Source organism: Thermobia domestica, chromosome 4 (assembly GCF_964235325.1).
Source record: "Thermobia domestica chromosome 4, izTheDome1.hap1.1, whole genome shotgun sequence".
Taxonomy (NCBI): Eukaryota; Metazoa; Arthropoda; class Insecta; order Zygentoma; family Lepismatidae; genus Thermobia; species Thermobia domestica.
In genome coordinates, this window is record NC_137457.1 from 225,448,516 (window position 1) to 225,568,503 (window position 119,988).

Sequence of the window (119,988 nt, forward strand, 5' to 3'; positions counted from 1 at the left end):
AGCACTAACGATGCACTACCGAATGGCACTAGTTATTTTGTTAGTGCTCGAAGTGGGGGGCAGCGTGAACTTGGCCCCCCAAAGGTTTTTTGCTTGTAGCTCCTACACTAATTAAGCACTAACGTTAGGGGTTGGTGCACTAAGAAGCACTAACGATGCACTAACGATTGACACTAATTTTATCGTTAGTGCTCAAAGTGGGGGGCCAAGTTCACGGACGTCGATTCAACAATCGACGGTGCTGAGCCGTATTGCCTCAGTTTAGAAAGATAAGGAGGAGCAGATCAGTTTCTTTTTTGGTCGGTGATAGATTCATTAAAAAAGATTGCAATTGTTTACAACAATGTACCACATGTTTTATCTGTATATAGCATTAAACTGTAAAGAAATTTGTTTCAAAAGTCCCTCATTGTAGCCGTCCCGGCTACGATCGGCACCACTAACGTGGACTAAACAGAACAGGTTGTCTATTTTCACATAAGTCTGAGTCAGGGGCGGATTCAAAGGGAGGGGCGAACAGGGCAATTGCCCCCCCACAGAAGAGGAAACTTTCTTATTTTACAGGGTTTGTCCGGAAAGTAATAGGACTGAGTCGATTTAAAAAGAAAAGAATATTGAGCCAATCGTTACAATTCTTTAAAAACTTTCATAATAGGCTCCTTCTGCGTCGATGCAGCGCTGCCAGCGCGATTTCCAAGCATTGAAGGCGTCACGGAAGTCATTCTCCGGAATAGCCTTGAGAGCCGCGGTGCAAGCTGCTTGGATTCCCTCTGTCGTCTCAAAATGCTTGCCTTTCATCGGGCGTTTCAGGCGAGGAAACAAAAAGAAGTCCGGGGGGGCACATCTGGACTGTAGGGCGGCTGCGGAAGCGTTGGGATGCCGGCCTTGGTCAGGTAGCTGTTCACAAGAAAGGCGGTGTGAGCCGGGGCGTTGTCGTGGTGCAGCTTCCAGTCGGCTCCGATGTCTGGTCGGACCCGATTGACCCTTCGTTTGAGTCTCTTGAGCACTTCCACGTAAAACTTGGCGTTGACGGTTTGTCCAGGAGGAACATATTCATGGTGAACGATGCATTTGATGTCAAAAAAGATAATGAGCATCGTTTTCACTTTGGATTTGCTCATTCTTCCCTTTTTTGGGCGAGGTGACGCCGGCGTCTCCGGACGGAAGATTGCCTCTTTGTCTCGGGATCATACTCAAAGATCCATGATTCGTGACCTGTGATTACGTTATTCAAAAATTGGGCGTCACTTTCACACATGTTCAAATTTTCTTGGCACAATTCCACTCGCCGCAATTTCTGGTCGTCAGTGAGCACTTTTGGGACAATCTTCGCGCACACCTTGCGCATGTTCAAATGCTCCGTCACAATTTCATGAACCACACTTTTTGGTAAATTTAACATCTGGGCAATTAAACGAATACTTAGTCGACTCTCTGAGTTCAAAACTTCGCGCACACGAGTCACATTGTCGGTGTTTGTCGAAGTCGAAGGTCTTCCAGCACGGTCTTCATCGGCGACCTCTTCCCGACCCTCCGAAAAGGCCTTGTGCCGCCGAAACACACCACTTCTTGCTAAAGCATCATCTGGGTAAGCCTGCTTGATCATATCAAACGTCTCTGTCGCAGATTTACCGAGTTTAACACAGAATTTAATCGCGTACCTCTGCTCTAACGAACGCTGCATTTTCGGCTTGCACCACTCACAGAAACACGTCGCGCGAAAAAGCCTGTTCTGACTCTCCGTGTGCTCGGAGACAACTGACCAGCCGCTCGATCGTTAGCTAGGAACGCCCTCTACCGGATCCAGTCGGTGCGCGCACGCTTCGAAGTACAGTCATGGCGGAATAAAATCAGTCCTATTACTTCCCGGACAAACCCTGTATATATATATAAATAAAACCCATCCTAAAGTTTGGAGTCCTTAAAAGTAGCAGTATGACAATTAGGGATGGGCACGAGTCGAGTCAAAGGTAATTTTCTCGAGTCGAGTTCCGAGTCGAGTCACTGTTTTTGAGGTCGAGTTTCGAGTCGAGTCAAGTTTGATAAATGGATCGCTCGTTTTAACTCGTTTTGAAATCATGGTCTAATTAGACTGGAAAGCGAAAACCTTGAGAAATGTAAGCAGTAATGTGGAATATTTTTAGTGTTGCTCATGAGAGGGGACACTGCGACACAACAAACAGATTTTTATAATGGGACAACCTCAAATATCGTGAGCACAATGACAATACTGGGTGGTCCAAAAGTAGGTATACAGTCCAGTACTGATCGGCTCATGGCATTTTATGTCATTTTTTTATTTTCCACACTGGTATTAATTTAGTTTCTTCATTGTTTGTTCTTAATGTATTTTCACTTATACCTGAAGCTTTGAACAGACCGAAGTAAATAAATGCATTATCTTAATAAATTAAAATGTCATACTTGATCGTTGCTGGTCTGTATACCTACTTTTGGGCCACTCTGACTGTAATTCTTACCATCAAGGCTGAAACTTGCACGGTCGAAATTTTGAGCCCAAACAGAAGCCCAACCCGAGTAGTGATATCAACTGGCTCCAGTTCAACTGAGTGAACAGCTCGAGCCAGCTCGGTTGAATGAGCCATCGACTCGTGCCGGCTCAGTTTGGGTGAGCAACCAGCTCGGTTCGGTTCGGCTCGAGCTGGCTAGATTGGAATGAGCCATCGGATCGAGCCGACTCGCTTGAGGTGGAGCATCGGCTCGGTAGGCGTGACATGTGAGCGGTCATTCTGATCCCAGCTCTGTGGTGAACAAACCATTAACCGATCCATTTAAACTAATTGCGCCATTAGAGTCGGCACAGATCATACAACACGATCAAATGGATCGAATTTTGTTCGCTAGAAGTCAGATATCGGTTTTAGGAAATTACTGTATATCCGGCTCGGTAGGTTTCTTGTATCTGGATTCTCGTTTAAAGAAATCCTTGGTTTGACTGTAAAGAAGACTATTACAAATTAAGTTCTTCTACAGTCAGGTATAGATTTCCAACTCGATAAATTTCTTGTATAACTATCTTGAAAAATAAACGGATTGAACCAGTGTTTAGTAGTTTTCATTGGTTCAGATGGGTGGGGTGATGTGTCCCTTGCCCCTCCTTTGGGTATGATCCTGGTACCCTAAATCGTCTCCTTAACTTTAAAAGCTTTCTATACATACAGAAAATCGACTAAAAGAATAATAAATTTGGTCGTTAAAACTGAAGCAAGCAAATACGCCGAGAATAGACCCGGGACCGCACATATAGAAAGCAAGTATATTCGCCATTTGGCAGTGAAAAGGCAGCATTACTTGAGTGTGAATTATATTAGTAACAACTATCAACTTGTGTAATTTGCGTCATAAGGAAAAGTTCATGACAAACTAACGCGTTACATTTTAAAAGTAACTTAACCAACTGATTGAACTCTAGACAAGATATTTCATGTTTCTGTCAAATTATGTTTTGATATCAATGAAATGTTTTATCATTTTGTTTTTAATGTGCCCATCTTATTCAAAATTACACAATTACTAGTCAATTACATTTATGATTATTTATGAATGTTCACGCTTACGCTGTGAAGCCTAAGGAAACAGTATGTCGTTGTTTCCCAAATTGATACTGATTAAACGCTTTTACTGATAAATCCAACAGACCAGCAGAGTTCAATAAGAGTGAAGAAAATGTGGGTTAATTGTCATTGGTGTATATATTTTATCCAATAAAAATGTTAACAAATCAAGACATTATCTAAGGATTTAAAGACTAAAATCATAAAACAATTATTTTGCCTGTAGTGATGTGTACGCTAATATAAGAAAGAATATTAAAAGCATTTGAAAGCGAACTTTTGAGATCAGCTTCTGAGGGCTCGAGCTGACTCGGTTGGGTAAGCTGTCGGTTCGGCTCACTTCTCGGTCCGGCTAAATAGTGAGCCGAGCCGCTCGAGTCATTGACAACTCTAAACCCGGAACGATCAGTTTTGAACATGTTTGGCTGGCACCTTATATATTATAACAAGTTTTCTCGAGCCAAATAGTTGCTCCTCCGGAACTCAAACCCAGAACCTCGTGAACGATGTTCTTCCTTGCCTCCTAGACTTCTCGATGACCGAAACCGGCAGTTAACCAGTAAACAAATAATATATATATGTTTATAATGTTCTAATATTATTATTAGTATCATCGATAGTAATGACATTATGTAGACAAAAGCTTTAAAAAAAATCGTTTCATACCATATAGGTGAAAAAGAGAGAAACAAATATTCCCTTTCTTAACCAAGAGGACAAACGAGTGTTCACCTACAGAGTTGATATATCAAATTCATCTGGTCGCCTTTTCGACATGTTTATGACAAGTCAGGTAGCCACTTTTTTATTTTTCTTTCTCTTTGAATAGTCCGTATTGTGGGCATCTTCAATTGTACGAGTTCGTTTAGGAGCAGGTGGTGGACATGTGTAATAAACCAACATCGCCAAAGACCATTGACCTTGCCTTCGACTCGATCGTTCGAGAGAAAATTACCTTCCACCACTTCCGTAGAATGATTCAAACAGAAATATAAATAGATGACTGTATATGAGGTCAAGACAAACGAAAAAAGAAATATGTAGTATTCTGCTGTTTGGCGGGACAAGTGGCCTGAAAATTCCCCTCAGAACGATTAGTTTTCTTGTTATTCTTAAAAATATTTTCATTTGCTTGCATGCTTTATTATCAATAGCGTACCCACGATTAGTTTTGCGTAAGTGGTGTAAACACCTCTGTATTCATCATATTATATACATATCATATAATGAACTAATAATATAATATAGTATAGTATATAATATAGTATAGTATATAATATAGTATAATATAATATCATATAATGAACTATAATGAACTAATGAACTAAACTAATAAACAAATAATTAGTTTTGAACTTGGCACTGTACGTTTATTAGCTTGATATGAGGGAATATTTTGCTCATCTTTCCCCGAAAAATTAGTGTTCTTTCCTCGTACATATTTTAATGAGATATACATAGCCCACTTTTATATGGTGATAAACTGAAAGTGGGGACTCTGTAGATGAATATAAAATTATTATTTTATTAGTTTTGAACTTGGTGCTGAACGTTTTTTTTACCTTTTTATGGAAGCAATATTTTGCTGTTATTTTCTGAAAAATTAATCGTTTTTGGGCATATATATATATATATATATATATATATATATATATATATATATATAGTAGTAAGGGCGTGACCCTATCTAAATTTTGATTATCCAATTTGGGACCTCGTGGACCATAGTGAATGAATCAGGGATGCTTTGGCCCGGGATTGCGTCACTTATTGAAATTTTGCTTATGCTTATTCAGGGGCCATGCACGCTGGTGCGAATGAGTCAGAGGTACCTTGGCCCTGCTATGACGTCATTGAATTGGGAGTTTTGGATCAGATGTTATGATGATTCTTTTAAAATTACTAAAAATTTGGTCTTGATTCATTACGTTATGAAATAGTACAGGTTTACAAATGCTTTTTATTTTTCGTTCCCTTTTATGACAAAATTTGGAGATTGTTATCCCTTTGATGAGATGGACTAACACTGGTGCAAATGAAATGTTTAGTTTTACGTCCCACGGTTATGCCGTTTAGGCTAAAGAAGACGGTGACGATGAGAAATGAATGAAAGTGTGGGAGAAAATTGGAGTATCCCGAGCATACTGTTACCCACCACAAAACTACTTTCGCGGGGTTTGAACCAGGGACCACATACAGCAGAGGTGAACGCTCTACCACTGAGCCACCGCACCCCTACTGGTATGAATGAATTAGAGGTATTTGGTTTGAGCTAATATGTTCGTTTGACGTCACTGAACTGGGATTTTTAGCTTGGAGGTTATGATGGCTTTTTCGTTCCCTTTTATGGGTATAAAATTACTAAAACAAGGTTTGATCTCTTTCTTGATGATCTATTACATTATGAATTAGTAGACCCCAGTAATAGTATAAATTAGTATTAGTATTAATATGAAACTCGAAAACTTTGGAGTTCCTCCGTGGCTAACCAGTTAGCGTATACGCCTTTAACGTGAGAGACCAGGGTTCGATTCCCGGAAGGAGCTCATGCGGTTTGGATTTCACGTTAATTAGTAGGTTCTATCCTCGCTGCTGAACGGGACGTTAAACTCAAAATCAACTTAACTCGAAAACTTTGGGGGGAATACTTGATTTTGGTTAAGGTTTAGTTTCATTCATGGAACTTATGGGACTCGAACCACGATATTCAATTGTCAAAAAGTGTGTCCAGGAAAGTATACATTTATTTGAGACGCATAAAAGAGGGGGAGGGGCGATCCCGGACTTGGTTAACAATAATAATTTATATTGTATTCGTTTGTGGATTAAATAAAACTGTTGGAAAGATTTAAAAAGCTTCTTTGTGTATTGACTTATAATCATATGTTAAAAAAGAATCGTCAACTATATCGTGTTATATATGCTTACGTATTCGTTGTCACAGTATCGTAGGCATTGTTTGTTCGAACAAGTACGGTGTTTAATTGTCAACTAGTGTGTAATGGTTTGTTTACTTTGAAAAAATATATTCATTCTTTGAGAAGGTGAAAAGGGATGAGATGATGTTATTTTGGAACTAGTTAGTACCTCTCGTTTTCGTCTGTGACGTCACATTTACTTTCTGCTTCAAACTAATTAGTTCATTGTAATAACGATTAATCATACTTCTGTAACGAGATAACATTGAGGAGTTATTTCTTATGACAAACAAGAACATTTATGTGTAATGGTTTACTTTGAAAGAATACATTCATTCCTAGAGAAGGTAAAAGAGGGAAGTGATGAGCTGAACCTAGTTACAAACTTTCGTTTCCGTTCGTGGATAAATAATAATGACGTCATGAGTATAGGCTTTTATAGGGCATGGGTACATGAACGAACATAAAATTTCATGATTGGTGGATTAATTTGGCAGAACCAAAGTCATGGTCTCCAGAACTAATTTTAGTATTTGATCACCTAAAATTGCTAATGATATAATTTGGGAAGGTTTCTAACCTCATGTATTTTCTTTATTATGTTATAGACATTCATTGTCTAGATTTAGTTTCCGAAGGTCAAGAGTTTGATTCTCGATGAGAGCTTATATGACTTCGATATTAACTTAAATTCTTGTGCTGTTTAGGATTTATGCTCTACATAGACATTGTGTGAGCTCTTCAAAGTAGAGTTTACTGTCACTTTATTTACATATAATGAGGATATGCATACCTTAATGCACTCCTCTTAAGCTTTTTGATAAGAGAGAACCACGATACTTTAAGGTTACGTTCTTGGTCATGTTGTTAGTTCGTGTAATTTATATCTTAAATAACATTGACGGTTTAGTTAAAATCATCATCTCAAAATATTGTAGCCAAAAATTTTCTAACTATTCGATTAACAAATAAACGGTTTTTTAACTATTCGATTAACAAATAAACGGTTTTTAACTATTCGTGTGTTACATGTGCTTACGTATTTGTTTTCAGTATCATTGCCATTCTTTTGTTATTGCATATTAAACATATACAGTATTTAATTGTCAAATAGTGTGTAATGGTTTACTTTGAAAGGATATATTTATTCTTTGGGAAGGATAAAAGGGATGGGATGATGTGATTTTGGACCTAGCTAGTACCTCTAGTTTCCGTTCGTGGATTAAATAAAAATATGACTCTTTGCTTAAATCTGATTAGTTCATTCTTCGAGCGATTTTTTAAACGCTGCGCGTTTGTTGATCAGTAAGCGCTTCATTGATGGAAACAATGTTGCCAGATTTTGAAAATCTAAACTGCTCCGATTCTTTTTCGAAACGGTTCCGCTGAGTGCAAGAATTTTCAAAACTAAAAATTTTGAAAACTAAAAATTTTCAAAGTAAAAAAATTTAAACAAACTTTTCAAAACAAAAAATATTCGAACTGAAATTTTCAAATAAAAATTAAACAAAAATGTCAAACAAAAATTTCAAACTAAAAGATTTCAAATAAAATTTTGAAACAAATTTTGAAAATCTAAAACTTTTAAAACTAAAAACATTTTAAAAAACTTTTCTGAACTAAATTTTTTAAAGTTAAAATTTTCGAACTTAATATTTCAAACCAAATTTGAAAACTAAAAACTTTTCGAACCAAATTTTTAAACAAGTTTTTTTCGAACTCAGAAAGTTTCAAACTTAAAACTTGCAAATCAATATTTTAAACTAAAAATTTTCGATCTAAAATTTTGAACTAAAAAATTCGAACTCAAAGTTCAAACTAAAAATTTTCGAACTCAGAAAGTTTAAAATCAAAATTTGAAACTCAAGTTTCGAATTAAAAATATTTTCGAACTACAATTATCAAACTCAAACTTTTCGAAAATCTTAACAGAGATTGAAAGTGATCACCTAAACAGATTACATCGTAGATTGTGAATTGTTGCTAAAGTTGAAAGTGCAGTCAGTTTAACGACTTTTAGTTTACTGATTTGAATTTTAATTATCTTGGAGAAGTATTCAGAATCAAATTTGATATATGATGATGAACCGTTTGGCTAGTAATTGCTAGTCATTTATTTCGTAACGGAACATTGAGATGAAGTCTCAAGCTCATCTCATAAGACAAACTATCTAGTCAGCCCTAACTCACAAATCGTTTCGCTAGCCAAAGACCGTTGGTAAGCCGTAACTTTTAGTAATGTAACATAGTTTACGGTTTAAGATTTATATTGCCTTGAGAAGGATTGAGTTCGTTTATGTAATGAACCCGTTGGCCAGCCATAGCCTGATTTCACATCGTAGCTCACGAAAGCAATCTTGTTGTAGTTATTTAGCCGTGACCATTTTGTCTGGACATAGCCTGTACGATCACCAGGAATGAAATACTACTTAGTTTAGCGACCATTAAGACGTGATTTAATAAATATTAGCCTTTACATTAACATTTGAACTTGTATGAAACGGATAACAGCTTACTGGTCAAACACAGAACGAACAAAATGCTAAGATGGACAGAATTTCATTCATGTGACGTCAAGTACGGAAGTATTTCCTTACCTCTCACTCTTCTCACTTGAAGGACAAAGTGCTAATCATCATTTTTCAGGTTGAATGCATTACGGTAAAAAATCTTTCCTTAAGCCCATTTGAGATTCAAGTGGCTAAGTCCAGGTTCGATTTTCGGTGTTATTATTACGGACTTAAGTACACAATCGACAGAAGTACGTTCAAGTCTTATACAGCCTAAGGTCATAAACATTTTCAATTTTATACGTAAAATAGAAACAAATATTTGGTAAAGCTACATTTATGATGATTCGAATTTCACTTTGAACTGCAGGTCCACGTCTTATACAGCCTCGGTATTGTTGAGACAACATAAAACATTTATGGTGGTTCAGATTTTGTCGTTCACGTCTTATGCAGTCTAGGAACATAAGATTTACGTCCTCGGTACTGTTAAGAGAACAAAGAAACACTCGTGGTGGTTCAGGTTCTATCGTTCAAGTCTTACACAGCCTAGTGACACAAAACTTTAATTAATCAATTTTACACGTAAAGAGAAATTAAATTAAATTTTTGAATTTTACGTCTTACGGTTATGCCAACTAGGCTAAAGGAGACGAAAAAATTAAATCTTTGAGTTTTACGTCCCACGGTTATGCCGGTTAGGCTAAAGGAGACGGTGGTTATGAGTAATGAATGAAATGGTGGAATGAAGTGGGAGGAAACGGGTGAACCCCGAGAAAACCCACGCACATGGTGTTTGTCCACCACAAAGTTCACTTGGCTGGGGCTGAGATCGAACCCGAGACCCCCAGCACCAGAGGTGAACGCTCTACCACTGAGCCACCGAGGCCCAAAGGAGACGATAATGATGAGAAATAAATGTAATGATGGATTAAATATAGTGTGGAGAACCCTGAGAAAACCCACGCACACGGCGTTTTGTTCACCACTAAGCAACTTGGCGTTAGCTAAGATCGAACCAGGGACCTTACACACCTCTGTCATTGAGTCATCACGACGTAAAACAGAAACAAAATATTTGATGGAGATAATGATATACTTAACATGAAACAAGCAAGGTCACTGAGTTGAGGAAGATCATTTTGCAGGCCTCAGTTTTTCTCGGATAGCAGATACCACAACAATAATTTAAAAACCATTCATTAAAAAGACTGTTGTTTAGAGTAACATCACACACACACACACACACAAACACACACACACACACAATGTTGTTTATTACAGTACATACTGATTACATTTTTTGAATACAAATGTATTACTTGTATTGGTTTCAATGAAAATATAATGAAGTTTTAAGAGTAGGCACAGACTGTTCGTGCAGTACTTTTATCGTATAAAAATTTCACTTAAAATAGTGAGCGTCAGCAAGATCAAACTAGAATCATTTTCGCATTAGATGCACTTGTTCACTTTTATGAAATTGTTTTCCAGCCGGAATCGATCTTCTTATGAATGTTATTTAATACAAATCACTCGTATTACAGCACCATGGTACAAAACAATATCAGATCAAAACGATAAATCGTTCACTTCTTTTACACAAGGAAAGCCGAACCATGGCATCGTAACAGTTTTTTTCTTCATTTACAATCTTATGAGGGAAGCTCTTCCACCATAGTAAATTGAATTCAATGTAGCATCATTCACTACTGGCAAGATCTCTCATGAAATAAGTAACATGATTTCACTGATAATCCCATGAAAACGACGGGAAGCACTCTAAAGGAATCGAACTGAAAACCTCTTGCACCAGAAAAAATTGGATTCAATGCAACATTATAGCATCACTAGGTAACACGGTTCCGTAGGAAATCACTATTGCAGTAAATGACAAGTTCAATGTTACAAACACAGGACTGATATCTTAGAAACTAAGCACCAGTAACACAATTTAGAGAGAGAGAATGCAAATATGACAGAGCTGAATGATGTCATAAAGAAAAACTGCAAATTCTGCATTCTTCATCTATGACCAAAAAAAAACTATGATACTGAAGTAATGAAAATCTTTTCGTTACGAAACTTGTGCAAGAAGCCGCTCTTTCGTCATCTTCGCCTTCGCATGTGATTTTTTTAAAATGCAATTTCAATATCGCAGAAGCTGACTTAATATTTTAAAGGGTTTGGTAATGTAAATGGAAAATTGGTTCATTGCTTTTAACAACTAAGCAGACGTCGATTTTGAGGTCCGAGTTCCCAGCTCATAAGATATGAATTGCTGTGCTAAACGAAATATGTCCTTTTCTTAAAGTTATTCAAAAATCTACACCTTTGCGAAATCGATCCGGAGTTCGACTCCAGGTAAGGAAACACATTTTTCTTTATTCTAAAGCAGGGTGTCTTAACATTTAATGGTTCAGATTTCACCTTATTTCACGTCTTAATGGTCGCTAAACTAAGTAGTATTTCATTCCTGGTGATCGTACAGGCTATGTCCAGACAAAATGGTCACGGCTAAACAACTACAACAAGATTGCTTTCGTGAGCTACGATGTGAAATCAGGCTATGGCTGGCCAACGGGTTCGTAACATAAACGAACTCAATCCTTCTCAAGACAATATAAATCTTAAACCGTAAACTGTGTTACATTACTAAAAGATACAGCTTACCAACGGTTTTTGGCTAGCGAAACGATTTGTGAGTTAGGGCTGACTAGATAGTTTGTCTTATGAGATGAGCTTGAGACTTCATCTCAATGTTCCGTTACGAAATAAATGACTAGCAATTACTAGCCAAACGGTTCATCATCATATATCAAATTTGATTCTGAATACTTCTCCAAGATAATTAAAATTCAAATCAGTAAACTAAAAGTCGTTAAACTGACTGCACTTTCAACTTTAGCAACAATTCACAATCTACGATGTAATCTGTTTAGGTGATCACTTTCAATCTCTGTTAAGATTTTCGAAAAGTTTGAGTTTGATAATTGTAGTTCGAAAATATTTTTAATTCGAAACTTGAGTTTCAAATTTTGATTTTAAACTTTCTGAGTTCGAAAATTTTTAGTTTGAACTTTGACTTCCATTTTTTTAGTTCAAACTTTTAGATCGAAAACTTTGTTTGAAATTTTGATTTGCAAGTTTTAAGTTTGAAACTTTCTGAGTTCGAAAAACTTGTTTTAAAATTTGGTTCGAAAAGTTTTTAGTTTTCAAATTCGGTTGGAAATATTAAGTTCGAAAACTTTAACTTTAAAAAATTTCGTTCCAGAAAGTTTGGTTTTATTTTTTTGTTTTAAAAGTTTTAGATTTTCAAAATTTGTTTCAAAATTTTATTTGAGATCTTTTAGTTTGAAATTTTTGTTTGACATTTTTTGTTTAATTTTTTATTTGAAAAGTTTGGTTCGAAATTTTTTTTTGTTTTGAAAAGTTTGTTTAAATTTTTTTACTTTGAAAATTTTTAGTTTTCAAAATTTTTAGTTTTGAAAATTCTTGCACTCAGCGGAACCGTTTCGAAAAAGAATCGGAGCAGTTTAGATTTTCAAAATCTGGCAACATTGTTTCCATCAATGAAGCGCTTACTGATCAACAAACGCGCAGCGTTTAAAAAATCGCTCGAAGAATGAACTAATCAGATTTAAGCAAAGAGTCATCTTTTTATTTAATCCACGAACGGAAACTAGAGGTACAAGCTAGGTCCAAAATCACATCATCCCATCCCTTTTATCCTTCCCAAAGAATAAATATATCCTTTCAAAGTAAACCATTACACACTATTTGACAATTAAATACTGTATATGTTTAATATGCAATAACAAAAGAATGGCAATGATACTGAAAACAAATACGTAAGCACATGTAACACACGAATAGTTAAAAACCGTTTATTTGTTAATCGAATAATTAAAAAAACGTTTATTTGTTAATCGAATAGTTAAAAATCGGATAAGGTTTGACGGTTAACCGTGAAACAATTCCCTCTTTGCACTCACTGAAAATTTTTGGCTACAATATTTTGAGATGATGATTTTAACTAAACCGTCAATGTTATTTAAGATATAAATTACACGAACTAACAACATGACCAAGAACGTAACCTTAAAGTATCGTGGTTCTCTCTTATCAAAAAGCTTAAGAGGAGTGCATTAAGGTACGCATATCCTCATTATATGTAAATAAAGTGACAGTAAACTCTACTTTGAAGAGCTCACACAATGTCTATGTAGAGCATAAATCCTAAACAGCACAAGAATTTAAGTTAATATCGAAGTCATATAAGCTCTCATCGAGAATCAAACTCTTGACCTTCGGAAACTAAATCTAGACAATGAATGTCTATAACATAATAAAGAAAATACATGAGGTTAGAAACCTTCCCAAATTATATCATTAGCAATTTTAGGTGATCAAATACTAAAATTAGTTCTGGAGACCATGACTTTGGTTCTGCCAAATTAATCCACCAATCATGAAATTTTATGTTCGTTCATGTACCCATGCCCTATAAAAGCCTATACTCATGACGTCATTATTATTTATCCACGAACGGAAATGAAAGGTTGTAACTAGGTTCAGCTCATCACTTCCCTCTTTTACCTTCTCTAGGAATGAATGTATTCTTTCAAAGTAAACCATTACACATAAATGTTCTTGTTTGTCATAAGAAATAACTCCTCAATGTTATCTCGTTACAGAAGTATGATTAATCGTTATTACAATGAACCAATTAGTTTGAAGCAGAAAGTAAATGTGACGTCACAGACGAAAACGAGAGGTACTAACTAGTTCCAAAATAACATCATCTCATCCCTTTTCTCCTTCTCAAAGAATGAATATATTTTTTCAAAGTAAACAAACCATTACACACTAGTTGACAATTAAACACCGTACTTGTTCGAACAAACAATGCCTACGATACTGTGACAACGAATACGTAAGCATATATAACACGATATAGTTGACGATTCTTTTTTAACATATGATTATAAGTCAATACACAAAGAATCTTTCCAACAGTTTTATTTAAATCTTTTTAAATCTTTCCAACAGTTTTATTTAATCCACAAACGAATACAATATAAATTATTATTGTTAACCAAGTCCGGGATCGCCCCTCCCCTTCTTTTATGCGTCTCAAATAAATGTATACTTTCCTGGACACACTTTTTGACAATTGAATATCGTGGTTCGAGTCCCATAAGTTCCATGAATGAAACTAAACCTTAACCAAAATCAAGTATTCCTCCCAAAGTTTTCGAGTTAAGTTGATTTTGAGTTTAACGTCCCGTTCAGCAGCGAGGATAGAACCTACTAATTAACGTGAAATCCAAACCGCATGAGCTCCTTCCGGGAATCGAACCCTGGTCTCTCACGTTAAAGGCGTATACGCTAACTGGTTAGCCACGGAGGAACTCCAAAGTTTTCGAGTTTCATATTAATACTAATACTAATTTATACTATTACTGGGGTCTACTAATTCATAATGTAATAGATCATCAAGAAAGAGATCAAACCTTGTTTTAGTAATTTTATACCCATAAAAGGGAACGAAAAAGCCATCATAACCTCCAAGCTAAAAATCCCAGTTCAGTGACGTCAAACGAACATATTAGCTCAAACCAAATACCCCTAATTCATTTTATTTATTTATTTATTTAACGGCAGAGTTAAGGCTATGTTTGCCTTTTCTTACACTCAACCAACTCAAATGTATACAAGATATACATACTACAATTGATGTCAAATCCATAAAAAATACAATTACTACATTAATGCATATATACCTACACACACATATACTCCTACACACGAATGTGCTCCTTTACATACCCCCTCCCCCCATACCCTCATACTATTTATCATAAAAACAAGAAAACTATACACACAGCATACACAGAACGATATATGTATTCTTAAAAGTATACTACCTTACATTCCCCCCTCCCCCATACCTCCCCACTAACCTAGTATTATAGATACATACCTCAAGTTTCTGTTTACAATTGGTTGCTACTGCTCAGCTTTATGAAAAAAAAAAAAAAAAAAACATCATTCCAGAGATTGGTGTACATTGGCTAAGGCTATCAGATATTGCTTCAAATTTCTTTTGAATGTCGCAATTGAAGGTGAATTCCTTACATCTGGTGGAAGTCTGTTCCATTCTCTAATACCAGAGATTGTGAATGAATTAGCCATTTGATTCGTATTATGACGAGGTATCGACAGCAGTGTTGATCTGCTAGAGCGAGTATCACGATTGTGGCTATCTCTAACATGCTGTAGTTTATTGTGAAGATATATAGGCACACCAAATGTCAAAACTTTAAATAAAATTGTCATTGATTGACATATGTAGCGAGCTTGGATATCTAGCCAGCCCAATTCATTAAAAAATGGCGTCAAGTGATCTGAACGTTTAAGATTAAAAACATACCGAACGCATGCATTCTGAACCCTCTGTAACTTTCTTAGCGCTTCTTTATTTACGTTGCCATAAGCTCCAATGCAATAATCAACATGTGATAGTACAAGGCTTTGTACTATAGATGCCTTAATTGGATAAGGCAACGTATTTTTCAAACGGTATAGAGAGTGCAATGCACCAAACGTCTTTTTGCATACATGATTTATATGATCCGCCCATAGAAGATTCTGATCAAATATGAGGCCCCGATTTTTCACTTTTTCATCAAAAGCTATATGTGTGCCATTTAATGTAATTTTAGGAAGTGCGGTGCTCTGCAGTCTGGAGAGGATATTTCTCGAACCTATTATGATACATTTAGATTTATTGGGATTTAGATATAAATTATTAGATTGGGCCCAGGCACTTATGCGCTCAAGGTCTAAATTTATGAGTGAGATAGTGTCGTTTATGTCTCCAAGATCTGTCGAAGTATATACTTGAACATCATCTACATATAAGTGATATTTAAGGTGGCGAATTTGTTGAGACAAGTCATTTATGTACATAGAGAACAGAATCGGTGCTAAGACCGTTCCTTGACTAACTCCACAGTGCACAGTTGTCCATGAACTTTGATTGTCCAGAACAGAAACACGCTGATATCTATTCTGAATGTACGAACGAAACCATAACCGACGTATCTGTGAAATGAAAGAGTGACTTGTTTTGTTAGAAGAATTTCGTGATCGACCGACTGGAATGCTTTAGTGAAATCTAAAAGTAAAAGTATTGTGAGTTGTTTCTTATCTATGCTTTCTCTAATGTCATCTGTAATTTTTATAAGAGCCGTATGTGTGGAGTGTCCTTTTTTAAAGCCAGATTGATATGGACATAAGAGATAATGGGAAGTTATAAAATCAGACATTTGATTTAATACAATAAACTCCAAAACTTTCGAAATACACGGCGTCACGTTTATTGGTCTATAATCGTTCGCCGTTAGTGGTTGTGCTTTTTTCTTGAGGGGATGAATGAGAGAAAATTTCCACTGGCTAGGAAAACAACCCGAAAGTAGAGAGGAATTACATATGTCCATTAAAGGGAACAGAATATATCTCCTGATCTTCTTAAGGAATTGTAGTGGGATGTCATCCGCCCCTATTGAATTGGATGTAATTTTTTTCAGAGCTACCTCTATTTCTAGGACAGAAACTGTTCTAAATTTAAATTTTTCATGGATGCTTGGGTTTTCGCGTATGTTTTTCATAGTAGATTCTTTTGTAACATCGTCTATAGTAGGGACCTGAGCAAAGTGATCGTTTAGTTCGTTAAGCGGAATGTGTATAGATTGTACGTCAGTCTTACGGTTTCCTATACCGAACATGCGCAACTTATTCCAAAGATATTTGGGGTTATTACTTTGAGTGCATAGATCAGCCGCAAATTTAATTTTAGCAGTTCGAACTTTTTGTGTACATTTATTTCTGAGGATTCTATATTCTTCAAAAGTATTGGCAGAATCACTAGGATTAATTTTCCTGGACCATTTAAGTTTCTGATATGCCAAGTCCCGTTCTTTCATGAGCTGCAAAATGTCTGGTGTGATCCATGGGTTAGCAGGGTTTTTTTTAAATCTTTTGGTTTTTTTAGGTGCATGTTTATTGAGGAGAGTGTGAATAAAGCTATTGAATAATTCTAGCTTGCCTTCAGTGGAAGGTATAATTAGAATGTCATTCCAGGGTATTTGCGCTGCGTCCCTTTCTAATGCTTCATCATTTATGTGTTTTAAATTTCTAAAAGTGGAGATTTTAGGTCTATATTTAGGAACTTTTAGTGAATAGCTAGCGTACATTAAATCATGACGTGAAAAGCCGGGGGCAGGAAATTGCCCATGACTGACAATTCTAGAGGGGTCTGCAGTTATAATATGATCTAGGCGGCTTTCACTATACATTGTATGGTGCGTTGCCTTCAACGCACACAGTGAAAGGTTGAGTGAGAGAAGGGATTCTTTGTACTTTTTACACTCATCTTTCATCGAAAGTAAGTCATAATTCGTATCCCCAAAAACCATGATATGTTGGTATACAGGAATATATTTAGATATCTCGTTTAGAAAGTTGTCAAATTTTGCTTTAGGTGGTCTATACACCACTGCTAAAAGCACCTTCTGGTGGTTTAAATTCACTTCTAATATAAGGAATTCACTCTCGCATGTATAAATATTAGGCGATTGACTCACCACTTTCACTTTTAGGTCGTTTCGTAGATACGCACATACTCCTCCCGCCCCCTTCCCCGTGCGATCGACTCTCAAAAGTTGATAATTTGGGAATTCATTCATACCAGTAGGGGTGCGGTGGCTCAGTGGTAGAGCGTTCACTTCTGCTGTATGTGGTCCCTGGTTCAAACCCCGCGAAAGTAGTTTTGTGGTGGGTAACATTATGCTCAGGATACTCCAATTTTCTCCCACACTTTCATTCATTTCTCATCGTCACCGTCTCCTTTAGCCTAAACGGCATAACCGTGGGACGTAAAACTAAACATTTCATTTGCACCAGTGTTAGTCCATCTCATCAAAGGGATAACAATCTCCAAATTTTATGTCATAAAAGGGAACGAAAAATAAAAAGCATTTGTAAACCTGTACTATTTCATAACGTAATGAATCATCAAGACCAAATTTTTAGTAATTTTAAAAGAATCATCATAACATTTGATCCAAAACTCCCAATTCAATGACGTCATAGCAGGGCCAAGGTACCTCTGACTCATTCGCACTAGCGTGCATGGCCCCTGAATAAGCATAAGCAAAATTTCAATAAGTGACGCAATCCCGGGCCAAAGCATCCCTGATTCATTCACTGTGGTCCACGAGGCCCCAAATTGGATAATCAAAATTTAGATAGGGTTACGCCCTTACTACTTATATATACATAAAAATTAAATTAGATAGTACACATGTGTGCATATTAACTTAAAAACGCGAGGCGTCTTTGACTTTGCACTAGAAATAGCGTGATTGATTTTGATAGTATACATTTAAACCCTGGCAACCCCGTGAATTTTCGTTTTGTCTGCGGACAAATGTCTGCTAAAATCACCGCGGTGGCTTTATTATTATATTGTTACATTTTTTCTTATTGAGGAGAAGGTAGGTGAATGACCGCTCAAGACTGCCAATTTCAGTCATCTGCATCTGTCCATCAATGTCTTTTCTCAGAAACGATCGCGGAGCCCAGGAGGGTAGTTATGAGCAGGTCTGCTTTGTCAATTGTTTTGATCGAAACATCACCCGAAACAATGAGGTCATGTGGTACTCGAAGCTGTACATGCGAACGACGTCACTTCGTATTTTGAAATGAAATAAATAAATAAGAATATTGCCTTCTTTCGTAAAAGCTAAACCTTTTTTAACTTGATGTAATAAATAACCAATATGATACTGATTGATACAATTGGATTTTGGGGAGTATTCCTTTACCATCCAGGGGTGTGTGTAATGAAATTTGGAGAGGTGTTAGGAGGGTGTTGGGGGGGGTTGATTACTCCCTGTGTAGGTCCATCCCCGATAGTTTGAAGTGAGAGTCAGAGCTGGAATGATTGACGGTATTCATATATTATTTAAAATTAATGACGATTTTTTGAATGTTTCCAAGATAGTTGGCTGACAACTCAAAAATTGTAACAATAGAAATGAACATTTCTTTCAAAGTAATACAGCCTCTTGCCATTTACACTATCTCGACTTACAAAGAATTTCCTTCTTGTGCTCTCCGAATCTAATTTTAATTCTTTAATTTTTGCTCTAGAATGAAGGCAAATTTTTTAGAGGGAGGAGGAGGGAGTCAAAGTATTAAGTAATGACGTCGACCCCCTTCTGTTCAAAATACAAAACGCGCTTTGTTGTGTGTTATGGTATACTAAATTACTAACTATTCCCAAAATTTCAGATTTTTCTGTCCAGACCCATTGGAGATTTTGGACAGTGAAATATGCTAAATTGGCGTAATTCCCCACGTTTACGATTTTTTCCAGGCCTTTGGGAGCAGCTACAGGCCTGTACATTTTTGTGTATTGACTTATGACCCCGGACTACATGCACACACAAATTCAGATCTCTACGTACGTTGTCCTCTTCCCAAACATGTTTTCAATGTCCAAAAATGTTGCTACCGTAGGCCCTGATTTCACCCTCTTCAAATGGTTTTGGCAGGCAAAAATGTTAAGAGGTCAAAGTTTTAGCTCTGCACGAGTTGGAGACGTCCAGCAATTTTCAATTTTGTAGGACAAAGGAATGCTGAGATATTCAAAACAACATAAATGCCTAACATCGAAATAACGCAAAATGGCGCGGGCGCCTGTGTCGCCATGGGATGTTGTAAGAAATAATTAATTGTGGTTTTGAAGTACCCTTATATAGGTTAAGCATTCTTAGATTTTTTGGAGATGGTCGAGCGGCACATGCTTGATCACTTAGAATGGATTGACTCAGGAAAGTTCAAATATAAATGAAGTGTAAGCTTAACTACAAAATAAGATAATGTGCATAGCTGCTAATGCAAAAGTATGTAATAGCAAAAATAATATTTAGAATAGTACAATGAAGATGGGCACACAAAAAATGAATGAAAAGATCTGTGACAAAATGCAAATCAGCAGGATACCAGCACGAGAGCCTTTAAATCTGAACCTTTAATAGTAGCAATTGCAATGGCGAACAACAAATGAGCAATCTAGCATCACGGAAGCAGGATCTTGGGTACAATGGCAGCTTAAGTAACTATTCACTTGGTGTGTTGGATAGTTTTGCTTCCCTATTTAGCCCTGAGGCTAAATAAGACGTAGGTCTACAGTTTAAGATGAAATTCGAATCACCGTAATACCTTTAAATTTCAAAGCTCTCTCACCGGGAACCGAAACCTAGTGCGCCAAAGACGAGAATGCTGGCCACTGGATCAGCGGGGAAAGCACTTCGCACTTGGGTAAAATACCAGAATATTCTACTATAAAAATAAGTCCACTCCCTTCCTCCGCTCTACATTCAATATTAAAAACTACTAAAACCATCGGATAGATCGCACTGGAAAACAATTTGTAGGGTTTATGAAAGGAAAAGAGAAAGTGTTTGAAAACCAATGACGATCTGGCGAAAGCTCTGAGAGTATCGTCTTCGCAACTAATACAGCATAATACCATACATGTTAGAAAAGAAGTGGAGAGGTATTTAATTTGCAGAGACAACGCTGGAATTCACATAGACCCATTAAATCCCAAAATAATTACTACTATGGATAAAGTGAATTATATGCACCATGTTTTCAGCAGCTCTCTTGTTTTCTTATATTTTGAACTCAACCAATTACAGTAATGGCCTATGCTTGCACGTTTCCGAACAAACAAAACATCCGAAACCAGCACTGCATCAGAAGGTCCTTCTGTGTGTTTGGTTGACTGCCCGCGGCTCGTGAACTGCTACCAGCTGGTCAGAGCATCTATGCAACTCTGTACTGTCAGCAGTTGAGCCGTGTTCAAGAAAAACTCATAACTCTGGAGCAAGCACTTCTGAATCTCAAAGGGGTCCTCGTGTTACAGGACAAGGCTAGGCCTCACGTGGCTAGGATGACCGGGGACACCATTCTACACCTTGGATGGGAAACACTATTGCATCCGCCATACTCCCGGACATTGCACCGTCCGATTATCAGCTGCTCTATTCCTTGGACAATCACCTTAGAGGACGCCAGTTCAAATCCCTAGTAGAGGTGCAAAAAGCACTTGATACCTTCTTCGCTTCACGGCCCACCACGTTCTACCGCGATGTAATCCATGGCCGTCCAGAACGTTGGCAAAGGATCGTCGATGCTAATGGGGACTAGCTGGGAGGGTTACATAATTATTTTTTTCATACTAAGTTCTCGCACGTACTTATTGTGAAAGTGTCGGGAGAATGCGAAAAGTACTGTGGTGTTATACATAACAGGCTCCTCTTGAGAAACATTCACTCACGAAAACCACCAGGAGAAGGGCTGCAAGCAAAAGTGACACCCGTAGTGCTAAGAAGAATCCGTCGATTGGCATGACAAGAAAATCTCCGATGCAACGTAATATAGGCCACCTCGCACCGTCAACTATGAAAACAATTTGCAAGTGTCTCAGGTTGAAATGTGCGGAACGCCCGTGTACAACACCTGCTACCGCGTCACATTGCCGAACGTAAGACGAACTGCAGGAAATTGTATGAAAAGTACCTGGCGGGTTTCAAATGGAAGGAAGGTTGTCACAATGAATGCATCATATGTCCATCTCACTGTTGGTAGTCACATTCAGGCCATCACATAAAGTGATATTGACGGCAAAGGGTGTGGCAACTTTGTTCGTCAGTGCAGTGAGTGCAGCTCCTTGTGGCTTTAATGTTGTTACGGGAATCGGATATGAGGGTAAGTTGATAATACACAAGGTGTACAGAAACGTGAAGGTAAATGAAAGATATTTCCAAGAGCCCATTCTGACACTATCTATCGGAGAGAAATCCCACAATTATATGGAATGGGCGCCATAGGACAAGGCTTTGAGTCATACTGCCAGAACATCACTGTTTTTGTCAGGAAATGGCAGAGAAGTTAGGAATTCGTGTCATTCCGTTTGAAGACGTTCCTGTGAAAGCCCAGATGCCAGTCCAATGGATTTTTGAGCCTTTGGACTGCTGAAACGTCGTCTTCAACATCGCCGCCCGCGCATCCTGGGTGGTCTCTGAAAAACTTCCAGAGGAGTGAGACAGAATTCCCATGTCTATCCTGTGCTGGAGCTTGCTGCAATGGAAACTGCGATGCTTTGTGATAGTTCACAATGCTGGGGATCCAATATAACATGATCTGTGGTGACGGTGCAGTATCTCCTTAAGTGAATATCCTTCAAAAATGGTCAGATATGAAGCAAAAAATCTTCTGTAGTATTTGTGGCATTCTTAGCTATATAAATGTTAACATATTTGTAGGCAATAAGGGTAAAAGGTTTATGTCCCTAAACAAAAAAAGAATAAAACTAGCATATATTACCCGCTTCGCTGGTTTGAAATAAATAATTTAAATGCACATCTTTGTATATCATGTATTTTATTGCTATTTTTCTTACCTTTTTATATCTTATGATACGAACCATGTAACATGTAGATTGATAGCATGATTTTATGCTAAAGTATGATGTCCCCCATGCCCAAGTTTTATGTCTGAATTTGGATTTATGCTGTATCGTAAGTATCAATGTTCATCTTAGTGACCCCAAAAGTTATGGATTCAACACCGATATTGCTCATTTTCGATCATTTTAATGTGTCACCCCTCCTCATCCCCAAACTGTCGGGGCTGAATATGGATTTAAACAGCATCAGCAGTGTCACTGTTCAACTCGGCGACCGCAAGTCAACACTAACATCGGTCATTTTTGACCATTTATGTATATACATATTATATATATTTCCCCCTCCCCATGTTGCGGGCCATGGCGTCGGAAGTCTCACCGTTCACTCTCAGCGACCCTAAAAAATGTTGATTCAACACTAATATCGATCATTTTCGATGCGTTTTAAATCTCTCTTCCTCTCCAAGTTCCGGTTGTTTGAATTTGGATTTAAACGGGATCGAAAATATCACTGTTCACCTAAGGGACCCAGAAAACTATAAATTTGACACTGATATTGGCCATTTTCGATCATTTTTATCTCTCTTTCCCCCTCCCCCAGTTGGCGGGGCTAATTTTGGAAATGTCACTGTTCATCTGAATGATCCCGAAAACTATGGATTAGAAACTAATATTGGTCATTTTCGATCATTATTATATATAGCTCCTCTTCTCCCGTGCTGCGGCACACGGCATCAGAATTGTCACACTCAATCTCAGCTACTCCTAAAACTATGGTTTCGACTATTAGTCATTTTTAAATGTTTATCCCCCTCCCCTTCCCCAACTATCAGGGCTGAACCTGAATTGAAACAGCACAAGAAGTGTCGCTGTTTCTCTCATTGACCCCGAAAACTATTGATTCAACACTAATATCCGTCATTTTTAAATTTCTCTCCTCCTCCTCCACCCCTACGTTGCATCGTCAAAGTGAATAGCCTAAAGTAATCCCTGCTAGCCTAAAGTAATCCCTGCCCCTAAACTCATGTATATTGAAAGTATTATTGAGATCGGTCGGGTGGTTCAAGAGTGATGAAGTCACAAAGGGTCATTTTTTTTTATATATATATTTCCCCCTCCCCTAAACTGGCTCGTCAAAGTAAATGATAAAAAACACCTGAGGCCCGACTCTCATATATGTTGAAAATTTTATCGAGATTGGTTAGGTGGTTCAAAAGGTATTAGTTTTTATTTATACGTCCCCCTTCCCTCCCCGAGGATCTACCGTTAAAGTGAAATTACAAAAATGTTTTCAGATCCGAACCTCATGTATCTTGAAAATTTGATTCAGATCGGTCGGATAGTTCAAGAATTATTAAGTTAGAAAAATGGTCACTTTAAGTCTTATATAAACTGATTTTTATATATATTCCCTCCTTCTCCTCCCTTACGTTGCTGCGTCAAATTTAAATCATAAAAACGATCCCAGGCCTGAACCTCATCTATGTTGAAAATTGCTCAAGATCGGTCGAGTGGTTCAGGAGTTATTTAGTTTTATTTATTTTCTTATACCTCCTCCCCCTCCTCTCAGTTCTACCATCAAAGTGAATAGCCAAAAAAAACCAGCCTCGAACCTCATCCATGTGACAAATTTGATCGAGATCGGTCGGGCGGTTTAGGAGATTTAGAATCACAAACAGTGATTTTCAATTTTATATATATAGATTATGAGATTGAGATGGTACAATTCTTTCATCCTGACTATCTTCAAAGCATATACACTTTTATGTAACTAGAAAATGCAACAAAGCTGACTACTAAATAGATATAACACTCATTTATTCTTGCTATTTAGCCGTTTTCTTTTTCTCTGTAAGTACTTTCATTCCTGATCAATTTCATTTATCCAAAATGTTTTGGGTCACATACCTATTTTCCACCAGACACGCCAGTTTTCAAAACACATTCAAGGCATTTGCAGTTTAATTTGGCTCTGCACGAACCATAATAATATATGCAAGTCAGGATGAGGTAAAAACTCAACATTCAAAAAAGGTAATTCTTTAATAAAAGACCTTCAATACAGAAACTAGACCGTTCGTACAATATTTTAAAATACTACAGTCTCAATTGGCAGATTTTATTATGCTAACAAATAATGAAAAAACTAAAAAATACAAGTGACTGGAAGTTTCACAATTTGTTTTTTTCCACTCTTTTTACACAGAGTTGCAATGAGAGTTAAGTAATACATTATGACAAAACATAAAACAGTAATATAGATAACACTATTAAATAAACTGACGCGTTTAATTCACAAAATCAGTATTTACATTATTATGACGACGACGAAGACTCAGTTCGGTTTTATTGTTGTTCAATTTTAAAGAAAATATGAATACCCCAATGATCACTGGGAAAGGTTTGCGTGTTCGCCACTTTCTGGATCCCAATTAGACCAAAATGCTGTGGTATCACTGCTCTTGGACTTGAATTCCGTAAGTATGCTCTATCAAATCGCATCCTCGGTTTAAATCGTGCCGGATACTCAGCGTTAGTATTACGTAACGTATCCCACGTATACCTGCATTCCTTCCTTGAACCACATGTGATCCATAAGTCCTCCATGCCTGGCGGTATTCCTCCAATTAGTTCCAACTGAAAAAAGATCAAGAGAAAAATAAACTTTCATATTAACCTGAATCAAATTAAATCTTAAGTTAAAAATCTTGCGGTTATTTCCTTTAGGGTATATCAGATAACGAATAAAAAGTGGCACCACACAAGAGTATGCTTTGAGGTCGGGGTGGCTCAGTGGTCGAATGCTTACTTTTAGTGCGTGGGTTCTCCCGTTTCCTCCCGCTTTCTTCATTCCCTCACTGTTCATTATCATCATTACTGTCTTTGTTAACCTCAGAGCATAACCACGAGGCATTAAACTTAAAAGAAAGGTATTCTTTAAGAAATCTACACACGGTGTTTGTCCATTCCAAACAGTACTGCCATTAAGTTCGAATTAATGAACATACAGTATAAACAATAAATGTATTTCATGCCAAATGAGAATACACATGGATTGTTTGAGCTCCATACAGGGGTGTAGTCAGCAGGTTTGTGTAGGGGGGGCCCGTCGTTTATGAGGGGGGGGGCCAGCTACAATGTACAAAGCCAAAAAAAGTGTTGTTGCTAGTGTTTTTGAGGTCTGAAAGAAAGGAAAATTTTGGTTTTCTTGTGGAAAACTAAAAACACTATTTTAGCTTATTATTATTATTATTATTATTATTATTATTATTATTATTATTATTATCCATAAATTATATTCAAGATAGTTTTTATTATGCTTAATCAAGAACTACTGCCCGGGACCAAACGCTATACTTTTGTGCATAACTATAAAGGTAACCAAGAAAGTTCTGTCCGTTTTCGTGGAAGTCTGTGTACAATTGGACCTCACACCGTGAGTTGAATGCAAGTGGAGATAAGGCGAACGTCAATTGTTGGTGTGGGTATATCCAACATACTACCTGGTTGTGGCAATTCAGACACACCGTGAACTTGCGTAAAGACAGAGGGAACATGGGACATCCACAGAGCGTCATAAGAGCATGTATGCTGAACGAGTTCAAATGGAGGTCAAACGCCGCTGTAGCGGGACAGACGATATGCCAGGCCTTTGGTGAGGGTGTCGTGACGACGCGGACAGTGCAGCGATGGTTTAACAAGTTTAAGGACGATGACGAAACACCCGAAAACACCACGTGCCAGAAGACCAACACATGTACAAAGAGGAACTGGGACTACAATTCAGTGTGTGGAGAAACCATTCGGCAGCACATCCATCAACTTGTGAATCACTACAAGTTGGGTCAATGGGTCTCACATATTTTGACTCCGGGCCAGAAGGCAGCGCGGCAGTCGTCTGTGTTTATTTACTGTTTCGGAGCCATTTCTGGACAGGGCGTTGACATGTGATAAAAAGTGTGTCCTATATGAGATACTATATTATTTTTCGATCGGTATGGAAAAAAAAACAATATTTCTCCTTACTATTTTATCATAAATTATTAATTGTCAATAAACTTTATTACTTTTAAATGAATGAAGCAAGATAATTTTACTATGATGTTTTAAAGGCTGGTCATTTGGGGGGGCCAGGAAACCATTTGGGGGGGGCCGGCCCCGATGGGCCCCCCCTTGGCTACACCCCTGGCTCCATATTATAAATCCCTTAAGAAGAAAATAGAAAGTATCTAAAAAAAATTACTTCTTTATAAAATTAAGAATTTTCATATTGACATGTCATTTCTTACAAAAAATCGGACTCAATGCTATACCAGGCTAATTACGTAACCCACAGCTGTTGACTGTAGATATTCCCAAAACTGGAATGTATAAAGGCTTTCCATAATATAAAATATGCAGTAGGTTTAACAGCATATCAATATCAAAGATAGATCTGGATTTAGCATTACCTCTGTCGCTCTACACAAAGAAGTTAGAAAAATATATATTGCATTAAAATGTGAATACATGTGTTTCTATAGAAATGTGTAAAGCAATTATTTCACTTTTAATGGTTACTTTACTTGCAATACGGATACCATTTAATGCTTTTATACTTTTATGATAGTCATCATTTTCGTTGTCAGATATCTATATTGTCAATATTCTTATATTCACTATCATGTATAATAATATAAATATTATAATATATAAACTATTTATATATCTTCTGTAATTGGAGATTCTATTCTCCGTTGAAGAACAATAAATAAATAAATAAAATAAAAAGGTCCCACACTACATTCAAGACATAAAATCAAAAACATTTTAGACAATTACAAAGATTTCGTATCAAGACAGCAAAAGGAAATAGAGCAAATAAATACTTTGTTATACCTAGTTATATCATAAATACTGTCTGTAGTTTGAATGTGAATAACACAGAGAGTATTAACACCAAGGCAATTTATTTTGGTCATGTTTTACATTGTTATGTTGTACACCTGACGCACGAATCATTTTTCGAAATGTTCCCCCTTAGCCTTGATGCAGGCACGAAGTCTGTCCGGCCACTGGTCAATGGCATTACGCACCACGTCCATGGGAAAATTGTTCACTGCTCTGGTTAAGGATTGTTTCAGACTGTCGACCAATAGATGCCGTTTATGGCAGACCTTTGCCTGAAGACTGCCCAAAGTTTGTAATCCAACGTGTTAAGGTCCAGGCTGCTAGAAGGCCAATCAGCGGTAGAAATGAAGTCGGAGACGTTCCGTGCCAGCCACTCCTGGATTGTTTTCGCTTTGTGGCCTGGAGTGGTATCCTGCTGGAAGGTCCACCTTTCTCCAGAGAACATGGCAGCAGACAGTGGTTTCACTATAGGTGTTAGCACTGTGTGCTAGTACGCCTTGGCAGAAGTTTTAACACCTTTTTCGCAAAAATGCAGGTGGGTTGTGTCTGAGTAGCTCACTCCACACCAAACCATTACTGAGGCAGGACGATATGCCCTCTGAACCCTTGGAGCTGCCTCAGCAGCTGCAGTAGATGACGTGGCATACATACGGTCATTTTGGACGTGGTACGCCTGCTCAATTGTAAACACCTTTTTGTCAGTGAACAGAATCTTTCTATGCAGATTGTCTCTTTGATTTAAGGACCCTTTGCGACATTAATGTTTGGGTCAGAAAGTGACCAGTCCGCCTCTTATACGCCCGTAGATGTAGATCACTCTTGAGCACACGAAACATGGAATTTCTGCTGATGTTCATCTCAGCAGCCATCACACTACTTTGTGTTCAAACAGGATTTCTTCGAATTCTTGCTGCGACTGCTTTCTGGACCTGCGGGGTTCGTACCGCTTGTGGTCTGCCACTCCTTGCGCGGTCAGCTCCGTTCCAGTCTCGGTGTATCGCTGTATGGCGCAATACACGAATGTCTTGCTGATTTATAGGGGTTTCAGGAGGTTGAAAATCTCACCTGCTGTCTTCCCGACCTTGTTTAGTGCAATTACTGCTACACGATTTTCGTAATCGTCCCACTCCATCAGAACTTAGTACAATACAGGGTGGAAAAAAATCATGATTTTTTAAAAAAAATCATTTTTGTTGATTTTTTTGATTTAAATCGATTTTTTTGATTTAAATCAAATCTTTCTCCTCGTAAATTACAAGTCGCGAACTGAAGAAAAAGCATTAGGAATTAGTATTAAATGCTAATTATGCCATTTAAATGAAAGCATTAGGGTTGGATTTTGAATTAATCCTCAGTTGTTAACCTCTGTTAATCCCAAACAATGTTTCTTAACCCTTTTAAATTTTGGCTTTTTTTAAAAGGAAATTATGGACTTTCAGTCAAGCAGCTACATCATTATCCCTATTTATCCTAGGATCATGGTTCATACCTCATTCTCTTCAGAATAGAACAGCCTTTGAAACGGTATCATTCACATTTCCCTATCATGTCCCTGAAGCGGAAATTTTGAGAGAGAATTGGATTTTTATAATTTTTTTTTTCAAATTTTGATCCCCTCTGGACTTCCTTGTGTTAACGTACATATCTCAAAATCAACTGGGAAATACTAAGGGTTGTACTAAATGTGTGTATAAAATTTCAAGCTATCTTGAATACTGAGGGCGGGGAAAATATTTAGCAATGAGCTAAGAACACCCCCACAGTGCCCCAGACAACCCGCATGTAATATAAAAATTTCCTCAGATATCTCTATTTATCCTAAGGTCGTGATTTGTACATTATTCTCTTCAGAATAAAAAAGATTTTCAATTGTACCATTCAAACGTCTCCATCGTGTATCTGGGGCGGAAAAATCACGAAAAAAGGGATTTTCTGTTAAAAATATCCTTTTTAGTTTTTACCTCTCTGGACCAACCCCCTGTTTTAAGGTAGAGATCTAAAACACTGAAAAATACTAGTGCAAAACTTCAATCTTCTAGGTGCAAAAGTAAGCCCGCGAAAAATAACATTCCCCAAATACCCCAGATTCCCGTATAAAAGAGGATATCAGGTGACAGTTTATTGAAACATTCCTATTCATCCTAGGATCATAGTTCGTACGTCATTCTCTTCAGAATAGAACAGTCTTTCAAACGGTATCATTCGTATGTCTCCATCTGAATCGCGGAAAAAGCTATTTTGTTATATTTTTTACATTTTCCCCTCTAGACCCCCCTGTTTTCACGCAGAGATCTGAAAACATCTGAAAAATACTAAGGGGTGCACTGAACGAGTGTGCAAAATTTCAGTCTTTTGAATGCAAAATGTAAGCCTGCCAAAAAATAAGAATAATAGGCATAACAAAAAATATCTCTTTAAACTTATGATGTCATCACACACTATGTCTCGACGCAGAAAGGCGTGAAAGCATATATAACATGTTCTACAATGCCTTCAGTCTTGAAAAAAAGAAAAAACGAAGTAAAAAAGATTATTGGTACTTTTTAAATCGAATAATGAGGGATATATTTTTAAAAAATTGGAGCTAGCTTGAGGCACGAAATACATAAATTTCGCCTAAAGTTATAAATCTTTAAAAAATCGGAAAGGGGATAAGACCCCTCTAAATACGCCCTATTACCTGGAAACAAACAAGCAGACGCGCACGCGAAAGAATTTTCGTCTTAAATGTCGATGGAGATTTCCCCGTTGGAAGATTTTAAAACCCAAACCCATTGTTACGAAGAGAAGAAAGCAGTATTGCTCCGTTACCCGTTCAAAACGGGATTTTCCCTAGTCATCCTGTGCATGACACTTGTTTACATACTATGCTGTGCATACTGTACATTTGAGTCTCATTATATTATGATTATTAACTTCCGTAACCGAAATAACAGAACAGAAACGGGATTTTACTTATTTTCACTTTAAATTATTTTATTTCGGAATTTGATTTAAATCAACGATTTTTATTTAAAAAATCAAGTGATTTAAATCTTGATTTAAATCAGACTGATTTAAATCAATCCACCCTGGTACAATATCAACGTATGTCATGAACAGTCAAACACACACTACATGCATCTTCCGCTTTATCCACAGATGGCAGCACTGTGCCACTCCGGATGAATACAGCACCACTCCAAACTTTGTGACAGTATTTATGATATAACTAGGTAGCTAGTCCGCCGCCAGAGATGTGCAAACTCGCATGCGTGGAGGACCTGTTCACCCGAGTCCGAACTCAATTTGATAATACTGAACGTAAGTCCGAGTGAGCGCAAGCGCAATGCAAAATGGCTATCTCCTCCTGACAGTTCGTAAGTTCTTAAGTTCGTTACGTTCTAGTCTGATTTCCTCATGGTCGCACATAGCAAGTGCGGATATCTAATTAAATTGTAGGTTCATGTCTCATTGAAACGGTGTGACTTGCATTAGTCAGAGTTGCAGTTCCAAAAGTAAGTGCTTGTCAGTTTTATAAAATGTTACTAATACTGTTTTGAATTATGGAAAGTTCACTGGATACAGTTTAAGACTTATGACTTATCCCTATGTTTAGAATTCGAATTAATTAGAGACAAGGATGTGAATTCAGCCACATTATATATACATATACGATGTGCACACCAAAAGTATATGCCATTTTGTTCTAAAGTACAATTTTTTTTTTGTCATTTCAGGAGAGCAACTGCAGCGTGGGGGACCTCCATCCATCATCTCTAAGCAGTGCAGGTTTTGTTTATTAGGTGACAGAAGTTGCGTCACAGCGCCTAAACGAGTAAGACGTACTTTTTATACTGCCCGGGTACATGGAATTTTCGGTTGAAGAGCAACGGGTAATTGTGAAATTCCTCACCGCAGTTGGACGTTCCGCAGCCGATATTCATTGCCAATTGGATGGTGTGTGTGATGACAGTGCTCTTGCAGAAAACACTGTTAGGAAGTGGGTGCGTGAGTTCAAAGTTCAGCGAACGAATTGAAAGATGAGCAGAAGTCTGGACATCCAAAAGCAGCATCATTTGACCCTAACATTGTCCGTGTTGAAACTTTCATTATGGAAGACAGCCGTGTTACCACGCAGATATGATACACTAGGACTAAGAATGGGAACAATAGAACGAATAATTATAAACGAACCAGGCCTAAGGAAAGTTAATTTTCGCTGGATACCACGAATGCTTCATGGCGATCAAAATGAGGCAAAGATTTGATCAAGTGTTGTAAATTTGAAACTCTTCAGAAGAGACGGACGCAATTTCTTGGATAAAGTGTTATGACAATGGATGAATCACAGATTCCATTCTTCAACCCAGAAACAAAAAGACAGTCGATGCAGTGGAAATACACAGATTCATCTCCCCTGCCCTCCCCCCCCAAAAAAGTCAGGTGTCATCCAATGAGAAGGTGCTGTACGCTATCTTCTGGGATTCCCAGGGAGTGATACTCCCCCGCCCTGTTCCCAAAGGTCATAAAATTACAGGGAAATATTTTCGTACACTTTTGGATACAGAAGTTTTGCCCAAATTGACTGAGAAACCATCACAAATGGCAACTGCATCCTTTACATGGACAATGCATCGCCACACCGTGCTAATGTTGTGACCTCATTCTTGACTGAACACGGTATTGAACTTTTGTCACACCCAACCTACTCACCCGATTTAGCCCCGAGTGACTTCTGCTTGTTCCTGAATCTCAAGGATTCTTCTCGTGGACGCCATTTTGTCAGTAGATCATCCCTGGGAAGTGTTATTCTCCAGTATCTGAAACATACCCCCAAAAATGATTATGCCACGCTATACAAAATGGACGGAGCGATGGCAACTGTGTATCAGTAGTAATAGTTTGTTGAGAAATAGACACAGGTTAGTTTCCTGTATTTCCTCGTCCTTGGAAATTAGAATGAAACTGCATGTATTTTTGATGTGCGCCTTATATATCAGATTTGCACGTAACATGGCTTGTGATTCCCAGGCTCCCAAAATGAACCTTCTCCTTCTGCTGGGTATGAAGAGTTCACTTTCAACTTCAAAAACGTTTGAGGACAACTTTTAATTGTTAGAAAAATCCTTGAAGGCTTGAGTGTTAGTCTTACCGGTTGGTAATGAAATTTTTCAAAGGTAAGGTGTTAAAAACCTTTAACATAAATAAAATCTTTCGCTCGCTTCTACAGTATACGGCACTAGGTGTATTAATCAAAGCTTGATGAAAATAATCAGTTTAATTATGATTACTTATTACTACTCGTTACTAAAGCCGTATTTTGTATTTAAACAATACTGAAACATTTTATTTTAAAATTGCATTTTATTTTCCGTGCGATTCAAAACTTTGTAGAACGTAGTTTGCTAAGTTACTGCTATGTATTAGCAATTTATTGTAGGATTTCGTCTGTATCTAAACAATACTTAAATCCAATAACTCATTAATAATTACGACATAAAATGATATCGATTTATTCTGTATATCGTCTTCATAAATAAACTATCTTAATTTTAGTGTATATAAATTTTACAATTAAATGACAGTTTAAACAGTTTAAAATATCCTCTTCCAAAATAGTCCTCACTCAAAACTACAGTATCACGACTCCTTTTACGGATTTCCCATCTACGCATATTCATTTACGAAACACAACAGGCGAACTCATATTGACATTATTTAATTTCGAACAGTTACTAGTATAATCCCGTTACAAATTTAAAATTACAATCACTGACATTCCGATACCATATGAAAATTCTATTAGGGGATTTCAATGCGAAGGTAGGACGAGAGGATATTTTCAAACCGATTATAGGGAACGAAAGTCTGCGTAAGGAAAGTAATGACAACGGTGTTAGACTCGTGAACTTTGCAACATCCAAAAACCTAATTATGAAGAGTACAAAATTCCCACATCGCGACGTTCATAAATACACTTGGACATCACCAGACGGAAAAACACACAATCAAATTGATCACGTTCTAGTAGATAGAAGAAGGCAATGTAGCATAATTGATGTCCGGTCGTTAGAGGGGCTGATTGTGACACTGATCACTACCTGGTAGCAGCCATAATACGAAAGAGATTATCGTTGAATAAAGGTAATATTCAATGTCCGAAAACGGAGGGATTTAATTTAAAGAAGTTAGAAGAGAGCCAGGTAAGAGAGGAATACCAGATTGAAGTTTCGAATAGATTCTCGGATTTAGAAGATTCGGAGTACACTAGTGTTGAGGATACTTGGATTGAAATTAGAGATAGTATTAAATTTCAGCAAAAGAGAAATTGGGACACGCAAAAATGCGTAGGAACAAACCATGGTTCGACCAGGAATGCATTAAACTAACAGAGAAGAGAAAACAGGCAAAATTACGCTGGCTACAAAATCCGAATGAAATAACTACACAAAATTTCGCAGATATCAGGCGGGAAACTTCCAAAACTTTTAGAACAAAGAAACGCGATTTTTTGAAACCTAAAATTAAGGAACTTGGAGATAATAGTAAAAATAAAAACATCCGTGACATTTATAAGGGGATCAGCGAATTTAAGAATGGCTATCAACCTCGTGCTTATATATTAAAGAAATCTGACAGTACAATTCTCACTGATACGGATAGCATCTTGAATAGATGGAAAGATTTCTTTGACGATTTGCTTAACACGCAACCAAAAACTAGTGTGCTTGGAGAAGAGGAGATACACACCGCAGAACCGTATATTCCAGAACCCAACCGAATAGAAGTAGAAACCGCTATAAAGAAATTAAATAAACACAAATCTCCGGGTGTAGATGAAATTCCGGCTGAGTTAATTTTAGCTGGAGGCGAAAAATTGTGGAACAAGATACACAAACTCATTCTCCTTATCTGGAACAAGGAAGAATTGCCACAAGAGTAGAAAGAATCAATCATTGTTCCAACTCACAAGAAAGGCGACAAAACTGACTGTAATAATTATCGAGGCATTTCTCTTTTGTCAACATCTTATAAAATCCTTTCAAATATTCTATTAGCAAGATTGACCCGATACGCAGATGAAATTATTGGAGATTATCAGTGCGGATTTAGACGAAATCGATCAACTATCGACCAAATATTTACCATTCGCCAAATACTCGAAAAAAAGTGGGAACACAATACCCTGGTACAGCAACTATTTATTGATTTTAGAAAGGCGTACGACTCGGTTAGGAGAGAAACATTATACAACGTTCTTACAGAACTTGGAATACCGAGAAAGCTAATTAGATTAATTAAGATATGTTTAAATGAATCCCAAAGTAAAGTCCGGGTAGGAAAATTTTTGTCCCCGACCTTTCACGTCGTGAATGGCCTGAAACAAGGAGATGCGTTGTCGCCACTATTATTTAACTTTGTTCTGGAATACGCTATAAGGAAAATCAAAGATAGCAACCAGGGCCTAGAGCTGAACGGTATTCACCAGGTTATGGCATATGCTGATGTGAATTTAATAGGGGATGATAGGAGAACAATAGAAAGAAATGCAGATCTCTTATTAAACGCTTGCAGGGACATGGGTTTAGAAGTAAATGCAGAGAAAACTAAATACATGGAAGTGCGTCGGGACCGTAATACGGCAAATTATGGATGCGTTAAAATATTAAATAATACTTTTGATAAAGTGGATAGTTTCAAATATCTAGGATCAGTATTAACAGAGGAAAATCATATTCACGAAGAAATTAAATGTCAACTAAAAGCAGGAAATTCGTGTCACTACTCGGTTCAAAATCTCTTGTCGCGAATGCTATCGAGGAATCTGAAGCTTAAAATATACAAAACGATAATCATGCCTGTATCTGTAGTTGTTCTGTATGGTTGCGAAACATGGTCGTTTACTCTGAGGGAAGAACATAGACTGATAGTATTTGAGAACAAGATCCTGAGACGAATATTCGAACCCAAGAGAAACGGGAATGGGGAATGGCGGAAACTTCATAACGAGGAACTACATAATTTATACGGTTTACCCAACATTGTTAGGATCGTCAAGTCTAGGAGGCTTAGATGGGCGGGTCAAGTAGCTAGAATGGAAGAAAATAGGAACGCTTTCAAAGTCTTGACTGGAAGACCAATCGGAAAACGACCATTAGGAAGACCTAGGCGCAGATGGGAGGACAATATGAAGATGGATCTCGCAGAGATCGGAATACAATGTAGAAACTGGATGCAGTTAGCTAAGGACAGAAGTCAGTGTAGAGCTTTTGTGAACGCGGCATTGAACTTCCGGGTTCCATAGGCCATAGAGCTAGTTAGTTTTATCACTGACATTCATATAAGGGATAAATAGGATCCTCCTCAATCTGCTACCTTTTTGTACAGAAATTGTATTATACGCAAGTCTGACTTCAGAGTTTCATTCATTTTCCATTGTTTTACTGAAGCAACACTAACCTATCATCTAGGTCTTGACATAAAGAGTGTGGGATTCTACTAGGTCTTGAAACAGGGTGCAATAATTGACATCCTTTGATTCTTGATAATTTGACGCTCTTCTGATCTGACAGATGAGAGATTTTGTTACCCATATTAATTACAAGTAAATTTCGATTTATGGGATAGTCTACTTTAAGCATATTCTTAGTTAATATTACGAAATGAACTGAAATCTTCAAGTTTTACGTCCCACGGTTATGCCGGCTAGGCTAAAGGATACGGTGAGGAGGAGAACTGAATGAAATGGTGGAATAAAGAAAGTGGGAGGAAACGAGAGAACCCTGAGAAAACCCACGCACACAGTGTTTGTCCACCACAAAACTCACTTGACGCAAGCTGGGATGGAACCAAGAATCCTATGCACCAGAGGTGAACGCGCTATCACTGAGGCATCGCGGCCCTCTTAGTTAATATTATGTTTCAAAATAATCATTTTTTGTTTCTTTTCTTGTTCGTTAGTAATGTGTCCGATTCCGATGGGACTAAAGGTGCTCATCATGTGTGCAGTATATTTTTTATGAGAATTCTTTCAACTTGAATAAAAAGAATGGATAGCTCAGTGTAGAAAAGAGATACGATGAGCTGTTCCTGCGCATTCCTCAAATTATATGGCGTTAATTATTGTTAAATCAGTGTTATTTTTCCTTATGCATATACTTCTTTATTGCATAGTGAAGAATATCCTTTAAAAGACCTTACATAGAAGTCTTAACTAAGGAACATTTAAGAGAAGTAAAGGCCGGGGACTAAAACCTCAACAATCCCCCTTTACTATCATCAATACAGGTAAGTTGGATTTATTATTGTATTTATGCTTACAACTGAAGTAATTTTCCCCCGTTATCAAATAATAATATCTCCTTGCGTTACATTTCGAGATGTATTTATCCTACCAAAGGAGCGTGAGTTTGCTCTTAAATATTATTTGGAGTGAACCAGCTCACACTCATAGAACTAATCACGAGAGATTCGACTAAAATTAGCATGTTCGTACAGTTACGAAAGAAAATATTCTTCACTTGACAAAATTCTTTTCTTAATAACTCAACAATAAATTAACCTAATACAGTACCGATTTTGGCAAGTTACAAATTGTAACTATTCTATGAATAATAATAAAAAAGATTCAAATTAATTCATTTGTTCCCGAGTTATTGGTAAAAGAAAATTTGTCAACTGTCAAATACTTTCCTTTCCGTGTGTACTTCCTCTTGCCTAATGGATGTGGATACCAGGTGTGAAGTGAACCAAGAATTACGCAAATACCAAATAACTGAAGTAACCGAGAGAGTGCTTAAATAATCTGAAAAGAAGGACATGAGTTGGTGGTGTATTGTATTACTTTATGTAACACAATTCCACTGTACTGGATTTCAATTTTAAATGTTAACATGATGTCACTCATTAGATGCCCAAACCCGACAACCCGAAACACTTGAGTCCCAAGTTCTAGTTTAATAATTGAACGCGATTCCTATTGAGAATGATCAATGCTAGTGTAATTAAAATTAATGCGGATGAGCCTGACAGAAAATGACCATTTCTGGTCTCAGCTCAACCTCTGGTTTTGATAAAATCAACAAATAAGTCCAGTGATTTTGTTTTTCTTCTTCATCAGATCGAATCAAACTTAAAATTATTTCATTCAAAGCTTTGGAAACCAAAAATGTACAATCAACTTTCAAGAAACTCTGCACACAATACTCTACCTAGCACCCGATAATAGTTCATTTCAAAATGCAAAGTCGCTCGTATTCGTTAAGGTTTACAGGCAGTTCAACGAGGTCATTTTATATAAGAAAAACATCTCAAAACTATCACAGAGCAACCTTCAATACAATTCAGCTAGAAAGCTTCACTGAATATATGGACAATTCGTCACCGCGCACTATGAGATTACGAAGTAAAACAAGACTCATAAGAGCAGAGGTTTACGAGGATGCGGATATCTGCAGCAATATAGCTTTCGCGGATATATTTTTAGTTTCTATGCGGAAGGCAGATAAAATTGCGGATACTTGTGAAAATACTAGAATAATCTTAATCGCTCTTCTAAACAATATTACTTACTTATATTTTGTTAAGGTGTGGTTACTCTTATGGGGTAAGTATTGGGGAGAACGAAGTCGGGGTTTGTGGGACTTCCTTTACTCTCAGTTCCCAATATATATGAAGTGTTAATGTGATTTTGAGTTCGTTTGAGATGACTTATTCCTTCTTCATTTCGTCTTTACATTCTGAACAGATTCTCACGCCTTATGACTAATGGAAAATAGTGATTGCTCTGAAATTGACAGGTACAGTATTTCCAACTTGATCATTTAATTCCATTTCATTTAGTGTACGTTACCTTCAACAGAAAGTTACTGTATTTAATACTTAGCCTGAATTTTATTGATACTGTACCATAGCATTCACGAAACTATAAAGGAGGTATTTACATTAAAATCTGTCATGTTAGAAGAAACTATTTTTGAAATAATAATTGGCATATAACAAATAATTATAGCCTATACATTTGTTCTCATTATCTACGGATGAGGGCGTAAGATTCATTACATCTGTTTGCTCAAGTTTTCATAACTCACGTATGGCTGCGTAATTTTTCATACGAGAAACAATCATTTCTCAACGTTTGTTAGCATTAGCACGTGAAACAATACATGATCGAATTGTGTTTACACAACATTTAGCGTGTTAAATGCGCTTCTTGTGATCGAAGATAGAGAATTACACTTACATGAGCTTGTAGACATGCATTTAATGTACGGTGAAGCAGGTTGTGGCGCTTGCAAAGCTGAACGGCAGTACAGATACAAGTTTCCGAACAGACGTCATCCGAATTGGAAGATACTTCTCGCCGCAGATACAAACTTGAGAGAGAATGGATCTTTCAAGTCAACCAGAGATGACCGAGACAACGAACTATTTGCACACCAGAGTTTAACGAGATGGTGTTGGATCATGTGGAAGGATCCCCATCAACAAGCATCCGTCAAATTGCTCGTCACGTACGCGCTGCTACGGATAGTGTGTGGCATGTATTAAGAAACTAACAACTACATCTTATCCAAGGTTAGCAAAAACCATGGTTTTTATTGAAAAAAACAAAAAAAAAAGTTTTTTTGTTTAAACCTGTTTTTTTTTTTATTTAAACCAGGTTTTTTTTTGTTTAAATAATTTGCTCTATGCATTTGTATCACATATGGACAGAAATAAGTTTGTCTCAATTTGGTGTTATTATGCAACAACCAGGTTATGGTGGAAGGGGTCACATAAGCTTAAAGCGGAGTCCAAACCGTTTCTCGACCTACATCCGAAACAAATTGTCCTCCATTTGAACTTGAAACCGGGACTAATTGGCCACAAATGTGATACGTCTGCCGACTCACTCATGAAGGACTCCTGACAAAAATACGCTATACTGATCTTTACATACTTTTAACATAATTGTCAAATTATCAAGAGTCATTTCAGAAGAACAAAAAGATAAACAGTTGCACAAGTGAAACCATTATACAGAATTACATATGGACAGATTCAAAATATTGCAGAGTACAGAAGGATTAATTAAATCCAAGTTAGTTCACTACGACTTTTATTAGTCCAAGTTAAAAAAAATACGACTTAATTTGCATATCAGTAAGAAAAGCGAATAAAGATAAGAATTATTTGAGTCCACTTTTGCTCTGACCCATTTATACATAAATACATACCCAAGATTCTTCTGATTTCAGTAAATGCCTCTTGTGGGGTTTGTATGACCCTCCCCCCCCAAAAAAAAAGTACGGTATTTCGATGTATTTTATCAATAGTAAACATTATTAAAGCGAAACAGTATCTGGAATTTTTCTTTGATTGCAATTGCATAACAAACTAAAAAATCACGAAAGAAACATTCATAAACTTATAAATATAAAAAGTTGCTTTTGTAGTATAATCTCTTTGAGTAATGAATGGGGAATTTAGGCCTGAATATAATACGAATAATATGCGGGAGTGACACGCGATAACCCACAAATGTGTGTTCATCAAGATTTTAGGAACACTTACACTTTTACGAACATTTTTCGTATTTTGGTTTAAACCAGCCAACCCTGACCTTATCACAAACAACAGGTGCGAAAAACATGATATATCGAACTTTCTATAGTGTGATTTGTTCACTGACAAGGCGCCTTTTACCAGTGATGCTATTTTCAATAGTCATAATAGCTGTGGAGTGACGACAATCTACATGATATTAGCTTGTCTCGTTACCAGCAGTGATTTTGTATCAACTTGTGCTGGAATTGTACGCAACCAACTAATAAGACTTTATCTCCTGTCGCCCTGCTTGAAGGACAACAGTATCTATTATTTCTTCGAGATGTAATGTACGAATTGTTGGAGGCTGTACTATACCTCTGGATATCCGCGAGATGATGTCGGTGCAACATGGCAGCGTACCTGCCCACTTCAATATTGATGTTCGTCATAATTTGGATATCGTTCAGTGGTTAACGTGCACAAGACCTCACTCCTCTCAATTATTTCTTTGTAAATACATCAAGTCATTAGTGTGCGAAATACCAGTGGAATCCGAGGAGGACCTGTTTATAGATTCTAGCTGCGTGCTTGATTGCAACAGATACTGGTGATATTTGAGAGAAAGCTGGAAAATTTAATGCTGCGTTTTGCTACATGTATCACTGTTGATGGTCGCCTATTCAACAGTTACTGTCAGTTGTTTTCACGTTCAGTGAAGCAATAGCTTGTCTGTAATAAAAATTAGGCAATTAAGAGTTGAATCGACACAATACGCACAATTATTACTGATTTTGTTTACTAAGATGGTGTAGCGCTTGAAATAGGCGTTTTCGATCCTAGGTTCCCTATCTCACAATTCTTCAATTGGACCCCTCTCCCATCTGTACAAATTTGGCCCATGATGTTAGATGCACCCCAAATATAAATGAGTCACTAGTATTAAATTAAATTTGATCTAAATATTGTCCTTATAGCTACTAGAAAAATACACAATAACACACTAAGCAAGGCTATGTGATAATATGTATATGTATATATATATATAAAACACTATCACGTAACAGTTTCAACACAATAACTGTGTCTTCATCAGATTTCCACTCTTTCTCGCTGCTTGGGAGTTGGTCATCACTTATATAATCTCCGGAAATCAACTTTTAATTAGGCTCCGCCCCTTCATTAAAAAGTAACACTTGTGTGGCTTTCACTTAGCCACAAGGAGTGGAAGTCTGATGAAGACACAGTTATTGTGTTGAAACTGTTACGTGATAGTGTTTTTTTTACATACTAGCTGAACCTGTGCTCTGTACACAGCGCATCATTTGCATATGAGCATAAATCTCCTTCTCATTCCTCACAACATATGTACATGTCCCTTTACAGATACAAGTGAAAGACGTCTTGATTTAAAAAAAAAAAAAAAAAAAAAAAAAAATCGGCAAGGGGTATCATAAAGGGGAGATTTTTTTCGATTATTTTTTCTCAATATCTCGCACCGTTTGCAAGATTTGAGCCTACTTCCGGTTGGAGTTTCTAATTCATGTATGACCAGTGTTTTCTTTCTTCCTGCATGCAGTATGTAATAAGCAAATACATTACATATACAATTAATTATAATGTCAGTTATATATGGTGTTCATTGGGCAAAACACTCAAAAAGTAAAGATTTATCTTAGACTCGAGAAATGGTTATCCTTTCTTTTTCACCATTATTTGGTCATGGAACAAACGCCTGAGACATATACAACCCCAATATACAACATTGTGGTGTTGGAATGTATAACGCATAGGATATGATGCTTTAGTTTTTTTTTTAAATTTCAACGCTTCCAGCGTACCCTAAAAAAATGTAATAAAGAAATAATTGCCATGTTTTTTTTAAATACTCAATTAGAACTGGACAATCTACGCAAAATTTCCAATCGATCAGTAAAAACGTCATCTTTCTAGAGCCTGTAGTTTCCGAGATCTCATTGTCGAACGGATTGACCACAAACATATAAACATAGTTTAAAAGAACTCGGAAGATGGCAGCACAATTCACTTGCATTTATTTCGAAAAGGCTTATTAAAATGCAAAGGCTTTAAACAATAATTTAAAAGGATAAACTTTGTGAAAAATCTCTCTTTAAGTAATTTATTTAAAGTACACCTTTTTAAAAATATTTGTCTTTGTTATAAACGTGAAATCATAAATAACCGTAAATCAAAGATTTGAAAGTTAAAGTTATAGGTTGGAGCTCGGTCGCTCGTAATTGGTATCGTAGCATTTTAACAGATAGATAATCACATAGCCTTGCTCAGTTTGTTATTGTGTATTAGTACAAAATGGAAACAAGGCCTGATAGAATAGTCATAGAAAAATAAACAGCTCGGAAGTGTCCCTTTTCATTTCTAGCATCCCAAAACAATCACTCAGAAAACAATGGACAGTGATCTGACGAAAGGGTAGAAAATGAACTCAACTAACCATTAAAAAGACCACGTATAAACCTCAATGAACATGTGTGTGATAAATCAGAGCACTGGTTGCGAAAATGTCCAACGCGCTTACAATCCACGACCAAGCTGTTCACCATTTTAAGGAAAAAAAAAACTGCTTCCATTTATCATGAACTGATGAAAAGTTTTCCTTGATGGACAGAGGCTGTGAAAATGACGAATGGCGGACCCATGCCAGGCTCCAAGTACCTACATTCTCTAAGTGTGTCTGGTTCTTAATGACAACTTACAGTATTTCAGATGTAGCACGAATTTAATAACTGATCTACTACTAGTAATTAATCAAATAAATTGTATTACATTCACAGAAAATTTTGAACTCCAGTTCTAACTAAAAACTTGGCGCGACAGCCTTTTGTGGGTCTGAACCGCTCCAACCCACCTGTTAGCGACCGGTTGAACTCGTAGTCTTGGGAGTTGTCTTGGGAGATCTCTAACAGTCTTGGGAGATCTCTAACAGGCGTATCAGGAGCTTTCTGACCTACAGTTCTAACTATGCTACCGCAAATTTACACCTACGTCCACTTACACTCTTTGAATTGACTACAGCAACAATGTTCTTACCTCTTTATCCCGTAGATTAAGGTCACCAGCAAATATAACTGTGCACGATTCAGGAGCAGATGTACACTTTTGGAACGCCAACTTTAACTGTTTTAATCTCTCAGCAGCGTGGTCTTTCGTACTTTCAAGGTGAGTGTTCAGAAGTGTAAGTTTTAGTCGACCTATATGAGCCTGCAATAACATTATAAGATTACAACTCAAAACATTATTACACATTTCACAATAACATATATTAGATCAGATTATTCAAAATTCAGATCAGTCAAGACCAGATTATTCTTTCTAAATAGAAGCATTAATTTGCTAGTGGAAAGTTCAAACAAGTTCAATAGAAGGAAATACATCATTAGAAAGTTCATTAGAAGTTAAAAAGGTGAATTAACTTATCTATGAATGCAGCGTAACATGGTTTCCACATGTAGTATGTCAAAACAAAAACTGCAAAGACTTAAAAACAATGTCTTTTTTATAGGTTTTTTTCTTTTGCTGGTAAATGAAATGAAATGAAATTTTCAGTTTTACGTCCCACGATTATGCCGGTTAGGCTAAAGGAGACGGTGATGATGAGAAATGAATGAAATGGTGGAATGAAGAAAGTGGGAGGAAACGGCAGAACCCCGAGAAAACCTACGAGCACGGTGTTTGCCGACCACAAAGTCCACACGGCGCGAGCTGGGATCGAACCAGGGACCCTAAGCACCAGAGGTGAACGCTCTACCACTGAGCCACCGCGCCCCCTTCTTTTGCTGGGGTTAAGTAAGGAAATGGTAATAAGACTACTGAGGTGGAGCCTAAGTTTTTATGTATATTACAACGTTACTTAAACACCAAATCACACTCAATGTTTTGTGTCTTAATGACATTTCTTCATTATAAAATCTTTGAGTTTTACGTCCCACGATTATGCCGGCTAGGCTAAAGGAGACGGTGATGATGAAATAATGAATGAAATGGTGGAATGGAGAAAGTGGGAGGAAACGAGAAAACCCACGCACATGGTGTTTGTCCACCACAAAATTTAATTGGCGCAAGCTGGAATCGAACCAGGGACCACAAGCACCAGAGGTGAACGCTCTACTAGTTTCTTCATTATAATTTACTACTAAAATGTTCTAGTGCATTTTATAAAAACATTTTTTTAAAAAGCTTTCAATCGTTAGTATTATTTTACCTTTTATTATGAGATTTTTTAAAACATTCAATTACTTCCTGAAGTCTCACAGTTGTGAAACAAAACTAAAGCATGATGATCTCCTAGATATTATATTGTACAGAGAAGAGTTCACGGTGAAAGCCCAGTACTTTAAATTCATAAATATCCGGTTGATATTCATTTGGATCGGTCTTACATATGACTTAACTACTTTATAACAATGGATTAGACATTTTAGAAAAATTATATGCTTTAAAATAAAAGTACGCATACACAATATTCAAAACTAAAAGAAGACGCATTCAAAAATAATTTAATATATTAGTTTCCTCTAGTTTATCATTAAACTGATCAGTTACTTTGGATTCTAACTCTTGGCAGAAGTTTATTTTAGCACAATGTAATTTCATAATTTATTTCCTACGTAAATCGTGATCTATTTACTCTGTGCATTTGGTATCGTGCTATATTGTGGAAGTAGAGATCTTTCTTTCCTCTTTCGTTTGTTCGCCTACTTTATTGATCTGTGTATGTTTCTCAAGGCAGTATTTTCGCAAACCCTTGGCCTTACTTCATCCTGTGGGTTAGCCCCAAACTTTCACCTCTACTACACTACAACGGCAAAATGACCATAGGTATTTGCTCTTCAATTCTTCAACAACAGTAGTGATGATAAAAGGTTTTCCATGGAGTAGTAGTAACACTTAGGCTGATCCTACTTAGTCGTTACGATTACATTTTGATATTTTAAGATACATAACACTCTATACTGGCCACTCATAATATTATCATATTAGTTAATATATCCTGTGGAAATCTTTCGTAGCATCACCTATATAGCAATAAACCACGTGCTCATTCCACCATTCCCAAGTACTTATCAATTTGTAAATATACAAGAGTTTGAACTTTAGTAACAGCGACACTCGTATGTAAGCCATGAAACGAAACTTTCTTTACTTACTTTCGTTACTTACTTACGCTAGTTCGATACTTACCGTACCTTATAGCAAATTACTTTCCTTCCCAACGCTTCGCGCATGCACCCTAACGAGAAGAATAGTGTCTCATGTGCGTTAGCGGTCTAAAGTTGTGTAATTACGATGCTCTTGAAAGAAGACTAAAGGATTCGGAAAGAGATTGAATGTTAAAGCCTCTAACGAGGCACACCGAAGTGTAGTACATATCTTAGCGAGGTTGCCGAGTGTCAGTTAAGAGAAAGTGCAGGCTGTTAACACGTTGTTCGAGGCGGATCGACGTTAACGATTGAGTTAGCTCGACTGAACTACCGCATATAACTGTGCTTCATATTCTGAAGGAATGTCTGGGACTGAAGAAAGAAGAAGAAAAAAAAACGGCTATTTCCGCGGTTTCTACACAGATGCAAAAATGGGTATGACATAATACTGCTAAAATACATATGAAGCACAATGAGCGCGAAAGAGAGGATTTCTTACTCCATATCCTAACCCTAGGTCAGATATAAGCCAGATCGTTCGAACCAAAACTGAAATTCCCATCGAACGAATGATGTCATTGCGAGTCATTACGAATATGAAAAGTCTTGTAAGAACCTTAGCACTATGAAGGTGATGGAGATTTTCTTGTACAACCGGGATGGGGTTATCTTATAATGTATACCGTAAGTACCCCAAGACAGGCCGTCATCAGTAACGTGTAGTATTACTGTTTATTTTGGAATTATTGCAGAGCATCAGCACTGAGAAAGAAGGGGCGAAACTATCTTCAGATTCCAAATAACTTTACAGAACGAGGCTTATGCGCGATCTGTGGCTGACTTATTCGCTCAACTGACTATATTTCGGTACAAACGTCACTGTGACTAAAATCTGATTTCTATTATGAAGGAACTACTTCGTAGCATTCGTTATCGAACTGTTCTAGATTCTTCAGGCAGTATACTGCTTCATACGACCCATCAATAGAACCGGCGTTATTCCACAGTGCTGATAACGGACAGCATCCAGCGCTGGTGACCACGTCGTAGGACTATAAAACTTTTCATAGGGGGCACCTCTTTCGCATCAGTTGTTAATAAATAGCTGCCAGTATTAAAGTTCCAAACCTCGTGTTGAGAAAGTTGATGTCCCTAGTAACCTGTATAACACAATCATAAAAACCAATGATTATTCGTGCTCCTAAGGAAATTTCTGAATATGCTATTGTCATTATTCAAATTCCCGTCTACAAAGCCAGAAATAACAGCGATGGTAGATTATGTGTTGATTACCCATCTTGCAACTCAAAGTTGTCTGGGGGAGGGGCGGGACACGATGCCTAAGTGTAGAGCGCTTACCTCTGGTTTGTGGGGTTTCTGATCCGATTCGCGGTCAAGTTAATTTATGGTAGACAACATCGTTCCGTCAGTTTTCTCGGGGTACTCCCGTTTCCTCCGTATTATCATTCCACCAATTTTCCCATCATCATTCACCTGTCTTAATTCAGTCTTCCTCTGCCTAGAAGACATAAACGTGGGACGTTAAATTGAAATATTTCATTTCATTTTTCGAAGTCGTCTGGCCGGCCTTGGCAGGCCAAGGAATTAAGTTTTAGTTTAATAAAGTTCAATACTTCAAATATTAAGAATCCTACTATCAAAAACACAACGAATTGAGAGAGTCCTCCCTTATGGTCTAGTGGCCAGCGCGCGCGCAGGTTCAATTAACGGTTGGAAGATCTTGAAAAATTTGAACGCACTACGGTGGTTTGGATTTCACCTAAGTCCATGTCTCATATAGCCTCGGTGATGAAAGAGACGCTATACTCTAATCCAACCAACAACGACCTAAGAATATGCAAATTTACATACCTCGACACAGAGAAGATTTCGTAGCATCAATGACGTAGGATACGGTATTATCTCATGTCTATCATAGTATATTGTAAACCTTCGTAGTAACGTAGCTGTAAAATATCCTTCCATACTTGCAGGAATGCACATGTAATCAGGTAAGTGTACATCAATGTACGAAAAGGTTTCTGGTATCACTTCTTGAAGAAACACTACATCAGGTTTCTCACTTAAAAATAAATGAATAAATAAAACCGTTAATTTTAACACATTACATAATTTCTACAAAGATCTTCTCTAAAAATACTGTACTTTTATCTACAAATTTAAATGCACTCAATTTTCTTATACTTAGAGAAAATAATGTATACAGGCACCAGAAAGAGAATACATTCAGCCTGCTACGGTGGTCTTTATGGTGATAAATTCGAAATAAAAAGATTCATTTGAAGACTTTTTTTTTTTCCTCATTACCAGTTTTGTTGGCGTAGTAAGAACATAACGGATTTTAAGGAAGTCTACCAGTTTTAACTAACTCTCACCTATTATGTAATCTGGAAATGATTACAGGATTATTATATTTCTGATCTGATTTCGGGAACGGATCTTGTTGCCTTCGACAGCCAAATACTAATGAAAAACTTCGGCTTCACAAATGTTTTTACATCATATTCATTTTAACACTTTTCTCACAGAAAACACTAAAATTAGCAATAAGTTTCGCGATGGAGAGGAAAATATACAAATAATGAAGAGATTAATAATAACAATAAATTATTTGACTATTAAAATGCAATAATACTTGGAATTTATTTTTAATATTATATGCTTTACCAATTTTACTTTCTGAATTAGGCTGGATGCTGAAACAACTGTCTCATATTTTAAATTAGGATTTTACAACTGTTGTCCCACAATATCCAACATTAATTAGGGTTCTCACTTATTTGGCGAGCATGAATTCCATGATTTTTCCAGATCATGATTTAGACATTTTCAGGTCTACCGTATACATAACTATTTCTCCCACCAGGCAATCCCTAATATATTAAACATGTACAGTCCGCAGCAAAAAACCTGCAACATGAGCATGTAAATTTATTGTGAAACGACGAAGTTTTGCTCCAAAACAGTGAACAGGGGAGGACGCCGAGGTTTCTCCTGGCGTGATTCGTGCAACTTAGACGTTATGTTGATTCAATGCGCTGTTAGGCGTAGTTTCATAATAAACTTACATGCTCATGTTGCAGGTTTTTTGCTGTGGACTGTACATGTATACAGAGAGAAGGTAGGTGGAGAAATTTTTCAAAACAAATTATTTTACTAAAATATCTCCTATCAAATAGCAAGGTAAGGCAAAAAGAGAAATGGGTTTTGAGAAACAAAAATCCGTCCCAAAAATCCCCTGAATTTTCCAGGCTTCTTCAGCTGTTCGTAAAATTCACTGACTCTTTCAGGACTTTCTACGAGTACGCCAATTCCCTGACTTTTCCAGGTTTTACAGGTCGTTGGAACCTTCTCAACTGCTCTGAAGATGACAACCGTAGGTCGTTTTAAAGATAGTGTTTACACAAAATAAATCATCAATGAAAAGTCAAATCCACAATTACTATGCGGAGGTCCTGGTAAAACCTTAGTTCTCCTCACTTCCCATACATGAAGGTTAATTTTGATAACAGAATCTTAAAAAAGCACTCTTTCTTAGGTACATACCACACTTTCTATGGAAATCTACCGATTTTCTTCCTTTCTTTTCAGGTTTAAGGAAAGGCAACGTCACTGACTGACGTAGAATTTTCCAATGCTGAACTGAGGGCGGATCATCAAGTATCACCTCGTACAAAAGAAAACCTCACAAGAAATTCATGATACCCGGCGCAAACATTAGGAAACAAGATCCTTTCCTATGGAACAATAAAGAATTCGTGTTCCAATTTCAGACCTGTAGAGTTTGGTGACTGGAGTGACAGCCCCCAGGGTTTCCACTCTCCCGAAAAAAATTCCACAACAAATCAATTTTCCAAGACTTTAACACAGGAAGGTGTAACTGTATTGCAAATGTAGGTTCAAAACCCATAATAGTGACATGAAAAGTACAGTAGCTTATGCAGTGAATATTAATGCAAGTAGAGTATTAATACACAATAATTAAATACCCAAAGTGGAGCGTAATGTGTTGCTTCTCCGAATTTTAGGCATTCGATCCACCTAAATCCAACACACGTATTTTCATTCTTTCTACAGGACATTTTAATTGTGCACCAAACAAATTTACAAATAATCAGGAATTGAGTTTCACCTGGATATGACCTTGTCACAAATAGCATTCATATGAAATTTTATTGAAGAGTAAGTACTGCTGCGAAAATAGACTGATTATGCAGGGTTGATACTGGTCCTACAAAGCACAGTTTCTGGAGAATAGTGCTAGTGAGGGCAGCAATGAGTTGACAAACTAGTGGATGAAAGAAGAGAGAAGTTGTCCCAACCAACTTCCCTGTTGGGAGAAAGAAAGCCCACCTACACATGCAGGATCATGATAAATTATTATTCAACACAAAAAACAGGAATAGCAAACAAAAATAGCAATCAATTAAAATGTTCATTATAATTATGAAAATTCTGACATTCAGTATTTCTGTGAATTTCAAGGACAGAAATGCATTTTCCAGGACAAAATCAATTCAAGGGCATTTCCAGGTTTTCCAGGACTTCCAGGACGAGTAGGAACCCTGCAGCTCCAGACAAAACTGACCTGTTTTAGTCAATCGGAGTATCTTTAGGGTACTGCACATAGCCAAGAAACATAGTTCTGACCAGAGCAGAATGAAATATATTAAAAACTATACTTACAATGTGTTACAGTTTCAAGGACCTAACGTCCTCTTCATCAGACACCAACACTGAGAAAAGACAGGTGACAGCAGATCTTATATACACGAGAAAGTGAAAGGCCACGCCCTTTCTTCTCTCCCATTGGTCGGAGGGAACCAATGAGGATAAAAGCAATTCCGCGCCAACAAAAATATAATGAGCCCTTTCACTTTTTCTAACAGTTCATTAAACAGATGACATACAAAGAAAAGTAAATTACAAATAGAAAATATTAAATAAGAAAATTAAATAACTAAATATATATATATATATATATATATATATATATATATATATATATATATATATATATATATAATGTTTTTAAATAAATAAATAATTATTAATAGCCTATATGCACTTTTCTTGCTGCTTTTCTATCACATCCAACAATTTCTCCCATTGCTCGTGTATATTCATACCGCTTGTCCAATTCATTAAGTTCTCCTCTTTATTCTTCTAGCCTCTTTCCACTTTCTAATAATCTTCCTGTTCTCTCTCTCTAAACCCCTAGCCCCTCCCAGTCTATTTTATGTCCCGTTTCCTTTACATGTTTGTATATAGCGTTATTATCTCTTTTCAGTCTATCATCATCCTTATGTTGTTTTAATCTGTCCATAAGTCTTTTCCCCGTCTCCCCTATGTATTTCATGTCACACTCACTACACTTCACTTCATATATTACTCCTTCTTCCTGCTCCCCTATATGATTTTCCTTCCTTTTCCTTTTCTTCCTTATGCACTTCAGCAAAGTTTCTCCTCCTTTTCTATAAGTCTTCACACCACCTTTTCTTAATAACTGCTTCAGCACTTCGGTCTTTTCGCCTATGCTCTGAATTCCATACCACTTCTTGTCTTCCTCTTCTTTCCTATCCATATTATCTTCTTTTCTCTTTCTCCTAAACTGCTCTATCCTATATCCATTATTGTTCAATTGTTTGTAGAATTTTTCCAAATCTTTTTTCTTTCCCTCTTTTTCGCTGTTGATGTTGTCTATCTTCCTTTCCATGTTCCTAATGAAATTCTTCTTAGTTGCTTTGTCTACATCACTTCTCCAGTGGCTTTCACTTTCTCGTGTATATAAGATCTGCTGTCACCTGTCTTTTCTCAGTGTTGGTGTCTGATGAAGAGGACGTTAGGTCCTTGAAACTGTAACACATTGTAAGTATAGTTTTTAATATATTTCATTCTGCTCTGGTCAGAACTGTGTTTTATTTGTTAAGCTACTTATCCAGAGCCATGGAGTTTGTTCACCAAGAAACATGTTGAAGTTATTATTCACCAACATTTGCAAACACTTCCAGCTAAATGGATACTCAAATATTTGAATGAAGATCAGGAACGGAATCGTATGGAGAATTCAAGGGCACTATTGCGTCATTTTGAATAATCGACAAATGATTTGTGGTCCTAGTGACTACAGACTATACTTAAATCTTACGAAAAACACTGAAGGAGAGGTCCTTTTCTGGTGAGGAAGAGGTCGTAATGGCCGCAGAACAATTTTCTTCAAATCAATCTTCGAAGTTTTATTCGCACCTATTACTGAAGTTATAAAAACGTCAGAAATGAACTGACCTTCGGGAAAAAATATCTGCCATATCTATCGCTCATTTCCTTCCCGGTCGGGCTAAGGATTTACCAGCATCCCTCGTATTATTACTATTATCATTATACAGGCTAAGAAGAGAAAACTAGGAACTTACGTGCTTATGATTTTACATACTGCTTTAGTTCTTATTTTCAAATTATGTTCATTAAGTCCATCCAAATTCCAAGTAACAAAAGAAAACTTGGATGGAGGTACAACAGTCGGCTGTCCAGATTGAAGAGCAGACACTAGATGTTTACTAAAAGAAGAAAGAGAAATACAAAAAAATGAGACAATAACTTTTAATACATACATTATATATATATATATATATATATATATATATATATATATATATATATATATATATATATATTTCTGGTATTTCATTGTTTTTATTCTTGCAGAACACCAAATACAATTTCACACACACAAAGAAATATACCAAAAATAAATAAATAAAGGCACTATTGATCTTGATGATTCAACTTTATCAGCAACCTAATGTGGGATCGCTTCGTTGCAATAATATGTGGTGTGTATGTTAGCAAAGTAATCCTGTTGTACGAAGTCTAATGATACCAGAAGTGAATCGATTCTGAGAAAGCTACATTTTAGCAATCTCCAATGCACACTTCAGTTGCTACAGCATCATAATTCCAACAGTGTCACAATAATCCTAAAGCTCCTGGACTGTGTATTACCGACTACGTCACATGCAAAGATTTTTCAGATTCTAACAATACCAAAGGGCCTACTTCATGAAAAAGGGTTTGCTAAAATCCCCTTCCACTCGAGTGTCATTTCATCTCATCATAGCAAATTATTTGATAAAGTATACGCGTGTGCAACAAGTACCTGAGTGTGCAACAAGTGTGCGCAAGTGCAAAGGGTTTGTTATTGTGTTCCGGTATTCCTTATTATTATTCCTTGGTATTTCACGGAATAAAATATTTGTTACGTGAAATACCAAGGAGTTTGCTAGAGCTTGGTTTCTCCAACGATGAAGATTATGATGCATATGATCTTGTGTCCCTCTTCCATGAAAAAAAGCCCTCACAGACAGCAGCGAAATTGACGAGGTTGTGACGCTTGAAATCAACAGCTGTCTGAACTTCTACAGAATCGTATATAGTGTACTACAAAATGTATCGAGTAAATCTACTTTACTTTCACACTGTAGTTAGTTCAGGACCTCGGAAGAGAAAAGGCGAACTCGAAAAATCGACTTTTTAAAAAATATTTTTTCCTCACATCAGACAAGTCTGGAAAACATATAGATACCGCGTTTTGCCTTGGTTCACCCTTAGTATTCTTACAGTTTCTAGATAAACTAAGATTCACCATTACTATCTTAAAGAACCTGCAAAACTTTCAGCATGATTTCTCAACACCTCGATTTCAGAATTCCAAGGTCTTGAGTTGTTCTCGTGTTCTCACAATATAACAAGTAAGTTATCTTCTGAAATGAATTAAAGTCCAGTTTTACATCTCACTATTATGCCTGTTAGATTAAAGGAGGCAGATGATTAAGGAAATTGACTGATTATAAAATAATTGGTGGAATGAGAATATGGAAGGGCATGGGAGAACCCCAAGTAAACCCACGGACACGATGCTATCGACCACAAATTAGTCTGGCCAAGAACCGAACCAAACTAGGGAATCCTTGCACCAGAGATGAGCGCTCAACTACTGAGCCATTTTTTCTGAATTTTATTCTCAATTTATACGTGGGTTGGGGAGTAAGTTATAGCAACCAGTAATATTTTGATAACTGAAGGCTGTCTCAAAAATGTATCATATACAACTGAAAGAGTATCAATAATGGATATTTTGTTGGTAGGAATTGCTTGCGAAATATTATTGGGTTGCTATGACTTACTCATCAAATCTCATATATTATGTATTATATAATTGCTACTTCCTCTGTGTCATTTGCAATATAATCTGCAAAACTTCCACCTGTATCGTAATTTCGGATCATAACCAAATGTACAGTTTACGACATATCGGTCGGTAGCTGTTAATGAACAGAAGCAAACATATGTTAATCAAAACCACACTATAGTACTGTCTATATCAATTACTATTTAATCCGACTTCCTATAATCTTTCTTATTTATTTAATACTATCTTTTAACAGAACCTGCTCACTCTACACTCTTACGCTTAACTTCAAATTCATGAAACAGTTTAATTAACTACATAGTCGCATAACATCCCGTTCTTCTCAACAATCTAACCGATAACTATGAATAAAGCAGTAAATGAATAACGAAACTTTCTTTAAAAAAATGTCCGATTACTTTGCTAACCTCTGCCAACTGCTTCCAGTTACTCTCAACATCCCTCCCGCGTTGCATCCGACTTTCTTTCAGGTTGGAAAAAAAATCATTTTTTTTTTTTTTTTTTTAAAAAGACATTCTTGTTGATTTTTTTATTTACATCAAATCTTTCTCCTAGTATAATACAAGTCACGAACTGGAGGAAAAACATCAGGAATTAGAATTAAATGTTAATTAATGTCATTTAAGTGAAAATATTGGAGTTGAAGTTTGAATTAATCCCCAATCGTTAACCCATTTCAATCCCAAGCAATGATTCTTAAACATTAAGGAAAAAGCACACCAACTTTTATCAACATGACACTTTTTTTTTTTTTTTTTTTTCACAAAAGTCATTGATATTTGGCAGAGGTATATTTTTAAAAATCGGCACGAAATACATATAAAATACGTAAATTTCGCCTAATGTTATAAAATCTAAAAAAAAAAATTAAGTTTCGGAGCGCGGATCGTACCCCTCTAAATATGCCCCTATTATCTGGGAACAAATAGACGTACATACAAAAGAATTTTCGTCTTAAATGTCGATGGTGATTTCCCCGTTGGAACATTTAACGATTTAAAAACCATATGTTACAAAGAGAAGAAAGCAGAATTGTCCTGTTACCTGTTCAAACGGGATTTTCCCTAATCATCCCGTGCATGAAACACTCCTTTTCATATTGTGCTGTATACATTTGAGTCTCATTGTATTACGATTATTATCATCCATAATCGAAGTAACAGAAGAGAAACGGAATTTTACTTATTTTCACTTTACATAATTTATTTCGGAATTTCATTTAAATCAATCCATCCTGCTTTCTTCTTATGTTTTTCTCGGCCCCCTCGTTTTCTGTTTGCTATGATTTTAACTTCCTCTTCTACTTGTTCAACTGCTTGCCTTGGACCTTGACTAACCTTCACCAAGCGTTTCTGTTGTTATCATAATCTGAACCTACATACTGAGTTTCATACATCATGTTGATTTTTCTTCTTTTCCTTCTTGCAAGCAAATATTTTCTACTCAGACAAGTTGTCCAACTTTGAAAGTATGATCGATGTCCTTAATTGTTTATTCTACTCATTATTTCTTTTATATTATGTGTGCATTAAATAAGGTACATACAAAACAGTACATTGGCCGGGTGAATGTTCATTTTACCAGTACAAGTGAATCTCGTTCCATATACAGTTCCCCCTCATTATACCATCCTAAAAATCGATCCGTACAACTCTGATTTCGTTTTTCCAACAGGATTCTTTAAAATAGTTGCTTGACACGCTGTTCTGACGGTACTAGGCTGAAGAATGCACTACTTTCACACCGCCAATATGTGCATTTGGTACCTAGGTAAAATACCTTCAACCATTATTCATATTCAACATTTCCCTTCTGAACCCAGATGCAACTTTACTTCTTACTTTTAACAAGATGGGCCTCTCCTCACTATAGAGTTGATCTGCATGTAAAACTCTCAGATAAGTGGATTGGTCGTCGTGGTCCCGTGAAATGGTGGGCCCAGATCACCTGGCCTAACACCTCTTGATTTCTGACTGTAGGGCCATCTGAAGCAGATACTGTATGCTGAGAAACTCGTCAATATAAGGTACCTACAGAAACGCATTCAGCACGCGTGTGACCAATTTCACCGGATATTCCCCGGCGTATGCAGTCGAAATGGATACGGCAACTATGGTTGTGGATTAGACGAGATAAGCACTATATAAAAACTTGTTGGTAGGTGATCTTCATCAGTATTTATGACGTGCAATGCAAAGCATATAAGATATAAAGAACGCATTATTCCCTCCTGAGTTCACGTCGGTGTTATCTGATAAACGATATGCTTCTTTCCATCTGAAATTTCGAATTTCTATTCAAGATGGCGGTCATGGCTGCCATGTACCTTACAATTTGACCCCTTCTTCTACTATCACCTCTCAAACAGGTTTCACATTTTTCCCTCAAGTTTCAAAATAAAAGGATGTCCAAAGATTTCCTTGTATATTTTTATTTCTAGAATAAAGATTTATGTTTGATATTTCTATACTACTGTATGTCGATTCGAATCGATGCTTTAGAAAACGATATTGAAAATTTCGGCAAATATTAAATAATATACGGATACCAAGGTCAGTTTAAATTGGAAAGTGTACGATGTTTCAAGTTGATGGTACAACGGGAAGCGAAAGAAAAATGTGATCTGACTGCCACACACACCAAGTTAATGAAGTGTACTAACAGAATATAAGAAATAAGCAATAGTTAAATGTTATACATACTCTATATTGATAACTAACTCCGGCTCGTCTCCATCATGCAGAGCACTGACACCTCCCTTGCCTTGGGCCTCAAAGAAAGCATTTACGGATCGCTGTGAAGTATAGAAAAACAATATTTCACAGGAATACGTAAGAAACATCGACTTTAATTATTTGTACAGTTAGATTATTAATGTGTAAAAGATTCATAAGTAAACAAACTTTGTCATAACAATATTTATATATATGTCAGTTTTTTCATTTATTTTCGATAGTGTCTGAAGAAGGATATGCTAGATATCCGAAACAGTTACAAATTATAATTTAAAATAAAGTGGGTTTTAAGCTTTGGTCAGTGTCTCTTTTGTTAAAGTAAACAAAGATTGAATTTAAGATTTACTTGATTCACACATGACCTCATGAACATCTGAAATAATATTTGCATCAACTGTTGTGACTCGTTGACATTGTTTCAACGTTTTCGTCAGAAGGGACCAGTCAAGTTTAAATTAGCATATTTTGTAAAAAAATTAAATGAAATCTTTGAGTTTAACGTCCCACGGTTATGCCGGTTAGACTAAAGGAGACGGTGATAATGAGAGATGAGTGAAATGGTGGAATGAAGAAAGTGGGAGGAAACGGGAGAACCCCGAGAAAACCCACGAGCACGGTGTTTGTTCACCACAAAGTTCACACGGCGCGAGCTGGGATCGAACCAGGGACCCCAAGCACCGGAGGTGAACGCTCTACCACTGAGCCACCGCGCCCCCTTAGCATATTTTGTAAAATAAACTTGAGGTTCCATGATACGGTCGTTATACAAAGTGAGAACCTCTTCATTTGGTTTGTATTACGATAAAAATAGCTACATTTCGTCGTTGTAAAAGTCACTACTTGAGTATTCTTTGTATAATCATTCTTCTACTTAATATATAAAAGAAATTCTATTTATATATTAAAAATTTTCAATTCATGAACAGAGTTTCATAGCTCGGCTATATATAAAACAGACCAATATTTTTATTTATATACAGAGTAGACCATTTATCTTGATACAGCCTTGTAACTTTTAAACAACTACTATTACTACTATACTATCAATAATAATAATAATAATCATAAACTGCAATTTCATGCCAAGCAAATATTGACAACGGAAACAGTTTGACACTCTGCAATGCTACCAAATTAACCCTGGGAGTCCCAAACGGGTCCATTGGACCCATATGACTTTTCGTTTATTAATTACAAAGTAAGTTTTCGTGAGTGGTCGCTAATATTCCGTGACTTTTTCTTTATGGTGCTCCTCTCTCATGTTGTATCAGAAATACTTTGTTCCTTTAAGTCAAGTGGCATATATAAAAATTATAGCATTGTGTACCAGGTGGGTCCAGTGGACCCATTGTATATTTTAAATAGGAATACTAGAGATGCAAGGGCTCGGAAAAAAACCGGCTTTTTTGGAAAAAAACTCGGTTTTTTCTGCTTTGCTTTTTTGCTTGGGAAATTTTGGGCTTTTTTCAAAATTCTGCTTTAAATCGATAAAGTAGACTTTGTTTCGCTTCTCTATAACACAGAAAGTCATTTAATTAGTGGTTGATGCCGATAATAATATAAAACCTCGAAAGTAAACCATGAATTTCGAAAAGATATTTTAAACAATTTTACTTCAACATTTTTACATTATGAATTCCAAAGGATTAACCAATGTATATAATAAACACATTTTAACCTCCTATATACAAAAGTAAGCAGAGTTGGCAAGAACCATGGTTGTTTCTGAAAATGCCAAAAACCCGTTTTGGGGGGGCAGTTTAAACCCGGCTTTTTTGGGGTTTAAACCAGGTTTTTTGATTTAGATATTTTGCTTTATGTATTTGTATTACATATTCACAGAAATAAGTTTGTTTCGCCTTGGTGTTATTATTCAACAACGGGGTTATGCTGGAAGAGGTCCCATAAGCTTAAAGAAGTCCGGTCAGTAAATTTCTTAAATTGAGAAACTCCCGCCCTAGCCATCGGGAAAATCCCGTCATTCTTTTAAATGTAAAACAATAACGGGAAAATCCTGTAAAATTTAATTTGCATGTAAAATTTAAAGGTCAACGTATTATAATCAGTACGCTAAAACTGAGTGACACACAATCATAGTCAACGTCTTGCGAATAAAATCAGAAAAATAAACACACTGCTGAACAAGACTGCACTTATTTAATATAAAAACACATTTACACCTGACGTTTCGATCTTCTATCCAAGATCCTCATCAGACGTACACTCACGTCTGATGAGGATCTTGGATAGAAGATCGAAACGTCAGGTGTAAATGTGTTTTTATATTAAATAAGTGCAGTCTTGTTCAGCAGTGTGTTTATTTTTCTAAAACTGAGGTATTAAATTACAAATTTAGTATGTAGGTATCATTGAAAGTCCAATCCAAGCTAATGTTGGAAGCTAAGTAGGCAATCGATAAATTTTACCAATTTTAATCAATATATTTAAGCAACCTTCGCTTCTTTATAAAACAACAGGCATGCAGAAATATATAATTTGGTTTCGTTTTGTATGTTGAGGCTTAACATCCTTACGTAATACCGAGGTTATCAAGGAGAAGACTTTCGCTTAAAGTGACATCCGAAAGAGTACTTGGTTTACACATGAAAGAAGGGTTGTGGTTCGACCGAGAATTGAACATGGGACACCTTGATTAAAAGGTGAAAAGGAAATAAGACTAATGCAGATGGTTTGACATGTGAAACGTCACTATGAAGTTCACACGATTCGCATTTTTGTTCTTTTAATTTTTTTAGTTTAAACCAGTTATTTTTTTTTAAAAAAAACAGCTGGTGTAAACGAGCCAACCCTAAGAGTAAAAACTTCTTTCAAAAAATACACAAATAACTAGCAAAATTGTATGTAGTATTTTTTACTTCAAAATATTCCATACCCTCTTTTTGAAACAAAATAAAATTAAAATAAAACATAAGAGAAATACTTAGATTTGTATGATACAATTAAAGGCTGCACATGGTTCTGTATATTCTTGAAATTCTACAGTCAAGTTTTTTATAACCACCATCAAGGGTGCCCTTCAGGGGGGTTAAGGGGGCGCTTGCCCCCCCCCCCCCCTAGAGGAAAATGTACTTCAGAATATTGAAAATCCAATAGGGTTTTTACATTAGTTACAGCAAAATTTGAAACTATTTTTGAAACGTCGCTTATACTTCCCCTCCTTGGAAACCACAACATGGCGCCCTTGACCACCATCACGGTTTACCCAGTCCTCAAGTTTTCTGAATTTTTAACAAGAGGGATTCAACATATCATTACGGAACAAAAAAAGAAAAAAGAAAAAAAAGAATACGGAATATATTTAAGTTAAGCTAAATACAACTACACAACAAACGTGACTGAGTGGTTGGCTTTTGCGCTTCTATCGGGAAGTCCAGGATTCAACCCAGCATTCGACCATTCTGACAAAGCCTTCCTTCATTCCATCTGAGAATGTAGAAATAGTGCGTGTACTGGCCGACTAGGAGTGTAGGAGTTGGCCGACTTCCTTTCTTATTGTTTTTAAATCGTTATTATTACTAATTACCAGCAGTGACGGTTTTGCGAAGGTTAGAGGATCGGTCTTTCGGACTGAAGCCTGTTCTCCAAAGTTGTGGAATGTCTAAAACGAACGAAATATCTATTAGTTATGCCTTTTACTCATAAACTTTAAGCTCCCGTCAAATAAAAATTACGAATATTTGGAAAAACTAAACATTAGTAGTAAGAAAACCCCTCCCAAAACACTTTTTTAAATTCGCCATTGATTCTCAGTATAAAATGATCTTCAAGGTTGTATCCGGAAGATTATTGCTAAACATATAAACGAAACGAAATATTAGTTATGCCTGTACTCATAAACTTCAAGCACCTCCCAAATAAAATTAGGACTTTTTAGAAAACGAAACAATCAGAGAAACCCCTCCCAAAGTACTTTTCTAAATCCGCTATTGATTATTTGTATAAATTGGTATTCAAGGTTGTATCTGGAAAATTATTGCTAAATCACTGCACAACTACAGTATAACAGAAATGTGGAAATACGGTTTGACGGACATATTGAAAAACGTATGCTTTGACGGATATATAGAAAAACGTTAAGTTTAACTTTCGTGCTAGAAGCTGGAGTACTAAGCTCTTAGAAATGAAACACGGATGACAAACTAAAATGATCTACAGAAGGAAAAAAATGTCGATAACTCAAAAGTTAAAATAAAGTTAAATAACCTGTAAAATTGCCTTCAAATACTACATTCTTCATGTTAGCTTTAATTCGTAAAATATGTGCTCCATCCATCTTGATGGTGAATTACAGAGCTAAATATGGCATTCAGGTCGTGGAAATCTTATCTAACTATAGAATATACTATAAGAAAGCTATTTGGATAGAAAAATCATGAAAATGAAAAAAGCCAAAATTTCCAAAATTCTCGGTTTTTTTCCAAAAAAGCCGGCTTTTTATGTGAAAAAAACCATCGATTCAAAAAAGCCGGCTTTTTTGCATCTCTAAGGAATACTGGTTAAACTTTGGTTTTAATTTACATTGTGGATCATAGATGGCAGAATTAACGTCAGCGTGTTCTTTATTCTTTGTTATCAGTATTATGTTTTACTTATAAAGGAGTTTAATGCAGTTTTAGTAAGTTTTCCTAACTAATTATTCCTTTTGTACGTAATGTCTACTGGTTTATGGTGTTCTCCCTGACACCACTTCTCAGGGGCATATTATAAATTTCTACCTATAATATATTCTAAACCAGCCAGTGCATGTTTCACTTTAGTCATTCGATTTAGTGTGTGAGGATAATGGTAAGTGGCGGACTTACGCGGACTTACGATAACGACATACGCCAATGTCTGTTGGCAGAAGAGGAGGATAATTCTGGTGATTCGGCAGATGATGGAGAAGTGTGGACTGTGAATTATTAGAGTTATCTGCAAGTGAGGGTGATTTTTCTGATGTTAGTGACAGTGACGTGCAGGATGAAGCAAACATTGGAATTTAGTACCATTCACTACCGGTCGCGGGCGTGCTGGTGCTGCCAATGTAACTAGAAAGGACCGTGGTCCTACACGGTATGCTAAAAGAGAAGTTGATGATGAGAAATCTGCTTTTTGTCTATTTTTTCGTAGGAACATTCTGGAAACAATTTGCAAGTGGACTAACAACAAAGGTAGGATAAAATTTCCTCGTGAGTGGAAACCTGTTAGTGTTGAGCAACTTTAGAAATATATCGGCATGCTAATACATATTGGGGTATACAAAAGCAAAGAATGAAGAAACTAGGCAGCTCTGGAGTGAAGAAAACGGTCGACCTATCTTCAATTCCATTATGAGCAGGAATCGTTTTCAACAAATCAATTCCGCTCTACGTTTTGATGATGCAGAGCTCAGGCGCCAGAGAAGACCTGATGATAAACTGTCTCCAATTCATGCAGTATTTGAAGACTGGGTTAAAACTATACAGGTCACTTATATTCCCGGAAATAACATGACGGTGACGAACAGCTTGTGACTTTTCGTGGACACTGTCCGTTTTGGCAATACATACCATGTAAACCGGGTAAATATTGTTTAAAGTTCTGGGTTATTTGTAATAGCACAACAAGCTATGTGTGGAAGATGCAAATATATAGCGGAAAAAGTCCAGAACAGGGAAGAGAAGTCAATCATAAGGAAAGATTCGTTCTTCAACTGACAGAAGAAATTGCTGGAATGGTAGAAATATTACTGGGCATAACTTCTTTACAAGTCTTTCTCTTGCACATAAGTTGAAGGAATGAAAACTCACCTACGTCGGAACTATACGGAAGAGTAAGCCAGAACTCCCAACTTCATTTACCAAAACGGATAAAAGTAGAGCTGTAGGAAGCAGCTTGTTTGGATTCCTACAGGATGCCATGATAGTGTCGTACTGTCCAAAGAAGTACAAAACTGTTACTCTTCTGAGTACAATGCATGATCAGCCTGAAGTTGACACTTCTACAGCAGAAAACAAAGCCAGAAGTAATCCTTTACTATAACAAGACAAAATCTGGCGTGGACACTATGGGCCAGATGACTCGCTGTTACAGCACAAAGGGAATTACAAGGAGATGGCCTCTGGTAGTATTCTTCAACATGATTGATATAAGCGTACTCATCGCTTATATTATATTCTTGTCACTACAGAAGAAAGACAAGAGACAGAGATTGAAACACCGTAACTTCCTGATTTCCCTCGGCAAACAATCGGCCCATATTGGAGAAGACTTTCCACAGAAGAGAAGCCACACAGAAACTGATCAGCTCACGGAAAAAGAGTCATCCAAAAAGAAAGCGCGATGCGGAATCTGCCCATCAAAACGGGATCGCAAGACAAGAACCTTCTGTACCAAATGCAAGACAAATGTGTGATATGAGCACACCAGAGTTATTTGTAAAAAATATTTCGTACTCTAACCTTAACAAATCCAAAAGAAAATGCAAAGGGATCGTAAGTTTTCAGTTTCACGAAGCAAATACTTGCTATTTGTAATCTAATGTTGTTATTAGGTGCATGTAAATGATCGACTATTTCATTATGTCTAAAAATTAGAACTCCTGTTTGAGCTCGTATAAAGAAATAGTAATACTGCTAAGTTACCATATTTCTAGTGTACGGTATAACTACGATAACTACGAAGTGTATTTTATTATTTCGTCATAAATACATTGCAAAAAGGATATTGTTTAGTATTTCGTTGTTCATTTTCTCCCAAAAATTTAATTATATGGCTAGAGGGTCTCAATATATTACTGTGGGTCCATTGGACCCGACTGGTACACAAAGGTATAAAAATATGTCTGGAGCTCCAGGATTAATACTGTTGCCAAGCGAATCAACTTTTTATTTTTTTCATATGACATTACGTCAAATTATTATATATTTCAATACATACACGCTAAAAGAAAACTTATCACATTAATTGTTTAGTCTTACAAATTAAGGACGCTACAGTATCACAAACGTCAAAATTTTGGAGGCCTCTACAACAATAATACTTCAAGCGAGACTGGCAGGGTAATGCACATCCAAAAGTACTTTACTGTTGAAACTAGATCATAGTACAAGGTATTTCGAAAAGATACTAAGTTACAAGGGATTAAAAATTTGAGTTTTTTAAAGGACTTTATTTTGGAGAACTGCTTAAATAAGTATCTCATCCAGTCGCGTAGAAGGTTTCCAACAGATATATAAAGATAATAATATCGTACATAGCAATTTGATACAGGGTGTCCACATGAAACCTCCCTGATTACAAATATTAATTGCATGGAAATTATTAGTGCCAGAGAATAACGGTTTGCGGCATCTTGAAGAGCAGCTCAAACAGTTTCTTGTTGATTGTTAATTGTTGTTATTTGCTGCAGCTATTCAGTAACAAAGTTTATATGAATTTTTATTATTTGTTGCAGGTGTTCATGAACAAAGATAACTGCACAATAGAGAGTGCACTGTGTGGTGTGGTTGGCTGAGACTAAATCACCAATTACCGTGCAAAGGAACTCTAGACAAAAGTACCAATGGGACCCACCAGACGTCAAGGCCATTAAAACATGGTTTGAGAAGTTTTTAGCCACGAGGAGTGTTAACAGATAGCCTGGCTCGGGCAAAGCACGAACGTCTGAGAAAACTGAATGAGGTCAAGGAGGCCCTTTAATATAAGTCCAACAGTCAGTTCGCAAAATGTCACGCGACCTGAACATTCCACGTTCAACGGTCCATAAGGTGCTCCATAAAAGACTGCGTTTGTATGTATATAAGACACAAATCGTTCAGGCGCTACAGCCAGATGACCTACCAAAACGAACCAGGTTTGCAATGGAGATCCTGGAACGGGTCGAGGATGATCCCGATTACTTGGGGAGGGTGATTTTCAGTGGAGGCAATCTTCCACACATCAGGCAAGGTGAATCGTCACAATGTGCGCATTTGGGGTTCCGAACCCCCATACATTGTTCGCGAATATGTCAGAGATGGCGAGGAAGTGAATGTGTGATGTGCTTTGGGACGCGACAGAATTATCGAACCATTTTACTTCATGAAGCACACAATAACTAGTTCCGTTTATCTGGACATGCTTGAACACTTTGCTTTTCCATAGCTACTCTCTTTGCAACCAAACGTGATATTCTAACAGTATGGTGCCCCACCGCTCTGTTGTTTAGATGTTCGTAGGGTTTTAGACCGAACGTTGTCACAGAGATGGACTGGATGCGATGGACACACTCCTTGGCTTCCGCGATCTAACAACATAACCCCTATAAATTTCTTCCCTTTCGGCTATGTCAAAGATAGAGTTTACGCCACACTTGTACAGTCACGCAAGAAAGTATTCTTCAATTGACAAAATTCCTTTTCCTAATAACAACAAATTAACCTATTAGAGTACCGATTTGGGCAAGTTATTAAGTTATAACTATTCTAAGAATAGCGAAAAAAGATCCAAATAAATCAATTTGTTCCCAAGTTATTGGCAAATGAAAATTTGTCAACTGTCAAATACTTTCTTTCCCGTATGTACGTGATATATTCCTGCTCTTCGTCACAAAACTGAAGCCATCAACTCGATCACACCGGACATGCTACACAAGACATGGCGGGAGATGCAATATCGACTGAACATTCTGAGAGCTATTAATGGGGTCCATGTAGAAGTACATATATAGACAACAACAATAACAACAACAACAACTGAGTTGTTCTTAAAGATGCCGCAAACCATTATTCTCTGGCATTATAAGTTTCCATGCAATTAATATTGGTCGCTTACTCTGAGGGAAGAACATAGACTGAAAGTATTTGAGAACAAGATCCTGAAACGAATATTCGGACCCAAGAGGAACGGGAATGGGGAATGGCGGAAACTTCATAATGAGGAACTACATAATTTATACGGTTTACCCAACATTGTTAGGGTCGTCAAGTCTAGGAGGCTTAGGTGGGCAGGTCATGTAGCTAGAATGGAAGAAAGTAGAAACGCTTTCAAAGTCTTGGCTGGAAGACCAATCGGAAAACGACCATTAGGAAGACCTAGGCGCAGATGGGAGGACAATATTAATATGGATCTCGTAGAGATAGGAATACAAAGTAGAAACTGGATCCAACTGGCTAAGGATAGAAGTCAGTGGAGAGCTTTTGTGAACGCGGCACTGAACCTCCGGGTTCCATAGGCCATAGAGTTAATTAGTTAGTTAGTTAATCAGGGAAATTTCATGTGGACATCCTGTATTTCAAACCTTTGATTTGTCAAAATGAGAAATACTTATGAAGTTTCCAACACTGCTTATAATTATGCAATTCCGAGAACTTGCTTACTGCTACCAAACCTATTGTTGTAGAAGTAAATAAAAGTTACAATTATTTCAAACGTTCCCACAGATACGGCATTTTAAGCAGTGTAACAATCTTTAACAATGTTTGCTGTATCTCCGGAATGGTTTGGGATTGTAAACGACATTATGATTTTTACATGTCTATTGAAAATTATCAACGTGATTGGATGATTTTTATCTAAGCACTTTTACAAGATAAAGTCGTTTGAGAAAAGTCAAATTTTCAATCCACAATTTTTCACCACTGTTGGGAAATATATCATCTGCGGACATTTTTACACATTTAGTGATAGATGGAAAATTGCCAAACAAGGTGGGCTTTTCTGATTGATTAAATTTTCATGTATGCGGACAAGTCCACAAAAATAACAGTATCTGTATATTTTCAGGAAGATGATACAAGAAGCGGTGGAATACTTTTTGTTGACTGTGCTCGTTCAACTATTGTTCCTTGTTTTAAAAATAATAATAATAATAATGGTAGAAATTTCCTTCACATGCTGAAGTTATATTTAATGCTGGAATTAGCTGTCAACCAAGTAAATTTTCGGCAAGTCAGGCACCCCACATTGGGCTAGATTGTGAGACATGTCCTGAACAAAACTTTTCTGAAGTTCTGATTGGTAGACATGGTTCCGGACATGTAGTTCCGTAACAATACATCCTTGTAAACTTCTTTTGTAGCAATACCCCTTTTGAGGAGTAAAATGGCAACGGAAGACGATGTCAAAAATAAAGTACATCCTATTCGTGTGCTTGATGACATTCATATTCTATTGGCCACTGTAAAAGATACGGTGTAAGAAACACCTGCACTCTCTTCTATTTTTCCTTTGATTTTGTTAGTTTCAAGACTGGAATGGCTAATATCATTACATTGTTAATGAGGCAAACTACTGAAAACATAGAGAGAGTTAGAATATTGATACGAAGTATTACTAGAGATGCACAGATTGAACTGGATAGAACACGACACATGTAACGTTCTGAATTGGTGAAATATATAAATCACAATATGCTCTTACTTCTCAATTAAGTCATGTGGCAAGAGTTGTGAACATATTTGCACACATAATTACTGATAAACGCTATCGGGTACATCTTTTAATACATACTATTGTGCTTATCACGGGCGTAAAGGTAAGCACAATATTATATACTTTCACAAACATTCTATCGATAGAGAACATGTTAATTATATTACACATATCACGCAATCAGATTTCTAATTCAGAAATCGTTTTTGAAAATATAATTACCTCTAGATCCCATTTCCTATCCTGTAAATAAAATTGAGCACAGGCTTCATCTGTACCTGTGATATCTGCAAACTGTCTCACACGTGACTGGCAAGTTTCACGGTCAGGAATGTCTTCGTCTGTATCACTCATTTTGTAATGTTCATCGGATATGTATGTATATATTCTCCTGTGGATGATCTTTACTGCAAGATTAAAGAATAAATAAAATTTTTAACGTAATAGAGCAAACTTAACATAAAAATTACAATTTGTTAACATTATCATTACAAAAAAAAAAAAAAAAAAAAAAAAAAAAAAAAAAAAGTGGTTTCAAAAGTTTATGAAGAATGCCTACAAATCACTTGTAATTGATTACGTTAAGTCTAGTTGTAATCAGCAATGACTGTAACAATGAGAAGTTCAGTGTAATAATAATAATAATAATGATAATAATCAGAAACTAAAAATTTCAAGCGAATATTCGGAACCAAGAGGAAAGGGTAATTCGGGCGGAAAATTCATAACGAAGAACTGTGTAAATTATGCTATTTACTAATATTGTTGGGATAGGTGACTTAGGTGGGCAGATCATGAAGCCAGAATAAAAAACGGTAGAAACACTTTCAAAATTTTAACTGGAAATCCATCAACAAAAGATTAGAAGCAAAAATTTTAGGGATGATTTAAAAAAAAAAAAAAAAAAAGAAAAGAAAAGAAAAGAAATAAGCACAAAATACTGAGTTAAGTGATACTTTGGGTTTGGCTACACTATATGTAGTTCTCCAGATATAAAGCCTACAAGAAAATTTTTGACTGAAATATATTGGATCTTTTGATCCAAAAACTAGATGCAGATAGGAGGATAATGCAAGATGGACCCCGCGAAAATAGACATAGAGAAAATAAAGTAGAAATTCAAATCAGTTGGTTAAGGACGGAAGTCAATGGAGAGCTACTTTGAGCTTCCATAAGCCATAGAATGAAGTGTGTGAGTTAGTTTAATCAGAAATCCGACGATCTTTGTGCCTATTGCACCACAATATATCATAGTTACGAAGGATATATAAAACACAAAATTATAAAACCAAAAGCAAGAGGTCTGATGAAGAAGGGAAGAGAACATATATATATTGTCTCAAAACCAAATGGAGAGGTTGGATCATCTTTCTTTCTTTCTGTTTCTATGTTTCTCCCCCCCCCTCTCCAAAAAAAAAAAAAAAGAAAGAAAAATCTAAACAGACAAAAAACTATAATATTAAGTTATGTTAGCTTTCTAAATTAAACTAAGAGAATATCTTACAGCTAATCTTTACTACATTTTCAAACTCACCATCAATGATTGTTATCAGTCTGAATTTTTACCGGTCTCTTGATCTTTCTAACGGTGTTGGTAAAATTGAGTTTGAGCCTTTGCGTCCCTATGCAACACAGAGGTTACGATGGACATTGTCCTTAAGGTGAGCTCTGAACCACGACCTGGACTTGAATCCGGTGCAGTTGACGATTGCACAAACCATCATGTAAGATTAAACTAGGGATGGGGAAAACCGGTTTCTAGAAAAACAGACTTTTCGGTTTTCACCCAAACTGGTTTTGGTATTCTCCAAAACCCGGTTCGGTTTCTCATCAGAGCAGTTTCGTAGTTCTCCAAAAACCAGATCCGTATAAAACAAAAACAGTTTTTAAACATATTGATTTTTAAGCATATCGATTTCGGTTTGCAATTCCTTTTTATGAGAATTTACACAGGTTTTTAAGCTTCTTTCATATGTATTCTCGACGCATGTTACAATGCCGTAAAATCAATATACCGAGACCAGAGAAAACCGAAACCGGATTCGGTGAAAAACCGAAACCGGTTTTGGAGAAAATCGATTATCTGTTTCGTTGAGAAAGTTTTTTTTTTTTAAATTTTCAAAAACCGGTTTCGGTTTTCCTAAGAATCCGGAAACCGAAAAACGTTTTTGTGCCCACCACTAGACTAAACGCCATGGTATAAGTCGTTCCCCACCACAGTACCTCGCTTTCAGGAGAGCTTAATTGCAAGACCAATTATACAGTAACTGGCTGGTACGTTCTGACCTGTCTTCCCACGCATCAAGATTTTTTTTTCCTTAACGGTCTCAGATCACTATTATGTGATTATTAAAACCCGACATTATGACAAAGTAAACAGTCGAAAGTGGCAGACAAAATTACGAAAACAGAAAGGCAAACACGATACACAACAAACGGGACAAAAGAAAATGAAATGAAATCTTTTAAGTTTTACGTCCCACGTATATGCCGGTTAGGCTAAAGGAGACGGTGATGATGAGAGATGAGTGAAATGGTGGAATGAAGAAAGTGGGAGGAAACGGGAGAACACGAGAAAACCCGCGAGCCGGGATCGAACCAGGGACCCCAAGCACCGGAGGTGAACGCTCTACCACTGAGCCACCGCGCCGTCGAAACGGGACAAAAGAGTATACAATTGATTTATTGATTACAAAATAATATTACTTGGTAAGTGAATCGGTGACTTAACTTAGAATATGTAATAATAAATTTGTTCTTGCAGAATGTCCGGATTACTGAGACTTCAGAGTGTAACCCCTTTCTCTCATGTCATCTCTATTGCAACGGTAGCCCAAAACTGTAACAACCTAGTAGTGACACCAAAATAAATATATTAACCGTGTTTTGGATAAGGCTGTCTCTAAGTTAAAGATGACGTGAGGTGGATGGTTACACTGAGGAAAGAAAGAAAGAAATAACAAGAAAGAAGAAAGAGAAAAAGTACAAGAAAAAAAGAAAAGGTATTCAACTTATCCGCATAAAAGAATAACCCAGAAAGAAAACATTCACAAAACAATTCTGTGAAGAAAGTTATTTCACTATTTTTGACTAGTAACTCTTTCAACGATTACTCTATCTTCTTCGGTGCTGTGCAGCATTGACTATATCTAGATCATGTTTAAATGAAATAGTAATAATAATTAGATATTGCTCTATAAGTTCCGTTGACACTGTTTCCAGTGTATGTTTAAGCTGAATATTGACTCTGCTGTCATATGTAAAAGGGAGAACTACTATAATGACGAGCCAGATCATTCACTATTAGATACTCTGTAAAACAAACAGCAAATTCACACCACTACATCAACCTGAAAATTTACACATAAATAAAATAAAATCATAACTACACTAATATGTGTTAGGATGCATTGATCTACAGTTTATAGAAAATAAAAGAAACGTTTTTCCAGCTGGATTTTATTTACAATCTATAATTCAACATTCAAATTTTAAAAAAATACTAATACGTTGCAAAAATAAACAAATTAATGGTTTTTAAAACGGAAATATCTCCATCCACTATGGAAGTAAAGAGTAATATGTTTTTTTTTCATTAGTTTACATAAGAATTGTAATTTCAGATAATTAAAAAAAAATATTTTCTTATGGCTTTAGTTGCCACAGCAAGTTTCCATGAAATTTTTAATAATACTGCACAAATTGCACCATTCAGAAATATATACATGGGTCGATTTCACGAAGTGGTATAATTTCATTCCTTCACCGATATATCCATTACATGGAAAAGGAAAGAAAAAGAAAAAAACGTAAATAAGTACACTTCTTTTCTTCTATCCAACCATTTATTTAATCCTGAATAGTTATTTTATATAAGTTTCATTTTTTAACGTTAAATATCATTTTCGTCATTTCGGTCACTGTCGCCACGTCAATGTAATCACGAAAACTGTCAAAAATTTATAACTAATATATATATATATATATTTTTTCGTTTCTTTGAACACTTGCGTCTCAAAATATTTGATGAATGCCTTTCCTTTACATTTATAAAATACAGATTTACTTGTTTACGCAAGTGTAATGGAAGGAGATAACGCAGTCCCCAGAAACTGGATTTAGGCGCCACCTGTTTGTAAACCTCATTATCAGTGCGACAACTAAGTCCATTAACCTGCGTTTCTTTGTTAGTTGTGAGGCTCAAGCTTTGCTGTCAAGACGTGAACTGCGATCTATCAAAAAAGTTAAGACATAAAAATATTATTGCACTATTTAATGAGAAAAAAGGAAGGTTGTGTTTTTATCATCATCATCCCGATCACGTGGCTTACAGTGAAATAAATGTTATCTAATTTTTCATGTTTATTTCATAAATTGGATATTTGAGATCACTACGTGTTGAATATCTGATTTTATTGTTTTCTTTAATAATTTTATATTATTTCATACACATAAGTGAAAACATCATATCGGTCACGTGACTTAACCAATTATTGCGTGACCGAAATGATCGTAAATGACAGTCACGTAACCGGAATGATGAACAACATAATATTACGGAAAACTGTGTAATATTTTTAAAACTTGATAAGCTCGCAGATATTGAATACATGATTTATATGTAATAAGGTACTTCAGCCCTGGCCACGGCGAGCAGATAGTGGAAACTCTCCTCGTGAACGCTCACGAGCATTCTACGAGCAAATACCGTTGTTCGTGCTTCGTGAATCTTCGGGTTTTGTCCTTAGAGGAGCGGAAGTGTTGTCAACCTTGGCGGTAATCACTAGCTTTCCAAATAAAAAAAAAAGTATGTATGGTAACTGATTGCCATTTAGTGTATAGTGTTTTTTACAATGTGGTAACCGTTAACTATAGACAACAAAAACTGGTAACAGCAATCAAATGATAAACTATGTACGTTCCTTTTCTTCTTTTTTCTTTCCTTTTGTTAAAGAAGGATGTGGTGGAACCAAACCATCGCTTACATTTATAAAAATTTGCCAGTTTGCCCAATGGAAAACCAGTTTTCAATATATATATATATATATATATATATATATATATATATATCAGGGTGGAAAAAAATCATGATTTTTTTTTAAAAAATCATTTTTGTTGATTTTTTTGATTTAAATCAAATCTTTTTCCTCGTATAATACAAGTCGCAAACTGAAGAAAAAGCATTAGGAACTAGTATTAAATGCTAATTACGCCATTTAAGTGAAAGTATTGGGGTTGAATTTTGAATTATCCCCAATCGTTAACCTATATCAATCCCAAACAATGTTTCTTAACCCTTTTAAATTATGGCTCTTTTTAAAGATAAATTATAGACTTCCAGTCAAGCAGCTACAGCATCATCCCTATTTATCCTAGGATCATGGTACATACATCACTCTCTTTAGATTAGAACAGCTTTTGAAACGGTAACATTCACATTTCCCTATCATGTCCCTGAAGTGGGAAATTTTGAGAGTAATCGGCATTTTTTAAAAAAATTTGATCCCCTCTGGATTCCCCTGTGTTAACGCACAGATCTCAAAATCAACTAGGAAATACTAAGGGATGTACTAAATGTGTGTACAAAATTTCAAGATTCTATCTTGAGTAGTAAAGGTGAGGAAACTATTTAACAATAAGCTAAGAACATTTCCACAATGCCCCAGATGACCCGAATGTAATTAAGCTGAGCGAAGCGAAGCTCTTATACTCGGGTTAGCCGTTTGGTTGTCCGCGAACTCCTCCTAGACCGTTTGGCCGATCTCAACCAAACTTAGCACGCTGATAGAGTATGTCGTGCTGAGTGATAACATAGGTCGAAATCAAAAATCCGATGTACCATCGAGGAATAATCACCGAAAAACGCTTACTCCTAGACCGTTTGGCCGATCTCAACCAAACTTAGCACGCTGATAGAGTATGTCGTGCTGAGTGATAACATAGGTCGAAATCAAAAATCCGATGTACCATCGAGGAATAATCACCGAAAAACGCTTACTCCTAGACCGTTTGGCCGATCTCAACCAAACTTAGCACGCTGATAGAGTATGTCGTGCTGAGTGACAACATAGGTCGAAATCAAAAATCCGATGTACCATCGAGGAATAATCACCGAAAAACGCTTCCTGATTACGTTGTTTAAGCTCGCTCAGCTCATTTCATTGCAATCGGGTATATACATTGCATTCCTAGTATAAACATTTCCTCAGACATCCCTATTTATCCTAGGATCATGATTTGTACATTATTCTCTTCAGAATAAAACAAATTTTCAAACGGTACCCTTCAAATGTCTCCAGCATGTATCTGGGGCGGGAAAATCACGAAAAAAGGAATTTTCTGTTAAAAATATCTTTCTTAAATTTTTACCTCTGTGGACCCCTCCCCCTGTTTTAAGGCAGAGATCTGAAACAAATCTGAAAAATACTGAGGGGTGCACTGAGTAAATGTGCAAAATTTCAGTCTTGTAGGTGCAAAAGTAAGCCCGCGAAAAATAATATTTCCCAAATACCCCAGATTCCCGTATAAAACAGGATCTCAGGTAACAGTTTCCTGAGACATCCCTATTTATCCTAGGAGCATAGTACGTACATCATTTTCATCAGAATAGAACAGCCTTTCAAACGGTACCATTCATATGTCTCCATCTGAGGCGGGAAAATCACGAAAAAAGCTATTTTTGTTAAAAATATCCTTTTTTTAAAACATTTTTGCCCCTCTGGACCCCGCTGTTTCCACGCAGAAATCTGAAAACATCTGAAAATTATAAAGGGCTGCACTGAACGAGTGTGCAAAATTTCAGTTTTCTGAATGCAAAATGTAACCCGGCAAAAAATAATAATAATACGCATAACAAAAAATATCTTTTTAAATTTATGACGTCATCACACACTATGCCTCAACGCAGAAAGGCATGGAAGCATATGTAACGTGTTCTAAAATGCTTCCAGTCTTGAAGAAAACGAAGTAAAAATCCTTATTGGTACTTTTTTAATCGAATAATGATTCTACCCTATCACCTAAAAATAGGTGATATAATTTAAAAGGTTAAGCATTAAGGAAAAAGTACAGCAACGTTTATCAAAATGACACTTTTTTTTCACAAACGTTATTGATATTTTGCAGAGGCCTATTTTTAAAAACTCAGAACTAGCTTGCGGCATGAAATACATAAATTTCGCCTGAAGTTATAAAATTAACAAAAAAAAAAAAAAAAAAAAAAAAAAAAAATGGAGAGGTGATAGGACCCCTCTAAATACGCCCTATTATCTGGGAACAAACAGACACGCACAAAAAAGAATTTTCGTCTTAAATGTCGATGGTGATTTCTTCGTTGGAATAGTTCACGATTTTAAAACCCAAACCCAATGTTACGAAAAGAAGAAAGCAGGATTGCTCCGTTACCTGTTCAAAACGGGATTTTCCAAAATCATCCTCTGCATGACACTTCGCACACTCAGTGGAAGAGTGTTACAACTCAAAAACTGGAAATTTTGAGTTATCATCGCTCAAAAGAGAATAGCGAGAGAAAAGCGAGTTCTATCTGGTGGTATTTTCGCAGAAACGTAACTGAGGAAATTAACCTGTAGATGGCAGAGATACCAGTATTCTAGGGAGCGATTTTGATTGAATAACAAACTTTAAAAGTGTTGTTCCCACAAATGTGTATTATTGACTTGCAACAATCTTCCACCGGGTGTGCGACTTGTTTTCATACTATACTGTACATTTGAGTCTCATTGTATTATGATTATTAACTTCCATAATCGAAATAACACAACAGAAACCGGAATTTACTTATTTTCACTTTAAATTAATTTATTTCGGAATTCGATTTAAATCAACGATTTTTATTAAAAAAATCAAGTGATTTAAATCTTGATTTAAATCGTGATTTAAATCTTGATTTAAATCAGACTGATTTAAATCAATCCACCCTGATATATATATATATATTATCAAGTTCTTAATCCGAGTGTGGGTATGTTGTTTCGCTTTATAGGAAAAGAGATAATCTGTTGATACGAAAAAAAAATACTGTAGCACTTATTTGTAATTATCTAAGTATTATCTTAGATAGTATAAAATTAGCTTATGCATGTATGTGTGTACGAATAGGCTTAGCAAGGGGTTGGTTGTGGAGATTAGAAGCCACTATTACACTATCAATAGGAAGAATAGTATTTCTTACTCCACTTTTAAAGTGGGGCCGCGGTGGCTCAGTGGTAGAACGTTCATATCTGGTGCTTGGGGTCCCGGGTTCGATCCCAGCCCCCGCCAAGTGAACTTTGCGGTGGACAAACACCGTGTGCGTGGGTTTTTTCGGGGTTCTCCCATTTCCTCCCACTTTCTTCATTCTATCATTTCATTCATTACTCATCATCACCGTCTCCTTTAGCCTAACCGGTATAACCGTTGGACGTAAAACCCAAAGATTTCATTTCATTTTTTCCACTTTTAATGTTACTTTGATCGCAAAGAATCAAACAAAATATTAAGAGAGCCGAAGAGATTTTCCATTTTTAAGAGTGACCATTAGTGGGTACCATTAGTTTTTTTTTTTTTTTTTTTTTTTTTAAACAAGGAGTGTCTTTTTAATAAGGAAAAATATATTGTCCCTGGCTGGTTGCTTGCCGGTAGCTTGTTAAAAGTGAAAAAGAATGTTAAATCATATCAACGACTGAAGCTACACGCTTGTCTTTCTTCGATAGTTACTGACTGGTTTTGAAAGTCACGATGTTGTAGGCCTACAGTAACAGCGTAAACTTGGAAGGGAACGTTCCAACTGAATGATACGAACAATTATTCCCAATGTCTTGAACATGAAACGTGGATTGCACGGATAACGCTTAAAGTGGGCTGGACTGCACTGGAATTTCCTTCCGGCAAATTAGTGTTTGGTCGGAACTCAGTTCTTCTGTGTAATTGTCTCTTAACAACATTTGAACATTTCTTTTAGATAATAATATCTAACTAACTCTATGGTCTATGGAACCCGAAGGTTCAATGCGGCGTTTACAACATATTTCCACTAACTTCTGTCCTTAGCCAACTGGATCCAGTTTCTACTCTGTACTCTTATTTCTGCAAGATCCATCTTAATATTGTCTTCCCATCTACGTCTAGGTCTTCCTAGTGGTCTTCTTCCAATTAGGTTTTCAGTTAAAATTATGAAAGCGTTTCTAATTTCTTCCATTCTGGCTACACGGAATGGCCACCTGAGCCTTCTACACTTAATGACCCTAACAATGTTAAGTGAGCGGTATAAACTATGCAATTCCTCGTTATGAATTTCCTCCAATCCCCATTTTCATCCGTCTTTGGTCCGAATAATAATAATAATAATAATAATAATAATAATAATAATAATAATAATAATAATAATAATAATAATAATAATAATAATAATAATAATACTACTACTACTACTACTACTACTACTACTACTACTACTACTAATAATAATAATAATAATAATAATAATAATAATAATACGCATTATTATTATTATTATTATTATTATTTTCAACCTCCCGTCGTTCTGCTATCAATCTAGCAACGAAAGGCGTTCACAACTTAGCAAACGTGAAGCGAGTGACAAGTTACAGACCGAGTGCTAATGTAATACAATGTCACGAATTGTGTAAGCAAGCTAAAAAAGGCCTGAAACAATTCGTTTCCGATTTTTGCAGTCGTTTTTACGTCTGTAAGCTGACATGTTTAATATTAGTTTCTTTCTTTCTTTTTCATTTGTTAGTTACTTCAACGCTAACTGTAACCTCTATCATGCGTCTTCCTCGATCAAAAAACGTACCAATTTTATTTCCTGCAGTGTTTTCGCGTCACTGCTTTCGAAATGGGGAGGGGGAGAGCACACCTGCACATTTCACGCTTGCGTCTGCTCAATGCTTCAACATCGTGCGAATTTGTGACCAGGCTTGGCCGTAGGTTTTTTACCATCATGTGTGGTTGGCAACACTTATCGGATGCAGTGGAAGGGGCGGAGCTACCAACACCTGTGCTCACCTGTTCTTATCTCCGCTCGTTGTCGCTCACGCTTCGGCTCCGGGAGCCAATTCATGGGCAGGCCTGAGGTACTTGGATGTAAACTGAAACACACTGCTGGACACAAAATTTAATTAAAACACTGCTAAATATGAAATCGTGTAACAATAGCTGTAAAGGCCATTGACTGCATGCAGTGTCGGATTTACGAAGGACGCTTTCGAGTTGAAGCTCCCCCTAAATTCCAGGATTTTTAAAAAAGGCTAACTGTTAGTGGTTCCAATGGTGATGATAAGCTTCAGGTTCCTCCAAAATTCTCGCATTTAAAAACGAAGTATTCTTTCGAGAATCACCTCCCAAAATATGTGTCTAAATCCGCCGCTGATTGCAAGTGAGACATTATCAAGCTAGAGTATTCAAAGCCCGAAAATCAAATCTAAAAAAGAACGAACTTGTTTTACAAGTGGACTTTGCAGAGAACTATGTAACTAAATATTCAGAAGAAATTCAAGCAACACATTACGGAGCATCAAGAAAACAAATTTCACTGCATACTGTGATATTATATTACGTATCAGAAGAGAACATTGTTTCTTCCAAATCATTTTGCACAGTTTCAGATATACTGGATCATCAAGCTCATGGCGTATGGGCTCACTTGAAGCCTGTTTTGGCAATAATAGGAGAAAACTTTCCTGAAACTAGTAGAATAGATTTTTTCAGTGACAGTCCTTCTTCACAATATCGTAACAAAAATAATATTGCGTTAATGAAAAACATTGTACCGACAATATTTCCGAAAGTTCTCCAAATGTCATGGAATTATTCTGAGGTATCACGGGTTGGGGGATCGGTTCAACGTGCTGCTGACAGTTTTGTGTTGCATGGAAATGATGTTTATGATGCCAGGGATTTTGTTCGTCTGTTTGAAGAGTCAAGTGCAGTTGAAATTTTATATGTTCCAGATTCAAGCTTCCATGAAACTAAAAGTCTTCTGGCTGGAACCGATGCACTAGTAATTCCGTCTATTGCAAATGCTCATCAAATAGTGTGTACTGAAAAAACTCAGAATAAGACTCTTGCTTTTGTGTCCACCACATGAAATATGTACCCACTATCATCTTGCAATTGTTCATGGTGTCCCTAAAAGGGGCAAGATACCTTACAGGAAAAGCCTTAAGAATATTTCAACTAAAAAACGCCTTCAACTTCATGAAGTTTATATTTCAAAATCTGATTCTGATGACGTAATTGTGAAAGTGAAAAAACAGCTTTATATTCCTGTTAAGAGGTTTACAGATGTAAATGTAGGTAATTGTGTTATTGTAGGATTTGATGTAAAAAAGACCGGAAAGCAAAACTATTTGGGTATATGTACAAGTATTCCTGAAGGAGATGTTGAGGTTCAATTCTGAAATCAAACACGTGAAGGAAGCTCTTTGTTTACCCTGAATGAGCAAAATATTTCTTTCTTTGTAAGCATAAATCAAATAGTGGGCATTGTTCAAGAATGTAAAATTGAAAAAAAGAGAGAAACGGAGGTTTTTTAGAGTTTCAGAAGATGTGGTGAGAAATCTGTTGTAAAGCAACTTGCTGTATTTAGTAAAGACTTTTCATTTCGGTCCTTGAAAGGCTGTCGTATTTTAACACAACAATGTTTGTGAATTTTCCAAAATTACTTAAGAATTTTGATTTCCTTTCTGTTATTCATACTAAGGTACACTTTGTATGAGAGTAACATTTAAGTTTTACTTTAAATATATCTCCTGAAAAATACTTATTGAAGAGTGGTACAAATCTACCAGTTTCCTATATTTGAAATATTACAAACTTTTAAGATAGTTCAGTTTCATGTAGACAAAATTAAGATTAAAAATGATTTTGTTTTAAAGAAAAGTGCTTAGAATGTGTTTCTCAATCTTATGCTATGTAAAAGTATGCATTATCTAAAACAATAACTACTTTTTGGAAGTATATTAAAACGTTATTGGTATAATGCATTACTCTTATTATTGCTGTTATTCTTATATAATTCTACATATATTATGAAAAATAGGCATCGCTGTAATGGTGTTCAAGTTAATGTATTGCTCTGGCTTCAGTTCGAAGAAAAAAAAATCGAATAAAATGGTAAATTGATACATGTTTATTTGTCTGAAGTTCCAAATATCCATTTGGCTACAGCATCGTTATTTCGGTCACAAGTGATAAAAAGTCTATAGATACCGTAAAAATTATTTTTTAATGTTAAAGTCTTGTGATTGTATGGAAATAAATCTATGTTTTACTTCAATGCTATTATATAAATGAAAAGCTAAAGATTTTAAAATATATTCGAAACTATGTGTGTGCAAAAATATAAAAAATAACAAATGATGAAGTTTTAATATATTATTTAGCTTATAATTATTATATATCTTAATCTTATATGAAAGTTTTTAAAATAAGGAGCATCGAATGAGCTTGATTCTGTCTATTTAAAACATTAATTTCAGGTTTTAAAAATTCATTAAAAACGTGACCGAGATGACATAGAGCAACTCTTTCAATTAGTTATTTTATCATAATTTAGAAAAAAAATGACCAATCAGAGCGGTCACTTCTGTGATGAATGCAAGAAACCTGCCAGAGGTAGTTCATGATTTAAAAAAATAGCAAAGGAAGAGTTTCATTTTCGCGAACAATATAACTCGAATTTATACCACCTCGTAAAATCATATATTCACCCATATAGCCACCCATATATAGTTAAATATTTTGGATTTTAGTTTTCATATATATATATTATTATAGTCCTTTCCAGGGTTGGCAAAAACCATGGTTTTTATTGAAAAAAACAAAAAACACGTTTTTTTGTTTAAACCTTTTTGTTGTTGTTGTTGTTGTTGTTTAAACCAGGTTTTATTGGTTTAAATAATTTGCTCTATGTATTTATATCACATATGTACAGAAATAAGTTTGTTTCACCTTGGTGCTATTATGCAACAGTCGGGTTATGCTGGAAGGGCCACATAAGCTTAAAGCGGAGTCCAAACCGTTTCTTGACTTACATCCGAAACAAATTGTCCTCCATTTGAACTCGAAACCGCGACTAATTGGCCTCAAATGCGATATGTCTGCCGACTCACTCTTAAAGGACTCCTGATACGTTGTATTGATCTTCACATACTTATAATACAGGGTTTCAAAACAACACCGACAACTTTTGAGAGGTGATTCCTGACACCAAGATAAGACAAAAAGTATAGACCAACCTGGGTGTACAAATGCTTCCTTTCGGAGTTATAGGCTGCCGAAAACATCAAAAACTAAATTTTAGAGGTCTAGCTCCAAAACTATGGGACTTACCGTAGTCGGGTCAAGACTTCACTTAGGAACTAGTGTATGCATTATCCAAATATCCGACTTTCAGAATCCTGCGGTACTTCCGCAACTATTTTTCTAGAGGTAGTTGGTGAGTACTACAGATTATATGCCAGTAACCAAACTCCCTCCACAAAAATTGTTGCGTGAGTGCCTTACGATTATGAAAGTTGGATATTTGGGTAGAACTAATACTGGTTCATAAGTGAAGTCTTGAACCGACTACTGTACGTTCCATAGTTTTGAAGCTATGGATCTCTAAAGTTCATTTTTTCATGTTTTCGGCAGCCTATCCGAAAGGAAGCATTTGTGCACCCAAGTTGGTCTATACTTTTTATCTTGGTGTCAGGAATTACTTCCCAAACGTTGTCGGTGTTGTTTTGAAACACCCTGTATAACTGTTTAATTGTCAAGTCATTTGAGAAGGATAAAAAGATAAACAGTTGCACAAGTAAAACCATTATACATAATTACAGATGGACAATTTCAAAACACTTCTGAGTATAGAAGAACTAATTAAGTCCAAGTTATTTCACTACGACTTTTGCTAGTCCAAGTTAAAAAAATACGACGACTTAATTTGCATATCACTACGAAAAGTGAATAAAGATAAGAATTATTTGAGTCCACTTTGGCTCTGACCCATTTTTACATAAATAGATACCAAAGATACTTCTGATTTCAGTAAATGACCCCCCCCCCCCAAAAAAAAAATAGGTATTTCGATGAATTTTATCAATAGTAAACATTATTAAAACGAAACAATATTTAGAATTTTTCTGATTGCAATTGCATAAAACTCAGGGTTTGAAAAAACCCGGGCTTTTCTAAAAAGCCCAATCCCCTGGACCCATATGGGTTTTTTCGGGTATTTTCGGGTTTAATCGTTTTTTTTTTTTCGAAATATTTCAATGTATTTGGGGTAAAAGTGTTAAAATGTGATTTATATTCCAAGATTGCCATTGTCACAACTTGAAACAATTTTCTGCTTACTGCTGTTTGGAAAAAAATGGCCGCCATTTTGAAATTTTACATTCGATCGCCGAGAAAATCTGTACAACAAATTTAACCTATCTCGTGCTTCCACCGTCAAATTTCAACTTAAAAGACTGAAAATTGCGCTTCATAGCGTGGATACTCGCTGTTTTGAAAAAAGTGGCCGCCATTTTGACATTTCACGTTGGTATGCCGCCAAAATCTATACAGGAAATTTAGAGTGTCTCGTGCTTGTATTCTGAAAATTTTAACTTAAAAGGCCAAAAGTTGTACCCTGTAGTGTGTGTGGTAGAGGCAGACAAACAAGTTGAGTTGATTTTGTGTTTAACGTCCCTTTCAGCAGCGAGGCTATATGAGACGGGACCTACTGATTAACGTGGAATCCGAACCACATAAGCTCCCTCCGGGAGGCAAACCCGAGTCCCACGCCGAAGACGCGTACACTAACCGCCTAGCCATTAACGAGCTCGGCAGACAAACGAACAAATGTAGATCAAGTCATCCAGAAGTCTGACTGACGTTCGCCAAATATGAATACCAAAAGGGGTCTATTAATTTAAAACAAAGGTACAATTCATGTTGTATGAAATAAATAAATGTTTTAAAATGTCTTATATGAAATTAACATCTTCCAGCGTAAATAAACCTGCCATATTTTCTCCATGAGAATACGGGACACCTCAGATCCCCCCCTTCCTCAACTTTTTAACAAAATGCAATGAACTGTAGTCTGGTTATGAACAAAAGTATAAGAGGCCGCGGTGGCTCAGTGGTAGAGCGTTCACCTCTAGTGCATGGGGTTCCTAGTTCGAACCTAGCTCGCGCCAAGTGAGCTTTGTGGTGGACAAACACGTTGAGCGTGGGTTTTCTCGAGATTCTCACGTTTCCTCCCACTTTCTTCATTCTGTCATTTTATTCATTTCTCATTATCACCGTCACCTTGAGAATAGCAGGCATAACTATGAGACTAAAACTAAAAGATTTCATTTTATTTTTATTTTATTTTTTCCAATAATATAATAGGCGAAAGTTCACTAAGCAGCAGCTCCTTTTCTCTGTTCGTACCCTGCAATTAATTGTATAGACTGAAGATGCCTAAAAAACTTACGATGTTCTATAAAAATGCTTTACAGGAAAACAATATGAAAATTATTTAAATCAGTGGTAAAGTCTTCTACAAATATTTTTCGCGCGTTTAGCAATATTTATTTACATGGCTGTATCTGCCAAAATTACGTTCGTCAGTTTAATCTGATGAAAAGCTGATTTTTCTCCTTGTGTCGTGTGTAATTGTCAAAATCGGATTTACATTTTTCTAAGACCTGGGCCAAAGCACAATTCTGCACCCCTAGCCTCTGAAAAAGATTATAATTCTTGTTAACTTGCTGAAGAAAAGGTTAGTCATCTTCCCTGTGTTTGTAAATGTAGAAACACTCTCAAAGCCTCTTTTTTTTTTTTTTTTTTTTTTTTTTTTTTTTTTTTTTTTTTTTTTTTTTTTTAATGTTTCGAAGAGTATCCGAGTTTCCATCAAGTGCAATGGAAAAAATAGCATTACAAATTTCGCTCGCTATCAAGAAGTCGAGCAGGGTGGTGTTCCTTGAAACTGTTACATGCAACAGTGTACTGTTCATTCACTAATTTCAGGATTCCCAGCCAATGTCAGAATTTTTTGTTTTTCACTTTTCGAATAAGCTGATATTGATAGCAGAAATGAAACGGAGTTAAAATAAGGGACATTTCCTTGTCCCGACTAAATTTACGGGGATGCGGGATACTCGTTTTTTACGGGAGTATGGCAGGCTTAAGCGTAAAATAAATAGTTTTATTGTTGTATTCATTTCCGATCCTTCTGCGTTTAATTCGGGAATTTCCCGAGCACTTCTTTCACGGCGTGTACATCAAAACTTCCACTAGTACGGAAATTTGAACTCAGCACTTGAAATAGTAAGCGTTACATAGTCTTCGGAATCCTGAGCATTAAGCTTCTTAAATTTGACAAGAATGTTTACGCTATTGCTGGTGTTGATTCTACAGAATGCTTATTTGAAGAGTAGCAACAAATGACTGAATTAAACTGTTATTGTTGGAAAACCAAATTTCAGTTGAAGAACCTTGTGTTTTACATCAAAGGTAAGAAATAATACTAATAGTTTTACTAATGTATTTACATATGTACTATTAGTACCAGCACCTATGACCTTAAACCCGTCAAACGTATGAGCGATAATGTCCCTCGGTGTCGCCAAGTCGACGAGCATACTATTCACGGAAAATATTTTCTAAAGTACAAAATTGCTTATTTTACTTCAAATAGGCTATAAGCATAAGCCATACATTAATTTGTTCTATAACTACCTTAAGCTAAGGTAAGTTTTTTTTTTTTTTTTTTTTTTAATTCATTTAGTGCATTCAAAACTTTAAAAAGGTCTTATGTTGAATGTTGTATACCTTAACGTGAAAGCCTCTAATTCGCCCAAGGAAAGTCTAAAATCTGATAAAAACCACTTACTATGTGATCACCTTAGTTGCATCAATAATATACTAACAAATAGGTCAAAAACCCAGGTGGGTTTTTTCAGGCGGCCCCCCCGGTTTTTTTTTTTGGGGGGGGGGGGCTGGGCCCACTTGGGCAAACCCTGCCTATAACTGCATTGTGTGTTAAAGCACACCATACATTCAATTTAGGACTGTCTCTAGAATGTTATATGTACGCATGCGGATTCTCAGATCCCCCATATTCTAACATTGTGTCTGTTAACACAGCCAGACAAGTGAAAAGTTGCCTCATCAGAGAAAACAACGTTTAATAGGAAATTATGGTTATAATCAATCCTGTCCAGAATTTCAGTAGCAAATGCTGCTTTCCATGGCTTATCGTTGGACTTAATTTCTTGCAACAATTGCACCTTATACGCGCGCAAACATAATCGCTTGTGTACCACATCGTGCACTGTTGACTTTGGAATTGCCAATTAACTGTTCGCTGCGCGAATTGACTTCCTCGGGCTACATGAGAACACTCTCTGATTGGTTTCACATTTTCTTGACACACGCGATTTACAACCGCTGTGTTGTTTCACTACACTCCCCGTTGATAAAAATTCTGGGTTGATTTGATGTGTCATACACCTCCTTCCCATTTAAGAAAGATGACTTGAATCCAATCTTTTTATTTAAATCAAATCTTTCTTCTCGTATAATAAAAGTCGCGAACTGAAGAAAAAACATTCTTAAAAATTAATTATGCCATTTAAGTGAAAGTATTCGGGTTTCATTTTGAATTAATTCCCAGTCGTTAACCTATTTCAATCCCAAACAATGTTTCTTAAGCATTAAGGAAAAAGTACAGCAACGTTATCAACATGACACTTCTTTTCACGAAAATTACTGATACCTGGTAGGGGCATATTTTAAAAAAAAAAAAAATCGGAACTAGCTAGCGGCACGGAATAAATAAATTTCGCCTAAAATTAGCTAACTAACTCTATGGCATATGGAACCCGAAGATTCAATGCCGCGTTTACAAAAGCTCTCCATTGCCTTCTATCCTTAGCCCTCTGAATTCAGTTTCTTTGTATTCTTATTTCTGCAACATCCAATTTAATACTTTCCTCCCATCTGCGCTCGGTCTTCCTAATGATCGTTTTCCGATTGGTCTTTCAGTTAAAATTTTGAAAGCGTCCCTACTTTCTCCCATCCTAGCTACATGACCTGCCCGCCTGAGTTTCCTAGACTAGATGACCCTTACAATGTTTGATAAACTGTATAAATTATGTAGTTCCTCATTATGAAGTTTCCGCCATTCCCCATTCCCGTTCCTCTTGGGTCCGAATATTCGTTTCAGGATTATGTTCTCAAATACTTTCAGTCTATGCTCTTCCCTCATAGTAAGCGACCATGTTTCGCAACCATACAGAACAACAGTCATGATTATCGTTTTATATATTTTACGCTTCAAATTCCTCGACAGAATTCGCAACAAGAGATTTTGAACTGAATAATAACACAAATTTCCTGCTTTTAGTCGATATTTAACTTCTTCGTGAATATCGTTTTCGTCTGTTAATACTGATCCTAGATATTTGAAAGTATTCACTTCAGCAAAAGTATTATTCGATATTTTAGCGAATACAAAATTTTGCCGTATTACGATCACGAGGAACTTCTATGTATTTAGTACATAAATTTCGCCTAAAGTTTTAAAATCTAAATTTCCTTTTGTTTCGGAGAGGGATCGGACCCCTCTAAATACGCCCCTATTATCTGGAAACAAATAAATAGAAGTGGACACAAAAGAATTTTCGTCTTAATGTCCATGGTGATTTCCCCGTTGGAATAGTTAACGATTTAAAAACCCTACGTTACAAAGAAAAGAAAGCAGGATTCACCCGTTACCCGTTCAAAACAGGATTTTCCCTAATCTTCCTCTGCATGATACTTGTTTTCATACTGTGCTTACCAGTAGCGTCTCCTGACGTGGTGGATGATTTCTCTTTGTTCATTACGATATCAAGTGGCTCAAGTGATACAACGTTGGCTTCGCATTCGGGAGGTCATGTGTTCGATTCCCGCTGCCGACCATCCTGACTGGGGTTTTCCAGTGTTTCCATCAATCCTACCAGGGAAATGCGGGGATGGTACCTACTGAAACAGGCACAGGCTGACACGTTCCCAAATCCTTTCCATGTTGTTAGATATCCAGTATAAAATAGCCTCTGAGCTGCATCTGGTGATTGTTAAATAAACATCATTCCCTCGTCAATCTGTTATAGCCTATAAGTTTATTATGTCTGACTTCCGAGACTTTCAAACATTCATACCAGAGTAACAATGAAGAAAAATCATTGTTTTATCACAATTCAACGTATTACTTTAAAAGACTGAAAAAATGCAATCTTTGCATGGGACGCTCAAAATTCACCTAATTTGTTAATGTCCTCTTGTTTCCGCCTTTGCTGCTCCTACAGAAACTTCTTTGAAATGGAACAGAAATGTTGAAAATGTATTTTCTATTCATTTATTACATACGTAATAATCTGTTACTACCTATCAGGTGCTTCGGATCTGAAAAATCGGTAAAGTCCCAAATTCTGTAATGCACTGACTGTTCCTTAACCTTGTTTAGAGTCAGGAAAGTACTGAGTTTTCCGTTCATGGATCATATGCGTAATACTGCTCACCTGAGCGTTTGGTTTCCAAGGCTCTGGAATATATAACCACCATCACGGTTTACCCAGTCCTGAAGGTTTCTGAATTTTTAACAAGAATTCAACATGTCATTACGGAACTTTCCCCTTTATATCTATCTATCTATCTATCTATCTATCTATCTATCTATCTATCTATCTATCTATCTATCTATCTATCTATATATATATATATATATATATATATATATATATATATATATATATATATATATATATTTATTTATTTATTTATTTATTTATAAAACTAGGAAATACATTTAAGTCAAGCACAACAAATATGAGTGTGTTGCTACTCTTTCCGCTTCTATTGGGATATCCGGGATTCAGTCCCGCATTCGACCAACCCGACAAAAGTTCTTAATTCCATCTGTGAATGTAGAGATAGTGCGTGTACTGTGATTCCTGGCTGATTTCATTTCTTATGTTTTAAATTGTTGTTATTACTAATTACCAGCAATGACGGATTTGCGAAAGGGGTTAGGGCGGGAATGTCTTTCGCACTGAACCCTGTTCTCCGAAATTACGGAATTCCTAAAACAAACGAATTTTTAGTTATGTCTTTACTCATAAACTTCAAGCTCCCCTCAAACGAAAATCACGCATTTTTAGAAAAAACTAACCATAAGAAAAAATCCTCCAAAACACTTTTCTATGATTATTTGTATAAAATGGTATTCAAGGTTGCATCCGGAAGATTACTGCTACATCATTACACTGCTACGGTATAACAGAAGTGTGGAAGAATGCTCTGACGGATATATTGAAAAACATAAGTTTAACTATATGCTAGGAACTAGAGTACTAAGCTTTAAGAAATGAAACACGAATAACTAAAAAATGAAATAATCTAAAGAAGAAAAAAGTGTCAATAACTCAGAAGTTAAAATAAAGTTATGTAGCCTCTAAAATTTCTCTCAAGTACTGCGTACTTAATGCTTAATTCATAAAACATGTGCTCCATCCATCATGATGGTGAATTCTAGAGGGAAATATGGTATTTAGGTCATGAAATCTTGTTTACTATAGAGTATACTATAAGAATGCTATTTAGATAGAAAAAGCATGAAAATGAAAAAAGACAAAATTTCCGGTTTTTCCCTAAAAAGCCGGCTTTTTATGTGAAAAAAAATTTAAAAAGCCGGCTATTTTGCATCTCTAATCCCAAACAATGTTTCTTAAGCACTAAGGAAAAAGTACGACGACTTTTATCAGCATGATACTTTTTTTCCCACAAAAGTTACTCATATTTGGCAGGGACATACATAAAAGAAAAAAAATTGGAACTAGCTTGCGGCACGAAATACATACCTATAAAATACGCAAATTTCGCTTCAAGTTATAAAATCTAAAAAAGATTTAAGTTTCGGAGAGGGAATCGGACCGCTTTATAAATACGACCCTATTATCTGAGAACAAACAAACATACGCGCACACGAAATAATTTTCGTCTTAAATGTCCATGGTGATTTTCTCGTTGGAATAATTAACGATTTAAAAACCTTACGTTACGAAGATAAGAAAGCAGAATTCCTCCGTTACCCGTTCAAAACGGGATCTTCCCTAATCATCCTCTGCATGAAACAATCGTTTTCATACTGTGCTGTACATACATTTGCATCTTATTGTATTATGATTATCTTCCATAATTGAAATAACAAAACAGAGACTGGATTTTACTTATTTTCACTTTAAATTAATTTATTTCGGAATTTAATTTAAATCAACGATTTTTATTTAAAAAAATCAAGTGATTTAAATCAGACTGATTTAAATCAATCCACCCTGGATTGCACTATTAACTTTTGAATTGAATGATATGTTTAGCAATAAAAAAGTGCGTAGATCATACCCTTCTACCCCCAAAAAATGTTTTTCGTATTGCTATAAAATATGTGTACATCCACAAAGAAATCGAAAGACTTTGCAATGCTTGAGAGAAACAGAAAACTCAAGACGTTGATTTCCTAACCAACGCCTTGGATCACACAAGCACGAGGTGAGGAACACGAAGCGCATGGACAATAGGAGTCTTCTAATCATAGGCGCCGGAACCTGGGGGCTCAGACCTCTTCAGCCCCCCCTCCCCAATGTTTCAGTCCTGTTTTAGTATTCTTATCTCTTTAAAATAAATTTTTCAGACAGTTTTAAAAAATGACTACTCAGGTACATTTTCATTTTCAGAATATATTAGTATTCAGTTTTCTTTAGTAAAACTAGTATTGCCAAACATCTCTTTTTATGTTTCAGAATTTTTATTGAATGAAGGGAACAGATGATGTTGTTCTTACATTTTGTTTTCTCCTCCCGCTCCCAGCTTCAGTTCTTTACTGGTGACTGGTAAGTATTGTCGTCCTCAAGTATCAAAACAAACAGAGAGAGAAAATTGCCGTTCTTTTATTAATATATGAGCGGATGTAGAGGACAAGTATCGTGGGCCTTTTTTCTAGGAATTCTGGAAGCCCCTGAAATTTCCGTTCCTTGCCCTCGCCACACATGGTATTTTATATAGCGGTTTATGACCCCTGGTTAACGCTGCCATCGTTCGTTTCTTTCTTTCCATATTTTTCAAATACTGGGTTTAGGTCATTTTGTGCGGGTGGAGAAAACGTACTGAGTAACAATGTATACTCCCTTGTTGTTTGCTCCAAACATTTCGGTGTTTTAGTTTATCGGTAGTGTTGGCAGAAAAACGAAAACGTTATTGTAGTGCCTTGTTATCGTTTCAGTTTAATGCAAGAAGCGGAGTGTGAGTTTTAGTGAAATGTTTTAGTTTTATTTATTTATTCATTATTTGCTGGCAAATAGTGTTAATTGCACATTTGAAAAATGAATCATTTTGTAGTGAGAACGGAAAAAGTGCAGAATGAATCTTCTGTCAGTGAATGAGAAGAGGGAGACATTCCATCGTTCGTTTATTTTTGACGCTACCATCCACCACGGGCATCTATCTGCGATCTAAAATGGGCCAAAAACAGTTCAACGCGTTACTAATTTTAAATTGTCATCAAGAACTTTCTGCAAGACTCGATGTTGATATTATTGCAGACGAATTTATAATGCGCACCGAAATCCGCGGGCAAACTTTTGCTATGAAAATTAAGTAATTCAACCTTTACCGCCTACAAATCTGAACCTAGATGGAAGAAAGTCAACTAGATACAAGTAACATAATATTACAATTTGATGAGAAATTTAAAATTTGGTAGTCATATCTTAGTCTTACATCTATTTTACAAGATAATATAGGACGAAGAAAGTCTTATTGTATCATTCAAATATTGGAAATATTTCGATACTGTAACTTCTCTTAACGGACATCTCCTTAATGTGAACAAACTATGTTTGTCCCTCCCAGTAAAAATACGTATGTTGTTATGGGAGACAACACTCCCTTTTACGGACAAATATTCATATCCCACTGATGTCTGTTATTGAGAGGTTTTACTGTATTTGGAGCAATTAACTGAACCTATTGAGCAATAGAAGGCTAAACAGTTTATTGGTTATACTAATGAATTCTTATCCATTGTTGTTTCTGAATTATTGGAATTATATTGTTGAGTTGATTATCATTTAGGGTATATTTTGAGCAGCGAGGCTATATGAGACGTGGACCTACAATTTAAGATAAAATCCGACCCACTATCGTTCAATGCTCTCCCACCGTGAATCCGGGACTCTGTGCACCAAAGTCATACGCACTAACCATTAGATCAGCGGGGAAAGCTGCAACGTCATTGTGTCGTGCTGTCAATGTAGTAGTTAATTATTGGTGCGTAGAAACGCGGAACGTAAATAAAGAGAAAAAATGAAAACTGTTAATCAAAACGGGGTTTTACTTTAAAAAAAAATAATGTAAATAAAAATAATAAAATATAACAAAAATAAAAATAAAATTGTATTGTGTTACTATGTTTGAATGATGTTCACTTTCCTTAAGACTACGGACTATGCAAATGTACCACCGACTGGTGATAACGAACCTACTGGGCCCGTGTGGGCTTGCCCTCAACAGTCACTGACACATTTACCAACCCAATCATCTACGGAAAATAGAACTCAAATTTGCCCAAATGAGAAGATTCCAGAGTCTCTTCCATCTCAACTCACAGTACGGTATCCAGACCTGCAGTTCATCATCCGCATTCCATCGTGAAATAGGTTGCGAACCACAAACTCCCGACACAGAACATCGACCTACGAGTGGAGCTGGCAATGAGCACCATGGAGATCTTAGTTTTGTCTGTAAAAGCCCTATCAAAAATAAAAATAAAAATATCGTACGAATCCCAAAACAGAATTTAGTAGCGCAACGGAAATTTAAAAAAAATCCAAACTGAGATTTTGATCAAACTGGTAGAAAAGAAATGAATTTCTGCAGAATCGGCTGTTTCAACCCCGGTCACACTAAGGAAAATATCTTTTCTTCGATTCACAGCGATTTCATTTCACCAGTAAAAGAATTGTGTACGTACTGCTCTTTACCTTGTCCATACTTCACATACTATTAAAACATAACTGTGCTCAAATTTACTACTTAAAACTAAAATGCTATGTTCTTGTGCTCGAAAAGAAAGATGTTACTTCACGGCTAGTAATTTTTATTTGACATCATTCATGGAAATAGATTTGACAATAAGTTCAGAAAAAAAAATCTTTACATTCTCTTGTACGGATATACCCATCTGAATCGAAATAGACCCAAAAGAAAATAACATTGAATATTTTCCAAATTTTCATAGCCGAAACATTGTTTACATTTCATTTAGTTTTCAAGAAAATTCTTAAAATATGCATATTCATTAATATTCTCGATATTCGTAGACATTTACATCATAACAACAAAAACAATGAAAATCAACAAACACATTACATTAAATCTACACTAAGCCATCTACAAAATTCTCTGTGGTTAGCTATTTTGATTTTCTTTTCATTTCGGTGCTCAAACCTGTGTGCGCTGTAGTTGTGGCCGGCATAGAGGGTTTACGCTTTCTTCGCTACCTCCCTTGAAGCTCGGACCTCATTGAACAACTAACACAGGAAAACACTCAAAAGAACAAATTGCACAATACTTAAACCTAACTAACCTCTCCTAACCTACCTATCCTAAACTACCTTAACCTAAGAAAAGAAAAAAAAATACATATACACGAAGCACCCTTTTCATTCACAAATTACATTTCTTTTAGCTACCACAGATCTGCAAAGACTTAGTGGCTATCAATGAATGTGTCGTTTTGAAATTTTCTATTTTCCACTTAAAATACCGAAATATTTATGCAAATAAATCCTTAAAACTGTATCTGAAAATTTTTTAGACGGGTATCAGAATAAAACAGCGGAGATCTGACCTGTTGACGACAGTCTCTTGTTACCGGTATCAAAACCATGTACCCTTGTACTAAGCATTAGCCGTGATTCTGACCACATTTGTTTCCAAAATTCTAAAACCTTTAGAATGATTAAACAAAGAAAAGCACCATGCCAAAATTGTAAAATTTCGAGCAGCACTAAGGTTTCCGAAATAAGATAACTTTGAGGTTAACAGGGAATCTAAAATTTTTTTCATTGAGGGAAATGTGTGTGTGTCTGTGTTACACACATTTCTTGTTATTATGACAACCGTCTTCGTAATGTTGACTCTAATTCCCCCCCCCCCCCCTTCCCCCCATTGAGTGTATTCACGCAATCACATTCTGAACCCGCATGTATGCAATTTTGGGGAAAAACTTATGGCAATTAGCACATCATATTAGAATTTAACACCTGCACAGAAAAAAACACACTCGTTTGTTCTGCCACGAAATAATGACTTTAGAGGTTGTCGTTCCTAAACTGTTTTTTCTTGGTTTTCTCGTTTTACACTTACTTGGTTTTCATCCAACGATGAGCCGAAACTGTTAAGAGCAGAAAATTTCCAAAAAAATATACCTGTCTTCTTCCACGTGATTCTATAAAGAATCACTCATTTTGGTCCCAAAAAGAAACATAGCTGTGATAGCTCCGACATATTCTTCTGAAATATGGTTTACCAACTCACTTCTTCCACGACGCTAATCACCATTCTCGAGATTTTCTTATTTTACCACTGTCTTAACCTGCTACCACAACAATTTCTCACTGCTCTAAATCGTGAATTTTGCAAGAATCACCATTCCAAATGAGTATCACTGTTTTAAAGTAACAATTTTAACAAATATGTACAGACGTCGAACACTTCACGTCTATCTCCTATGGCTACTTCTGATGTAAGACAAAGAACAATGGGAAGAAGATCCGTAATTGGAGGATTATTGTGAAGTAACTATAGGATGACAGCTTTTTCTCCTGAGATCAAAGAAAGCCGAACATCTCAACCACAGCTGTGATTGCGGATGATCCAATCACAGATAATTTACTCCGAAACAAAGAGATGCATCAAGAAGAAATTATGGCTGACTTTCTAAATTTAGAATTTTGATGAAAAATTACGAAATAAAAATTTTAGTTTTCTTTTGAAGATTCCCTATACCAAAATATCCATAGAAATAAACTGAAAACCCTATAAAACGCTAAAATATACACTTATTTTCTAAAATAATGTCATATTTTTCGTTAAATACGTGAAACTTACAAAATATAATTACTAACCATGTATTTTCATGTAATACCTATTTGAAACTATTTACTTGAATAAATTTACGCGAAATTTGCGACCTACTTTTCATAGTACGAGAAATAAACATGTTTTTACATTGTCACTAAAGATAAAATTTCTTTATATACAATAGGTGTCCCAAAACTACCGGGCCATGTTACGTTATGCCGAGCATAAGGTAACAGGGGGGGGGGGTCTTACGCTGGAAAGTGTCTAAATCCAAAACCCTACATCCCTTGTTCCTGTTTACAGTAGCTGAGCCCTCCCAATGTTTTCTTCGTGTCGGCGCCTATGCTTCTAAAGCAGTGAAAATTCAGCCAAAGCGTTGCCAACGACTTACTCGCAGAGCTGCCTCCTCAAAACATGACGGAGACCGCACAGCACTTTTCTGTTCTTTTGCACTTCAACAGATGATTCTATCTCGTTGAAAATAAAAAATTCCAAGTTCTGACTTTTTTTTTGGTTTAAACCAGGTTTTTTTGGTTTAAATAATTTGCTCTATGTATTCATATTATATATGGACAGAAATAAGTTTGTTTCGGCTTGGTGTTATTATGCAACAACCAGGTTATGCTGGAAGGGTCACATAGGCTTAAAGCGGAATCCGAACGGCTTCTCAACTTACATCCAAATGAAATTGTCCTTTATTTGAACTCGGAACCAGGACTAATTGGCTACAAATGCGATACGTCCACAGACTCACTCACGAAGGACTCCTGATAAAAATACGTTGTACTGATCTTTACATACTTGTTAATATAATTGTCAAGAGTAATTTCAGAAGGACGAAAAGATAAACAGTTGCACAAGTGAAACCATTATACAGAATTACATATGGACAATTTCAAAGTACTACAGAGTACAGAACTAATTTACTCCAAGTTAGTTAACAACGACTGTTATTAGTCCAAGTTAAAGAAATACAACGACTTAATTTGCGTATCAGTACGAAAAGTGGATAAAGATACGAATTATTTGAGTCCACTTTGGCTCAGACTCATTTATACATAAATAGATACAAAAGACACTTCTCATTTCACTAAATGCCTCTCGTAGGGTTTTATGACCCCCCACCCCCACCCACACACACAAAAGTACGGCATTTCGACGTATTTTATCAATAGTAAATATTATTGAAACGAAATATTTAGAATTTTTCTTTCATTGTAATTACATAATAATAATAATAAACTATAAAGAAATCACAAAACAAACATTCATGAACTTATATATATAAAAAGAGTTGCTTTTGTAGTATAATCTTTTTGAGTAATGAATGGGGAATTTAGGTCTGAATATTATACGAATAATGTACGGGAGGAAATGTGATAACCCACAAATGTGTGTTCATCAAGATTTTACAAACACTTGTACTTTTACGAACATTTTTCGTTTCTTGGCTTAAACCAGCCAACCCTGATAACGAACGAAATCGTGGCAAACTAACAGAAAACCAACGCACATCATGAGGTTGTTTATCCACTAGAAAGCCTACTTGACGAGAACTGTGATGAAACCAGGTATTCCACGCATCAGAGGTGACTACTCTAACACGTGACTCATTGGTACAATTCAACATAAAGTCCGTATTAAAACAAAAATGAGTCTTTGTGCCGTAAAGTAGGTCCAGTATTTTCATGCTCGAAATCGTGAAATTTTTGTCATTTATGAGTTGAGTTGAGTTGATTTTGAGTTTAAGAGGAACTCATTGTCATTACCTTAGAAGGTGTTTAAGAATTCCTAACTACAGATTCACTTTAAGACATCTTTACCGCTCTGCGTGTAAATACTGCATCCGGAAATATACGAACTAGTATAAAAAACATAAACCAACCTCTGCTAGATGGCAACTTTTTAGCACGAATGCTATTTAACCGGGTTAGGGTAGGAGCTCAGCAGGGAGGCACGAACCGCTGCGAAGGGATGCCAGTAGGGAGCACGCGTGTCAGCGATGGTGAGTGTGCACGTAAACGAAGATGCTAAAACCACTAAGTTAGGTACCTTCTCTATAGAGAACTTTGTGTGCTCGAAAAAAGTACCTTTCATTGCCAACTTTTGTCAATATTTCAGACCATCAACACGATATTTACATTTAAAATGTAACATTTCCTCCATTTCTTAATTTTCAACGTCTTCCTATATTTGCCACACTTTCTAGAGCCTTTCTATTTCAACTGTATTCCTTCAAAGCGCTGCTGTCAATATGTGTTTCTCCGTACCTCCCTCCAAAGAGGAAGGACAAGTTATTGCGGCCGAGATATTTCAATTATTGGATGCGGAAACGTTTTCACAATGAATTATTTCACAAAATTCGCTTTGATCTGTCTTGTTAACCATTCTAAGTAGCCTACGATCTTCACTTGTCAAGACAAAACGATTGGATGACAACTTGGCAACACAACGGAGGTCATTCACTTCTTTTCCGTAAACAAAGGGAGAATTTCCTAAGCCAGAGGGTGGCGGGGATGGAGCAAAAGTATGTTTTGCATATTTTCCGAGGGCACAGATGAGATAGACAGGCTCAATTTTAATAATCCGTGCCGCTCCACCTAACATAGGGCCTAATAACTCTTTTTCTTCACCAACGTAAGTTCTTATGAAACTCGCAATCGAAATGTCTCACGCAACCATAATCTTTGAACGCTACGAATTATTTCCTCATTACACCACAATGTCTGAAGATTAAGTTCGGATATGCCTCTCCGTCTTTTTAAAATTAGAAAAATTAACAGGAGAAATGATGATTTGGAGTTTTTATGTGATGTTTAGGTGCGTAAGTGTAACAGTAAAGTTATGTTTAATACGAGAAAAGATATGTAGAAGTGGGTACTATTTGCAAGGCGCGGAAGGTTTTGATGATTCAACAGCATGGTAACTGTATAGGATGGTGAATCGGTGCGTTGAATGTGATATTTCCGCATTGAGTTTTACATAATTATATAAGAATAATAGAGAGAGTCTATTATATTTTTACGAGAACTACGGATTATTGAACTTAAGTGATAATTGAAGCTTCTATGAGAACAGGTTCCAATCATTGTTCTAGTCTAACTGGCTTTACCGGGTAACCTTAAAACCTAACAGTTTTTAATGTTTTAAATTTTTGGCTGTTATTTAGTATATGTCCCACTCGAAGAAGAAGAAGTAGAAGAAGAAGTAGTAGTAGGAGGAGGAGGAGGAGGAGGAGGAGGAGGAACGGGTTAGAAGCCCCGCAGGGGTTGGCTGGGTTCTGTACTCGACATAAAAAATGGAAATTAAAGAGTTAGAGGAGATACTAAATGGAATCTTTTCTTTGTAGTTTGAAGGGCACTCTAAACTTAAGCCATGTTTGATATCACCATGTCCCCAAATAACACGCAACTCGTAACACTTGAAAATATCACTCTTAACACTTCATCACACTTCTTTTTTTAGCATGTATTTAATTAAAAAAAGCAATTCACCTTTTCTTTCCTGTAAATTTTACGTATTTTTCACACTTTTAGACCTACTCGCCAGCACTAAAAATTTGTCATACTCCCTGATAACGACGATACTCACGAATTGTGTATAGATTTACAATATGCGGTAAAAATATACCATAAACTACATGCATACAAATTTATAACGCATAGAAGCAAGTCTGTAAAGTATGCACCAATCTGTACTAGGTGGTCACTACAAGCAAGAATTCTATGTATTCCTCTTGAGTGCAGTCTAAAGCTAGGAAGCAGATGCAAAGCGACGGTGGGTATGTGTGTAAACGAAAGCAAAGACGAGAACTCAGATCGATCTTTCCCACATGCTCCCTTTTTTGAGTTTTGACAGCTTCAAGTTTCTCCTCGCTACTTTGATATTTGTACACAATGTCTGTTAATTCCGTTATTAGTTACACTGCCGGTACTTATAAAATACAGGACAGTCTATGTGTTTCACTTTTTGCGTACTTCTACGGGTTCAAATCATGAATTAAAACATTGCCGCTAATAGTATACATGAGAACCCCCTGATCTGCATTTCTTCTGTGTTCTATTACCACTTCTACATGAAATACCACAAATTTTCTACGTAGTGCAATAGTAAGAAGTATCCATGTGCACAAGACATGCGATATGCGTTAATTCCCCCCCCCCACACACACACATTGATAAAGTACAAGGGCACTACACATGCAGATATAAAGTACAGGTACGTTCTTTTTTATTTTCGTATCAGTCGATAAGTAAATAAAACTCGCTTTGTTACCCCCTTTGTAAGTTCGCACATACTCAATGAATAATCCCTAAAAGTATGAGCGTCCTGCTCCTTCGGGAACTGATGCAGCTTCATGTATACTATATCCGAAACGGTTTCAAATGTGTACATGTCTACTTACCGAGCCACGGTGAATACACATTTCTTTTACGGAAACGCCCAACATAGCTAACCCATTCCACTAGGATGGAATTAAATAAACTCATAAATTTGCTCTGCTGGAAACGGATTACAACTTGCCTGCAGTCGTTCTCTTAAACTGAAATCAGTTTGTGGGGAAAATGTATCGTCACTCACAGATAAACCACTGTTGCGTCAAGAAACGTGCATTGAATTAAAATTCCAATCGTTATAAGCATACCTCTTTACTCAGTGGATCATAATATGAACGCTTAAGTGGACCACAAAGCATTTAACATGAACCATAATAACATGGTACAAGAAGCAATATGGAACAGACCATTTAAACGTGATTACTGAACATGTAACTTCATTGACGAATGCTGAACAATGCAAGAATTGGACTCTGATATTTTCATCTATTGAATTTGCTTTCACCAACGTCTTTTTCCTTTAAATGAAATTCAAGGTATACATATTAATATTCTCCAGTAGAATACAAACCTTTCTCGCTTCTTGCCGCTTTTCACGTCCCTCCGAACTGTTGCCAGTTTCAATCCAATATGTTCTCTAAAACATATAACTTGTAGCAAAGTTATGAAAAACTTAAAACTATGATAAAAAGTAGTAAATGTAGTAGTAAAGAAATAAAGCTTTGAATCTTATTACTCTTTAATTACACAAAACTTCTGTACTCATCTACATCATGTGCAACTTCGAAAGAAAAGAGGGAACGTCCAGAGTTAATGCAAAAGCGAGAGAGGGAGAAGATTAGATAACACTGAATGGCAACACTTCCGTAAATGTATTGAGTAGTGTGGTAGTATTTCCGCTTCCTAACATGTGATCAGCTGTTGTGTGTGTTTTGTGTTCAGTTCATGTGTAGAAGTGTATAATTAACTGAGTAAACCAAGTGAATTTTTTATCCACAGTGGTTGTCATTTTGGACCAGAGTACATATTTTCGCTGTCCATGGTAAGAATAGCACAGTAAAATTTTTAGACAATGGTTCAATGAAATCTCAGACGTAGATACGTCGGAATTTTGGAATGACTAGCAATTTAAATGATTTGCATAATTATACTAGGAAATCAAATTGTTAAAATGTACTCGAAAAGTTTCGTATAGTTTATGTTTAAAAGAAGTAATCCTTGGACGCATGGATAACCAAGCAAAGAATACGTTTTGTAGGTAAATTTAAAAATACACGAGAAGAAAAGTATCCAAGAAGCCAATCTTCATTAGCACGTTGTAGTCAAAGAAAGATAAAAACTTTTACAAAAACTCATAGTAGTCATAGATTTCTTTAATCCCAGCCAGCTGATGAAACACGCGTTAAATTAGGTTTGTTTAGGTTACATTTCATTAGATTAGGTTCTGTCCTGTTTATCAGAACAGTAATCGTGGCAGGACTTAGCTGAATACTGTGTAAATGTTAACACATTGAGCCCATCCTTTGGTGTCCTAACCCTTTGTTACACACGCGTTTTTTGTCATGACCAGTGGCGTATTTAGGGGGGTGGCTTTCGGGCTTAAGCCCCCCCCGAAATCTTACTTAGTATAGTAAAGTAAATGAAATATCTTGCAGAATTTTCATATTTCCAGGCAAAGCCCCCCCGAAAGTTAGCAAAGCCCCTCCCGAAACAAAATCGTAAATACGCCACTGGTCATGACCCCGCGAGAAACCTCTTCTAAACTCGCCTGCTGAAAGCAGATAACAGATTTTAGGTAGTAGGCCTATGAGTAAGGTAACCGGACGTCCTGTTTTAGCCTGAACAGTCCTCTTGCGTCCAACCGTTGTCCCATAGTTTCTCGTGAGACACGTATTCTTACTAAGTACCTTGAACCTTCTACAAGTTATTCATTGTAAAACAAAGCCATAAATGTGATTTTTTTTTTTTAAAAAAAAAAAAAGACAAGTGCTTAATTTTAATTGTCGATATAAATGTTGTGGGGAACGGATAGGAAGTAATGTAAGATAAATGTGGTTTGGGGAAAAGGAGACCGAGACAGGAGAGAGGAACTTACAAATTCTCTAATGATGTGAAACATTGTTAAATGAACGCAAGTAAAGATAACTGTGGAATTTTTCATTCTATGAACAGAATGGTAAACAGCGTATATGCTGAGGCAGGGCAGGTTTCAAAATAGTAAATGAACGCCCTGTCATTCATCTGCAATCGATACTTTCTCAGTCACAGTTTTATCCTGACTAAAGTGGAATGTAATTGAAGCATGTAGCGAGGAGAAAAACGTAGGAGCAAATACGAAAAATTTACAAAGATAGACGTGAAGAACAGTTACATAGGAGTTTCAAATTAGGGAGTAAGTAGCGAAGAAACTGACACAACTAAGTAGTGGTGGCAGCTTTTTGGATTTTGTAGGCATCCGGTAATGAAGATATTGCTAAGAAAACTGAGCGAAGAAACCTAGACTATACAAGAAGTCTGCAGAAAATGAGAGAAAATCTTTGAAATGTGCCAATTTAACATCTGTTATGCCCTTTAGGCTAAGGGAGACGATGATTAAGGCAAGTGAATGAGGATGGAAGAATTGGTGGAATGAGAATGTGGAGAAAAGGGAATATCCAGAGAAAACTCACGAGTACGAGGTTGTCCAGCACAAGCTTACTTGACCGGGGATCGAAGCAGAGACCCCACGCACCAAAAGTGATCGCTCTACCACTGAGCCACTGAAGGTGGTGTAGCAACACAGTGCATTGAAGAAAGGAAAATAATATATTACGTAGCCTTTAAGAAAAGAATGCTACTTAGTTGCAGCTGGAAGTGTACAATAAAAGTAAAGATAAAGAAAAAATATAAGGAATAATGAAATTTGAATAATGTACGAGATGGAGGTAAATTCAATTGAAATACAAAGGAAGGAACGGAGAACTATGAAGGTATAAAAACTAAGATTAGAAACATCTAAGATTAGAAGATTTCCCGTTGAAACGAAAAATTAAATTTAAGGCAGATGGGAAAGACAGGACACATTGTGGAGTTCTATGAAAGATAGAATCACATAAAACTAAGTAAACGAGAATGACAGGGATTTGCGATGCTGATGGATGAATTCGAGAAAGGTTTTAGAGAATCATTTAAGAAAGAGTCAGATAAAAATGGATAATATACTTTTGTTTTATTATTATTATTATTATTAATAATAATAATAATAATAATAATAATAATAATAATAATAATAATAATAATAATAATAATAATAATTATACAAAGGAAGAGGAGGGAAAAGAAATATGTAGTATTCGTAATAAAATATTGGGTTGGTGCGATTGAAATTGTAAAATTTGAAAAATGAAAGAGAGAGATCCCGGTGGTGATCGTTTGTAGCGCCAGATTTTGTAATAATAAAAATAAAAAAATGAGATGGCGGGTTTCGGGTTCATATTCCGTCTGTCACTCTTTATTCCCTGTGCACCACCGTTAAAGTCTCCGTTTCCCGAATTAAAATGGTTTGTGACTCGATAAGGACTAGTTTCACGGTTTGGAAATCCTATCTCCCCGCGGTGTCCCAGGGCTTTAGGGAAACAAGATCCCTCTAAAACCGTGTAAGCAAATGAGAATTGATATTATTCGCATACGTATCCTGTATTCACATGCTGCAACGCTGAAAGAGAATTTTGCTCTAATGTTTGGTTTGTGTGGACGAACTAGACTGACTTTCACTTTCCAAGTGGACTGAATGATAATAGTAGTAATAATAATAATACCAGAAAATAAACGAATATCTAGAATTTAAAATTTTAGTTGAAAATTCTGAAAATCAGTCTAATCCCCACTAGAATCGAGAAATTGCTTATATTTGTTTAATTTGCCTAACAGATCCTTTGGAAACCAATGTTATGTTTAAGGTTAGGGATACAACTTGTTTGTGAAAGAAAAAGCTTACGAATTTGGGGTTAACAATGTAATAAAAGTTTTAATGAGCAAACGAAAACAACAACAAGAAAATGTTTTTCTAAAAAAAAAAAAAAAAAAAAAAAAAAAAAAAGGCCGAAAATTAACATTGAATTTTGAGTTTGATGACAACAAATGTTCAGAATAAGGCATAAGGCCTTAACACAAAAAGAAATCAATTTAAGTAAATTACATCTGGGCTTTCTTTCTTGACCTATGTAGTGAATGAATTATTAACCTGACACACAAAAACAAACTATGGAATTGATGTCTATAACCAGTGCTAGATGCAATCTTGCATTGTTTATATTTTATATAGAGCTTTCCTAATTTACATAGATATCATACCAAACTGGTTAAATTACAATTTTGCATTTGAAAATACCTAATTATTTGACATCTCATGCTATGCATATAGTTTACGTTGATCAGCTTATATGTTCTGATTATGACCTTTCCAAGATTTACGAAATTAAGATATTATATCGCTTGATAGAATTTGAATATAACTACCTACATCTTATTTGGGTGAAAACTAAATATTGGGATGATTTAAAATAAGTTGAAACGAGTTGAAGTAAGTGGAAATAAGTTGAAGTAAATTGAAATAAATGAATAAAAATAAGTCGAAAAACAAGTCATGACTTTGATTTGAGATTCGTGGGAAGTATGAAAGAAACATAGAATGATCTAAAGGAGTTAAGTAAACCTACTGCCTGACTGCTAACCCTTTCTAATTATTGAAATAATTAACTGAGAATGGGGTATAAGTACACTAAATATGCAATTCGACATTGACCTAATTAACAAGAATACACCATTATATACATAAAATCAATGAGTGTAGCATTACTATTTGATTATGCATAAAGGCTATATACATACACATATTGGCACAAGTAGAAAATCAACAGACATATATATATATATATATATATATATATATATATAAATCATAAGTACAGACATGCATACATACATAAAAATCAAATAATATATGAATATTAATAATAAATGCAAAGACGTCTCTCGAGATTTTAACATAATTATATTGAGTTTTCTTGATTTTCTCTCTGTATTATCAATAAGATTGGTATATGGCCGTATATTTTCATTTATTTGTCTAGTCTATGCGCATAGACTTCTGATCGCTCTATTGTTAGAGGATCAGAATGACGTAATAATTGCGGCTTTACTTAGCCTACTTTGTGTTTTTCCATCTGTATTCTACCTGACTGAAAATAATGTCGGTTTCGCTTTATTTACGGATTACGTATGTCTAACCAAGAAAATGATTAATTGCGAGACTGGTCGCATATATTATAATCACTAATTAATCTCTTAGCTCTCTTACATGACATACTTTTGCTGAGACATTACAGTATTATTTATTAGAGTTTTACTAGCATATAGATCGAAATAGATTCCTTTAGTCCGTTAACTTCTATACAAAATGACTTTACAAACACAATAATCTTTGGACAATTGAAGCAATGTCTTGAATATATTTTCTAGGAATACCTATTACGCCTTGTTCTAAATTATCTTAAATTTCTAATATTGCATGTCCATAGCGCAGGTGATGCACTTTCGCTTCATACAAACTTCAAGATGGTAAGGTAAATACTTCTTTCATGACAAGTTTCACAGTTCGAGTCGTTAAAGGTCTACAACCTGTTATTTGATCTACATTTAATTTAACTTTCTTTATATATATTTTAAAAATTCTAAGTGACAAATAGAATAATGACATAAACTACTATCTCTTTAATAATGCTAAAAAAAAACAACGACATGTTCACTGAAGTCACAGAATATATGTAAAAGTACCATTGAAAAAGAAAAAAAAGTCTCTATTTTCAACAAGCCTTGCTCAAAAAAAAAAAAAAAAAAATCTAATGTTTAGTAATTATAGTTCGAATTGGAAAATCTTTTCTTCACGCGGTGTAAATGCGTTTACAGTTTTCAAATAGTTCCGACTTTTATACCGCGAACGTCTTGCATTTTATTCAATGCCGAAAATTTCCCTTTTAGCATCAACAAAAAATAATTTGGATGGGTTCTACCTTTCGCCGTCCACACTGCTCTCACCACTTTCGTAGTCACCACTAAGCTGACCACACATACAGATGTCCCTGCGTTCTTGGCTTCCTTCTTCCGTGAGAAGTGTCCTGGATCCGGAGTTCCTCTCTTCGATTCCTGCTGCGTCCTCCTCTTAAACTGCAAGGGGCGTCGCTCTTGGGCGTCTCCTGATCCATCAAGGTGGGGCTTCTGTTGGTCCATTTCTGATAGGATGCACTTTCACTAACAGCACTTTCAAACGTTACACTGCACCAACATCACTCTATGTGTCAGAAGTGTAGTGTTACACGGATAAATAGTATTTATTGTTTTTAAGTATTGTGTATAGTACTTCAAAACTGATTATGTATTATTGAAACTAGTCTAAGTGCTTTCGGTGAGTATGTAGGCCATCCGTTATTGCTAATTGTCTGTAATTGCTCGTGAATATGTTTATAAGTGCGAAATTCTGTCACTCAAAAAAAAAATGTCTGTATGCGTTTCGCGATATATATATATTAGCAGCGTTAAAAGTTTATATATATAAATTTGAAGAAGATCAATGTGTAAGTTCCTATGCCTAAGAAAAATTGCAAGTCCGCATACTCGGCTTCGGTTAGTTTAGCCGCACAATATTCTCGGTTGATTATCTTTTGATTATAAATGTATTGTGTGTGTAAGTTCCGGGTGTGTTTTTGTGTTGTGGTGATATGATGTTTCCCGGTGATGTACTTGGATACGACTGACTTGGAGTTTTGAATTTTTAACCTGTCGATCTTTTTGGATACGCCTCTAACGGTGTCTTCGATTTCGTCTCTGTTCTCTTATTCGTTAGATTATTTTGATGTCCTAAATGTTTATTTTCTTGGTCTCCGCCTATTTACGGTGTTCGAGCGTCGTCTCTCCGACGTACGTGATTTTTTTAGATTTCACATGTAATATAGAAAATTTTTATAGGGGTCTATTCGGCGCCTCATAGTCTCGTGCGTGCTTTTGAACCAAGTTACAGACCTGTGTCAAAATTTTATCTTGGTACTGCGTGGCGACATATGGTCTATGCTGTGATTTTGACAAATTCCCAGAGATTATTTTCCACTTGGATTCTATTCAATGTGTTCAGACTTTATTATTTTTCTCAATTTCACAAAAAGATGCTAAAAGCTGTTTTGTTTTTCTTTCTTGGGCTCACGGAGGGTCCTGTGTATGTGTGGTCTTTGAGTGGCTCAAGCAGCGGGGGTATTAAGAGACAAAAGTAGGGTCGTATAATGTCTTCGCCTCAACAACAGGTATACGGAAAAAAAAGAAAACATCTTATTTTCGGAGAGTGAGGGAAAATAAAAAGAGTCCTTTACTTACACAAAAACGAAAATGATATTCACTAACGTTGTTCATAATTATATGCAAAATTGAATTAAAAGATTTATTTAAAAATTAAATAAAAATGGTGATGATGCAACTGTTACAAAATCTCTACTTGATGTGTCTCAAAGGCAAAAATAAATAAGTAAAAATAAACTATAATACATAGTTAGTCAAAGTAGTATCCGGCTGTATATTGCACCGCTTAATCATCAGGAGAATTGTTGCTTGCCAAGAAGTGATTTTGCTGTCGGAAGAGGTGATAAAGACGTGAGAAAAATGCCGTGGATAAAGAAGGATTTTTTACTACAAGTCATAATCTGCTTCGTTTTCCTTTGAGCGACACGTGTGGAAACAACGCGACTATACCATGTCTACTGACCAATGCTGGATGCGAGTAGACAAGTTTGCGGTAGGGAAGGCCAGATCCGGATATTTTTGGATCCAGATATCCGGACACTGGATCCGGATCCGAGATTTCGGATCTTGGATCCGGGTCTGAAAAACCGGATCTTGGATCCGTATCTGAAACTCCGTGTCACTAAATTCGGGTGTTCCGAATCAGCAAAGTTTTCGAAATCATTGACAAAGTGCTATGCTTAAAATAAGATTTTAAGACACTTTTGATATGTGATCGTGTGACAGCTTTGCGTTCTCTTCATACTGTTGATATGGTTTTTGTGCTTTAATATGTCACAATTACTCCAAATTTGATTGACTAAAACTGTCGACTTTAGTGAGAGCAATCTCACTGTCAGATTCGATTCTAGTGGAAATACTCGATCGAGAAGGTAGTAAATCTTTTTTTTTTTTTTTTGTTTTGTTTTGTTTTGTTTTGTTTTCTGTAACACTAGTCAAATGGTGAGATGAAATCTTAGTCTCAAGTCCAAACTTCTTCATTAGGCTCAGGCTGCTTACTTTTCTAATTCTTTCTGAGTTATTGTGGTCACTGAATTAGGCCATTTCCTTGTGATGTGCTAGGCCATAGCTAATAGAACAGCCCATAAAATACAGATGAAATCAAATTAAAGAGCAACTTCCTTTTCTTGCTCTTGATTAGCCTTTTTTTTTCTTTCTTTAAAAATACGTTTCTCTGTGACCGTACCACCCCAGTTAGTATTAAGAATTGTAGTAGAGATAAAGTTCTAAGTGTCAATTAATGTATCAAAATTAATATCTTAATGTAGCTGTATGTGTATACAAAATACCATATGTAGCCTCAAGCAGTAATACGTATCTTTATAATTAGTAATCCACTACTATTAAGTCTGCATAGGTTGTATAAGGAGCTATATCATTGGTGGGGTGCTGACTGCCACGGGTGCTGACTGCCACAGCCAATTATTGGTGCTGACTGCCACGACTTGTTCTGATTACCGATAACAAGGTGCTGACTGCCACGAGGGCGTGCTGACTGCCACGATCCTGAGAGAAAGTTGCTAGACGTAACGTTACCGGACGCCAAGAAGCATGAAAGAAACGCGATGAATTTTAACACCACATTTAATCCATACGTTCAGGCGGCTCCGATATGAACCTTGTCACTTGCTTTCTTCAGTACGCACGTCGTCCAGGAGACTTGTTCAATACTACGTCGTGAAGTAAAAAAGAAAATAAAAATCATTACAAAAATGCCTCTAATATATACTGGCTTATACTGATATATACTGACTTATACTGATATATAAAAAACATTACAAAAATGCCTTTAATATATACTGGCTTATACTGATATATACTGATATATAAAAATCATTACAAAAATGACTCTAATATACACTGACGACTACTCTAATTTATGTATGTAGCCCAAACTTCTAAGACATTTTCGCAAGTTACCATGGATTTGCAAATCTTGTAGAATTACTTGGATCCTGTCGTCAACTTTTGTGTAGGCTAGCTTCCTCTTCTTCCCTGGAACTTGTAATTTAACTTTGTTGTAAGTAAAATAATTTGATTTTGCATCTTCCTTTAGGGTCTTGAGCAGTGTGAAAACATGTGGGGAGTTCTTGGAAATTGCATTGTTTAGCCGATGGTGCCATCCTTCCACACCATTGTTCGTGCGGTGCCTCTGGCCGCTGCAGTTCCAAGTCTTGACAGGAATGGTAGGGTTTTCTAGCCATTGTTGCGTGAAGTAATCATTGAAGGCTTCAACTTTTTCTCCACGTGGGCACTGCTCCATGATAAGCAACCAACTATCATCAACAAATTCAATAGGTATAAGTGCCAGTGATGCACACATACGGATGTGGAGGCGCACTTCTTCATTGTGCAGGTAGTCACTCACCAAACCTATATCCTGCACTTTCCGCCAAATGCTTTGGTTAAAGTGAAAGTTGCAGCCAGATACCTGTGAATTTGGAAATACAGAATTTAATGCATTGATAGCTGCACTTTCAAAGTCCACTTTCAACACACTAGGATCGTGTTGTTCAGACCAACTTCTAACAAAGGAAAACAGGTCTCTGTATGTATTTTCTGTTTTGTCAGGGAGCAGTGCGTACAAAACTGGTACGATTGATGTATTATAATTTGAACTCCCTATGTCAGCATGAACTGTGTACAGCTGCGCAAATTGTTTCGAGCAGCTCTTGAAAGTTCCATCCAAAAACCACTGCTGGCTGCCCCTCAGCGCTGGCCTCAGACCATCATATCCAAAACATAAAATCCTTTTATCCTGTTGCAATTTATCATATTGCAGAAAGGAAGTTCCATCTTCGAAGCGAAGAAGATCCTTCGGAAAATCTAGCTCTTTAGATGTGGAATTGTTTTGCTTTATACCCAGCATCGTCCTCCTAGCATTGTTTAAATAACCCTTCCTTTGACTATACAATGGAATTGTAGTAACAAGATCCAGTCCCTGGTTTATAGGAACAGACATCTCTTCTCTAAAAATTTCACACACAGGTGTTAGAACATCCTCTCGGGCCCTTTTCTTACAGTTTGCAAGTCGTTTTCTTACTTCGCAAGCTGCGAGATCTGGCGTGCAAGTGTGATTACTCAGCAGACTTGGTGCAATGTCGTTTTCAGTTTTAACTTTACCTGGACATCCCATCTTCTTTCTTTTCACACATAGCTGAAAAGAACCAAAAATACTAAAATGTCGAAAACATGTTTAAAACAAGTTTAAAAAAAATATTCAAAATACACTCTATCCACAATACTATTGGACTGTTACCCTCTTCCAGGACAAGTCCTTGGTCAATTCCAATGGTCTGTTAGGTTTTTCAAGAGTTTTTTTCTTAATACTTGGAATGGAAATTATCTTAAACTGTTCTAAAAGTTATGAAACAAGTTCAAAAGATATTGAAAACACACTCTATCCACAATACCATTGGACTGTTACCCTCTTCCAGGACAAGTCCTTGGTCAATTCCAATGGTCTGTTAGGTTTTTCAAGAGTTTTTTTTCTTAATACTTGGAATGGAAATTATCTTAAACTGTTCTAAAAGTTATGAAACAAGTTCAAAAGATATTGAAAACACACTCTATCCACAATACCATTGGACTGTTACCCTCTTCCAGGACAAGTCCTTGGTCAATTCCAATGGTCTGTTAGGCTTTTCAAGAGTGTTTTTGTTCTAAATATTCTCAAACATGTATGAAACAAATTAGAAAAAATAAATATTGAGAGTAAAAACGAAAATAAAAAGTCAAATCATTTGCCTTACCCATACACTACCGTCTTCATTCTCTCTTTGGAAATGATACTGGAACCCATGGTGCATTAAAACGGGTTTTCCTCTCTGTGACGTTGTAAACTCCATTTTAAACTCAAATGATATAACACAATTCTTTTTTTTTATTTTTTTATTTACATTGCTAGCTAAGGCTAGCTACCTCTGAGAGGGTTACGCCCTCTTTTAGGGAAGTGATTTGAGAGGATTGTTGGTTTTTAGGGCGGTGGTTGGTCTAAGTGCTTTATTTATTTATTTCATAGCAGTAATGGTCATAAGGAACTTTGCGTTCCTTAACATTAGGTGGAGAGATAAACATAAATACATATATTTAACATTAAACATACATACATAGCTGGTATGAAAGTAGATGAACAATGATTTACAAAATATTAAATGAGGAACACTAAATAATATACAATAAACACGATAATGGAGAATAGCAAATAAGTGATAATAATATAATATTATAGTTATATAGTTGATGAGGATGAAGTATGAGATGAGGTGCAATCACAGGACAACACATAGGAAAATGTTAGCGGACAAATGCAGTTATCTTCTTGCCTAGGGGGACTCTAGGCTATAATGAGAGACATGATGAACCCAAGTTAGTATGAGAAAATTACTGTGCATGAAATGATGGAAAAATGAGAGGTAAATGAGCATGAGTGACGTGATCGTTCAGAAGCAAGAGTGAGGGATCATCAGGAGGAAGAGTGTAATGGTATAACGTAAACAAAAGAGATAATGGAGTGTGAAGATAACGGGTAGGTGTAGGATGTAGTGCTAAATAGTGCATTGTGTCGAAAAGGAGTGGATGGTGGATTTGAAATCGGCGGCGTATGTATGAGAGTCGAAGGGATTCGAGATGGTACTGCAGGGCGGGAAAAGTAATGCCCTGATATAATTCTCGTGTGGGGCTAGGTAATGTGATGCGATAAGCAATTCGGAAGGCATGGCGTTCGAGAATAAGAAGTTTATGGTAGAATTTTTCTGATGCGGCAATCCAAGCTGTGAAACCATAGGTGAGAGTAGGGCGAAGAAAGACTTTGTAGGTGTTCAAGACTGTGTTTGATTTGAGACCCCAGGTGGTTCCTGCGAGACGTTTAAGCAGGTTGAGACGATTGTAAGCTTTTGTTGAAATTGTTTTAAGATGATGCATCCAGGTCAGGTGTGTATCAAATGTAATGCCTAAGTATGTGACTGCTTTTGTAGCTTGCAGAGGAACCTGGTCTACGTGGAGAGATAGGCAACGTCGATTTCTGCGGACTTTGCTTGTTTTCTTTGGTGGAATGAAGATGATAGCCTGCGTTTTTGTAGCATTGATGGTGAGTTTCCAGTGGCGGCACCAAAGGCAGAAGTCAGAGATGGCGGTTTGTAAGATCTTATTTATATGCTGGATGGATGTTCCTAGAGCGAGAAAAGCAGTATCATCTGCATACTGGAATGAATAAATGTTGTCAGGGAGGTGTGGCATGTCAGCAACAAACAGAATGTATAACAAAGGTGAAAGGGCAGAACCCTGTGGAACTCCTGACAGTAAGAAGATGGGATGAGACAAATGTTCGTTAATGGCAACATAGGTGATACGACCTGAGAGGAAGTTGAAGATAAGTCGTATGTATGCTGGAGGAAGTTGGAGCCTGATCAGTTTATAAATAAGACCGAGATGCCACACCTTATCGAAAGCTTTCTCAAGATCGAATAAGACTAAACATGATGGTTTCACTCTATTATAATGCGTAGTGATAAGGCTTGTGAGACGTAAGAGTTGGTCGTTTATGGAGAAACAAGGACGGAAGCCTGCTTGAGTGAGAGGAATAATATTTCTGGTGTTGAGGTAAGTATGAAGCCGTTTAACGAGAATGCGTTCAAGAATTTTGCTAAATGTGCTAGTGAGCTGGATTGGCCTGTAAGAGGAGATCTCATGAGGGGGCTTATGTGGCTTTGGAAACATAAGAGTTTTAGATGTTTTCCAGGGTAGAGGAAAGTATCCTGTACGCAGTACGAAGGTAAAGAGATTGGCAATGAGGATGAGTAGTGTAGGGGGACATTCTCTGATCTGACGATAGGCAATATTATCAAAGCCAGGCGCTGTGTTCCGTTTACACTTGATAGTGTCTGTGACCTCTTCAACAGTGATAGATGAAGTAATAGCTTGGTTTACACTGAGTTCATGCATGGTGTTGGGTTGCAAGAATGCAGAGGTGTCAGCACTGTCTGCAACATGGGGTGTAGTTCCAGGGGGCGGTGGGGTGAAGATGTTCTGCAGATGGTCTGCGAAAGCATTTGCCTTCTCCGTATCTGTTTGGCAGCAGAATTGCCGATCAGAATTGGGTATGGTGTTTTTGTGAACTTGCCGCACAAAGAGTTAAACTTTTTCCAGAATTTGGTAGGATGACTGGTGGTAGACAGGTTATTGCAGGTTTTAACCCAACAACGAAGTTTATACGCCTGGATGTAGTTGCGCACAGTTCTTTGCAATTGGTGATGATGGAGTAGGGCTTCAGGATTTCTGGTATGAATGTAATCTCGATAGAGTTGACGAGAGCGTGAGATCATAGTCAGATAATGAGGGGGCAGTCGAGGTTGATATGGGATATTTTTGCTAGTGGGAATGAAGAGTGTGCTAGCTGCCTGTGTGGTTTGAGTAAGTGTATCAACTGTGGTGTATAGATCGTCTTCTGTAGTGGGGGATGACAGGTGTTCGGTGCGTTGAGCGAGGTAAGAGCGATAGCTGGTCCAGTTTGCTTTATCAAATCGAAAACAGGTACGGGAAGGCAGTTGCGAGCGAGATGATGCAGAAGAATGGAAGTTTATGGTGAGTTTAACAGGAGCGTGATCACTACCTAGTGTATCAAGTACTGCAATGCTGCTATGGGTTAGGAGACTGCTAGATGTTATAACGATGTCAGGTGTGGTATTTGACTCTGGGCGAGTAGGTTTGGGCAACTGATGAATAGTTCCAGTAGTGTGTGTGGTGATAAAAGCTGCAAAATTGGTACGATCGAGATCGGAGCGACTATGCATATTTAAATCTGCCATGATGATGTAATGGCGATAGGTGTTTGAAATGTGCTGTACAAATTGTAGCGGAAGGGGATGCCCAGGCCGGATGTAGATAGTTGCAACAGTAATGATAATAGATTTGAAATACACAGTGGTAATGATGTATTCGGGTAACGGAGTAAGAGCACAGTAGAACTGGCGATAAGGCAAATGAGGGGAAAATCCAACCGCTACACCCCCATTAGCTCGCTGTGCAGGCAGGAGATTGTCAGCGCGGAGAATTGTATATCCCGGTATGCGACATGGAGTTGATTTGGTTAGAAATGTTTCATTGAGGAGAAAAACTGTGATATGTTCCTCTAGTAACAGAGTTTCAAACAATAGTTTGTTTTTTGAAAATGATCTGATGTTCAAATATAGAAAGTTAAGTGCCATGATGAAATGAAATTTAACTGGTTGGAGGTGTTGGAGATGCATGAAAATGTATTGAAGTTCCAGAATATGTCGCGGTGAAGTGAATGTGAAATGTTGCCTTGGCTGCAAGTGTGATTTGCTGTAAAATGTGCGGGCGAATGAAAGGGTGGATATTCTGTAGTGCAAGGGTGAGAAAAGTGAGAAGTTGATTTACGGTAACTGGAGTATCTACTGTAGGCGTGGTGGGGGGAGTGATGGACGTTACACGTAATGGGACAACCAATTCTGGATGTTGCGGCGTTGGTTCCGGTTTCGCTTTACATTTATAACTATATGTGGGGTGGTTGTCAGGACATGTAGAGCATTTTGCCGGCTGATGCAAATTAGTACATAGGCGTGTAGAATGTGGTCCTGCACAGTAGCCACATTTGAAATCATTCTTACATTCAGCTGTACTATGGGTGTTATATGCCTGACAACGTTCGCAACGTACTGGTAAAGGTGCCATTGATCGTGATGGTTCGACTCTATGTTTCCGGTTGTATATGTAAGCTCCATGAGCTAGCAGGTCGTCTATTGTCTCTTGATGGGGAGTAAGAATGCGAACCATGAAGGTTGGCCCACGGTCATTGCGGATTCTAAGCACTTTGGAAATGGTGAAACCATCCAGTTTTAGTTCATCGTGAACTTCCTCGTCCGTGTAAGACGGGTCAACTCCGCGGATGACAACTGAAAGTTGGGATGGCCTCCGAGGTGGAGGGGGCTGCTTTCGTGTCGAAGTGTTGAGATGTGTGACTTCGGCTTGTGGCCCGAAGGTATCGATAGGAACCTTGTTCCGAATCGTATTGTAAAGATCAGGATCAGATGTTTTAAGGATGTAGCCGTTTCTTGTGTGTACGATTTCCTTGATGGAAGCACGTGGAAGGTATTTCCTGAGCTGAAGAGCAACAAATTTCTCATTTGAAAACTTGGTATCATAGTTACGAAGAAGGATGGAGAAAGTTGATGGAACAGGTGGAAGAGTAGAAGCTGCTGGTGAGTTTCCAGTATCCATGGCGTCATTATCAGAGTATTCCGTGTGATGCTTCTTCTTTGGAGGTGAGTCTTGTACTCTGGCGGCATAGCTACTCTTGGATTGAGGCGACCTGGATCGAACTGAAGCAGCAGATGCAACAGATGTGCCGGAAGTTTGAGAGTCTCTCCGTTGGCGAGAGCCTGAAGTGCTTTGTTGTGATTTTGACGGCCCCTTCCGTGGCCCCACCTTCGTGGAACAAACGGATGGTCCATCAACAACAGAAGGTAAATTTTGATGTCGGCCATTTGTTCGTTTGCCAGGTTTCGTGAAAGAGTCCGCCATATGGAGATCTATCCGGTGGGCTAATGCCCAGGAGACTAAGATAATACGATAATGTGGATATGATGAGATGTAATGTAATGATAGCAAGGTTGGACTACCCGTTTGGATAGTAGTCCAGGTAAGACAGTTCTCCTATTAATGCAGTGACACTGTACACCCTTGGCTGAGATAAGTCTGATGAACAGTGTCCTGTAAAAACGCGGAGAAAAGTCCAGGATCAGGAGTAGGAAGGATTTTACAAAAATCGTCACCGTTCTAGGTAGGTGGCGCTTCAGAGGCAAAACCTCTGGAAAAGTATGGTCACACAATTCTCGAGTTTTGGTTTCTCTTAATACAAAAATTATTAAAAGATTTGCAAGAGTTTAAAAAACATTATTAGAGTGAATATATACATATCATTTTTTTTCTTTACAGTACTCGATCCATTAAATAATACAATGAAACAATTAATATAAACAACGAAATATTCAAATTATACGTATAACGGAAAAAAATAATCCCTTTATAAACATCAAAGCTTATGTCGTTCCACCTAGTGAGGAACTTTGTAACTTAAAGCGGGGGGGGGGGAGCTACTGCCCACTTTTCTCCAGGCTCGTGGCAGTCAGCACGCCGTCGTGGCAGTCAGCACCTTGTTATCGGTAATCAGAACAAGTCGTGGCAATCAGCACCAATAATTGGCTGTGGCAGTCAGCACCCGTGGCAGTCAGCACCTATCCATATCATTCATGCAAACACATAGGCGGATCTAGGGGGAGGGCGAAAAGTCGTTCGCCCCTACCCAGCGCCACCATTAACAGTGTACTTTACTAGTAATTTGTGGCAATTTCAGATCATCTAAGTAATTTTTCACTGCTAGTATCCCCAACCGCCCCCTAAGAATCCATCCGCCCCCTCCAGGAGTCCGTTCTGGATTTGCCCCAGCGCAAACATAATATACAACTCATTCAAGAGTACATTTTGTTGGCTTTTTAAATTTTTTATTTTAAAGGATTGTCATTTCTCGTGGCTACTTATGCAAATTTGTCCACAGGCATACATGCAATTTCCAGTTATTACGCAAATATATTTATATACTTACTAGACTGCGGCTAGTTGGGGGCTTCGCCACTAGACCTCCGTTACTACGGCCTCGCACTCCAAAAGCCTCTATAAGAAATTGTCTTGGGATTCGCCCTTAGACCGTCGGATATCTCATTTGATCGGCCTACGGCCTCGCAACTCGTAAACCTACAACCATACCGAATCTGAGTTCAAATATCAAGTTGTATGTAATAACATTCCGGTATCCCGAGATATACCGAATTTCAGTGCGAGTACGTGGAGGCTTTCCCCCCAGCCCACGCATTTGCTCGGTCTACGGCCTCGCACATCATACGCCTGCAAACATAACAAATTTTTGTTCAAATAACAAGTTTCATTTCTCTAACATTCCAGGATTCCGAGATATAAAAACCTTTTCTCCCCGCCCCCTTTTCTTCCCTTCTAAGACATACATAAAAAAACGCTTAAGTACATATCTAACTATTTCAAATGAAAAGCCCAAATACCAAAATTCTATTCTCCTAACCTTCAGAGGTTCCCAGATATCGACATGTTATTATAATAATTACAATCCTCACCCTCTTTCCTTTCCATCTCTTTTCTTTTCCTTTTTACTTAAACATCAAAAAACACTGAAACACATGTCAAATTATTTTCAATGAGAAATGCAAATACCAAATTTCAAGTCTCTAAACTTAAAGGATTGAACATTTTAATACAATAATTGTAATCCCCACTTAATTTTCTTCACGCCCTTTTTCTTCCCTTCTGCGCCACATATATATAAAAAAACGTTGAAATACATATCTAATTATTTTAAGTGAAGAGTCCAAATACAAAATTCCATGTTTCTAACCCTTTAAGTTTCGGAGATATGGGCATATTATTATACTAATTGAAATAATTGCAATTTCCACTTTTTTTTTTTTTTTTATACTTTCTTCATCTTCCCTGGCCCTTCTAATTTAAATATCAAAAAACATTTAACAAGTATCAAATTATTTTCAATGAGAAACCCAAATACCAAATTTGAAGTATCTAACTTCAAGAATCTCGGAGGTATGGCCATTTTATTGAAATATTTTCCACCCCATTTCCCCCTTCCTCGTCGAATTTCCCAAAGTCTTTCCTTAGTGATATCCTACGTCACAGATCCTATATACTGTCCAAATTTCAAGTTTCTAGCTTAAGCGATTTGGCCTGTACGGTGCTCTGTCACTCACTCACTCAGTCACTTAGGACTTTAGGACTTTGCTCTTTTTATGTAGAGAGATTTATGATTTTGTGGGAAAGCTATGGATTTTGTTCTAAGACCACCAGTGTCTTAGAGATGTAATAGCTTTGTGGTAAACTTTAACCAATCAACTGACTGATCTGCGTCTATATGTTATGTAAAATACCGCTTATGGTATTTATTTTGCTAGTAATAAAAAAAAATAGAAATAATGACCAAAATTCAAGTACATCCATGATTTTAGCGTAATGCTCCAGGAGTTCAGATCATTGGATCAATCATAAGAGCCGACTGTATAAGATAGACTACATTAATTTCCAATGTGGGGCAAAGAAAATATGCAGCATTACTATGCAGTTTTTCAACGTTATACAACTCAATCTGAAAAATAATATTATAGGTCTCACAAACAATCGAATTTTAATCCTAACTCGATTAATATATAACAAAAGCCAGATCTATACAACTACTGACTTGAGATGAAAGTGACATACTCGTAGTGCATGTAAAGATATACTAGACTAAATGATGGGGTGTGCGCAACAGTAGTCTAACCTCGAAAAATGTGAAAATTAGATTTTGATGTAATCTCTTCTCATTTAAATTGAATTGTCTTCCCACTGAGTTAGATAAAATTTACCCAGTAAATTTTATATATATTTTACACATATGGATATTTTAGCTCTGGGTCTGAATCTAAGGCTTAAAATATTGAAAACAGGAGTCCGAATCTGAACTTCGAAATTTCGGATCTGGATCCAGGAACCGGATCCGGATCCAAGATCCGAAACTTTGGCTCCGCATCTGAGATCCGAAATTCCGGATCCGCATCCAAGATCCGAAATTTCGGATCCGTCTGGCCATCCCTAGTTTGCGGTGCATTTTATAAAGTCCAGATTCGTGACGATCTGCAGGGATGATTTTGCCTCGCCGGAGAAAGATATGATCAGTCACCCCAACATATATCGCTATACCAGCAACACATTTATATATATATAGGATGATTTTGAAAAATGATCCTTGACTTGATCACGATCCAATTAATGTCCTAACTGTTCACGATATATATATCTGCTACAACTACCCTGCACCCCGTGCTTCTGCGTGCATCTTTGGGCTGCCGTCTGTTGGCGTATTGTACAGCGTGGTCCGGAAGTGGGCGTACCCCTAATTGTAGTTTTCTGACGGTTCTAGGTTTTACCCACATTTGTGTGGTAACATTGCTTGGCATTGTCTTGTAACATTGCTTGACATTGTCTGGCAACATTGCTATCCATGTTCATTTGTTTTCTGCTTGGTAACAGTTATTTCCAGTGAAGTTGGAGGAATCAACAATGTGTGATCAAAGCCCATATAGCATTGAACACAGATTAGTTGTTGCGGTTTGGCTTCACGAAAGGCGTTACACAGCTGACACCATGGAAAGTGTTAAGGCGAAATTTACAGATCCCTTTTTTATTAATCCACCAAGAAAAGCAACAATGTTGGGGTGAGAAAAACGTGCATTTGCTACGGGCAGTGTGAAAGACCTTCCCCGAGGCGGTCGACCGATAAAACGGAGGGAAACGTGCTGTGAAGTGGAAGCATCAGTGCAGCAGTCGCCCTCAAAATCAACATAAAAAGGTCTTCGGACCTTGATATTCCTCGGACCACCATGATGAGACACATGAAAGAAGATCTAAAATAGAAGGTTTACCGTCTAATGCATGTTGAATGAACTGAGTGACGCCGACATGAATGCGCGGAAAAAGGCATGCAGAGCTCTCTTTAAGGCGTTCCCTTCCAAACGATCCCATGGCGCAGTCCTCTTCACAGACAAGTGTGCAACGGAAGTATGCATTCTCGGAACGTTGTAATGTGGTGTAAGGAAAAACCCCGGTTTTACAAAGAGATGAAGAGAACCCATCACACGTGATGGTGTGGGCTGGAATGAGTGCAACACACATTTTTGGGCCTTCCTTCTTCGAAGACAATGTTAATGGACATTCTTAACTGGAGATGCTTAATGAGTGGGTGGTGCCTCAACTGGAAGAAAACGATATCAAAGACACTTTGATACAGCAGGATGGAGCACCAGCGCACTTCGCGATTCACGTGCGCAATTACCTGAACCAGACGTTTCCTGGCCGCTGGATTGGAAGAGGTTGTGCATCTTCACCAGCTCCCTTTGCTTGGCCTCCAAGAAGTCTCTACCTGACGACACCAGACAATACTCTCTGGGGTTTCATAAAGCAACAAGTAAGAAATGCAGGAATTACAAGCAGCTGTGAAACACACCTTCAACTTCGTGACTCCGGAGTATCTCCACAAAACATCTGCGAGAACTTGGTACAGAATTCAGCTGTGTTACGACATGGATGGTAATCATACCGATGTGTATGACTCTTATGACTTGAAGGTAACTGTGTTCATACATTCTACCTTAACTAACACATAGTTGAAACTAAAGGGGGGTGCGCCCACTTCCGGACCACCCTGTAGAAGTAGTCTTAAAACTTTTTGATACTACTACTACGTATTCAAAAGTGACACATACCGGACAAAATAGTATTTTACATCTGAATTAAGTAATGATGAGAACGTTTAATACCGGACAGCTTTCTGAAAAAAGTGACAGTCCCATTAAAACGGTACGTCAGGTCACCTTAATTAGAATTATAGCTAAATAGACCGTTACAAGCACCACATAGTCAAATGTGGAAGTCATAACTAGAAATTGTTCATTCTGAGTCTACTGTTGTAAGCAGATATCATTACTGCGATTTATTAGTTTATAACCAGAACTGTAGTCGAGGGTATACGCTGTAAACTTTCTGCTTCATCTTAATCGTTAGAGGATACTCTCTGCTTCAAGACGTATAGCATTTTGGTTTCGTTTTTATTTTATTTATCTAATAGTGTGATGAATAAAGTGATAAAGTGACTATATCAATTTCTTTTCTATTTTATTTTTACCCATTGTTTAAGTATACCAATCATGTGAGAAAAATCCATTTTTCCCACTACCCTTCAGTCAAGAGATTGCGTAGATCCGATCCGATTTTAGTGTCCCTTTCATCTTCGAGGCTACATGAGACGTATACCGACAACTTAGTGTGGAATCCAACCCAAATGATTTCTCGGCAGGAATTGAACTTCCGTGACCTACGCTGGAAACGAATACCAAAACCGTGTAACCACAAGGGAGAATCACAAAAGACAGAGAGAAGTGGAGGAGAGAAAGTAAAATGGAAAGATTATATGAACAGGGCTCATAGCGAGTCATTCTCTTTTTAACTGACAGTTACTTTTTTTCAAGTTGGTCACTAAAAGTTACTTTTTTTCAAATTTGTCACTAAAAGTTACTTTTTGGGGGTAGGTAAAGTGACTTTTTCGTGTGATTTATGTTTTGCATTGGCAGTTTTCTAAGAAAAATATAAAAATAAATGGAAAAAAGGCAGAAACTTGTTACTCATTACTCTTCTGAAAACTTTAGTACTTGCTGCCACATGTGAAACAGTCAGCTTTATTCTCACTTCAGCTGTTATTCTTTCTAAAGCATAGTGGATGGTTGGTGGATGCTTAAGCTCTCAAGGTGGGGTTGAGATCCCTTCTGTGTCTATTCTTTCTTCTATCATAATAGTTTTTTTAGTTTCCCTCGTAATAGTTAACGCTCCGCTCAACGTTGCGTGTGTGTGTATTTGTGTGGTTCATCATGCTTCTTATATGTTCTTCTTAAGAGTAGGTGATGAATTTGAATATTTCATGACTTTGAGAACTCTCAGTGCTAAGTTAAATACATTGTCTGGGATGAAGAAATTCGGAAATAGGCCAGAACTGGTTCCACTTACTCAGAAGCTTCTTACATCTGCTAAGTTTGCTTACCGTAACTACAAAGCATACTTCTTCTTGTTCACCTCAACCATAGGTTGGTGGGCAACATGGAAATTTTAAAACTTTTCTCTCTTTTGGGAGAGCTGTTTTATACTTTGATAAGGCCTCTTCTTTGTAACTGCCTCTAGATATTCTATCCTTGGTCTTCCTCTTTCTGGTTTTCCTTCTGCCTTTCCTTCTATCAGCAGTGATCCAATCGGAGTGTCGAATAAAATGGCCAAGCATGTTATTTCTTCTTTTTCCTAGTATCTTCATGATCTGCCGTCCTTCATTAGCTTCCTTTAGTACGTGTTCCTTTCGGTCCATGATATAAGCAGTATTCGGCGCCAACACAGAAAACCTAAGAAAGGAGGAAGCTCAAAATGAAGTAAAGAAGAAAAGATGAAACAAAGAGAGAGGTGATGGAGAAATTGACAAAGGAAAAAAGGAGCATGATGAAATTTTGGTCACTTTTTCGTGTGCTTTTGGTCACTTTTCAACTATTTACATGAGACCAGACAGAGGCGGCCTTTGGGGGTGGCGACTGGGGCATCCGCCCCAGGCCCCGCAATAGGATATTCTCTTGTCACAGTCAGCTCAAATATGCGAGGCCTCTGCAACATTCTAATGTACCGTAGCTTAGAGTTAAGTGAATACTTTGGGCTATAATACGGTGTGGTTGATTTCTTCGGAAACCAGTTTTCATAAACCAGAACTTCTTACTCAATATTTTACTTTTAGAAGCCTTAAATTCCCGAAATCTACATCATTACTATGAAAGCGTTTTGCATGATATTTTTGGTTTTAAAGTACCGTAATAATTACGCCCTTGAGTTTCGGATTAACAATGGGTCAGCAAACAAGGCGACGCTAATACCATGCACGTGACTCTAAATGGCCTTATCTCAACTTTTCTTTGTTGTCGAAATAGAGTGAGAAGTCATGTTGTTTCGTTGCTTTTGGGTCAAAAGAGTGGTCCTGTTGCTACGGACACCTTTGAGTCAT

At 36.7% G+C, this 119,988-nt stretch overlaps 1 protein-coding gene and 1 non-coding gene across 4 annotated transcripts; both read right to left on the reverse strand.

The window, feature by feature from the left end:
- Positions 1-24,576: 24,576 nt before the first annotated feature.
- Positions 24,577-97,794, reverse strand: LOC145683879 (tyrosyl-DNA phosphodiesterase 2-like). Of its 3 annotated transcripts, none has more exons than XM_081755511.1 (7): positions 97,561-97,794; positions 66,712-66,896; positions 56,065-56,156; positions 51,567-51,710; positions 47,005-47,215; positions 43,022-43,192; positions 24,577-25,189 (listed from the first exon to the last, which is right to left on the reverse strand). In XM_081755511.1, exons 2-7 carry the CDS (start codon positions 66,841-66,843, stop codon positions 24,899-24,901), a joined length of 1,041 nt encoding a protein of 346 aa, XP_081611637.1. In that variant the 5' UTR covers positions 66,844-66,896; positions 97,561-97,794; the 3' UTR covers positions 24,577-24,898. The 3 variants fall into 3 exon arrangements, with proteins under 3 accessions (XP_081611637.1, XP_081611638.1, XP_081611636.1); XM_081755512.1 differs by lacking the exon at positions 97,561-97,794 and adding an exon at positions 97,298-97,443; XM_081755510.1 differs by lacking the exon at positions 97,561-97,794 and adding an exon at positions 97,058-97,157.
- Positions 43,685-43,756, reverse strand: TRNAQ-CUG (transfer RNA glutamine (anticodon CUG)). The gene has a single exon. It is a non-coding gene; the product is annotated as a tRNA-Gln (tRNA).
- Positions 97,795-119,988: the final 22,194 nt, after the last annotated feature.

What these genes read in the sequence shown, in the direction of transcription:
- LOC145683879 (XM_081755510.1), bottom strand. Translation starts at nt 97,142, where the DNA reads ATGAGTTTATTTAATTCCATCCTAGTGGAATGGGTTAGCTATGTTGGG. An exon ending in GTATGTAAAATCATAAGCAC is followed by an intron (nt 47,216 to 51,566) that starts GTAAGTTCCTAG and finishes TTTATTTTTAAG; the next exon opens with TGAGAAACCTGATGTAGTGT. An exon ending in GAAATCTTCTCTGTGTCGAG is followed by an intron (nt 43,193 to 47,004) that starts GTATGTAAATTT and finishes ATGTTATTGCAG; the next exon opens with GCTCATATAGGTCGACTAAA.